The sequence below is a fragment of the Pelobates fuscus genome, chromosome 3 (assembly GCF_036172605.1).
Source record: "Pelobates fuscus isolate aPelFus1 chromosome 3, aPelFus1.pri, whole genome shotgun sequence".
Taxonomy (NCBI): domain Eukaryota; kingdom Metazoa; phylum Chordata; class Amphibia; order Anura; family Pelobatidae; genus Pelobates; species Pelobates fuscus.
Genome location: NC_086319.1, coordinates 178,252,365 through 178,396,543, shown reverse-complemented (window position 1 = coordinate 178,396,543; position 144,179 = coordinate 178,252,365). Strand labels below are relative to the sequence as shown.

General features: G+C 43.2%; 2 protein-coding genes across 6 annotated transcripts; one reads left to right on the top strand and one right to left on the bottom strand.

Annotated features, from left to right (window-relative positions):
- Positions 1 to 47,708: 47,708 nt before the first annotated feature.
- Positions 47,709 to 86,248, top strand: PWWP2A (PWWP domain containing 2A). Of its 5 annotated transcripts, none has more exons than XM_063447776.1 (3): positions 47,709 to 51,300; positions 73,905 to 74,854; positions 85,238 to 86,248. In XM_063447776.1, exons 1-3 carry the CDS (start codon positions 47,873 to 47,875, stop codon positions 85,249 to 85,251), a joined length of 4,392 nt encoding a protein of 1,463 aa, XP_063303846.1. In that variant the 5' UTR covers positions 47,709 to 47,872; the 3' UTR covers positions 85,252 to 86,248. The 5 variants fall into 5 exon arrangements, with proteins under 5 accessions (XP_063303846.1, XP_063303843.1, XP_063303844.1 ...); XM_063447773.1 differs by having other exon boundaries at positions 47,713 to 51,300; positions 73,905 to 75,584; XM_063447774.1 differs by lacking the exon at positions 85,238 to 86,248 and having other exon boundaries at positions 47,713 to 49,597; positions 49,634 to 51,300; positions 73,905 to 76,154.
- A 20,264-nt stretch (positions 86,249 to 106,512) lies between these two features.
- TTC1 (tetratricopeptide repeat domain 1) lies at positions 106,513 to 135,246 on the bottom strand. The gene is made up of 7 exons (XM_063445353.1): positions 135,000 to 135,246; positions 131,612 to 131,672; positions 126,601 to 126,713; positions 115,672 to 115,708; positions 114,235 to 114,383; positions 109,591 to 109,645; positions 106,513 to 106,969 (listed from the first exon to the last, which is right to left on the bottom strand). The coding sequence occupies exons 1-7, from the start codon at positions 135,225 to 135,227 to the stop codon at positions 106,836 to 106,838; spliced, it is 777 nt and encodes a 258-aa protein (XP_063301423.1). The 5' UTR covers positions 135,228 to 135,246; the 3' UTR covers positions 106,513 to 106,835.
- Positions 135,247 to 144,179: the final 8,933 nt, after the last annotated feature.

Here is a 144,179-nt window from a genome sequence, read left to right as displayed (position 1 = left end):
TTTAGACTGGAAGAAAGAAGATTTTGTCTAAGGCAAAGGAAAGGTTTTTTTACTGTAAGAACAATAAGGATGTGAAATTCTCTGCTTGAAGAAGTGGTTTTATCAGAGTCCATACAGATGTTCAAACAGCTACTAGATGCATACTTGCAAAAACAGATCATTCAAGGATATAATCTTTCAATGTAGGGTAATAGCTGCTTGATCCAAGGATAAATCTGACTGCCATTCTGGGGTCAAGAAAGAATGTTTTTCCTAGCTTGTTGCAAATTTGTGCTTCAAACTGGTTTTTTTGCCTTCTTTTGGATCAACAGCAAAAAACAAATGTGAGGAAGGCTGAACTTGATAGACGCAAGTCTCTTTTCAGCTATGTAACTATGTAATGTGTAATTACACCTAAACGAGAGCATGCCAGGTAACCAGTCCTATTCACTTCAGCCAACCCAGAACATTATGACTGTAACCATCTCTGGGAAAAAGAAAACTGTAATGTCTGTATAGTTAAAAAAAATCCTTCACTAGCTACCAGCAAAATGTATATTTTTTTGAGGGACAGGACAGATAGGCTGTAAGATAAAATAATAAAATGGCAAATTTAATTTTACAGAAAGCGTTACGGATCCAATAGACAACCTTCATACAGAAATGACCTGGCAAAAAATTAAAGTAGAAGTATAAAATTTATTAAATATCTTTCTGATCTGCTTATGGAAAAAAACAAGACAGTGGCAGATAATAATGGCTCTCTAACTAATGCAATAGTTTAAAGAAACGCTCTTAACACCATAGCCACTACCACATGATGTGGAGGTTTTGCTACTAGGAGAGCCCTGGTGTCACCCAATGTTTAGAGTGCTAATGGTTCAACAGCATACCTGGGGTGTGATTGATGCCCTTCAATGTAAACTCATTGGCTCAGAGCACATAAGCTGATTACACTTGGGCAATGAGCAAATCCTGCACCATATGGTTGCAAACTGTTTGACTACTTACTTTGGGAGGCGAGGGGGTGCCAGGACACTCCCAGTATCATTTCCACTACAGTGCATTATAGTAGTTATGGTACTGAGAGTGTTTTTTAATTATAGCTAGATATCTACTAAGCATTTTGCAGGCAGGGTTCCTTTTTCACATTAAAACTAGTAAACTCATGGGATGTGTTGGAATGTGGCGGAAAGTGGGTACAGATGAAAAAATAAAAAAAATGTATTCATACTCGGTTTTCTTTCTCAAGGGATATCTGGCAACCAAATACAAAACAAGGGAAAAAGAAAAAAACAAAACACAAACAGAAAAAAAGTCCTGATTTCTGACAGCAGCACTGACAATCTAACAAGCAAGTCTTGAAAAGATGAAAATGATGCCTTTTACACAGAATGTGATTATTCACTACAGAGAATGCGCCTATTCATTCAGAGCTATGAATAGTTTCCCCTGCACCCTAAGATACCGAGAATGTACCGGGTTATCCAGAGACTCTGCTCCTAGAAAAGTAGACAATTTTCACCCTGATACCTGGCATATTAAAAAATGAGGCACTGCAAATATGCAGTCACCTCCTAATATATAATTTGTCCCTCCACCCTTCCCTTTGAAACATGTGCAATCACGATGAAACCCTAAAAATATTTAAATTCACCTTGTGGATTTACACACTTCCTCAAAAGTATCTTTAAAGGTATGTCATTAGCAGAGGTAGACTGATCGTTCTGATAGACCAGCCATAAATACAAGGCCTGAGCTCATAAATGGGTTAGCTGCAACGGTGCATTCACAGGCCAACAAGGGAGATCAGAGGAACTCCGCTGCCATCTCTGGAACATTCTAATTATTTTATAGAGCATCAATAAAAGATAGAAAATTACAAAATTTCACGCATGCACTTCTCTCTGGATCAACTGTGGTGCGGCCAAGCTGGAACTTGCTAGAGATGCTCGTTTACATTCTCAATTCTCATATCTTATATGATATGCAGATACTTCATGTGGAATGAGAGTTGGGGGTTATAACATTACTTCATGTTCCTGACTAATCTGCACACAAGCTGCTGAGACCTGAAAGAAAGAAGAAGTACTTGGAGGTCTTTAACACAATCCTACTTGGCCATAATGCAAAAGTGATGACTGGGAAGGTAAAAACACATGAGGAAGAATGGAGCAAGGCAAAAGGTGGGGTCATTTGGCAGAGACTCTGGTTGAAGGGGGTTGAAAGAGAAACAAGTTGGGTTTAGGGGGCATAGACACAAGTATGAATTAGTGGGCATTAACTGATTAAGTTGTTTAAAGTCGTTTAAAGGAGATATACAAGAAGGATTTTAGTGTACATGTACAAGTGATGGAGACAAACAAGTGGAGACCATAGGGATATGGGGGCATAGATAGGTTAGAGGTGTTTTAAGGACAGGGACAGCATTGGGAAGAGTTTGGGCCAGAGCTACAAACTGGGATGGGAATGAGACACGAATAGGGGAAATATGGTAAGGGATACAAGTAGGAGGATGGGAAAGGGCACAGATGGGGAAGAAGATGGGGTTTAGACATTAGAGATATGGGAAATGTTTAGGGTTTGCTACAGAAGGAACAGTGAAGGCTAGTCCATAGGGGCAGATGGTGCCACACACCCTGTTCCCCAGTTTATGTTGCAATAAAAATATCAAACATTCACTTTGAAATGTCAATATTATGGGGCATATTTGAAACATTAGTTTCTCTAATATGACACCGCCCATTGTTAAATCATTGGGCGGATGTAAACCCATCATTTGTGCATTCCTGCTTAATACTGTCTTCACTTACACACTTTGGGGAAAAAAGCTTCCGTGTAGATGGCTTGTACTCTTCTGGCTCCCTAAAGATGCAAGTTTTGTTTAAACCAGATCTCTGTTTTATAGAATCTTTGCTGAGAGAGGAAACCTCCTACATATGTAGTAGACATGCCCATGTTTCTCTTCATTCTGGTTATGGTTCTTGGAACTCCAAAGTAGTGTGATACATCATTGGCATTATTGAATGGTTACTACCAAGCAGCTTGACTTAAAGGTTCCTGTTACATCTTTGACTCTGAATATTACACTGCTCTATTTGGCAAATCCTTTATTTTTCAAATCTTTCAACCTTTACCTTCCTTTATTCTCTCTTTTATCATAAAAAAGTCATTCTGGTGATAGACTGAATTTAACAAAAAAGAAAAGCCAAGGAGTATTGTTTCCCTTCAGTTGGTTACATGAGCTAATCACAGGATGAGTGTTGAATTACTACATTTCTATAATTGTGTTCCTATATGTCGCTATTGTGCTTAATTAGTTATGACACACATTTGTCTTTATAATGCTTTGTATCACTTTTTATCCTAATAAAAAATTACCATGAATTAAAAAATAAAATACACTACTGTATCCCCACACTGTATACATACACTCACACTCTACAGATCTATCTATATCTATCTATCTACCTGTCCGTCCGTATGTTAATCCATAGGTTTGCTAATCAGTGTCCTATCCCCTCAAAAAGGAAAAATAAATATATCTAATGATTTGGTTATGTGTTACGGATTCGTCCAGTAGCTAGTGTATATATACATATACAAAGAAACCAACAAACTGTTAGGACCTATTTTTGCTGGGCTACGATCCAAAAATGCAGGATGTTCATGGAAAATTGTGATTCACATATAATAGCACAGTTATTGTTTATTAAATGAGCTCTATCCAGCTATCAGTGTGTATTGTCTACCCCCAGCCACCCAGCCCTTCTGTGTTTCTTTGACCTTCCCCAGCCCTCTGTGTGATTCTTTGTTCCCCCAGCTCTGGGCCCAATTACTCCTGGGGGGGTCCAAGGCAGTTGCCCTGTTTGCCCTCTGCCCACAATAATTTCTTTTAGGATCACCGATTCTAAAATAAATTATTGCAGGCAGCAGGCAATGCACTTAGGGCCACCCTATAGCATTGTGTCCTCAGTGGCCTGGTCAGCAGTGCGGCCCTATAATAGCGTGACTGGGCCCCTGTGATGATGTCAGCGCAGGGAGGAAGTGATAGCCAGTCATTTTGTCACGATTCCGGGAACCAAACACGCTAACACACACACAGAAAAGGTGCAGTACCGGACCTTAGAGTGGCCGGGCTAAGCACACAAAGAATAGTCAGGAGACAAGCCGAGTAAGGGGAACCAGAAGACAGAATAACGAGAAACAAGCCGAGGTCAAAGGGTAGGAGAAAGTCACAAAGTCAGATAAACAAGCCAGAGAGTACATAACCAGAAACACAAGTTCAGTAGCAATACTAGCAAGCAAAGACCACAACATGGCAGAGAGGAACAGGAAAGGTAAGTATTTAAACCCATAGGTTAATTTTGATTGGATAATTTCCAATCAGAATTAACAATCACACGTGGGAGATATCTAGACCTCCCACTGTGATTGAGGCACTGTGCCTTTAACGCCGGGTCAGGTGGCTGCCCCGGCGTTTAAGAAAATGGGCGGTCTCCCAGCGTGCAGCGTCATGTATGCTGCTGCTGGGATACGTAGAGGAAGACGCGGGCGGCATCCGTGGCTGGGAGGATGCCGCCCGCCGAGCGCACACCAGGAAGGGGACCGCGGACGGCTGGAGGGTGAGTGCCGTGAGCGGACTGCAGCCTCCCCTCGCAGCCGCCCGTGGGATCCTGACACATTTCCTCCCAGCGAACATCAGGTACCGCGCGTGAGGGAGGAGAAGGGGAGCAAAAATGAGAGCCTCTAGACTCCCAACTGCATCAGCCAGCCTCTGGACCCCTCTTGCACCTATAAGTAGGAGACAGAAGGGGGGCTGAAAATGTTTTACTTTTTGCATGTTTGTCTGATTGTGTGTCTGTGTATCTATCTGTGTGTGCATGTGTTTCTGTATGTGCATATGTGTTTCTTTATGTCTGCTTGTGTATCTATGTGTCTGTATGTATTGAATATGTGTGCCTGTAGGTGTAATAGTGTACCTGCATACGTATCTGTGTGTTTGTATGTGTATCTGTGTGTCTGTATTTGTATCTGTGTGTATATATGTGTATCTTTGTGTCTGTATGTGAATATTTGTGTCTGCTTGTGTGTCTGTGTATTTGCATGTGTCTATAGGTGTGTCTGTGTATTTTTATGTCTATCTGTGTGTCTGCATGCATGTCTGTAAGTGAATATGTGTGTATGTGTTTATTTGTGTGTATGTCTGCATGTGCATATGTGTGTCTGTATGTGTGTATGTATGTGTATCTGTGAGTCTGCATGTATGTCTACGTGAATATGTGTGTCTGTATGTGTATCTGTGTTTCAGTGTTTATCAGTGTGTATCTGTCTGTCAGTATGTCTGTGTATCTATTTGTGTCTGTGTGTTTTTCTGTGTATCTAACTGTTTGTTTATATTTGTGTGTCTGTGTATCTGCATGTGTCTGTGTATCTATCTGTTAACCTGTGTGTGTATCTATTTGTATGTATATTTGTGTATCTATTGTGTATATCTATTTGTATGTGCATGTCTGCATGTGTATATGTATGTGTCTTTGTATCTACATGTGTGTCATTCTGTGGCCCTGTGTATCTGTGTGTGTCAGTGTTTGTATATGTATGAGTGTCATTCAGTGTATCTGAATGTATCTTAGTGTATCTGGCATGATTGCATGACAGGGAGTGGATGGGGGCAGGGTCCAGGGGTCCCAAGAAAAATTCTTGCCCAGAGTCCAATCAAAATTAAAGATGGACCTGACTGTGGTCCGCTTGATCATGCTACATGTAGTGCGCTCCTCTCCTGCTGGGCCTGTGCACCCTAGGCTGCTGACTAGTTTGCCTAGTGATAGCGCCACGGCCGGTGCAAGGATTTTTGGGTACATAGGCGAAGGTTCATTCTCCCCCAACCCCCGTAAAAAAAAAATAGCATCTTCACCTGTGTTCCTCTTAACCTCCCTCCCTTGTGGCCTCCTCCCCTTCCTGGTGTGCCTTCTACCTCTCTTGTAGTGTGGCCAAGCGGAGCGGATCCCCATACAGGAGCTTCAGTTTTCTATACCTGGCTGAACTGACAGGAAGTGCTCTCCCGGTGAGCACATCATGTCAGTCTGGCCGGGTACAGAAAACAGAAGCTCCTGTACCGCGTTCTGCTCCTCCATGCTACACTCAGTGGTGTATACACACTGACAGTCACACACACTCACTGACAAAACACACAGATGTCACTGACAGACACAGACTCACTGATCTGACACACACTCATTCATTGACAGACACAAGCACGCACACTGACAGACACACACTGAGAGACACACACGGACAGACACTCATTGACAGACACACACTGATAGTCACACACAGACTTAATGACAAATATACTCTCACTGATTTGACAGACACTCACAAACACACTGACAGATACACACACACTAACAGACACACTCATATGCACACACATACACTCACATGCACATACACTCACTCACAGACACACACATACACTCACAGACATACACACACTAACACACACATACCCTCAATACTTATTAATATTTTTCCACCCAGCCTCCCTACCTGCAGAGCTGGTGTGGATCTGTCCCTGGGGTAAAGTGGGGCTGTTGAGAGGTGTGCGACTGTGGTAGAATCAGAGGCAGCGAGGGAGCTCTGATTTCCCTGCTCTGCTCCCTTACGCCTTGCAGGCTGTCTACTGATGCCGGGAGCCGGAATATGACGTCATATTCTGGCTACCGCGTTATCAGCAAACGGCGCACGAGGGAGCAAAGCAGGGAGATCAGAGCTCCCTTGCCACCTCTGATTCTACCACAGCCGCACGCTGGGGGGACCATTACGTGGCCTGGTAGGAGGGAGCGTTTTCCTCCTGCCTGTCACTGGAATCTTGCGCCCCCAGAGCTGGAGTGCCCTAAGGCCTGTGCCGCCGTATAGATGTACCGGCCCTGGTTAGCGCCAGCCCTGTCCACTGAGCAGGAAGTAACAGGAGAAGTTGTCTGATTGACAGTCAAGGGGATGTAACTAAGTTAATTTATAAAAGTGCCAATTTCTATTGAAATGTGTACTTTTTGTAAAATAAATAAAGAGGACACACTATTCACACATAAAGCGTTTCAGAAAGCTGATGTACTTTAGGTGTGTGAAGTGTTAATATAAGCCAAGGTAGCCAAATTGGTAAAAAAAAACTTCAACTGAGCTTTTTTCAGCTCAATTATTTCACTGAGTTAGAAATTAAATGTCCCATGAAATTTTCCCACTCTAGTGATTTTTTTAGTTTAGTGTTTTTCTGTCGTAATTAATCCTATTGCCTCCCTAGAATGTGGTTTTACTCGGCATAAGTAAAGTGTTATTGTGTCCAACTATATCATCTCGATTTAATTATAAATATTATTATAATTGGTATTTATATAGCACCAACTAATTCTGCTGCGCTTTACAATATTATGTAAGGGGAGGTGGAATTTACAATAAATTAGACAATTACACAATGACACAGGAACAATAGGTAGATGAGGGCCCTGCTCAAACAAGCTTACAGTGTAGAGGAGGTGGGGTACAAATACACAACAGGGCAGCAAGGGTTACAGCCACCAAACACGGAGGAAAAGTAGCAGAGTTGGAGGTGAGAGTGGAGGTTGGCTCTTTTAGGAGAGCGAGAGACAGATTTGGATCTGGGAGTCCATATGCATTTCTGAACAGATGTGTTTTGAGGGACTTCTTAAACATTTGAAGACTAGGTGAGAGTTTGATGGGGGTAGGCAGGATGTTCCAAAAGAAGGGAGCCGCCCACGAGAAGTCTTGCAAGCGCGAGTTAGCAGTAAAGGTGCGAGCAGCGGATAGGAGAAGGTCACAGATAGGTGCAAACATTGCTTTGTTGCAGCAATATATCACTTTAAGTCTTAATTGGGTTAGTTTACTAAACATCAAATAATACTAAATTGAAAACTGAATTGCAAAACCTTAATCTTAAAGAGCTGATTTAGACAAATTCTCCTGCTCAGAGGTATTCACAACCAGGACTGCCTTCAGGGCATTAAAGGACCACTATAGTGCCAGGAAAACATACTCGTTTTCCTGGCACTATAGTGCCCTGAGGGTGCCCCCACCCTCAGGGACCCCCTCCCGCTGGGCTCTGGGGAGAGGAAAGGGGTTAAAACGTACCTTTCTCCAGCGCCGGGCGGGGAGCTCTTTTCCTCCGATCCTCCTCCTCTCCTCCCATTCGGCTGAATGCGCACGCGCGGCAAGAGCTGCGTGCACATTCAGCCGGTCTCATAGGAAAGCATTATCAATGCTTTCCTATGGACGCTTGCGTGCTCTCACTGTGGTTTTCACAGTGAGAATCACGCAAGCGCCTCTAGCGGCTGTCAATGAGACAGCCACTAGAGGCTTTGAGGGCTGGATTAACCCATTTATAAACATAGCAGTTTCTCTGAAACTGCTATGTTTATAAAAAAAATGGGTTAACCCTAGCTGGACCTAGCACCCAGACCACTTCATTAAGCTGAAGTGGTCTGGGTGCCTAGAGTGGTCCTTTAAAGCAAATTTCCCGGAACCACTCGTTTGCCAACATCATTCAAATACAAAGATGCTACTTTTTGGTTGTCAATAATGCTAGATCATTTCACACAAGAAAGTGGTTATGGCGAAACTGGCTAGGCCCATGACTAGACTAGAACAGCTAGACTTTTTATTTTAAAATACTAATATTTTTTTTAAATTGTGACCATATTTTCTGTTAACATTTGAATACCTACCACACTTAATATAACTTTCGAGAGCCAGTTTTCTCATTAGTGGCCCAGGATCAGACAGCGCCTGGAGCTCCAGTTCTAGTGAGGAGGCCCTCCTTGCTGGACCCTGAGACACCTGACTTCTTTGGGGGAGAGTTGTGGACTGCACCTCTATAGGTTGACTGTAGATCAATTTCAGAGCTCCCTCATCCAGGACACACATGAACGCTCAGAATCCCCCCCACATACAGCTCTCAGCCCCTTCCACACACACAACACTCCACTACACACACTCCCACACACATACAGAAACATAGCCCAGGGCTCTAGGTGGGGGTCCCAATCTGGCACCCTGCCCACGGCCCTGAGCAATCTTACTACAGCTCGGTACTTTCACTACTATTCATCAAGACCACATTGGAACAGAATTGTGAAATCATGATCTACTGAGGTTTAATTACATCTTGGTACAGTGGCATTGGTGCATAGATGCTGCTTATTTTTGATTCACTGGATCTAGTGCTTCTCATCTCAACAGTGGATTGGCAGAGTGAGGCGATCCACTGGTGTCGTTGGTACACAATTTTCTCTCTTCAGATATTTTTAACGTTAAGAGTGTTCTTTTACTGACGTCTTGAGAATCATTGCTTCTTACTGAATGAAGGTACAATCTTTGAATGTGACCCATTCATTTTACACCATACAAGAGCACCATCTACTGGAAAAAAGATACACGCACACAAATAATCATATTCTTTTGCTTAGTTTTATATAATGCAAACTCCAAAAGTGCAGTTTAAGGTTACTTAATAAAAAGGAAATTGTGGAGAAATGTCAAGGGAATAGAAAATGTAGTCCAAGATAGCCAAAATAGAAACAATCTCCATCTCGGCAATACCTGCTCTGTTGTTTGACTTAAAATTTGAAGTTACCATGTCGATGCAGTAGAATTACCCATTCAATTTTATAACATGACAGGAGGCTTCGTATTTGCTTAAGTCTCTCTTTACTAGAACTCCACAGCAGCACAGAAAAACAACCAATCAGAAAAAAGTTAGGTACTATAAAACTCCCCTCCTCACGCATCATTTCCTCTTTCTTTGCTGCTCTGCAGACAGTACAGGTCAGAGTACCACTGCCTCCTGCTTATTGTGGGTGGCTTTGGGATTTAATATGACTTATTTAGGGTTTATATTTGGTATCATATTATATTTGTTGTTTATATTTTATGTGTTTAGTTATTTATTCATTCTCTTATGGTATTGTTTTATTATTATTTATATTTTAGGTATACTGTATTTAGTTATGTATTCATTATATTTAGTATATATTATATTTCTTATTTATTTTTATGCATACTGTAGATATACTTTGGTTATGTTTTATATATTATTTTCTTTTTATATATTTTATATTTATATGGGGTTCAGCCTTTTCCTTTATCAGGCTTCCAGTTTGGGGCTTACTATCCTGATTCTCTCCTTCCCCTGTACCCCCGGGGATTTTTTCCCTTCACGTGGTGGTTCTTGGGGATCCCTTTTGTTGCTTCCCCTCCACCCACCCTCTAACACCATGCGTTCCGCCAGGATTGCGCTGGCTGCAGTGTGCGCTCGGGGTGTCAGGAGACTAGCCGTCTGGCTGCCTCCTCTGACTCCCCGAGCTCCTTCATGTGTGTCTCGGCGGCCGGCCCGCTCGAGCACGTGGTCGCCTTCCGCGATCAGCTCCCTCTAGAGCCGCGGGTGTCCGACCAGGTAGAGGAGGGTGCTCCTGCTCGCGGCCCCTCCTCCACCCACGGTGGTCGGATCTCGGCTGGCGCTACCATGCGGTCTGCGCCGGCTGATTTCATCTGGAGCTTCCTCTCTGAGAGGACAGCTCATGCGGATCACTGTTTCCTATGACAGTGCATCTATATCTAGTATAAGGTATATGTCCCAGCTTGCTGTGCACGTTAGGCAGATTTTCTCCTCAGTTTGCTGGTTTTTTCTATACAGGGTAGATGGCACAGCTTGCTGTGGGTGCTTATGGCAGTTTTCTTCACAGATCACTGTGTTCCCTATATATATATATATATCAGAGATTGCTGTGTCTATTACTGACTGTGTATATTTTGCAGTTTCTGTATCTTTCGCTGACTGTGTACTACACAGATTCTGTGTCTTTTCTGACTGTGTATTACACAGATTGTGTGTCTTTTACTGGCTGTGTATTACACAGATTCTGTGTCTTTTACTGGCTGTGTATTACACAGATTCTGTGTCTTTTACTGACTGTGTATTACACAGATTCTGTGTCTTTTACTGGCTGTGCATTACACAGATTCCGTGTCTTTTGCTGACTGTATGTTGCACAGATTCTGTGTCTTTTACTGACTGTGTATTACACAGATTCTGTGTCTTTTACTGGCTGTGCATTACACAGATTCCGTGTCTTTTGCTGACTGTATGTTGCACAGATTCTGTGTCTTTTACTGTCAATGTGTATTTCACAGATTCTGTGAGTTTGCGGTGTATATCACAGATTGCTGGGTGTTTACTGACGGTGTGTATCTAGATCTAGTCTTGCTGTCCGTGTATGTCACAGATGGCTGTGAGTTACAGATATTTCTGAACTCTGTTATACAAACTCCGTACAGGGTGTATACGGTGTCAGTTGGCTCTAGGATCCATGTGCCTCTCAGTATATACTTCTTCCGGTCCTGCTATGAGGTCTCAGATGCGACTACTCTGGTATGTATTCTCTGTCCATGGAGCCCGGTTCTACGCTGATACTATACAATTCTATCAGATTCTCAGGGGAATTCATTGAGTTGGCTATCGTTAGCTCTGCAGTGTCCATGGTTACAATACCCTTCAGGTGGCATGATGATGGTAATCTATAATAATGATAAGAATTTTAAACAGATCTGTGTGAACATGGGCATACCAACTCACAGTTTCAGGTGAGTATTGTTCAGTGGATCTTACACTCATGGACATGATGGTAACTGGAACAATTTCCGCTTATACCCGGTACTACTGGAATACCACTATTTTCCTGCTGGGCATTTAGGGACTGCCAGTCCCGGTTCAGGCTATTCACACGGCATTACGCTGTCTAAAAGGGTCGTTTGTCTAAGAGTCCTATGTCACAAGATGACCTGAGGATCTACAATTTTTAGGGACCTCTACCCGAACTCAGAGGTCCTCGTTACGCATTCAATACCCACCGTAAAGCGCTACGGAATTGGAGGGCGCTATATAAATACGTGTTAATAATGATATTATGGTAATACACAACCCATTGATTGGCCTGCTATGTCTGTGCCCCATTGATTGGCCTGCTATGTCTGTGCCCCATTGATTGGCCTGCTTTGTCTGTGCCCATAAGAACGGCCTGCTATGTCTGTGCCCATAAGATCGGCCTGCTACGTCTGTGCCCATAAGAATGGCCTGCTACGTCTGTGCCCAAAAGAGTGGCCTGCTATGTCTGTGCCCATAAGATTGGCCTGCTATGTCTGTGGCCATAAGATTGGCCTGCTATGTCTGTGCCCATAAGATTGGCCTGCTATGTCTGTGCCCATAAGATTGGCCTGCTATGTCTGTGCCCATAAGATTGGCCTGCTATGTCTGTGCCCATAAGATTGGCCTGCTATGTCTGTGCCCATAAGAATGGCCTGCTGTGTCTGTGCCCATAAGATTGGCCTGCTATGTCTGTGCCCATAAGAATGGCCTGCTATGCCCGTGCCCATACACGGCCTGCTATGCCTGTGCCCCGTTGATTGGCCTGCCATGTCTGTGCCCCATTGAATAGCCTGCTATGTCGGTGCCTACTTAAAGGGCCGGCTATGTCTGTGACGATTTGCTTGGCTAACCTTTCTGTGTCCATTCGTTTGGCCTGCTGGGCCTATGCCTTCTGACGGGCCTACACTATTGGTACTGAACCCCTTTTGACCATGGGCCTGTGGTAATATCACTGAGGAAAACCCAGTGCGCACCAGTGACATGGAGATAGGCAGGTGTCCAGACAAACACCATTGCCATAGTGTTCAAGAGGACACCAGTATACGGTCGTCTGACTATGGTGGGAAGGGTGAAGGTCCTAAACCTCAGGCCTGAAGGGCAAAGTTCTTATGAAGACCCCGGACACATCCACGGTTTACTCCAAACCGGCGACGGCACATCTCAAAGGAAAACTTCGCACAGACAAGGACCGGTACTCAGACTCCTCCAGAAGAAAGCAGTGTTTTTTCCTTGTCTTTACCAGCTACTCCGTATCTGCCTCCCGGAATCCTTATAGGTTCGGTAGTTTTTTCCTGCGTTAGGTTAGCTCCTGGCCCTGTCCAGTGGGACTCACTTTTCTTACCTTCCGGCCTGCTGCTTGCCTTCTATCCGAGATAGAATCGGTTTATTTTTCTCTTATCTGTTAATTGTTGCTTTTTGTTTTTTCATTTTTCCTTTTCCTTTTCGCTCGGGTCGTCGTGAGGCCTGACTTGGCCTCCTCCGACCTCCCGGGCACTCGTGGATTGCGGAGAACGTCTCCAGCTTTCCTCGGACTACCAACGGTCTACCTGGACCCCGCGCGCGCGCACGGGATCCGGATAGTCGGTTGATAGTTTTTCCATCGTTGTTTCCCAGATTGCCCTCAGTCTTATGCTGGCATTTATAATTGGTGCGCCCTACAGTTTGGTCACCCTGAATCTCTAGGGACTCTAGTTTGCACCACAGGAGGGTGCGGCCCTCCATCACCTCGGTCCGAGTATATTTATTTTCAGGAACAGAGGGCGAACCCTCTCATACAGAGCCGGATACTGATTTGTTATTAGAGGGCGCAGCCCCTCACTCGTCCTCGACCAGATACTGGGCTGGATACAGAGGACAGGTTGGGTGGACCCATTCTCATAGAGAGAACCGATCATGGATGTAGACTCTGCTGTTGGTTACTAACAGGTGCGGCCCGCTCAGGCTAACAGCCGGACGCTCTCACGGTATGCGATCACAGTAGTAGAGAGCGGCTCTCTCATAGACTCGAAGCTCTACAGTACCGGCCATTTGTTCATCACACAGGCTTGTGCCTGTGCGAGACATTGAGGTCTACATAGAGGGGCGTCCCTCCTGCATTCAATTAGAACTGACATCCACACTACTCTACACTGAGTAGAAATACTCAGAGGTATAACGGGGGGAGTTATTTACACACACTCCTGGAGATGGTACGGCTAACGGATGGTCCTCCGGTATTATGAGAGTGCAGGTTTTTGGCATATTCTGCACCATATAATACAGAGATTGCTTTCTGTTTTGGATATCCAGACCATTACGTACAAACTGCACAGACAGTTTCTCCCATGTCAAGATGTCAGGAGATACGGAGACCTTCATGGAGCAAACGGGCACTGCCTTGCTCGGGTAACATGATTAAGGAAGGCCTATTATCCGGTCTGAAGGTAAAACCGTACGTAGGGGTCACAGGATAAGACCAGAAACCCCAGTTGTCTTGACCTCCCCGGTCATTACGACCTTGGGATAAGATGGCAGGACTGCCCCATCTCCTCAGAGCGCATACCTGGTGAACAGGGTTCGGAGATGGTGGGTCCTCCGTCTATACACTATTTTTCCCTCACGGGAGCCGTTTTGTTTTTGGATTTGCGCCAACCTACTTTTCGACTACAGTCAAGGAGACCTACGAGACCTTATGGGGATACCTGGTGTACCCCGAATCCTACACAGACATCTTTCACGCTTAGACGGGGACATATCTGGATGGAATTCTGCACTCCGGTTTGCATTTCCCAGAATAGTCGACCACCGTTCCTCCTCATGAGTTCAATTCGGAACCCTGAATGGACGTCCTTTTGGAGTCTTTCCCCTACCGCATCCGAGGATTACACAGTCCACTTGGAATATTGGAATCACTTCGGATACGGCTAGTTTGACCACACTCTGGCGTGCATTAGAAATGTATTCTCGGATGAGACATCTCACCGGGTAGGCCAGGAGGGAACGAAAGATCCTACTTGGTTCTATTGCGATTTGGTGGTGGACTTAGGCGCATTCCTTGAGATTCAAGATCTACCTGCAAGGCCGCGTTGCCGGGTGACCCTGGCACGATCGGTGGAGCAACCTTACACATCAAGAGTTGAGACATGGTGGCAGTGTCTTATCGCGGCCCTAAGTCCGCATATGACTTTTGAAATTTTTTCACTGCAGGGAAATGGCTAATAGGGCGGCTTGTCAGCTCATGGACCAGCTGGTAGGCAACAGGTTGCATCCCCACGTACAATGGATCTGTCAACGGACGTTGTTTTTCAGTTTTTGGGATACTTCTTCAGCTGGCGTCTCCATCGATCGGTGTATTGTCATCTATCGCAGTTGGAAAGTCCATTTAGGATTGCTCGGGTAGCTCCGAGAATAGGTACCAGCGAAACAAACAGCGTTGGATTTGTTGTCTGAGCGTTGAAACAGCAAATACGAAGCCTCCTGTCATGTTATAAAATTGTAGATTATGCTAGCTTTAGTGTACCTATAATCTTAATTTTATTAATGACAGGAGGCGAGTATTTCCCACCCATTCTTTTCCCACCCTTGTTTTATGTTAAAAAATTGGATTAATCAGGTACGTATGCAACTCTGTTTGTTGTCTCTGCTACCTGTCGCCTGTTCTTCTATCTATTTTTTATTTTCATAAGTAGGGTTGGGATATCTTCGTTTTAAGGTAATTTTGGTTGTTACATTGGGTGCACACATGTTTATTCAGAATACTTTTTCATTGGATAATCAACCTGTTTGGCTCTGTTTTTTACTCTCGTTTCAGTTTACAGTCCATCAACACTATCTGGTTTGGCAGTTCTTCTCGGATGGTGGACATCGTTGTATTCATCGTATCTAGGACTTCGTTTCTCCCCATTATGTTTTCTGCTTTTTGTTCTGTTTTTGTCGCAGCTTGAAAGAGGAAATGATGCGTGAGGAGGGGAGTTTTATAGTACCTAACTTTTTTCTGATTGGTTGTTTTTCTGTGCTGCTGTGGAGTTCTAGTAAAGAGAGACTTAAGCAAATACTCGCCTCCTGTCATTAATAAAATTAAGATTATAGGTACACTAAAGCTAGCATAATCTACAATTAATATATATGAAACTGACCTGCTTTGGCACCAAATTAGACAAAGTACATTGATTTATTGCTTTTATATATATATATATATATATATATATATATATATATATATATATATACATATATATATATATATATATAAAAACAGGGATCCTTGCACTCATGGCTGAATTTTTCTTTAAATTGCCGGGTGCCAGTTCTTTGCACTTTTAACCACACAAAACAGTAGTTTGACTGCACTCACGGTTTTAGATAAATGTAATCTCTTTTTATTCAAAATACGTTTCAGTCCTCTCGGAGACTTTCGTCAGGACCAGAATACTCCTGAAGAAAACTAGTGAAGAAAGTCCCAGAGAGGACTGAAACATTGATTGTTGGAGTGTATGTATTTTAAATAAATAGACTACATTTATCTAGAACCGTGAGTGCAGCCAAACTACTGATATAGTTTTAGAGTAGGACCTGCCAAAGATGGGGTACATTGACGTTGCTACAGGCTTATGCAATGTATGATCATATAATGGAACTAAACCCTCATTATTTTTTCCTAGATTAGGTGTTTTTTAAAAAAAAAAAACTAATAAAATCAATTGAAGTTACTGTTTAGTGGGTAGGTGAGTGCGCTGGATCTTGTGTATTTTTTATATATATATATATATATATATATATATATATATATATATATATATATATATTTATATATGAGCAGGGCCGGACTGGGATAAAAATTCGGCCCGGGCATTTTTTTTATCACAGCGGCCCACTAAGAAGGGGCGGGGCAGAGAGGGTGTGTTTTGTCGTCACTAACGACAAACACACCCCCTTCTCAAAGTGCAGGCCAAGGCAGACCATGCGCAGAGCTCTGCTAAAGAGCTCTAGCATGAGAAAAAAAGCCCTGTATTTGTTCTGCACAGTGCAAGCAAATTTAATAACATGCTTGCACTGTGTTTCCTTGCAACTTGTCTCTGGTGTCTCTATAAATGGATACCAGGAGACAAAAATGCCAGGAAAGAGTATTGTGCTGTGTTTGGAGCCTGCTTGTGGGATTGTGTGTGTGTGTGTATAGAGTGAGCTGATTGTGGTGTGGTATTGTGTAATAAGGTCGGTTTTAGTCGTGTTGTGTTTGTGGTGTAAAGTAATGCATATGTGGCTAGGGGCTGTAGAGAATGTGTGTATAGGGGATGTAGCAAGTGTGTGCATACAGGCTATAGTGTGTGTGTGTGTATATGTGATGTAGTGTTTGTAGAGAGTGTGCGTTTAAGGGTGTAGTATGTGTTTGCTTACAAGGAATCTAGTGTGTGTATAGGGGATCCAGAGTGTGTATGTCAGGAATGTAGTGTGTGTGTGCGTGTGTATATATATATATATATATATATATATATATATGTGTGTGTATGTATGTTTGGAAGTATTGTTGATACCGGAGAAACTGACGGAAGCCAAGCACAGAGAGATGGACACAGGTTTCTTCAGGAAGGAAGAGATTCTTTATTGGATCACCGATCGGGACTCAGAGGGACTAATGTCACCAAAATACAGCAAGTTCTGAGCCCCGGACAATAGTGCAGGCTCCTTATATAGGCACATAACTCCTCCCATATTAAGCTCCACCCGCACATTCTCTTGACCAATCAATACAAATAAGAATTAACTTCCTGCTAGACCGCATGGCTTGTCCAGCACAATGGAGGAGGGGAATACTACATCCTGTATTCTTGCACATGCTCCGTACACTACTGATCGTATCTTTGCCTCGTGCAACCAACTGATCGATACGTCAGCATATGCACGTACACATGCCACGTGGTAATCTCGGCCTACTAAATTTATTTTTTTACCGAGATTCCACCACATTCCCCCCTTTGATGCCTCTTGATATTTCACAATTACTTGAGGCATCACTTAACCTTAGTTTGCATACACCGCAAGTTACCTTGAACCAGACCAGACTTATCTTATGATGTGAATCTTCAACACTCATCTTCCTGCATTGGTTCTCCCTGATCTAGAGCCTTATATTTATAAATTGCCATTATCTGTGCAGCAGCCTTCCTCTCTGCTATATTTTCTAACAGGCTTTGCACAGACCTAACTACTAAGGGTATAAGACACGGCAGGAGTAGACACAACATTAAAATCAGTAGGACTCCACCTACCACTGCCTTAAGCCCTCCAAACCACTCATACCAGCTACCAAACCAACTGCTTGGATTGTACCCTTTCCATACCTGAGTAGGCACATGCGCTAGTTTAACCATATGGCTAGTAAGCTCAGCTATTGCTTGCCCTTCGTCATCTATTTGAAGACAGCAATTGCTCAGGTTAAACTTCCCACATACACCTCCCTCTACTGCCAAAAGGTAATCCAAGGCTAATCTATTTTGGTATACTGCTGTCCTCATCCTGGTATTATGCTTCGCTAGAAGATTGAGCGCTTGTGATGTCTCGTTAGTAATAATCTCAACCACTGCCTGTAATCTTATAATACGGTTGAACATATAAATTGGGGTTCTATAACCAAAGGTACCATCTTCTGCCCACGTGGCTGGCCCATAGTAATCTATAATACGCTGGGGAGGCCATTCATTATCTTCCCAAGCGCCTATCTCTATGGGTCTCCTTTTCTTCCTATGATTCACATCATACACTTTAACACCTAAAGTCTCACCTGTTTCAATAGGTAACAAGAAGAAGGATGGTTTGAGCATACCCAACACACATGCCCCTTCCCAGTCCTGTGGCAACTCCGAATAGGCTTTCTTACCACAGATCCAGTACAAATTTGCTGGGGCTCTCCAGTTAGATGTGATGGATAGGTCAAACCACACATCCTTTAAATTGGCGTATCTAGCAAACGGGTTAGATGGTTCTGAGACATTTGAAGCCGACCACCAAGTTGTATTCTTTGTATCATCATCATAAGCTTTTTGCCCTAGACAAGTTAATTCTCCTACAGAAGTATTATACATCATTCCTTTCCTTGCTATGCAAACATAACCTATGATGGAGGTCTTTAATCTCCACTCAGATTTACCTCTAACACTCATATGATAATCGGCTTGTGTAGATATTAATTGGTCAACTGCCTCAGAACCGGACATTACCTCCTTTGCTTCCCAAGGCCATTGGTCTCCCATGTTAGTACCTCCACACACATAGCAGTTGGTAACATTAAGACTACCGGCAATACTTTCAGCTAAATCAATAAACAGGTTTTTAGCATTATGGGGGATCTTATTATCTATGCTCATCTCTTCATAAAAGGAATGGTACACTTGATGAGTTTGGGAGGATACCGTATCAGTCTCTATCCCTATAAACAATACTGTCCCAGGATCTAAACCCGTCCCATATATTTGAAACCCAAATAAATTACCATATTTATCTAAGAACTTGTCGGGGTTATTTATAAGTATATGGACTGGATTGCATTCCATAGACTTACAATATGGACTGGTAGGCAACTTAGTCACAATCATGTCCTTGTCTACTGTCTGTCCCCAAGTTGCCCACCCCACACAAGACCAATATGGGCAAAAGTTATAATCTCTATTTGGGCATCTAGGGCTCACATACTTATTTTTACTACTGGGACAAATATATTTATCGTTAGACCCATACGTCCTCTCCCATCTAAGATCCCCACATACATTCCACGGCTTTCTACCACTTGATATCGCCTTACACGCATCAAATAGCAGAACACCCGAAGAATGTACGGATTCTAATACCGTCTTATTAATTAGGGACCCCTGAGGATCTCCATTCCTGAGAGTCAACCAAATTGTACGGGGTTGATACTCTGGACTGAAGCACTTAGGTTCTCCTACTCCTAAATGGCACACACTATATTCTATATTTAGGTATCTACATCTTGATACATCTCCTTTACACTCGTATTGTGAATGCCAAATTAGGGTTTGGGAAATATGGTTACCTGTTCTTGTAGTCTTAATGCATACCTCACAGCTAGGAGTGTCGGTACCTCTACCTTCCTGAATATAAAAATACACATATAAAAACATTATCATAAACACATCTTTCGTCGTCATCCTCAGTCTTCGTCCGTGCGAAGGCACCTCAGCTTCCAGGATGTAAGGGCTGCAGGGAATGGAGTTCTGCTCGTCTTCACAGGGGTCCTTTCGAGACTTTTCCTGGCTTATATACTATACGTCGGTGAGCGGACAGGCTTTATTATGGCCTTCTCACTCACTTACCAAATCCTTGAAACAATAAAATTTGTAATCCACAAAGTTCCTCGTCACTCCGACTGAGTCGTGCGCTTTAATCGGATCTTGCAGGGATTCTCTGGATCTGCTGTAGCTTGCCAAGAATCGACTGCTGCTGGTTTAACCCTGGAGTGATGTATCCACGGAGTCACTTCGGCTACTTTTATCGCTGTAGGGGTAGACAAAAGAACAACATAAGGACCTCTCCACTTGGGCCCTAACGGTACATTATTCCACTCTTTAATCCACACTTGGTCTCCTGGGTGGTAACTATGAACTGGGGGATAAATATTCACAGGTAATCTATCTTGTACCCATTTCTGTACCTCCTCCATAGTCTTACCCAACTCTACAACCTGCTGCCGGGTAATTCCTTCTCCCAACTGACTCAAATCCCCCCTTAAGTTACCAAGTACGGGAGGTGGTCGCCCATACATGATTTCAAAAGGAGAGAGGCCCATCCTTCTGGTAGTTGTACTGCGGATTCGCAATAGAGCTATGGGCAAGAGAACGTTCCACTTAAGTTGGGTTTCCTGACACATTTTAGCCAACTGATTCTTAATAGTTCTATTCATTCTCTCTACCTTACCAGAACTCTGGGGTCTATATGCCGTATGAAGCCTCCACTTTATACCAAGCATATGAGTCAGTTGTTGTAGGCACTGATGAACAAAAGCTGGACCATTGTCCGATCCTATAGAGCAGGGTAGTCCATATCGGGGTATTATTTCTCGTAGCAGGAATCTCACAACTTCTCCTGCTTTCTCTGTACGAGTAGGACATGCTTCTACCCAGCCTGAATAGGTACACACAACCACCAGCAGGTAGCGATGTCCACCCGATTTAGGCATCACTGTATAGTCAATTTGTAAATCGGACATGGGGAGTCCCCCCATAAACTGGACTCCTGGTGGCTTTACTGGTCATTGCCTTGCATTATTTTTAGCACACGTTACACATCTTCGTACAATGGCCTGAGTCAAGTTGGACAATCTTGGTATGTAGAAATGTTTTCTGAGAGATTCTTCTGTGCTGTCTCTCCCAGAATGTGTCCCGTTGTGATAGTTTTGGACAATTTCTACCGCTAGTGATGCTGGAATGACTATTCTTCCATCTTCTAACTGATACCATTTGTTCTCCAAATACTTTCCAGGTTCAGTCTTTAACCACTCCTCTTCTTGAGCTGTATAAACTGGAGTCCATTGAGACAGTGGAGTTGGTATAAGAGCAGCTATATGCCCCACATACTCCTGTCTTCCCGATTCAGCGGCACGCTTAGCTGTACTGTCTGCCATCCGATTTCCTTTGGTTACATCACCATCTCCTCTCAGATGCGCTCGACAATGTATAATACCGACTTCTCTCAGCTCCCACACTGCTTCCAATAGTTGTAGGATTTCAGCTGCGTACTTGATTTCTTTGCCTTCCGAATTCAATAGTCCTCTTTCTTTATACAAAGCTCCGTGGGCATGAGTGGTTAAAAACGCATACTTGGAGTCCGTGTAGATGTTCACTCTTAAACCTTCAGCCAATTGTAACGCTCGTGTCAGTGCTATCAATTCTGCCTTTTGTGCTGATGTTCCTTTTGCTAGTGGCCGAGCTTCTATCACCTTGTCTATTGTTGTTACTGCATATCCTGCATAGCGGATCCCTTCTTTCACATAACTACTGCCGTCGGTGTAATATTGAACATCGGGGTTCTGGATGGGAAAATCACGAAGATCTGGTCTACTTGAAAATACTTCATCCATTACTTCCAAACAATCATGTTGACTTTCAGTAGGTTGTGGCAAAAGGGTAGCTGGATTTAAGGTGTTTACAGTCTCTAAATGCACTCTTGGGTTTTCACACAACATTGCTTGATACTTGGTCATACGGCTGTTACTAAACCAATGGTTTCCTTTGTAATCCAACAACGTCTGTACTGCATGTGGGACTCGTACATAAAGTTCTTGACCCAGAGTGAGTTTATCGGCTTCAGCTACTAGCAGGGCGGCTGCAGCTACGGCTCTTAGACAAGGTGGAAGTCCGCTGGCCACTGCATCCAGTTGCTTAGACATGTAGGCAACAGGTCTTTGCCATGATCCCAAGTACTGTGTCAATACTCCCACAGCCATTCTTCTTTGCTCATGTACGTACAGGTAGAATGGTCGTGTGTGATCAGGTAGACCTAATGCTGGGGCACTCATCAAAGCCTTCTTCACATCTTCAAATGCCGTTTGCTGTTCTTGAGTCCATAAGAAGGGGTCGTGCTCTGTACCTTTGATAGCTGCATACAGAGGTTTTGCCAGTATCGCGTAGCTGGGAATCCATATCCTACAGAAGCCTGCTGCCCCCAAGAATTCTTGCACTTGTCTTCTATTCTTGGGTATCGGTATTTGGCACACAGCTTCTTTTCTCTCTGGCCCCATAATTCTTTGACCTTCAGAGATATGGAATCCCAGATATTTGACAGTTGGCAAACACAACTGAGCCTTCTATCTAGACACCTTGTATCCTGCCTTCCAGAGAATGTGTAGTAGATTGTGCGTTGCTTGCTGACATATTTCCTTTGTAACTGCTGCTATCAACAAGTCATCTACATATTGTAACAATACACACTCTCCTGGGATGGACTCGAAATCCAATAAATCTTGACTTAGAGCTGAACCAAATAGGGTAGGTGAATTTTTAAACCCTTGGGGCAGTCTTGTCCAGGTCATTTGGCGTTTTGAGCCCGTTACAGCGTTTTCCCATTGGAAAGCGAAGATACATTGACTTTCTGCGGCAATTCGGAGGCAAAAGAAGGCATCTTTGAGGTCTAAGACTGTAAAATAAGTAGCCCCGCCCGGAATTAAAGCAAGCAGGTTATATGGATTGGGCACAACTGGATGTATACTAACAACCGCATCATTGACTGCTCTCAAGTCCTGCACAGGTCGATACTCATTTGTACCGGGCTTTTGAACAGGCAGCAATGGGGTGTTCCAGGGGGAAGTACAGAATTTTAGGATACCATACCGTATGAACTTATCCAGATAAGATTGGATGTTCTTCTTAGCCTTCTGCGGGATGTGATATTGTCTTAGGCTCACTGGATAAACCCCAAGTTTTAGTTCGATTTTAATAGGTGGAATATTGCGGGCCAGTCCTGGTGGGTTGTTCTCTGCCCAAACTCCTGGTATGTTGAATAAGGACTCATCACTCCTAGGGTTTTGGCTAGTCAACGCTGTATAAAGTCGCCACTCTTCTTCCTTTGGTACGGATAATGTCATAATACCTGAAGGTCCATTAAACTTTAAGGATGTTGTTCCATTTGGTAGGAACGTAATCTGCGCTTGTAACTTAGATAGCATATCACGTCCCAGCAATTGGACTGGACATTCAGGCATATAAAGGAATTGATGTTTTACTACGTGGCCTCCCAATGTACAGAGTCGACTTTTAAGAACCGGTTTTGCAGCACTTCTTCCAGTTGCTCCTATTACAGTAATAGTTCTTCCAGATGGAGGAGCAACTAGGTCAGTCACCACCGAATGTTCAGCACCAGTGTCGATCATGAACGCACTCCTTTTTCCCCCTATTGATACATCGACCATAGGCTCCGCTCGACCAAGGGGGATGGAGCCCGGTCGGTATCAATAGTCCTCCATGACCGTGTCAGCCAATCCTGCAAAGTCCCTACCTTCTCTATCGCGGGACCTTTGCGCTGCTGGGTAGTACCTATCTTCCCTTACACTTCCTCTGTTCCCATTACTCCCTCTATTACCATTGCTTCCTCCGGGGCCTCCTCTACCTCTCGCTCTGCCTCTAAAGTTTCCGTAACCTGCCCTGGGTAAGTCTCTCTCGTACTGCTCATTTTGCGGACACTCGTTTCTCCAATGCCCTTCTTCCTTGCAATACGCGCACTGATTCCTACTCAAAGGCTCCCTATTCCATCTACTATCGCCTCTATCTGGGCCCCGTCTATCTACGCCTGCGATCGCTACCGCTAACATATCTGCCTTTTTACGCATCTTGCGCTCTTCTTCTTTCTTACTTTCTGTTTCCCTATTCATATACACTTTATTCGCTACCTCCATTAGTTGGGTGATAGACATACCTGCAAACCCTTCTAACTTCTGTAGCTTGCGCTTAATATCTCCGTAAGCTTGGCTGACAAAGGCGGAGTTCACCATTCGGGAATTATCTGCGTCTTCCGGATTAAAGGGGGTATACAAGCGGTATGCCTCCAATAATCGGTCATAAAAGACACTGGGCGCTTCATCACTTTTCTGAATCACCTCAACTGTCTTCGACATATTAATGGCTTTCTTCCCTCCGGCTTTCATGCCAGCAATTATAGCGTCTCTATAGGCTCTGAGTTGAACCATATCTGCGCCATTTACATTCCAGTCGGGATCGGTATTAGGATAATGTGTTGCGGCCCATGCTGCTGGATTGGCTTGATTCAAAGCACGGGCTCTATCCTCTAGCGCTTTAATGGCCGCTTGATTAATCCTTGTCCTTTCCTCATTATTAAACAAAGTCATTAATAACTGCTGGCAATCAGCCCATGTCGGATTATGTGTCTGAACTATCGAGGTGAACAGATCGGTCATAGCTTGTGGTTTCTCAGTGTACGAGGAATTGTGGGTCTTCCAATTCAAGAGATCAGTAGTAGTGAACGGGACATATACGAAGACTGGGTCAGCATGTGCCATTTGACCTGCGGCATCGATATAGGCTGACCCGGGATTCAGACGAAGAGGCATCTGATAATGTTTTAATTGTTGGGTACCGGTCAGTTGTCGGGTTAGTATGGGGCTACGTGGAGGGGCGTCAGTTATGGGTTCCAGTCGGGGAGAAATAGGGCATGAGGATGTGGGAGCTTGATTTTGGGAAAAGTTAGTAAATAGAATACTCCCAGCCGAGCTAGAAGAAGCTTGACCGGAAGTTTGAAGTGGCGCCAAATCAGGATATTTAGATCTAACGGGGGTTGGTTCTGGTTCCGGAAGGGGAGGTTTAATACGAGGGGGGGTGGATTCTGTACTGGAGGAGGAAGCGGAAATGGATGAGGGCAATGAGGGGAGGGGTATAGAACTTCCTGCATTCGCGTTACCTCTTCCTGTAGGGAAGTAAGGGGGCGGCAAAGGGATCTCGGACTCAGGGGGCGTGTCCAAAATGGGCCTAACCACAGTCCTAGTGGACAAACAAGTCCTGGCCACCATGAGGCGACATTGCTCCTCGTGGCATATCTGAATCCATTTTGGCGAGTCATTTACGGCCTGTCTCCAACAATCAATATATGGAAACTGCCCGTAAAGTTCAGGCCTACCTGACACAGCCACGTGTACGCGCTGTATCAGGGTTGGATCCAAACTACCACGTGGCGGCCATGCCGCAACCAAAGTAGGCCACTCCCTAGTGCACAGAGTGACCAAACGTACAGGAGACATTTTAACCCCCAAATCACATGTTTTGAATCCCTTTTTAAAATTCTTTACCATACAACCTAAGGGATCCGGAATCGTTGACTCCGACGCGCCCATACTTATCAATGGAACGTCGTTGACAACGAATACTATGCACGCATACTATTCAACAGTCACACCCGTTTCCTCTGGCAACAGCACCACGTGGTACGGTTACCAAGTGAAACGTACACAATAACACAATAAACACTCAGGGAATTCCCGTACACACACAGCTGTTACACCAGTCACTAGATAATCAATATTATGCCCTTTGGCGGAACTATACAGTTACCCACGCTATAATTCTCTATATATGAATTACCCGTCTATAACACACCCCAGTAACATCGTCTTTTACAAATAGTGGTTACAGTACGGTTAGCATAGGTCAAAGCACAATTTAAGGTCACAATACAATTATTAGTGGTTATGGTGTTAAACATGCAATGGACGACAGTGATTAGTACTTATATACAGTGTCAGTAAATATACAGGGTTATGGTACCGTGCACTATGATACAGCAACACACTATTAACACTCTCGCTAGACGGCTGAGCTCGCGCTATCTAACAAGATATACACTTTACTAAACAATCTTTAACACATTTACAATTCCCAACTAAACTATTGGCCAGTACCTTGAATGGACTACCTAAAACTATGTACACCCGTTTTGGTTAGTCACACTGCCCAAGCACCACATATAGCGAGCTAGAGGACCGAATTTACACAGGCGCCTCTTAGTCGATTACTATCAAAAATCTAGTGGGTTCCAAATTTACACGCCTTCCCACTTAGCCAAGATAGGTTGAGAGCTAGCGAACCGAATTTACACAGGCGCCGCTTAGTCTCCCGGTCCCTCCGACCTAGCGAACGTAATATACACCCTAGAACGCTAGTCTAGACAAGACACCGGTGTCCGGCTAGGGCTATTTACACAGGACCCCGCCTGACTAACCAAATCAAACGGTCTTACTAAAGAGCGTTCGATTGAGCGGTGCGCCTTCGCTCCTTCCCTCCGACAGAGGGGGCAGATTCCATACACAATTCAAACCCCTTATGGGCCTACCGCACAATCGGTATACCCCTAGTGGGTCTGCCGTCTAAAACAGCAGTTGTCTTACCTCCTCGTTCCTGAACCTGAGTTCACACTCATCGACGGGGACACCCCAGCACTTCTTACGTAGAGGCCGATGATCTCCTGGACAACAGACCAGTGGCGCCGAGACGAAGGGAGGTCCACGCAGAAGTTCAGGGGTGCAGCCGTAGAGAACGTGGGCAAAGATAGACCGTCTCACACCTCTGCCTCTCAGCTACCGTTGAACGATGAGCTTCCCGGCCAATGCACCAAATGATACCGGAGAAACTGACGGAAGCCAAGCACAGAGAGATGGACACAGGTTTCTTCAGGAAGGAAGAGATTCTTTATTGGATCACCGATCGGGACTCAGAGGGACTAATGTCACCAAAATACAGCAAGTTCTGAGCCCCGGACAATAGTGCAGGCTCCTTATATAGGCACATAACTCCTCCCATATTAAGCTCCACCCGCACATTCTCTTGACCAATCAATACAAATAAGAATTAACTTCCTGCTAGACCGCATGGCTTGTCCAGCACAATGGAGGAGGGGAATACTACATCCTGTATTCCTGCACATGCTCCGTACACTACTGATCGTATCTTTGCCTCGTGCAACCAACTGATCGATACGTCAGCATATGCACGTACACATGCCACGTGGTAATCTCGGCCTACTAAATTTATTTTTTTACCGAGATTCCACCACATTGTGTATGTGTGTGGTGCAGTGTGTTGGGGAGGTTCTGTGTGTATGTGAGGGGTGCAGTATGTGTGTATGATGGATGCTGTGTATGATGTGTGTGAGGGTGCTGTGTATGAGGGTGCTGTGTATGAGGGTGCTGTGTATGATGTGTGTGAGAGTGCTGTGTATGATGTGTGTGAGAGTGCTGTGTATGATATGTTTTGTGAGAGTGCTGAATGTAATAGTGCTGTGGATGATGTGTGTGAGTGCTGAGGGTGATGTGTGTGAGGGTGCCGAGTGTGAGAGTCCTGTGGATGATGTGTGAGAGTGCTGTGTGTTATGTGTTTTGTGATAGTGCTGAGTGTGATGTGTGTGAGAGTGCTGTGTGTGATGTGTTTTGTGATGTGTGATGTGTGTGAGAGTGCTGAGTGTGATAGTGCTGTGGATGATGTGCGTGAGAGTGCTGTGTATGATGCGTTTTGTGATAGTGCTGAGTGTGCTGTGTGTGAGAGTGCTGTGTGTGAGAGTGCTGTGTGTGAGAGTGCTGAGTGTGAGAGTGCTGAGTGTGAGAGTGCTGTGTGTGATGGGTGTGAGAGTGCTGTGTGTGATGGGAGTGAGAGTGCTGTGTGTGATGGGAGTGAGAGTGCTGTGTGTGATGGGAGTGAGAGTGCTGGGTGTGATGGGTGTGAGAGTGCTGTGTGTGATGGGAGTGAGAGTGCTGGATGTGAGAGTGCTGGGTGTGATGGGAGTGAGAGTGCTGGGTGTGAGAGTGCTGGGTGTGATGGGAGTGAGAGTGCTGTGTGTGCATGTTAGAAGGGATTGAGTGTTGGGGGGGTAAAATAAAATAAAAAAGTAGGTATTATGTCTCCCTCCTCCCTCCTCCCTCCTCCCTCCTCCCTCCTTACCTTTAGCCTGGGAGGTGGGGGGGACTGGCACGCTGGTGAGTGAGAGCCCGGCACGCTGGTATCTTCCCTAGTGGTCCAGTGGGTGAGTGAACTCTAGCCTGCGAGGCTAGAGTTCACTCTCGCGAGATCCGGTCGTTGCCGTGGCAACGCGCCGGATCTCGCGAGAGGAACCTGGCGGAGCTGCAAGATAGAGCTCCGCCGGGTCCTCTCCCTCCCTCCCCAGCCGCAGGTCTATTAAAGTGGGCCGGTGAGGGAGATCTTTGATCTCCCCACCGGCCCTTCATGGCACACAGCGGGCCGGCGCTCGGATAGTGCCGGCCCTGCATAGACCGGCAGGGGAGATCCTTTGATCTCCCCTGCCGGCCTCGGCCCATGGCCACCGCGGCCCACCGGGCATTTGCCCGGTGTGCCCGATGGCCAGTCCGGGCCTGTATATGAGCAATGTACAATTTTACATATAACAGAATATACAAATCTCCAGCATCGAACAAAAAATATCAATAATCTGCAACATGCCTAGGTGCTAACCCACGCAAATATGAATAAACATAATAATTGGAAGTACTCAGAGGACTTCTAAAAGAGTTTTTACTAATACATGTCAAACAAAATCGATGTTTCCACCCTATAGGGTCATTATCAAAACCAGGTCTTGATTATGTGTAGACCAAGAAAGTTATGGTGGGGAAAAAAGTCACTGAAAATCCCTTCCACCTGAAGTCAGTGGATAGTCAATACATTGTTAAACACAGATCTGCATAGAGTCAAGCAATAAGACTTTCTTTTCCCACAGAAATCTCAAATTTGCAGTGATGTTACTGCTGCAAGGGATTCTGGGTGGGCATAGGCAACTTAGTTCAAGAAAGGATCACCTTTTTGCCTCATTATTCCACATTAAACTTGGATTTCTTGGAGTTTATGTTTACACAACAGCTTTGAAACACAACTCAGGAAGAGATGCAAAGCCAGTGAACCACTCACAGACAGCTGTTTCATTGTTAATGCAAGTCATCAGACCAAGAAAGGGATGACATATATATATATATATATATATATATATAGTGGGCCAAAGATCAGAGTAGGATTTAGCAGATAAATAATTTGTTAGTAGTTAAAAAAAAACATTTTTACAGGTACATATCATAACTGAGTCTTGGGAGAGTGATCCTGGGTAATGTCACGATGGAACAGCAACTAATAGTGATGATGCTTTGATAGATATTAGTATGAGATATTGGGACATAATTGAAAATCTTTCATGTCCTTTAGCAACAATTTGGTTTCAACAGGATACTGCCCATACAGCCAGGGCCACAATGGATGCTGCCGAAGGAGGGAAAGACCCTTTGGAGGTGGGGAGCTATAGGCCGATTTTGCTGATCAATGTGGACGCTAAGATTCTGACGTCAATTGTACGAAAATACGAGACGAGTGGGAGATTTGGTGTGGTACATGAAGGAGTCTCGGACGCCTTCTCTGCTCCTTTCCCTGGATGCAGAGAAGGCGTTTGACTGGGTTGAATGGCCATACTTGTTTGCTCTCCTGAAGCACTTGGGATTTCCGGCACCGTTTGTGAGGGCGGCTGGGGTCTTATACAGGGATCTCCGGGCGCAGGTGTTGCTTCCAGGAAGTGGCGGTGCCACCTTTCCAATCTGCAACCTTCTGTTCGCCATCGCACTGGAGCACTTTCTACAGCAGATCAGAGAGGCCCCGGAGGTAAGTGGGGTGAGGGCCGGAACGGGGAAGTACAAAGTGGCGGCTTATGCCAATGATGTCATGCTCACGATTGCGGACCCACTGAGTTTCATCGTGGAATACAGTCTGATATCGGGTTACAAGGTCAATTTGACCAAGTGCAGTGCTATGCCGATGCACCTGTCGGCTGCTGATGAGAACACTGTTAGCTCCACATCATGACTCCACCTTACTAATTCTATAAAGTACTTAGGCATAGTGGTCACCAAGGATAAGCATGCCTTACATAAAGCTAATTACCACGCACTGTTTCAGGCCATTAAGAGGGACCTGGAGACTTAGGGGTCCAGACCAATTTCTGTATAGGGCGTATTCATAGTATAAAAAAATATTCTTCTCCCTCGGCTTCTCTTCCTCTTCCAGGCACTTCCCGTGTTAGTGACCAAATCTAAAATGGATGTAATTCAGAAACATATAGACACTTTCATTTTGGACGTTAAACGGCACCGGCTAGCGAGGAACATGTTATATCGACCAAAGATATAGGGGGGGGAACTGGGCCTTCCGAATCTCCTTATGTATTATTATGCGGCTCAGCTGGCTTAGATGATGATGTGGCATGTAGCCCCGGGAGAAAGGCGTTGGGTAGATGTGGAATCACAGATCATGGGTTCGGACCTCCTGATGTTTTACATGTGGTTAGCAAAGCCCCAATGTGCTCTGCTCCACACCGAATGCCCAGGGATCCTGACGTCACTGACTATCTGGGATAGGGTTAGGTATAAATTTGGGCTTAGCTCTGACCCTTCCCTGTTGGCCCTATTGCTCTGAAATAGGGATTTTCCTCTGGGTATGACTCCCCAAGGATTTGGGAATTTGGAGGACATGGGACTGCAGAGGCTATTTCACCTATGGGAGGGTGACAAAATAGTGGTCTTTTAAGTCCTGAAGCAAAGAGCCCGACTTAATAACCATGATTATTTTAGATATTTACAAATTAGAGATTTCGCTCAATGCGAGGGACAAAGCCAACTTTCTTTGAGACACTTTGCCATCAAGGAAAGCATCGCAGGGGCCTAATTACCGAACTCTATATGGAGATCTGTTCGCACGCGGATATGTGGGGTCCACTACGATCCATCGACCAGTGGGAGAGAGATACTACAAAAAACTACTCTGAGTGTAGGATAGAATGTCCCACACTCAGGGTAGAACTGGAAAAAAGAAAAAAAAAAAGAAATGAGGAATAATATCAAAAAAATAAAAATGTAAATATATGAAGTACAAAAACGTGTACCCGGACCTGTAAGTCAATACATAGTGAAACATACAACCAAAGCCAAATGACTAACCTCCAAAGTCCCTGGTCAATTCCTGTTTGAAAAATGTGACAGACACTAAACTTTAATACTCATTAAAGTCAACGTCTGCACAATAGCAAGCTTGATTGTAAAAGTAACTAATTAATTACCTATCCCTCTGAACAGACCGGGGCTAACTAGTCTTTACCTAATATGGATCGTAAATATGCTGATCCATAGATATTCTAATGGTTAATACCACTGGTGAGAGCCCACCTAAAGGCATGAGGCAGGCATGGCTTGCGTGACCGGGTCTGGTCCTGGGAGGCTCTCCGCCTGATGCGTTGCCCCTGCTCACTCTCCTGCTGCTTTATGGTTTGCTTGGCTGTATTCCAGCATGGGTTTGCGTCGGTCTGCCAGTTGCTGTGAGTCGGTTTTGCTGTGGGACATTTTGTGCCATCTTGTAGAGTTATTTCCATATATTTTGCCCAGAATTTGTCGAAGGCTTGTGTGATGCCGTCCTTCTGGGTGGCCAGCTTCGTAGGAGTTTGGAGTGAGCTGGGTCCCAATTCGGCGGCCATCTTAACTCCCTCTGCGTGTGACTCCGACTTTGCAGGGCCCCTCCGGTGAATGCTGGGCGGGCATGTCTGTACACTGGGGGGGACCGGGATGACCCCCACCGGTCCATAGGGGGAGGGTGGGAGCGATTGTGGGCTCCATAGTCGACCCGAGTGCAAGGAGAGCGGCCGTCCCTCCCTGCCTCGGCCTTCCACAGGCCACATGGCTGCCTCAGCATGGATCCACTGACCACCGGCGGAACAGCCGCAGGCGTCTTATTCCCGGTATGCTCACGGGTTCCCAGTGGGGAGATGAAGCGGAATGTTGTGGTGTTTGTATCATTAGTTAGCCGGTTTGTTGGTCGCAGGCCCGGTGCTCGGGCTGCGTGCGACCTTCCACTTCAGCAGTCAGGCTCCGCCCCCCAAGACTTAAACATTTTGTATGTGTCTGTGTGTATGTTTGTCTGTATGTATGTGTCTGTGTGTCTGTATGTATGTGTCTGTATGTATGTCTGTATGTATGTGTCTGTGTGTGTCTCTTTATGTATGTGTCTGTGTGTATCATACAGACACATACATACAGAGATACACATACATACAGAGACACACACAGACACATACATACAGACATACACATAGACAGACATGCATAGAGATGCACACACACATACATACAGACACACACATACAGTGTGTGTGTCTGTTTGTATGTGTCTGTGTGTGTGTATGTATGTGTCTGTGTGTATGTCTGTCGTGGTAGTGTGTGTATGTGTGTGTCTGTCTGTATGTGTCTGTCTGTGTGTATGTGTGTGTGTGTATGTATGTATGTATGTATGTATGTGTCTGTCTGTCGGGGGGTGTATGTGTGTGTGTCTGTCTGTATGCATCTGTATGTGTGTGTATGTGTCTGTATGTATGTATGTGTCTGTGTGTATGTGTGTATGTGTGTATGTGCCTCTATGTATGTCTGTATGTATGTGTCGGGGGAAGGGATCACGGATCAGTTTCGCACCGGGGCCCCATGTATTGTGTGTACGCCACTGATTGCGATAACTGTCTGCTGGCATGCAAAAATAAAGAATTAAAAATAATAATAATAAAAAATTATAATAATGGGGAGCCAAGGCCAAATGTGGCCCAACCCTAGCTACACCATTATTTAAGATATGCTAAATACATTACAGCAGGGAGCAGTTTAAGTGCTCCCTCGCAGGCAGTTCTGTCTGTGTTCAGTGAATAAGTCAAAGCACTGCCATTGAGTTACTGGATCATATCTCTGACTCAAATCTCTGAATGCGTTAACCCCAGGGAAGGAAGTAATCACCCACTGGACCACCAGGGATGCACTACAGAGACCCCAGGAATCATACTCCCACAGGACCACCAGGGTCAATAAGAAAAGCAGGAGGAGGGGAGGGGGGGGGGCACATTTTTTTTTATTTGCCAAGCAGTTTTATTAATTAATATAATTATTTATTTGTTTTTTTGCAATTAATATCTGCTGCACTAAAATAAAGGAGTAGGGATCATAGTTCACAACAACATACAGTGTTTTATTTTTAATTTTTTGTGCATGCTCCAGCTGTAATTTTGTGTATTACTGCTCATTATCTTTTGCCTCATTTACTATTCATTTGTCACATTTACTATTATAATGCTGAGCTGGACCTCAAGACTTACTGAGTATATTGGAAATTGTAGTTTACAAACACAGCAGTGGAGATGGTCGCCTGTATATGAATTATGCTTTTAAAAAGAAAATGTTTTTGTGGGCTGTGGAGATATTATTGAGTTTGCTTTGGAGAATTTCAAAACAAAATGTTTTAATGATATTTCACACAAACTCCACACTCAGCCAAACCCCACACACAAACACACTTACACAACTCAATACACAATCATACTCTGCTAGCTGTCACACAAAATAATATTTATTAATTCCCACGCACAATCATACTAAGCCAGCCCTCACACACAATCACAGTTAGCCAGCCCCCGCACACAATAACTATAAGCCATATCTTACACACAAATCCTACTCAGTTTCATTGCTTATGGGGGAGCAACAAGTGGGGACCCTTCTTTATTTTTTGCACACCCCTATGGAGGTCTGGCATGGATGACAGGAGTGCCACTAGCAAACAGGCTTTGTGGTTTGCAGACTCCCCAGCATCATTCTTGATGACATGCCTATTGGGAGTGTAGCAGAAGAGTATGGATATGGCAGGAATTGTTTACTGCAGGCTGTTTTACATGCTAAAAATGTCCCAATAGACTATTTTCGGGTGGACTGCAGTACCTTGGAACACCTCCTAACATTGGGATGTAAGAAATTGGGACCAGGATGGCTGAGACGATAGAGGCATGTTTGTGACGCCACTTGTGTCTTTGATGACACCTAGAAAGGGGAGTCCAGTCTGAAAATGGGACAAGATGCATCCAAAGAAAAGGAATGTCCAACCTTCCAAAATTGAGAGGCATGGAATGCCACCAGTGGAACAGAAACATCAATGTGGGATGGTTGGGAGGCATGTATGTCAACCTGGAGTAAAAGCATAGCAGCATGCTGCTGAAGTGCTCTGTGCCATCCTAGCGTCAGGGCCATATGACCATACACAGAGCACTTCAACAGCATGCTGCAGTGCTCTGTGTATGGTCATATCGCCCTGACGCTAGGGTGGCTAATGTTGATTTTATATATTTTCCTTTGCACAGATATTAATTGACTGAAAACACTCTGCTGATACTCCAAGCCAATGAGTAGCACGATTGGCATCCAGGTTCTGCAGCTCTGCAGAGGCTGATTGCAGTTTAGCTGCCATCATTGAGCCTCTGCACCAGGAGGGATCCAGGTAAGAGGGCAGACTGTGGTTAAACAGTTTGCTCTATTATCAAGGAATGGCACCAGGATACTTCTCGCATCACTGCAGGACTGAGAGGGCCGGGCATGTATTTTACTATGTATCTGTTATGTATCTTATATTGCATTTTTAGGTTTTAGGTTAGAGTAACTGTTAGAAAAGTGTATGGGTTAGTATCAAGTAGTGTAAGGGTTAAAGGATCACTATAGTGTCAGGAAAACAAATCGGTTTTCCTGACACTATAGTACCCTGAGGGTTCCCCCACCCTCAGGGTCCCCCTCCTGTGGTGCTGAAGGTTAAAACCCCTTCAGTTACTCACCTTCTTCCACCGGTGGGCTCCCTTACCTCTCCTCCCCTGCCGACGTCAGCTCCCCTGTCTGACTTCAGCGGAATGCGCATGCGCGGCAGTGCCCCGCGCGCATTCAAAGTGTCCATAGGAAAGTATTTTTTAATGCTTTCCTATGGACGCTCTGCGTGATGGAGGCATAATATGCCTCCAGCGTCGCAGATGCGCCTCTAGTGGCTGTCCGGAAGACAGCCACTAGAGGCTGGCTTAACCCCAAATGTAAACATAGCAGTTTCTCTGAAACTGCTATGTTTACAACAGGCAGGGTCAGGGCCGGATTAACATAGGGGCTGATGGAGCTGCAGCTCCAGGCCCAGGCCCATGGAATAGGCCCATTTAAAAAAAAAAAAAAAAAAAAAAAATTTTTTTTTTTTTTTTTACACACTACTCTTAGGTTTGCCACCTGACTGGTATTTTACTGGTTTGCCACCTGACTGGTATTTGAGGCTGCCTGGCCGTGCCAGTATTGCAGTAAATACCGGCTATACAAATGGAGATTACTCTGCAATACCAGCACCGGCCAGTAGGGGTCACTGTGTGTGGAGAGAGGCAGGGATAGGAAGTTACAGCATATCCCTGCCTCTCTCTACTACTTACTGATCCGTGGGGGAGCAGCAACACAGCACAGAGTCCAGACAGCAGCTCTACAGCTCAGGTAAGAGAGGGATGGGGGGAAAGGCAGCAGGGACACATGGGGACACTGAGACACTAGGGGACACATGTGGACACTGAGACACTAGGGGACACTGAGACACTAGGGGACATATGGGGACACTGATACACTAGGGGACACAGACACTAGGGGACAAATGGGGACACAGACACTAGGGGACACTGAGACACTAGGACACATGGGGACACAGACACTGGGAGACCTGGAAACACCGAGACACTTGGGGACACTGGAAAACATGGGGACACTGAGACACTAGGGGACACTGGGACACATGGGGATGCTGAGACACATGGGGATGCTGTGAGACATAGGGACATTGGGAGACAATGAGACATTGGGACACGGAGACACTATGTCCCCATTTCTCCCAGTGTCCCCATGTCCCCCATCCAGTGTCCCCAAGTCTCCCAGTGTCTGTGTCCCATGTCTCTCAGTGTGCCTAGTGTTCCCATGTGTCCCAGTGTCCTTATATGTCCCAGTGTCCCCATGTCTATGTCCACAACTGTCCCCATGTCTCCCAGTGTCCCCAAATGTCTGTCTCCCAGCCAGTGTCCCCTAGTCTCCCAGTGTCCCCTAGTCTCCCAGTGTCCCCATGTCTCTGTGTCCCCAAATGTTTCAGTGTCCCCATGTCTCCCAGTGTCTGTGTTCCTAGTGTCTCAGTGTGCCTAGTGTCCCCATGTCTCCCAGTGTCCCTATAAGTCCCAGTGTCCCCATGTCTATGCCCACAACTGTCCCCATGTCTCCCAGTGTTCCCAAGTGTCTGTCTCCCAGCCAGTGTCCCCAGTGTCCCCTAGTCTCCCAGTGTCCTCTAGTCTCCCAGTGTCCCCATGTCTCCCAGTGTCTGTGTTCCTAGTGTCTCAGTGTGCCTAGTGTCCCCATGTCTCCCAGTGTCCCTATAAGTCCCAGTGTCCCCATGTCTATGCCCACAACTGTCCCCATGTCTCCCAGTGTCCCCAAGTGTCTGTCTCCCAGCCAGTGTCCCCAGTGTCCCCTAGTCTCCCAGTGTCCTCTAGTCTCCCAGTGTCCCCTAGTCTACCAGTGTCTGTGTTCCCATGTCTGTGTCCCTAGTGTCCCCAAATGTTTCAGTGTCCCCATATCTCCCAGTGTCTGTGTCCCTAGTGTCTCAGTGTCCCCATTTCTCCCAGTTTCCCTAAATATTTCAGTATCCCCATGTCTCACTGTGTCCCCAGTATCCTAGTGACATGGGGACACACTGAGACATTGGGACACTGGGAGAAATGGGGACACCGAGACACTGGGAGACTAGGGGACTGGGCGACATGGGGACACTGACACTGTGATACATAGGGACACTGAGACACTGGGTGACTTGCAAGACTGAGACACTGGGAGCAATCCATCTATACAGCAGAATCAAACTGTGAGTAGTTTGTTGGTGATTTTACAGAATTTTCTCTGATGTCACTCCTTGTGATTATACAAATGATTAAGGCTGGTATTTTTTATCCAAGAAAGGTGGCAACCCTAACTACTCTTCATATACTCTTGCTTAAATGAGCACTATAGGGTCAGGAACACAATCATGTATTTCTGACCCTATTATGTTAAAACCACCACCCTGGCCCCTTCTTGCCTCCCTAAGTATAGTAAAATGTAACTTGTATTCAAGTCTGCAGCTGCTGGCTCTGCCGCTGAACTGACTGTCTGCTGACATCATCAGAAGTGGTGGTCTGAGCAAATTACAATACTTCCCCATAGGATTGGCTGAGACTGTCAACTAGGCAGATCAGGGGCAGAGCCAGCACAAGCCCTGGCCAATCAGCATCTCCTCATAAAGATAAATTGAATCAATGCAGCTGTATGAGGAAAGTTCAGTGTCTGCATGCAGAGGGTGGAGACACTGAATGACAGTACTGCACACTAGGCAGTACTGTCCCAGGAAGCACCTCTAGCAGCCATCTAAGAAGTGGCCAGTGGAGTTATTTTCTCTGAAAAGACAGTGTTTACTGCAAAAGGCCTGAATGGAATGATTCTACTTACCAGAACAAATACAATAAGCTGTAGTTGTTATGGTGACTATAGTGTCCCTTTAAGTTTTGAAGCTTAAGAGGGATGTATGGCAACAAAACTTGCGTGGACTGGCTGACAATAAAATTAGTTTAGGTAATGCAGATGCTTGTCTTTTTTAACACTGTGGCATGTCCCCTTTCTTCTACACTCACTACATACACCTTTTCTCTGTCCCAGACTATATACCAGGAACGTCTGCCTGCTGGTAAGAAGGTAAGGAGACAAGTGGACATGTGAGTGCTAGGGGACAGTCCTTAGAAAGCATGGAGTGAACGAATCATTAGACACATTTATGTCAGGCTCAGGGTGCTGCCTGCATAGTATGAGTTTCCTATGAGTTTCCCTTCAGCACCATCTCCATCAGATACATGACGCTTGGGAGGTATGATGTTTTAGTGTTTTTGGTCAATAAGATTCCGTAATTAGGCCTATCATAATTGTCAGCACCAGGCCCAGTGTGCTCTTAATCCGGCCCTGGGCAGGGTTAACCCTTGTGGGACCTGGCACCCAGACCACTTCATTGAGCTGAAGTGGTCTGGGTGACTATAATGTCCCTTTAATTGTTAAAGTTAGGGTAGGGGATTATGTTAAGGATAGTGTAGTGTACCAAACCTGCCTGAAATTAATGGAAGATACAGTCCCAGTTATTTCAGCTACTGCCATACAAATGGTAGCACCTGTCGCTCAGAAATAAAGCTCCTAACAATCTTAGGAAAACCTGAACATGTTTAAAGTAAAGGTGAGAGAGTGGTTTGAATGCTGGAGTATGTTCTGACATATTAAGCAATTAGAATGCAATTTGATCATAGAAATTCTAATTATTTTTCATTCATTTCAAATGTAAATCAAATTAATATGTAAAATAGAGGAGACTAACTTGGCCCGTACTCACAGTCTTCCACAGATCAGTAGAACCATATGTGTTTCTAGGTGTAAGGCTTTGGGGGCTGAAGACATGAATGTGGGGCTCTTTAGCCCTGAATCTCTACAGATGGTGGAGAGGGCAGGATGATATTTGTGTAATTTTTTTATTATTCTTTATCATAAGGCAAGTGCTTCTCTATACAGCCATCTATCATAAAAATAAATATCAGTAGTATAGGGCTCAGTTATGCTACGTAGATGGTGGGGTTGGTGCCCCCCTGACAGATAAATGCTGGGTAACAGAACTTTGCAGCATACTGCTTTGTTAGACATCATAGTGTGATCACATTGAATACCTGTCCGTGCTGCTTGTGCTTGTTTCCAGCTAGACTTTCATCCCAGAGAACAGAAGCAGCCACTGTTTATGGGCAGAGAGAAGGGGACATTATATAGAAAGGTAAGGATATGTCATGACATATCCCCATCTATCTGTTAGTGTATAGATCATTCCCTTTTCTTTTGGGCACAAACCACAGTTGCTTCTGGAACCTTGCAATACCCCTGACCAGAACAGTCTCCTGTCAGACAAATAAAAGTGTGCATATGTATAATATTTGTGTATTGTGTATATTTGAAATCCAGATCAGATTCCGTTTGGGTTGAGCACCCAGCCCGTCTACTCCAGGTACCCCTTTGGAGGTGCCCATAGAAAAGTATGCATTTACGCAGCGTGTCTCTGGAAGCAGTTTAAGCAGGAAGTATTGTAGTTAGCATGCTTACTTTCCATGTTAAAACTAGTGTAGGATCCACCGATATTGGGGTACTTTAATGCAGTGGTAGGCTTATCGTGGTAATTACATATGGTGTTACCAAAGCCCCACATGTATTTGCTAAGAAAGGTGATTTTAAGTAGACTTTTAAGATATAAACTTGTATACATTTGTGTGTGTGCTGTTCAATCAATCTTAATAACAATTACAGTAGTCCAGTCGTGGCATGCATGGAGTGTGTCAACCATGAATCGAACAGACCAATATGTGATGTTGCCCATATGCCAAATAATGTGGGCTGATGTGACAAAGATTTTTTTTGTGTCATTTTCTACAAAGAAGACTCAGCAGTTGTTAACATTAATTTGTGTAATTTATTTGATGGCATTTTCCTTTGTGACTCACATCACCTCAGCAGTGCTACCTGTTTCCAACTCTCTATCCAAATGCCCACTTAGGTGGGCTTTAGATGATAAGCACATTTAGTAAATTATTGTTTCTTGCACATCCCTGGTGTTAAATAATATAGCTTTAACCAAATACATTTTTAAATAAATAGCCACAAACAATGTATTTTGCTCCACTGGGTACCTAGAGAAGGGAAGGGGAGGAAAAGAATTGCAGACTTAACGGAGTACAGTCCCCACAGAACCACAGTGCGGGCGTGGTTCATCTGCGTACGTTGAGATAAGAATGGTTGCCATGTTTGGCTTTAGATATTGTACAAAATCTATTCCTGTACTTCAAACATTTGCATCCTTGTTGTTTACAAATATGCTGATCAGAAAACTATTATGGATTTAGTTCCACGTTTTACTTATTTATATGTTGACATCTTTATTTTCAATACTAACACATTTGAATGCATTCTAGCTATGAGTAATGCACATGCATTTATAATTAATAAAATATTCACCCTTGAAAGACCATTTTACTAATTTTCCCATAATTGTAGTGTGCATTCTCTGCAGTTCATTTCAACCAAGAAATATTATTAACAGATGTGTGAAAAAAATAAGTTGTGTGTGTGTGTGCACATCTGGTATCTGTGTGTGCCTAAAAGTATGTATCGGGCAGTGTGCATTCTTGAGTGATTCTGTGTATTGTGTTTGTATGCATCATTTATGTGTGTGTCTGACAATGTGTATATGTGTGTGTGTCTGGCAGTCTGTATCTGTGTGTGCTTGAAAATGTGTGTCTGTGTGTGCAAAAGGTAGAGTACCTCCCTGGAAATCTTAAGGAAGGGAGGACATGACTGCTGGCAGGGTTAAGGGGTTGGGTTATAGGGGATACATTGTGGCACATGGGGGGCATAAAAATGGGGGAAAATGGGAGGGTACTCACCAGTTCCCCGGGCAGAGGTGTAGTACTAGCTTCCCCTGGGACTGTTTCAAAACAAAAAGATTACAGGAATAAAAAAATAAAAAAAAAATTACAGGAATTTTGAATATTACTTTACTCAATTTCTGTTTACTTACCTTTCCCTCATCTGGCATCAGGAGAATGGCTGCAGCTGTTTCCAAGGACGATGTGGAAGCCTTATTGCAGGCGTACCTTGAATCCCATGGCTCTGGTGCGCTGGAGGAGGTGTTAGCCGGGGTGGATAACCGCCCGGCTCCTGCTGCTGCTTCAGGGACTTCGCTCCAGGCTGATGGCGGTAGGAGGGCCAGGCGTTCCAAGCCTCCTACGCGCCTGTCCCCCAGTCCCGTATCCAGAAGAAGATGTCGCCAGCGGGGTGAGCGGATCGGCACCGCAAGGTCTTCCCCGGTGAGAGCTGGACGGAGATCGGTGGAGGCCATCATCGTTGGTGGACAAGATGGCGGTGTGGCGGGAATATCTCGTAGCCCGCAGTCTCTTCCGGTCCGAACGGCGGGAAGAGAGAGGTCACCGGAAGTGAGTGTCAGCGTCGGCGTGCGTCAAGGCGCCGGACGTCATCATCAGGCGCAACCGGAAGTGACGCGCCCCGACGGCGCACAGAACCCGGGAATGACACGTAACGTCGGCGCCCTGTCCAGAACACGGAGTTCACAGGGCGCCGGACGCAGAGGACGGCCGGCAGGGAGGAGAGGAGACAAAAGGAGCGTACAGACAGCCGGAAGCAACCCCCATCACCCTGAGGCAGCCGGTTTCGGCGAATTTCACCTGGAGCACATCTCAGGTCCTGCTGCAGATGTCCCCAGGAGGTCTTGATCTGATTCTGATTCTGAAGAAGAGGAGGTTTCGGTGCCAGCAGTTCCCCAGCGGTCCGGTGAGTGGTTGCATTGCGCTGGCGTGCCAGGGACTGGGGCCCAAGATCAGTCTAGTGAGTGTTTGCGCCTGCTTAGGACCCTAGTGGCCAGTTTCCCTTCACATCTTACTGGGGTACAAGGATTCCCAGGGCAGGCTGAGGTTCAGGTGCAGGGATGTTCCCAAACCCCTAGGGGTCAGCCTTCTGGGGCTTTTCGTGCGGGTTCGGTGGGATGTGATCTTGCACCGTTAGGTTTGCATGTCCCTATGGACACGCAAGAAAAAAATATGTAGAGGTGAGTATGTGGATCTGCTGTCCTTGGTCTCTCCTGACAAGGATTCCGTGGACAGACCGCGCCGTGGGGAGGTTCACGAGGCGGAAAAAGGTAAGCAGATACCCAGAACCTTTGGCAATTGGTTGCAAGGGTTTAACATATTTGCCAGTATCCTGGTGCGCCGTTTCCCAGATAAGGCTTCTGCCCTGTTTGGGTATTTGGACCTAATTTGGGGAGCATATTAAATCTATGGCGGTCAATGCTGGTATCGCTATGACCAGCAATTCCGACAAAAATTGGCGGTGTGCCCGGGTATGGATTTCGGCGTTCAGGATGGCAGTCTCTGGCTGTTAATTATGACTCCCAGTAGACCATCCCCCTTTCCCGGGCCTGCCGGAGGGACCTCCGGCTCCTCTGCGGGGCAAAGAAAAGGCGTGTGTTGGCTCTTTAACGAGAGCCACTGCCGCTGGTTCAGCTCCTGTAGGTTCCGCCATGAATGTGCACACTGCGGGAGAGCTCACCCAGCTGTGCGCTGCTTCAGGAAGGGGAAGCCAGGGTCTGGAAAAGGTCCATCTCGAGATGACATATCTAGGGGAGAGGACGCCGGTGGACGCCCTAAGGATGCGCCCGTGGCTCGCCCGGTTTCATAGGGGTCGCGATGCGCAGACATTGTTTGACGGGTTTCAGGTAGGTTTCTGGATCCCTTTTGTTCCCTCTTCCTCGCCTCAGTTTGCGGACAATCTCCGCTCGGTTAAGGGCAAGGAAGATATTTTACAGGAAAAATTGCAGGTTGAGGTGCAGGCGGGTCGCATGGCTGGCCCATTTATTGCACCTCCCTTTCCTAACTTACGGGTTTCCCCTCTGGGCTTGGTTTTCAAAAAGGACCCAGGTTCCTTTCGGTTGATCCAACACCTGTCCTATCCGTCGGGTGAGTCGGTAAATGATGCCATTGGCAAGGACATTTGTCGCGTGCGATATGCCTCTTTTGATAGGGCTTTGGAGTTGGTTCGTCGGGCCGGTCCCGGTGCTTTGTTGGCGAAGTCTGACATAGCATCAGCTTTCCGTCTTTTGCCGGTTCATCCCTCCTGTTTTCACCTATTAGGCTGTTTTTTTCAAGGGGTTTTTCACTACGACATGTGTTTACCCATGGGTTGTTCTATTTCTTGTTTTTATTTTGAAATGTTTTCCTGTTTTATGGATTGGGTAATGAGGCAGGAGGCGGGTCTGGAATCGGCTACTCATTACTTGGATGATTTTCTTTTAAACACATTTAGGGCAGTCATGGGATACTTCGGGGTCCCCGTCGCGGAGGCTAAGACGGTGGGCCCGGTTCAGGTCCTGTCGTTTTTAGGGATTGAGATCGACTCTGTCGGTATGGTTTTCCGGCTGCCAGATAAAAAGTTGTCGGTCCTCTTGAGGCTGATTGACCTGGTTCGTGGGGCGAGGAAGGTTCAGTTGCGACAAATGCAGGTGCTCCTGGGGCACTTGGCTTTCGCGTGCCGAGTTCTTCCCATGGGACGTGCGTTCTGCAGGCGCCTTTCTCTATCCACGGTAGGGGTTCGGGAGCCTTTTCATTGTATCCGAGTCACGAGGCGGCTGCGCGCGGACCTCCAGGTGTGGAGCTCCTTTTTGGAGCGATACAATGGGCGCTCCTGAGGCGGCGTCTAACGCAGAGTTGAACCTTTTCACGGACGCGTCCAGCTCCGTGGGGTTTGGGGCATACTTTCAGGGTCAGTGGTGCGCAGAGGCATGGCCGGCACACTGGCTGGGCTTGGATGTTATGCGCAACCTGACGTTTTTAGAGCTGTTTCCCATCGTGGTCTCTTTGGAGCTCTGGGGGGAGGATCTAGGCAACAGGACAGTGGTTTTTCACACGGACAACATGAGTGTTGTCCATGCGATTAACCGTTCAACCGCCAGTTCCTCTCCAGTTCTTGCGCTACTGCGACGGTTGGTACTTCTTTCATTAAAGTTTAATGTTTGGATTAAAGCGTGTCATGTTCCGGGCGTTCATAACGTGGTAGCTGACTCTCTTTCTCGGTTTCAGTGGGACCGTTTTCGGGAGTCGGCTCCAGCCGCGGAGGCAGTGGGTATCCGATGCCCGGTTTCCTTATGGGAGATCGATTTGGAGGATTGAGAGGCTTGGTGTCGGACTCCTTAGCTGACTTTTCCTGGAAGGCATATCAAGCCGTCTGGCGGACATGGCTGTCCTCATTTTCGCAGAGCCTGGTGCTGGGGTCGGAGTCCGGGCGATTGGAGGCGACTCTAATAATGTTGGAGTCGATGTTTGCGCAGGGTAAGTCTTGCTCTGCGGACGAGAAGGCATTAACTGCCCTGTCCTTTCTGTGCAGGTTTATGGGTTGGCAAGACGTTTCTCGGTGGTTCGGAATTCAGCGAGTTATCCGGGGGTGGAGACTTCGGAGGGTCCCAGACCGCCGCCGCCCGGTGTCTGCCGACTTGCTGGGACGGATTAATGTGGCTCTGGGGGCAGTTTGTTTCTCAGATTACGAAGCCTCATTATTTTGGGTTGCGTTTTCATTTTGTTTTTTTGGAGCATTTAGGGTGGGCGAGTTGGTTGCTCGCAACCGTAGGTCGGTTGGGCCTCTGCTGCTGTCGGATATCCGGTGGTCTGAGGACTATGTAGATGCTTTCATAAGTCGTTCCAAGACGGACCAGGTAGGTAGGGGTTCATGGGTACGTATCGGGGCTACGGGCGGCAGTTTATGTCCAGTCCGTCTTTGCTCAGTCTATTTGCAGATTAGGCCGTTGGGGTGTCTCTCCTTTTTGGTTCATAGGGATGGGTCCCCCCTCACTCGTTATCAATTCTCAGCCAGGTTCCGCGTTGCCTTGGATCCTCGTCATTACTCTGCTCACTCTTTCCGTATAGGGGCGGCCACCCAGGCTAGTTTGTGGGGTTTCTCGGACGCAGCGATCCAGCGCTTGGGTAGATGGAGGTTCACGGCGCTATAGGTCCTATGTTAGACCTCATTTACTATAATGCATTTTCTCCGTAGGTCCTCGGCCCCGCTGCATTTGGATTCTGGGACATTCATACGTATATTGGGCAGCGCGGCGAGCTGAGGAGCGGCCCTACGGGAGAAATTTGGGTGTTTCCTATGAGATGGCAGGGTAAGGTGGATGGGTATTAGGGGTATGTTGTGGCAGCAGCTGTATGCCGAATGCGTATCCCTTCGGAGGTACGTGTCGGGCCAGTGACTCTGGTGCTTCATGCAGGGGGAAATGACCTAGGGTGCAGTAGGTCAGTGGACCTCCTGCATGCGATTAGACACGATCTGGCTAGGTGTATGGCTCTTTTCCCCGATTTGACCCTTATTTGGTCGGACATAGTGTCCAGGCCGTGTTGGCGTTCGCTGCCTCATGCCAAGGGTGTTGAGCGTAGTAGGCGCAAGCTGAACGTGGCCATTGGTAAGTTTGTCCGCCGGCTGGGCAGTTTTGTAATTAGGCACAGGGAGCTGGAAGGGGACAATTCCAACCTGATGCGAAAGGATGGGGTACACCTCTCCCTCATAGGGTTGGATATCCTGAATGCGGGTCTTCAGGCGGGTATTGAGGAGGTGCTGGCTGCGGGGGGCGCGGTTCCTTCCAGGGGAGTAGGTAGGGAGGAACCGCGGTGGCGGTAGTCCTGGCCAGCGAAGAGGTTCGGAGGAAAGTGCCCAAGTGGCTTGGGGAGTCGCAGCCTGCTGAGAGCTGATGGCGGGGGCTCTCAGCAGGCTGCGGACTCGTGGAATTCATTTGATAGAGCTGTCTGTTGGTAATCCCCCAACAGCTGACAGGTTGTGGACGCTGGTGATTTATGTGAATTTTGTTAATAAAGCTGTGGCCGTTGCCCTTACCCATACAAAAGGTGTTGTGTATTTATTGGGCAACGGGTGGTGGGAGTTTTGGTCCGGGTCAGCAGTCAAGTACCTCCCTGGAAATCTTAAGGAAGGGAGGACATGACTGCTGGCAGGGATAAGGGGTTGGGTTATAGGGGATACATTGTGGCACATGGGGGGCATAAAAATGGGGGAAAATGGGAGGGTACTCACCAGTTCCCCGGGCAGAGGTGTAGTGCTACTAGCTTCCCGCCCGCCCACCCAAAAAAGTGTTTATGATGGTGCTGTTTGGTTGTGTGCTGTTGTTTCTTTGTTTTGTCACAGCTCGCGGTAGTCCTGGCCAGCGAAGAGGTTCGAAGGAAAGTGCCCAAGCGGCTTGGGGAGTCGCAGCCTGCTGAGAGCTGATGGCGGGGGCAGGCTGCATCGGACTCGTGGGATTCATTTGATAGAGCTGTCTGTTGGTAATCCCCCAACAGCTGACAGGTTGTGGACGCTGGTGATTTATGTGAATTTTGTTAATAAAGCTGTGGTCGTTGCCCTTACCCATACAAAAGGTGTTGTGTATTTATTGGGCAACGGGTGGTGGGAGTTTTGGTCCGGGTCAGCAGTCATGAGTATTCTTGAATGCGTGCATGTGTGTATCTGGCAGTATGTATCTTGGTGTGTGTATTTGTTAGTGTGTATCTCTGAGTCTAGGAGTGTAATGTGCATGTGTCGGGGGAAGCACATAAGTAGAAAGGAGACCACAGAGCAGAAAAGAGAAGGGATATAAAATAGCGTTCAATATGTAAAAATAGGGATGTAGAAATAGTACTTGAACAAAGCAGACATCTTTACTATAAGTTCTGCAGCATACAGAAAAACATTTCCCCCCCTAGTCCAAGAAGCTGAAACTGAAGAAATTAGTGTGTTTACGCAACTGTCACAGAAAAGGCTTAAGGGGAAACAAATTCCATGTTTGATATAGACTCTTCAATTGTTATGGGCCTGGACTATGCCTGTATGTACTCCCTATGCTGGGTGTGAATTGCTGGTATAGCAAAACATTTAGTAGGTAAGCCCCACAGCAAAAGTTGGACCCTACAGCACCTCAGCCTCCTGCATGTAATATTACATCCATAATATCTGTGTGCACACAAGCAGTAAAATCGCATTTATTAATATCCATTGGAAAATAACTTGTAGTGTGACAGAGGACGAGAAGGTTACAGACTGGGCATGTTTCACACTGTGACCATGGAAGAGTGTCCTGGAGGAGTGTGGAAGCTGGCCTCTTTATTTTATCAAACATCTTGGAGGATACAGAGATAGTTCAATTACTATAAATATTTTAATGTTAGAACATTTCAAAGCAGCCACCAGATATCAGCTGTGTCCTACTGTGTCCAAAAGAAACAGGAAAGTGCGTCCATGACACTGCACAGCTTTTCAGCACCCCCACGAAATACCAGGGCAGCAGGACCCTGGACTCTTTCTTCACTAAAGGGAAACCAGCCCCCTATCCCCCTTCTTTCTCACTCCCCCCTCACTAAAGGAGGATGTAAGCTACAACTGGTGGAGAAGAGATATCAGTCAATGTATGTGTGTCAGCTTGAGGATGTGTGAATTCATTGTGTCTGTTTCTGTTAATTATGTGTGTAATTTAGTTTGAATGCGTTTTGCAAAATGCATGCAATTAAAAAAATGTATAAATATTTTTTTTATGAGTTTTATTACATGCATTATACATATATATAGTTATTATATTTATTATATATATATTTACATAGCTATTAGTTGACTATTGGGTTGTGCAAAAAAACAAACAAACAGATGCTTTTCACAGGAAATGCATAGTTCTCATGTTTGTATTAGCTGCACAGCATTCACCATTATCAAACATAGCCTCTGGTTTGCCATCACTCCAAGGCCATGCGGTACAGCTGTGCTATTACTGGTGGTTGGTTCGTATCCTAGCAACAAGACCACAGGAGGGAAAGTGATTGACACGAGCATGGCCTTGTGCGCTGCACGTTCCCAAAATGATTGGCATGCAGATCGACCAATGGAACGTGGCTCGTGCATTACCCATCAGCCAATGGTGGCTTAGCTTTCATTTTTTAACACAGGAAAAAAATCAGCTGGGCGGGACTCGCGGCAGCCAACAAAAAGCGGCTTTCAGAGTGTGGCTGTGTGATTGACGTTTGTCTTGCTGCCGCACGGCCAATCGGAACGCGTGTTTATGCCCCGGGGGCGGGCTTGTTCCAGTCTCTCAGGACGAGGAGGCTGAGGATCGATTCTCCCGTGTGAGGGGGGGGCGAGAAGCGAAAGAGAAAATGGCGGCCGTTGCTGGTGCGCCTGGGCCGGGAGAGGGAGGCGAAGCGGCAGAGCCAGACAGTGATAATATCCCCGTAGGAGGCCGGCTGTCCGAACCGGAGCCGCAGTGTGTGCAGTCCGAGCCGGAGCTGAGTCTGTCACCCGCTCGCACTGCCTGGGAGAGCCAGTGTGCGGCTCAGCATGGGAGCGAGGCCGCTCTGCAGCTCGGAGAGCAGGGACTCGCACTGCCTGACCTGCTGCTCGCTGCCGGCCCTGCCATAACCCACCCAGAGGCCGAGTCTGCGTCTCCCGACACCCCCGAGGGAGCAGAGAGACCGCCAGGCGGCACCGAGGATGGCATCGCAGACATTGAGATGGGGCCCCTGAAGGCCGAGCTAGTGGAGGAGACCCCTGGGGAGGAAACTATGCAATGGAGAGAAAGCTGGGAGTCTGTACCTCCGGCACAGGAACAGCACTGCATGCCAGGCCAGGCCGAGCCAGATGGGATGGAGCTGGAAGAAAATACTGCATTCATGCAGGAGGAGAGTACCATAGACAGCCTCCCTGGCCACCCCCCTGAGGATATAGAGATGAGACCCGTATCAATAACCGAAGAGAGCGAGGAAAGTTCCCAGGGATTCACAGAACCGATAAAGGGTGTTTTGGAGGCGCCCTTCACAGAGGGACCTGTTCCAGTGGAGCTGGTGACAAAACCAGGTCTTGAACCAGTTGAGCAAATGGAAAACTCCGTTAATGAGGGAATTGGACTTGTAGGAGACCCAGAAAGGCTAGTTACAAGCCAAGCCTTTATGGAGTTTGGGCTAATAAGTAACTCAGACATTGGGAAGTTTGGAGCATTGAAAAATTGGGTCCCTGATAAAGTTGAAGTACAGGTGTCAGCCCCTGAGAAGGTTGAGCTATTTGGGGCGCCTGTCCACGGGGAAGGGGCTGAGCTATTTGGGGCGCCTGTCCACGGGGAAGGGGCTGAGCTATTTGGGGCTCCTGCCCACGGGGAAGGGGCTGAGCTATTTGGGGCGCCTGTCCATGGGGAAGGGGCTGAGCTATTTGGGGCGCCTGTCCACGGGGAAGGGGCTGAGCTATTTGGGGCGCCTGTCCACGGGGAAGGGGCTGAGCTATTTGGGGCGCCTGTCCACGGGGAAGGGGCTGAGCTATTTGGGGCGCCTGTCCACGGGGAAGGGGCTGAGCTATTTGGGGCGCCTGTCCACGGGGAAGGGGTTGAGCTGGCCGGGGCGCCTGTCCACGGGGAAGGGGTTGAGCTGGCCGGGGCGCCTGTCCACGGGGAAGGGGTTGAGCTGGCCGGGGCGCCTGTCCACGGGGAAGGGGTTGAGCTGGCCGGGGCGCCTGTCCACGGGGAAGGGGTTGAGCTGGCCGGGGCACCTGTCCACGGGGAAGGGGTTGAGCTGGCCGGGGCACCTGTCCACGGGGAAGGGGTTGAGCTGGCCGGGGCACCTGTCCACGGGGAAGGGGTTGAGTTGGTCACAGGAGCTGACCACGGGAAAGGGGATGAGCTGGTCACAGGAGCTGACCACGGGAAAGGGGATGAGCTGGTCACAGGAGCTGACCACGGGAAAGGGGATGAGCTGGTCACAGGAGCTGACCACGGGAAAGGGGATGAGCTGGTCACAGGAGCTGACCACGGGAAAGGGGATGAGCTGGTCACTGCACCTGCCCAGGGGAAAGTGGTTCAGTTACTTGGAGTGCCTGCCCACGCAGAAGGGGTTGAGGTGGCCGGGGTGCCTGCCCACGCAGAAGGGGTTGAGGTGGCCGGGGCGCCTGCCCACGCAGAAGGGGTTGAGGTGGCTAAGACACTTGTCGAAGATGTTGAGTTGGCCAGGCTGCCTGTCGAGATTGAACTACTCAGTACTCCTGTACAAGTGCCTGCACATGACAAAGCTATTGGGTTAGTAGAAGTACCTGTACCAAAGATGGAGGTGCAGGAAGCTATGCCAGAGATTGAGGGTGGGCTAGTATGGGCTCCTGTCATAAAGAAAGCAGATGAGATAGCACAGACCCTGGTCTACAAGGAGCAGATTAAGCTAGTACAAGCACATGTCACGGAGGAGGAATTTGAGGTAGAGCGGACTCATCTTCTTGATGAAGAGCATGAGGTAGAAAATAAATCTATTCAAAACTTTGAGATTGATCAACAGTCTGTCCCAGGGGTGGGGTTTGAGGCATTACATATACTTGGCTCAGAAGAGCCAACTGAGCATGTTGAGGAAGTAGAGAAACCTATACCACATGAACCTTTAACAGAGGATGGTGATAAACTGCATAGGCTAGTCTGTGGAGAAATCCAACACACAGTGGAGATAATTCCAGTCGTAACCAGTCCGCTTGAGGAACAAAGATCTGTGAAAGGTCTGCTTATAGAGGGACTGATTTATGAGGCTGCCCACGCAATACCTGTACAAGAATATGAGAAGCAAGTGCTAGAACCAGTAAAGGCTGAACTGCCTGCTGTCCTTACTGAAGAACTTTTGTCAGACGTTGTCCCTGGAAACACACAACCTGAAATTTTGTCTGTGGAAGATGAGACTGTTATTGATCAAGCCTCTGAACAAAATCCAAGTTTGAGGTGTTTAGAAAAGTATGAGGAAATCCACCATCTCAATCCAGTCACAACACAGAATCATATTTTCCAGTCAGGTTTTGGTGAAGTAAGTGAACAATGTGATCCTTTTTCTTCACAAAAGGAAAAATGTTTCAAACCTGATGAGATGATTGAACAGTTCATTGAACCAGTTCTCAAACTGGATAAACTAACATCTGAGGAAATTTGTCATGATTTTGATTTTGTATGCCAAGCGACAATGGCACCCAAAAAAACTGCACAAATGATCAGAGACCTTGAGTGTGAATCTGCCTCTATGGACATTGAAACTTGTCACGAAAAGATTTACGAGAATAACGTCTCATTGGGCAATGCTAGACTAATCCCTCTGGGAGAAGGACTTGTTGCTTCATCAGTTACCATGGAAACTGAGTCTGGCATAGAATCTTCATCAGATTGCATTCATATAGAGGCTCACTCTCAAGAGGTTAATGGAGATGCTGTTTATAGGGACCTTGAACAGGTTACTTGTGAAAAAGGTGCCAAGTCTAACTCTGTAACTGGAGAGATTCTAGTAGATGAACAGACTACATCAAGGAGTATTGCGAGGTGTGATGGCGGCACAGACTTATGTGTGGGTGAGCCAAGAAAATCTGCCTCTAATCCTCACCCACAGAGGCTTTCAGATGACTCCCTAAGCTACTGCCCCTCTGTAGGAAACCCTGATATGCTGGTCATAGGAGGGATTGATGGCCTATCTCTTGGCTCACATGTCCAAGTCACCCTTGATCACATCATACAGGATGCACTGGTGGTTTCATTTCAGCATGGAAATAGACTCTTCTCAGGGGTGTTAATGGATTTGTCAAAAAGGTATGCATTGCACTTGGAAATAAAATGTGTTTAAATTAAATTGAGGAGAAATTGTATAATGGTAAACTGATATAACTACATTTGGTTGGGTTTCAGTATACTTAAATAACTTGTATAGTTAGGTTAGTGAAACTGCTACAATGATTATACTATGCAACCTCTTAAAGGAACACTTTATTGTTAGGAATACCAGTTTTCCTCTGCCATGCAGTTATGTTGCTTAAAGTGCCCATATAATGTGCTAAGAATACTTGCTGGCCCTTGAATAATGAAAATTCCATACCTTCATGAAGTGTTTACTTAAAGGGGCACTATAGGGTCATTAGGGCCTCCCCTCCTGCTGGGCTTCAACATCTTTTCTCCAGCGCCAGGCTCCCTCTGTGCTGGGGAACTCTCACTCCCTGCCAACGTCCAATCCAAATGCGCATGCGTGGCAAGAGCAGTGTGCACATTCAAAGAGCCCGTATGAAAGCATTCCTCAATGCTTTCCTATGGACGTCCAGCGTCAGTGAGAATCGCGGAAGCGCCTTCAGCGGCTGTCAGTGAGACAGCCACTAGAGGCTGGATTAACACTCTGTGAAACATAGCAGTTTCTCTGAAACTGCTGTTTTCAGCTGCAGGGTTAAAACTAGAGGGACCTGGCACCCAGACCACTTCATTGAGCTGAAGTGGTCTTGGTGCCTATAGTGGTCCTTTAAGTGTGAGTTGCTGAAAGTCAAAGTGAATTTAAAATTGTAAGCCAAAATAGGACGGTGACAAAACTTGTGAGCGGAAAAGTGTAATGGAAAGATTGCACTACATAAGTGAATAACCCAGTTTGCAAAGTTACAAGTGTGTAGGGTAGATCACCTTTAGAGTCCTAAATTTAGAAGATCATACTGCTGCTAGAGCTGTGGTCTGGTTAGCCACTCTAAATGTGACATCCATTTCTCTCAAAGGTGTCTTAGTGAATAATACTGTTTAGTGAAGGTATTCCTTTGATAGTGGCCCTGATGTGTGGGTGATTAGAAGGACCTCTTCAGGTATCCTACAGAACTTGATCTTTGTGACCAGTGAAATTGGCAATGTATAAACTAAAGTTTACTTACATTTTAATTTAGATTTTTCTGGATCCATTGTGGGAGCCTGCTTGTGTACCATTTCACTGGTCCGCATAGCTGTACTAGAGTGACAAGAATGCAAACAAATATTCCTCTCACTATAGCTGTAATATCGCTATTTAGGCCCATAGCCCACGTTTAACCTATGTAAAAGGAAAGTTAAAGGGACACTCCAGGCACCCAGACCACTTCTGCCCATTGGAGTGGTCTGGGTGCCAACTCCCACTACCCTTAACCCTGCAACTGTATTTATTGCAGTTTTCATAAACTGCAATAATTACCTTGCAGGGTTAACTCCTCCTCTAGTGACTGTCTACTAAAGGGCACCTCCTGGTTCATAGCACAGGTTTTCTGTGCTATAGCGTCGCTGGACGTCCTCTCGCTATGTGAGGACCTCCAGCGTCGCTCAATTCCCCATAGGAAAGCATTGTAAAGCATTTTCAATGCTTTCCTATGAAGAGCTCTAATGCGCATGCACGGCATTGTTGTGCATGCGCATTAGGTCTCCTCAGCCGGCGGGTGGGATCAGTCTCCCCGCCGGCTGACGTAATAAGGAGCAGCGGCGACCCAAAACCACTGCCGAGGGACATCGGCGGGGGTCTCAGGTAAGTCACTGAAGGGGTTTTAACCCCTTCAGCAACCGGGGATGGGTGGTGGGAGGGAGAGGGGACCTGCAGTGCCAGGAAAACTGTTTTTCTGGCACTGGAGCGTCCCTTTAACTCCCCTTTTAATCCAGTACCACCTATAACAGCCCTTTCTTGGCTGAGATCATTAAAACTGACGATCCCTCCATATTTCCTATGGTAAAGCATTAGGAGGCTATTGCGCATGTGCAGCAAAATGCCGCGCTGGCCAATTAGCATCTCTTCATATAGATGCATTGAATCAATTCATCTCTATGCAGAATTTAAAGTGTCCCCATGCAGAGTGTGAAGACACTGACCCAGGAAGTACCACTACTGGCTGTCTGAGTGACTGCCACTGGAGGTTTCCCTAGGCAGTAATGTAAAAGCAGTGTTTACATTAAAATGCCTGCAGGGACACGTTGTAGACACCAGAACAACTACATTAAGCTGTGGTTGTTCTGGTTACTATAGTGTCCCTTTTAAAGGGACAGTCCAGGCAGCTAAACAAGTTAAGCTTAAATGAAAGCCAATAAGCTCAAAATAGTTGTGGCTAGTTTTTCTTTCAATTCAGTGTAGTTTTGCTGTTTTCAGCAGTGTAACCCAGCCTCGGTAGTCACCCCTCTCTCACATTTCAACATGTTCCTAATTCCCAGTCTGAAAGAAACATACATTTTGCAGCTAATGGAAATAGAGGCATGTCTTATTTAGTGTAAGGAATGCTCACAGCACAGACGGCACTGCAGCTAGAGCCCATATGTGCTCCGCCACCTTGTAATGCAAGTAATACATTCTCCTGCAGCTCCTGTCAGCCACCCTCACTACCCACAGTTAACCCCTTCCCAACCAGTCCCTTTTAACCAACCTCACTACCCAATGTTAACCCCCAGATAGAGAGAGAGAGAGAGAGAGAGAGAGAGAGAGAGAATGTGTGTGTGTGTATATATATATATATATATATATATATATATATATATATTTTTGAGATGACCTAAAATATATAGTGTCGTGTATATGACCCTATATGTGGTGAGTAAGTGTGTGTGTGTGTTAGATATGGTTTGTAAGTTCTAGTGTCTGAATGCTGAGGACTCCGAGGAGGCTTGGTCAGGTATTGTGGGCATGTGTTGAGCTCAGTAAAGATCCTGCACGCAGAGTAAGGCGTGTCATTACTGGAGCATGGCCATCTGTGGACAGCCTGGCTGAAATGCAGGGAGAAAGAAAAGGGGGCTATGACATGAAATCAGAGGAGCAGTTTGATCAACCCTGCAGGAAAGTCAATGTTTTCTTTGCAGTGTTACCCTACCTCTAGTGGCTGTCATACTGACAGCCATTAGAGGTGCTTCTGTTGTAGTGCATGTGCACCAGCCTCCCAATGCATTGTAAAGCATTGGATTGGCTGAGGTCATGTTGCTGATGGTTCAGAAGAGTAGTCCAAGCTCGAGATAAAAAGTAGCTTGGACTACTCTACTGAACTATCCTACCGAACAAACATCAGAGCTTTTTATATCCTTGAGTGGGGATTGTTCCACTTCGTGCCATTTAAACCAGAGCTGGACTTAAAGCTCTGTAGATAGTGAGTAGTTTTATCTTTATATACCCAATATTTCATATTATAACATACTGCACCATTGGAGTCTTCTTTGTCTTCTGCTTTTTTCGCATATCCACTTAGAGACAATAAGTCTGCATCTGAGACTATATATTTCACTCCCTGCAGTATAAGGATATTTCCCTCCGGACGCAGAACAACTTTGTATTTTGGACTGTTTTGCAGTACTGCTTGGACTTTTATCATTTATACAAGTATTGTTTTCAATTATTTTTAGGCGCACCTTTTCTCTTTTTTTCTTTTATGCAGTAGGATTATGCACGGGAATTGAAGTGGCTTGGGTCTTTATGACTCTGCAGTGTTAAATCCCCCTTTGGTGGCTGTCATACAATACAGATGCTTCCGTGGCACTGACAGAGAAAAACACTGTCTCGTGACGTGGAAGCCCCTGTGGGAAAGCATTGCTTAAATGCTCTCCTATGGGGAAACTAAGATGTGCTTGTTTGAGGAGCATGGAATTGGCGTCAGTAGAGGAAGCCATGCCTGTTCTGTAACCTAGCGGGAGGTCTCCAACATGTCTTGGCATTGGAATAAAGTAAGTAAAATCATGAATTTATTTTCATGAAATGGGAGGAGGTGACAGGTTTGTATTCCTGACATTTTATTATTTTTTTCCACCTTTTAAAGGGACATTATTTTATTTATAAAGCACCTTCAGATTCCGTAGCGTTGTACAATGGGTGGACTAACATACATGTAACTGTAACCAGACAACTGGATGTACAGAAACAGAGGTGGAGGGCCCTGCTCAATGAGCTTACATTCTAGAGGAATATAATTTCTAATTAGTGGGGTAATAGCTGCTTGAGGAGACATCTGACTGCTATTTTGGGGTCAAGAAGGAATTTTTTCCTAGTTTGTTGCAAAATTGGAAGCGCTTCAGACTAGGTTTTTTGCCTTCTTTTGGATCAACAGCAAAAACATATGTGAGGAAGGCTGAACTTGATGGACGCTAGTCTCTTTTCAGCTATGTAAATATGTAAGGAAGTGGGAAATAGTGACACAAAGGGTAACATTTAGTAGGGGTACGAAGTAGGTTGTTGGTGAAGTATTCTTGGTATCGCTTAGTAGGTAATTTTGACAGTTGCAGGAGAGGAGTCATGGGGGGTGCGGGATAAAAACCTTCTAAAAGTTTAATTGATATGCTTTCTTGAAGTGTTTTCAATGATTTTTTTTTTTTCTGAATGAGTGGAAACTGGGTGGAAGTCTTACTGGGAAGGGAGTTCCACAGAGGAGGTGCAGCCCCGGATAAATCTTGGAGGCGTGCATTAGAGGTGGGAGTATGGACATGAGGGGTGAAGAAGTTGGAGTCAAAAATAACACCCAGGCAGCGAGCCTGTAAGGTAGAGGTGATGGTAGCGCCGTTGACTTGGAGGGAGACAGACATGGGAGTGGTAACACTTGAGGGAGGAAAGAAAGTTGTGTTTTGGACAGGTTGAGTTTAAGGAAGTGAGCAGCCATCCAGTTGGAAATCGCAGAGAGGCAATCAGAGACACGAGTCAAGATGGGCAGGGAGAGATCAGGAGGGGACAGGCAGATTTGCGTGTCATCTGCATAGAAATAATGGAAGCCAAAGGAGCTGATGAGTTTACCAAGGAAGGCGGTATAGATAGAGAACAGTAGGGCACCAAGGACAGAACCTTGGGGGACACCGACAGAGTGGTTGGGGGGAAGAGTCAGAGAAAGACGCACTGGGAGAAGTAGGAGGAGCACCAGGAGAGAGCAGTATCCCGTATAGCAAAATTATGGAGAATGCAGAGAAGCTGTTGATGATCAGTGTCAAAGGCGGCAGAAAGATCAAGGAGAATTAGGATAGAGTAATGGCAGAAATTTAGCAGCAATTAAATTGTTGGATACTTTGGTCACAGCGCAACATAAATTTATAGTGGAGGACATAATAATCACTCCTCTCAATAAAGTGGTCTACATGCAGTATCCTCGTTTCATCCCTACCATGTAAAACATTGGTGCTCTGCAGAAATACACTTATAATTAATTTACACACGTGTATATAATATATATATAATAACTATATATATTGTGTGTGTGTGTGTGTGTGTGTATATATATATATATATATATATATAATTATAGAATACGAATAATAAATAATTTAAATTAAATTAAAAATAATAATAAAAATTAAAAAAATTTATATTTCTATACGAAATTTTATTCTAACTGTATTTTGATATTAATATATATATATTTATATCAAAATACACTTAGAATGAAATTGTATATATATCTATGTATATATAAATAAATAAAAAGAATGCGAACTATTCATATGTCCATATACAAAATTACATAAATAATTATATAAATATACACGTAGACTTCAAATATATAAATATGCATATATATTTTAATTCTACGTGTGTATTTATGTAATATTTTTACATAATTAAGTAATTTTATTGATTGCAATTTAAGGGACCTGCCTGCCAACCCAGTCCGAAAGCCCAGAGAATTTAATTTGCTTTCACTGTATTTTACCCTGTAACGTTCTACGACACCCTAAAACCTGTACATGGGGGGTACTGTTTTACTCGGGAGACTTCGCTGAACACAAATAGTGATTCAAAACAGTAAAACATATCACAGCGATGATATTGTCAGTGAAAGTGACTTTTTTGCATTTTTCACACACAAACAGCACTTTTACTGATATTGTTGTGATACATTTTCCAGTTTTGAAACACTAATATTTGTGTTCAGCAAAGTCTCCTGAGTAGAACAGGACCCCCCATGTACAGGTTTTATAGCGTTTTTGAAAGTTACAGGGTCAAATATATGGGTCAAATATTTTTACATTGAAAATGGCCAGGTTGGTTACGTTGCATTTGAGAGCGTATGGTAGCCCAGGAATGAGAATTACCCCAATGATGGCATACCATTTGCAAAAGAAGACAACCCAAGGTATTGCAAATGGGGTATGTCCAGTCTTTTTTAGTAACCACTTAGTCACAAACACTGGCCAAAATTAGCGTTCAATTTAGTTTTTTACTTTTTTCACACACAAACAAATATGAACGCTAACTTTGGCCAGTGTTTGCGACTAAAAGTCTGGACATACCCCATATTGAATACCCTGGGTTGTCTACTTTTAAAAAAATATGTACATGTGGGGTGTTATTTAGCAATTTATGACAGATAATAGTGTTACAATGTCACTATTGATACATTTTAAAAATGTATGTTTTGAAACCGCAATATCATACTTGTACTTATAGCCCTATAACATGTAAACACTGGGTATTTTTGAACTCAGGACAACATTTTGAATCTATTTAGCAGTTTTTTTTCATTCGCTTTTGTAGATGAGTAAAAGATTTTTCACATAATATTTTTTCATTTTTTTTTAAATTAAATTACATGAGATTATATAAATAATGGTATGTAAAGAAAGCCCCTTTTGTCCTGAAAAAAAACAATATATAATTTGTATGGGAACAGTAAATGAGAGAGCGGAAAATTGCAGCTAAACACAAACACCACAAAAGTGTCAAAAAGATGCTTGGTCGCAAATGTACAACATCGCAAAAAAAGTCCGGTCCTTAAGGGGTTAAATAGCAAGACACTCCTATGTTAGGTATACATGTTTGTATTCCTCATGTTGGTGTTACTTTTTAAAGTTTTTTTTTTTTTTTTTTTTCTTGTTTTTTTTTCAAGTTATGTCCAATTCCGACAAGAGACAGCCAGGGTAATCATTGCAAATGATGAGCAATAGAAATTGTTTAATTTCTCTTCTTTTGTATGTGCAATACTTTATTTGTGCTGACTGCAAAGGGCAGAGCTTGTAACAATGATTGACAGAGACCTAAAATGTGTGAGTAGGACAGAATTGTCTTCATGGAAGGTTTTTAATTGGGTTGTGGTTAGGTCTTTAGTGGAAGTGGTGGTATACCGTTAAAAGGTGTCCTTAATTCAGTTTTTGGTGTTCCTGTATTTACATGCCTTACCAAGCCTGAAACACATTGGGTTTGGATCCTGCCTTTATGCTTCGATTTTGTAACTGATAAAGTATCAGATTTTTGAGAGAAGCTGTGACGTGAAGAATTTGTTTCATTATATCTTTGAGTCTTGGAATATGCTACATTTGCAGGACCGGCTACAGACAGTTGGTGATATCCTTACCATGTGTCTGACTGGGTGTCCTCTTTTTGTAATGAAAGCTGATTGACTGCACTGAGGGATAAAAGCTGCAAGTGTCTGGACTGTGTGTAAGTGGTAAGGATGTATTTTTCTGGAATACAGGAGTGTAACTTAGAAGCTGGCTCATAGTGCAACATCTCGCAAAAAACATTTTTGTTCCAAAAAATTATTTAAATGCATTAAAGCTATATTGGTGCCCGGCGTCTCGCTTTTAGTCCATTTAATGCAACTGCAGTGTCTGTCAGTTGAACATGTCAATGTGGTTTCTGTGATAGGACAGATAATCTGCTTTTTAAGCTACACCACTGTCTCCTGTCTGTAGGGGTGAGTGTGGTCCTTGTGTCTTCATTGATGGGACATATATGGTATCTATGTAATTTTTTTTTTTGATGTTTGAAAGAGGGCATTTCATTTCTCTCTTTTTCTTTTTTTTTTTTTTATATAATCTCTGCGGTCTCTGAACAAGCACAAGTGCAAATGTGGCTCTAGAGAAGATAGACTTCCACAACTTGGATGTCCTTTGTATATCCATGTCTGAAAGAGAAGTCTTACAGCTGAAGCATTTTTTTCCTCCCTCCTTTAAATCCCTAAGATTACTAGCCACTATGGGCTACAAATTGATAGGGGACCTACCTGCATTTGGTGTTTAGGCACATCTAGAAATTAATAGGGCATTATGCTTTAATTAAATATTGAATGCCTAATACAGGTCACCTGCTAAATAGGGATAGACCAATATTATCGGACGATATTACAGATTTTGTCAAATATCGGGGTCTGCCACTTTTGATACAGACTATTGGCGATAATGTAAGAGGCAGCAGTGGCCCAGCGCAAGCAAGGCCGGTGTTTCCATAAAGCAGAACACGCGGCTGCATTAGGTCGTACCAGCTCCGAGAGCACAAGAATAGAGTGACTGGCAGGAAGGAAGTGCACAGCACTCGCCCTACCAGTCACTCAATGTAGTGTGGTCGAGTGGAGCAGAGCGGACTGCGGTACAGGGTCTTCAGTTTCCTGTACCTGGCCGGACTGACGGGAAATGCTCAGAGAGAGATGGCTATCGGCCTAAAAGTTCAGATTATCTGTATCCATATCAGTTGATCCCTACTGCTAAATGTTTGTATCTGAGCTAATTTCCAGGATCCAATACTTTTTAAATATAGTGGTTAACGTTCATATAATCCAATACAATTTACATTACTTTTATTAGTGATCGACTGACTATCAGTCTGGCCCATATTCTGTATTTTCAGCAATATCGTTATATGCCAATAAAGATACCGATATTGTTGCTCCCCTGTCTGGCTCTCGCGAGTCCTGCGGCCGTCAGAGCCTTGCCGCGGGTTACCATGACAATGCAGCACAAAGGCTGCGAGAGTTAGACAGACAGGGGAGCTGCTGGGAAGGTAAGTAAGAGTGTGCTGGGCTCCCCAGGGAAGGCCATATCCCCCCTCCCTGGCCAGGTAAGGAGCAGGGAGGGGGGACTAAAACTTAATTTAAAAAAAATTAATAAAAATGGGGCCCTCCCCATTTTACACACCTAACATGCACACTCTGCATTCATTATGTACACACTGCATACACTACACAAACATACTGCATTCATTATATACACACTACACAAACCTACTGCATTCATTATATACACACTACACAAACATACTGCATTCATTATATACACACTACACAAACATACTGCATTCATTATATACACACTACACAAACATACTGCATTCATTATATACACACTACACAAACATACTGCATTCATTATATACACACTACACAAACATACTGCATTCATTATATACACACTACACAAACATACTGCATTCATTATATACACACTACACAAACATACTGCATTCATTATATACACACTACACAAACATACTGCATTCATTATATACACTCTGCATCCACTATACACACACACGCTCTGCATCCACTATACACACACACACACACTCTGCATCCACTATACACACACACTCTGCATCCACTATATATACACACACACACTCTGCATCCACTATACACACACACACACTCTGCATCCACTATACACACACACACACTCTGCATCCACTATACACACACACACACACTCTGCATCCACTATACACACACACACACACTCTGCATCCACTATACACACACACACACTCTGCATCCACTACACACACACACACTCTGCATCCACTACACACACACACACTCTGCATCCACTACACACACACACACACTCTGCATCCACTATACACACACACACTCTGCATCCACTATACACACACACACTCTGCATCCACTATACACACACACACTCTGCATCCACTATACACACACACACTCTGCATCCACTACACACACACACACACTCTGCATCCACTACACACACACACACTCTGCATCCACTATACACACACACACACTCTGCATCCACTATACACACACACACACACACACTCTGCATCCACTATACACACACACACACACACTCTGCATCCACTATACACACACACACACACACTCTGCATCCACTATACACACACACACACACACTCTGCATCCACTATACACACACACACACACACTCTGCATCCACTATACACACACACACACACTCTGCATCCACTATACACACACACTCTGCATCCACTATACACACACACTCTGCATCCACTATACACACACACTCTGCATCCACTATACACACACACTCTGCATCCACTACACACACACACACACACACTCTGCATCCACTACACACACACACACACACTCTGCATCCACTATACACACACACACACTCTGCATCCACTATACACACACACACTCTGCATCCACTATACTCACACACACTCTGCATCCACTCCACACACACACACACTCTGCATCCACTACACACACACACACACTCTGCATCCACTCCACACACACACACACTCTGCATCCACTACACACACACACACACTCTGCATCCACTATACACACACACACACTCTGCATCCACTATACACACACACACACTCTGCATCCACTATACACACACACACACTCTGCATCCACTATACACACACACACACACTCTGCATCCACTATACACACACACACACTCTGCATCCACTATACACACACACACACACTCTGCATCCACTATACACACACACACACTCTGCATCCACTATACACACACACACACACTCTGCATCCACTATACACACACACACACACTCTGCATCCACTATACACACACACACTCTGCATCCACTATACACACACACTCTGCATCCACTATACACACACACACTCTGCATCCACTATACACACACACACACTCTGCATCCACTATACACACACACACACACACTCTGCATCCACTATACACACACACACTCTGCATCCACTACACACACACACTCTGCATCCACTACACACACACACTCTGCATCCACTACACACACACACACTCTGCATCCACTACACACACACACACTCTGCATCCACTACACACACACACACACTCTGCATCCACTACACACACACACACACTCTGCATCCACTACACACACACACACACTCTGCATCCACTATACACACACACACACACACTCTGCATCCACTATACACACACACACACACACTCTGCATCCACTATACACACACACACACACACACTCTGCATCCACTACACACACACACACTCTGCATCCACTACACACACACACACACACTCTGCATCCACTATACACACTCTGCATCCACTATACACACTCTGCATCCACTATACACACTCTGCATCCACTATACACACTCTGCATCCACTATACACACTCTGCATCCACTATACACACTCTGCATCCACTATACACACTCTGCATCCACTATACACACACACACACACACACACACACTCTGCATCCACTACACACACACACACACACACACACTCTGCATCCACTATACACACACACACACACACACTCTGCATCCACTATACACACACACACACACACACACACTCTGCATCCACTATACACGCGCACACACACACACACACTCTGCATCCACTATACACAAACATGTTCTTGAAAACATAAATTCTGACTGGCATGTATATTTTGTGCATTTACCTTTTTAATAAAAGAATTCTTTTTTTGCAAAAAAAGAATTCAATAATAAACCTGTTCAGTTAACAGTAGATTTGTGTAGAAATAGTTTATTTTTAAATGGTAAGTTATCGACCTGAAAGTTCATAAATTATCGTTATCTGCTTGTAGAAACTTGTATTCTATTCCTGCTATATGGTGTGTTTTTTTTTTTTTTTTTCTTTTTGTTCTGGATTGAGCCGTATAACTTGAAAAATCTGCATTTAGGGCATATTTGGTAATTTATGCCATATTTGTGACACTGCAAAGAATCTGGAAGTCAGGATTGTTCTATTATATGGATCAGGATGGGAACTTTATTCAACAAAATGGTGCATTTCTTCTGCAAATTGATACATCAGAGGGACATTATTTTCTTTAATTTTTCTGGCTTCAGCCTGGGGAGTCCAAGTAATCTGTTCCCCCATTATCCCTTTAATAATGAATATTGTAGGCAAAGAATGCAGGGATTGTCATGTAGGTTGGCTAATGCCTAGTTGCTGGGGCTTAGTTCCTTGTTGTGTAATGGTAAGCCCTTATTATGCTTTTCATAACTGCTTTACTGACTTTTAAAGACTTGTTAAACTGACATTGCAAGCACCATAACCTCTTCAGATTTATTGGCTGTGGTTTAAGGACTCTGTCGATGCAGTCTTTTATTTCTTGACAATCTTATTTTGACAAAAAAAGCTAACTTCAGAATTCAGATATTTTGGGGGTTTGTGGAATTCCGTGTGGCAATTTGCCATTAGCCCCTCTTGAAGCTGCAGAATTAATGCACACTGCTTGTATTGAAATTGTTAATGCCGATTTTCATATAGCTGAATCTTGCTTACCATTACCAATATTTTGGCCACAAAGGAAGGGGAGACTACCTTATGTCTTGCAGACTGAAGTGGTGGACTTTTGCCAGTAGTGTAATACAAACTACAGTAGCTGTTGTACTGTTATTGAAGGGACACTGTAGGTACCCAGACCACTTAATCTAATTGAAGTAGTCAAGGTACTAGTTATCGACCATTATTATTTTTTTTTAGGTCCGATACCGATAATCTGTGAACTTTCAGGCCGATAACTTTCCGATATTCTGTACATTTACCATTTTTGAAAATATAAATTCTTTCTAAAAGTAAATGCACAAAATATACATGCCACATGTAGTGGATGCAGTGTGTTTAGACAGGGAAGCTGTGTTTTGTTTGTGTAATGTATGCAGTGTATATATTTGTGTAGTGTGTGTATATAATGCAGTGTATATAATGCAGAGTGTTTGTGTAGTGTGTGTGTGTGTGTGTATAGCGAGAGTGTTTCTGTAGTGTGTATAGCGAGTGTAGTGTGCGTGAAGTGAATGCAGTGTGTATATAATGAATGCAATGTGTTTGTGTAGTGTGTGTGTGTGTGTGTATATATATATAATGAATGCAGAGTGTTTGTGTAGTGTGTGTGTATATAATGAATGCAGAGTATTTGTGCAGTGTGTGTATATAATGAATGCAGTGTTTGTGTAGGTCATTTGTGTAAAATGGTGGGGGGGGAAGCATTTTTTTTTGTCTCCCTCCCCGCTTGTTGTCTGGCCAGGGAGGGGAGCTATGCCATTTCCTGGTTGTCCGGTGGTCTGTGCAGTGGGGGCCCAGCAAGCGCTTGCTTACCTCCCAGCAGCTCCTTGTGTAAATCTCGCGACTAGCGTGCCGTGCGGAGCGTTGCCATGGTAACCCAACTCACACGACTTACACAGGGAGCGGAAGGGAGGTAAATAAGCGCATCCTGGGCCCCCGGGCTTGTAATGGGCCTGGCAGTCATGGTATGTATTATCTGCAATATCGGTATCTTTATTGGCCAATACGATATTGCAGAAAATACAGAATATCTGCCCGTCTGATAAGCGGTCGATCCCTACTAGGTACAGTGTCCCCATTTCCTTTACTGCTGCCATGTTAAACATTGCAGTTCCAGAGAAACTGCTAGCGGGCTTCCTGAAGTGAAACGGACCTTTGATCCGGGATGTGACGCTGGATGTCCTCACGCTCTGCATGAGGACCTCCAACATCAGATTCTTCCCCATAGGAAAGCATTGGTGCAACAAAGGATTGAGTATGAAATGGTTAAGCGGTTTGCTGACAAAAAAATATTCTCCCTTGCAAGACCGTGACTGAAAACCCTTCCCTTGCAGGCAGACACACAGACTTCCGACTCTAGGTTCCTTAAAGGGACACTGTAGGCACCCAGACCACTTCTGCTCATTGGAGTGGTCTGGGTGCCAACTCCCACTACCCTTAACCCTGCAAGTGTAATTATTGCAGTTTTTCATAAACTGCAATATTTACATTGCAGGGTTAACTCCACCTCTAGTGGCTGTCTATTAGACAGCCACTAGAGGTCACTTCCTGGGTTCTAGCACAGGTTTCCTGTGCTAGAGCGTCGCTGGACGTCCTCACGCTGTGTGAGGACCTCCAGCGTCGCTCAAAACCCCATAGGAAAGCATTGAAATGATTTTTCAATGCTTTCCTATGGGGAGACGTAATGCGCATGCGCGGAATTTCCGCGCATGCGCATTAGGTCTCCTCGGCCGGTGAGCGAGATCAGTCTCGCCCACCGGCCGACGTAATCACTAGGAGGAGCGTCGCGGAGGCGGAGACAGCGGCGAGGGACATCGCCGCTGTCCCAGGTAAGTCACTGAAGGGGTTTTCACCCCTTCAGTAACCGGGGATTGGTGGGTGGGAGGGAGAGGGACCCTCCAGTGCCAGAAAAACGGATCGTTTTTCTGGCACTGGAGTTTCCCTTTAAGGATCAGGGCTTTTTTCCCACGGATGCAACACGTTTGTGACCAAGATATTTTTGGCGCTTATCTTTTATCGTGCATTAATTCTACCAAAATCTTTATTTTTAAGTGCACCCATACATATTGTATATAATTTTCGATAAATCTAGACTAGGAAATTCATCCTGGCGCCTGGAATTTGTGAGCCTGTTCAGCGTCTGAGTCGACTGGCTGCCTGAGAGCAGAGGTAGGTGGGCAGGTGCGGCTGACAGTGCTGAGGCAGTGCTCTCTTCTTGCTCTGACCCCTCACATGATCTACAGGGAGACCCCAGGGAAGGGCGATCCACTCCAGCTTTCCTAAAGGTAGGGAGACTGGGTAGACCTATTCAAATAAAATCTCATTTTAAATGTTGTAGTATATGTGTGTGTGTGTGTGTGTGTGTCTGTCAATGAGTGTGTCTGTTTAGGTGACCTGCCCCCCTCCAATCACATGGGAAAGGGGTTTTTACTCACGCAGTGTTGGTGACGCCGCGTTGACCCCACCTCCATGGCTGGGATATTTAAAGGGACCCTATAGTCACCTGAACAACTTTAGCTTAATAAAGCAGTTTTGGTGTATAGAACATGCCCCTGCAGCCTCACTGCTCAATCCTCTGCCATTTAGGAGTTAAATCCCTTTGTTTATGAACCCTAGTCACACCTCCCGGCATGTGACTTGCACAGCCTTCCATAAACACTTCCTGTAAAGAGAGCCTTATTTAGGCTTTTGTTATTGCAAGTTCTGTTTAATTAAGATTTTCTTATCCCCTGCTATGTTAATAGCTTGCTAGACCCTGCAAGAGCCTCCTGTATGTGATTAAAGTTCAATTTAGAGATTGAGATACAATTATTTAAGGTGAATTACATCTGTTTGAAAGTGAAACCCCCTTTTTTTTTTTTTTTAATGCAGGCTCTGTCAATCATAGCCAGGGGAGGTGTGGCTAGGGCTGCACAAACAGAAATAAAGTGATTTAACTCCTAAATGACAGTGAATTGAGCAGTGAAATTGCATGGGAATGATCTATACACTAAAACTGCTTTATTTAGCTAAAGTAATTTAGGTGACAATAGTGTTCCTTTAATCTTGACTATCTCAGCCAATCCAATGCTTCTCCATAGGAAAGCATTGGGAGGTTATTACACATGCACAGCACAAATCAACATCTCCTTAGAGATGCATTGAATCAATGCATCCCTATGGGGAGTGTTTAATGTAGGTGTACACTGTGCAGCACTGACACAGAGCACATCTACAGGTCATCTGAGTGACTGTCATTAGAGGTGCTACTGAGCAGCAATGTAAACACTGTCTTTTGTAGGAAAGGCAGTGTATAAATTGAAAATCGTGCAGGGACATGATATAGACTTTAGTCACCAGCTTAATTTAGTTGTTTAGTTGTCCCTTTTAAGAATTGTATTTTTGAAGTTGGAAAAACCTGACTTCTAACTTCTTTAGTGGACTGCTAGATGTTGACCTAACAGAGAATTAAATAGAAATACTTTTTTTTTGTTTTCCTCTTGTTCATTGTAAATTTAATTTCTACATTCCATTTGCAAATGAAGACTTTCAAAATAGATTCACCAATTAGTCCTTATTAACGCCTTAAAGACGGCGGGCGTGCTATGCCGTCCTCTAAACGCCGGCGGGTGGCATAGCACAGTGCTCCCCAACCTTTTTATCGCCGCGGACCGGTAAACATTTGATAATTTTTCCGTGGCCCGCTTGTTTTGATTTAATAAGACAAAAAAAAAACAAAGTCACATATATTAAAAAAAACACGCAGACACATACATAGTCAGAAAATCACAAACACAGTCACATAAAGACATAGACTCAAAATTGTGTGTATGTGTGTGTGAGCGGTGCAGTGTGTGTGAGAGTTGCAGTGTTTGTGGGGCAGTGTGTGCAGTGTGTGTGTATGGGGGCAGTGTTTGTGGGGCAGTGTGTGTAGTGTGTGTATGGGGCAGTGTGTGTAGTGTGTGTATGGGGCAGTGTGTGTAGTGTGTGTATGGGGCAGTGTGTGTATGGGGCAATGTGTGTAGTGTGTGTATGGGGCAGTGTTTGTGGGGCAGTGTGTGTATGGGGACAGTGTTTGTGGGGCAGTGTATGTAGTGTGTGTATGGGGCAATGTGTGTAGTGTGTGTATGGGGCAGTGTTTGTGGGGCAGTGTGTGTAGTGTGTGTAGTGTGTGCATGGGGGCAGTGTTTGTGGGGCAATGTGTGTAGTGTGTATGGGGCAGTGTTTGTGGGGGCAATGTGTGTAGTGTGTGTATGGGGCAGTGTGTGTAGTGTGTGCATGGGGGCAGTGTTTGTGGGGCAATGTGTGTAGTGTGTGCATGGGGCAGTGTTTGTAGTGTGTATGGGGCAGTGTTTGTGGGGCAGTGTGTGTAGTGTGTGTGTGTGCAGTGTGTGTATGGGGCGTAAGGAGGCTTTTTTAAAATGTATTTAATTAAAATTAATATATTCATGTCCCCCCTCCCTTCTTACCTTTACTGGGAGGAGGGGGGACATTTCTTAGTCCCTGGTGGTCCGGTGGGGAATCCCTGGTGGTCCGGTGGTGGTGAGGTGAACTCTAGCCCAGTTACAGGGCTAGAGTTCACTCTCGCGAGATTTGGAGCGTTGCCGTGGTTACCGCGGCAACGCTCCAAATCTCGCGAGAGGAGGACCCGGAGGAGCTGCAGGTAAGAGCTTCCGGGTCCTCTCTCACTCCCCTGCCGGCTGCCAGCAATGTGCCTGCAGACCGGGGAGGGAGATCTCTGATCTCCCCTCCGGTCCGCAGGCACATTGCAGGGCTGGCACTTGGGCAATGCCAGCCCTGCATTAGCCGGCAGGCTCGCACACCCCACACCCCTGGGCGGCCCGGTACCGTTTGATCCACGGACCGGTACCGGTCCGCGGCCCGGGGGTTGGGGAACACTGGCATAGCACATCCCCTCTTGGGCCATGTGATCGCAAGGTCTTTGCGAGGACCTCACAATCACATGGATGGCATAACTGGGGAAAGGGAAAAAAAAAGAAATTTGCCAGACCTGCCTGACAACCCAGGCCAAAAGTCCAGGGAATTGAATTTTCTAGCACTATATGGGGGGTACTGTTTTACTCGAAGACTTCGCTGAACACAAATATTAGTGTTTCAAAACCGTAAAATGTATTACGATGATATTGTCAGTGAAATTTATTTTATTTCTTTTGCATTTTTCCCATACAAATGGAACTTACACGGACAATATAATTGTGATACTTTTTACTGTTTTGAAACACTAATATTTGTGTTCCGCGAAGTCTCCTGAGTATAACTGTACCCTCATGTACAGGTTTTATGGTGTTTTCAAAAGTTGCAGGGTCAAATATATAAGGCTTGCGTTTCAGTTTTTTTCACATTGAAATTCGCCAGATTGGTTACGTTGCCTTTGAGACTGTATGGTAGCCCAGGAATGTAAATTACCCCCATGATGGCATACCATTTGCAATAGTAGTCAACCCAAGGTATTGCAAATGGGGTATGTCCAGTCTTTTATTTTTTTTAGTAGCCACTTGGTCACAAACACTGGCCAAAATTGGCGTTCAAATTAGTTTTTTGCATTTTTCGCACACAAACAAATATTAACACTAACTTTGGCCAGTGTTTGTGACAAAGTGGCTACTAAAAAAGACTGGACATATTCAATTTGCAATACCTTGGGTTGTCTACTATTGCAAATTGTATGCCATCATGGGGGTAATTCTCATTCCTGGGCTACCATACAGTCTCAAAGGCAACGTAACAAAGCTGGTTAATTTCAATGTGAAAAAAAAATTACAATTGTAACTTCCCAAAACACCATAAAACCTGTACATGGGGGTACTGTTTTACACGTGGGACAAAGCTGAATAGTGTTCACCCCCTCCCCTCTTAGCCCTCTGAGAATGGGTTAAAACGTACCTTATTTCCAGCTCTCATGGGTCTGCTGGCCCCGTTGCCTTGGTGACATCATCAAAATTGGCCATGGGCAAATGCATCTCTGAGGAAAATTCTGCATCTCCATGCAGAGCGTGGGGACGCAGAACGGCAGGGTTGCTTACTGTGCATCCCCAAGTCAGGAAACGATCTAGTGGCCACTTGAAGGTGTCCCTAGGGGCAATGTAAACACTGCCTTTTCTCTGAAAAGGCAGTGTTTACATGAAAATGCCTGAAGGGAGCGATTATACTCACCAGAAGTACATTAACCCCTTACGGACACGTGATATGTCATGATTCCCTTTTATTCCAGAAGTTTGGTCCTTAAGGGGTTAAGCTGTAGTTGTTCTGGTGACTATAGTGTCCCTTTAAAATACCCAGTATTTTTAGGATTTCAGTTAATTTTTAAAGTTCTAAAACACTCAAGGCGTATATCATAGTTCTAATGTTAATTTTGCAATAGTTGGCATGCTGAGATTACAACTTTTTCTACCAGTCACATATATTTGAAGAAAGTACACCTTCAGGCTATGTAATTGTAAGAGCATTTTGACACTTTTAATTTCACCTTTTTATGATAAACCTAGGTCAAATTATTATTTTTAATGTTTATTTTTGAAAATTCATGCCGTGTGTCCCACTACTGCAGACACAGTCTCATGCTGCAACTCCTTCACACAAATCAGTGCTGCGCAGCTGGCAAAGTCCAACACTGATTCTGCAGCAGGGAGGCTGAACCGGGGTCTTTTCAGATCTGGGGGAGGGAAAGTGGAAAAACTGGGGGCTTCACTATAATTTAAAAAAATATATATATATTTTTTTTAAAGGGGAATGAGCAGTGCTCACTTTGAGTGATGCTCATAACTCTTCTGTCAATCTGACAGAGGGGACCCACAGGTATTGAAAGATACCTCTGGTTCCTTGGTACCTGCTAGTACCTTTTCTGTGTCATGTGGTCCATAAGTGGATAAATGTATTTCTTTTGAAATATGGTTTGTGGTTATGATTCCTTGGTGTACTAAATTGTAAAATTTTAAAGGTACTTTACTAAACAAGACATGGTACTGAGTTGAAACAAAACCGTTAAGTGGCCAGTGTAAGTATAGCTAGGAAGAATATCTATTTTGGAGTTTTGTGAATAAATCTGATACATGATGCCATGCAATTGGTCATGTGGAAACCCAATAGTAAAGCACTGATTCAGATGCACTCGCCACACATTAGGTTCCCAGTGCTCCTCTATGAAGAGCATCGGTTTAGACATCGGCAGAGGAAGCCATACCTCTTCCATGATGTTGCAGGATGTGGAGAAGTGAGAAACACGGAGGAGCCTCAGCACTGCAAAAAAAGTTTAAATGTATGCAGGGTGGGAGTGCAGATTTGTATTCCCAACTCTGTAGTATTCCTTTCCAGTGCTCCTCCAGTACTTCTAATCATAGGAAGACAGCCACTATATGCATATATAACCCTGCAATGTAAGCATTGCCTTATCTACTAAATTGCCACCAAATTGAATTTGTTCTGGTGAGTAGAATCATTACCTTTAGGCTTTTTACTGTAAACACTGTCTTTTCAGATAACTTAGCTGGCCACTTCTTAGATGGCTGCTAGAGCTGCTTCCTATCTCAGTCTTGCCTAGTTTGAATCACCATATTCAGTAACTCCTCCTTCTGCATGCAGGCATTGAACTTTCCTCATAAATTCATTTATTCAATTCATCTCTATGAGGAGATGCTGATTGGCCAGGGCTGTGTTTTACTTGTGCTGGCTCTGCCCGTGATCTTCCTCCTTCAGTCTCAGCCAATCCTATGGGATTGGCTCAGAACAGCACTTCTGATATGTCAGCAGGCAGCTTGCTGTTCTGAGGCAAACCGGGACACAACCAGCAGCTTCAGGCTTGAATACAAGTAATATTTTACTATTTTTATGGAGGTAAGAGGCAGCCAGGGGGACTAGATGGTGGTTTAACACTATAGGGTCAGAAATGTATGTTTGTGTACCTGGCCCTATAGTGCTCCTTTAAGGGAAGGAGAGTAGGATTTGGGTGCTAGGCAAGTCCTGGCTTTTGTGAAATAACTCAAATAGTTAGACAAACACTGTAGGGTATTGGATCCTAAAACTTCTTGCAACATAGCAATTACAATATGATATAGTGATTATGGTGCTTGATATCTTTTTTCCTTTTTTTTTTTTTTTTTTTTTTAAATGGATATAGCAAGCATTCAGATGCATTTCTTCCTGTCTGTTTCTTCCCATTTCATCTTTGAAGTCTAGTTTTGTTTAGCTGGTCAGTACTCTCAAATCAAATTTCTTTACAATCTTTCAGATACCTGGTTGGTGTAATTTAGCAAAGATAAAATGGTCACTCCAAGCCTCATAATCCCTACAGCCCACTGTAGTTGTTATGATGCTAAGAGTTCCCTGGTGTGGTTCCCCCACTAAGGGTCGAACAGTTTGCTTCCTACATGGGTCCTGCCAGATTCTGTGCCTCCTGCGGCTGAATGACATCTGGAGCTACAAAAGCCAGCTGCCAATCCTCCTGGTCATTCATTGGATCCAGGTTCAAGGCCCTCTCAGCCAAATAAACGGTCTGTGCATGGAATATGCGCATTCCTGGCTGACTAAACATGCTGCCTGAGGTAGTTACAGATCTGACTGCAATATAAAATATCTAAGCATACAGGGTCCTTACACCATGACAATTCAGAAATCGGAAGTAGTTGTAGCGTTTAGAGTAACCCTTTAAACGTTTTATTCAGTTTTCAAAAATGTCTAAGCTTACCAGTACTGTAGAGTCGGGCGCAGTTATTAATTTACTGTAACCGATAATGTGCCGATTCAGACTAATGTACTGTACTTATGCGCCGGCGTACAAGTCCACCCCAAAAACTAAATGCTTAATGTTGTGGCTGATCAATATATAACACCACCTGTCGAATATTGACAGGTTGTATTGTAACAATATAATCTCTTTGTTCACTTTACCTGTCAGTGGTTTTAATGTTGCAGTCGATCAGTCTAGATTAAGGCCTATATTTGCCTGATAAGTTGGCCCCCAAATTGTGCAACGTTTGGGCCAAATGTTTACTCCCTTAAAGGTACTTAAGCAATTAGTGAACACAGACCGCTAACCATTACACTCCAAGCCTGGTTGTGAAAACGCTTATTTGAAACGAAACATGTTGGTGTGCCTGTCTTTGGGCGTTGCAAAAATATTTTGGGCTAGGCAGCAGTCAGTCCCATTTGATATTTGTTTTTGCTTTAAGTGTCCTGTTATATGATGGGTTATTTTATTGTATTAAGATAGTCAGTTTAAACAAAACAGTGTATTTTACTTACGAAAATACATACGAATAATATGATACTGCACATGGTAACGTCATCTGCTAGTTCTTCTGAAATCTGTGTATAAAGCGTAAATAATGGCTCCTAAGCATACTCAATAGAGCGATCCTAATGATGGCAGGCAGTTCAGAAATTCTATTTCTTTAGAAAACAAGTTTCAAGTGAGAGGTATGATAACGGTGAAAGCATTGCATGCATCACATTAGGCCAAGGACACTGAAGTGATCATAGTGCAACTTTTTTTTTCTTCTCATGCCATCTATTTTATTATAAATTACTACTAAAGGGACACTCTAAGATCCAAAACCCCTTTAAGCCATTTTTGTGCATATGTCATGCTCCTGCAGTCGCATTGCTCAATTTTCTGCCGTTTAAGTCAAATCACTTTATTTTGTTTATGCAGCCCTAGCCAAAGTAGTTTTATTATTAATCAGTTTTCACTTTAGATTTTTTTTTTTTTTTTTTTTTATGCTCTGTAAATCTAATTTAAATCACACACAAACTCAGGCAAAGTCTAAAAGGCTATTGACAGAACAGGAGATAAGAAATGCTAAATTAGACTGTTTTGATAAATGAAGTTTAAACATTAGAGCTCTTTGCAGGAAGTCTTCAGGAAAGCTGTGTAAATCACATGCAGGGAGGTGTGACTAGAGTAACAGTGAATTAACTCCTGGATGGCAGAGAATTGAGCAGCAAGAGTGCAGGGGCATGATCTATACACCAAAACTGCATATCCTATTTAACTTTCAAGCTACAACTGCTTCAAATTCTTCAAACTGAATTTTAGATGGTTGGATACTTGCTGAATATTTCAGTACTAGATTATTTAAAATGTATACTGAACAGTAGACATTACTAACCGCCTAATTATTCTTTTGTTTAAGATTTGGACCACATGGTATACCTGTGACCATTCACCCAAAGAGAGTGTACCAAAACCGACCAGAGGAGCCCGTTCCTCCATTCCCAGAAGAGACCCAGGAAAAGTGTGCAGAGAACAGAAGGGATACAGAGGATGTTGCTCCCATTGAGCCCTCTGAACCATGCAAAACTGAAAACCTATGGACTTCAAAGCCACCACCTCTTTTTCATGAAGGAGCACCATATCCACCACCTCTATTTATCAGGGACACTTACAACCAGTCAATACCTCAGCCTCCTCCACGTAAAATAAAAAGACTCAAAAAGAAAATCTACAGGGAAGAACCCACTTCAATTATGAATGCTATTAAACTACGACCTAGACAAGTCTTGTGTGATAAATGTAAAAATGTTGTTTCAGATAGAAGTGATATAAGGAAAAGTGGGAATGATTCTTTTAAGCAAGAACAGGGAAAGCGGAGAAGGCATGAAAGTGTAACTACTGTGAATAAAAAACTTAAAACCGATCATAAAGTAAATGGGAGAAGTCAAAGTGAAAGCCAGAAAAGAAATGCTGTGTCCAAGGTTTCAAACTTAAATCACAGCCGTGGGAAGGTTGTGAAGATGACTTCCCAAACTGGTTCAACAAAAACTCAACTTCACAGTAAAAAGGTGCTACAGAGCAAAAATATGGATCATGCAAAGGCTCGGGAAGTTTTAAAAATGGCCAAAGAGAAGGCACACAAGCGGCGAAAAGAAACCTCTGCCTCCAAAAATGCCCATGGTAAAGTCCACTTTACGAGGCGCCTTCAGAACACAAGCTCAGGGACCCTTCCACCGAGACTACGCATTAAGCCTCAAAGGTACAGAAATGAAGAGAATGATTCTTCATTGAAGACTGGACTTGAGTCATTACGAAGCGCCAAGATTGGCATCAAGCCCCAGACACGCTACTCTGCCACCCGTTCAGCAGGTGAGGTCTCCTCAGAAATACAGAGTCCTTCAAATGGCCCGGAAGAGGCCAGCAGTGAGATTCAGGAAACAAGTGTCTGTGTACCACCTGACGAGCAGGATGAGCAGCAAACCCTGAGCAAGACAGGCAGCAAAAGCAATATCACAGTTTACATGACCTTAAATCAAACAAAAGCTGACTCTTCCACTGCATCAGTGTGTAGTAGTGATAGCACAGATGATTTGAAATCCTCCCACTCTGAGTGTAGTTCTACTGAAAACTTTGATTTCCCCCCAGGCAGCATGCACACACCTTCCTCATCATCTTCATCCTCTTCAAAAGAAGAGAAAAAGCTGAGTAATTCCTTGAAAGTAAAGGTGTTTTCCAAAAATGTTACTAAATGTGTGACCCCTGATGGCAGGACCATATGTGTTGGGGACATTGTATGGGCCAAGATTTATGGCTTCCCATGGTGGCCTGCCCGCATACTCTCTATAACTGTCAGTCGAAAAGATAATGGCCTGCTGGTGCGTCAGGAGGCTCGCATATCATGGTTTGGGTCCCCAACAACGTCCTTCCTTGCATTGTCACAGCTCTCCCCATTTTTAGAAAACTTCCAGTCCCGCTTTAACAAGAAGAGAAAGGGCCTTTACCGAAAGGCCATCACAGAGGCAGCAAAGGCTGCCAAACAGCTCACTCCAGAGGTGCGGGCTCTACTGACACAATTTGAAACGTGAACATCACATGTAAGGTAGGAAAGTTTGCAGGTTTCTGTAACATTTTTATAGATTAGTTCAGATATACTTTCCAGGACAATACTTTGGCTGGAGTTGAGCCATTGTTTCTTAGATGGCCAACTGGCATTCTTTTGTGTGATAGCCGAACATTTCATGTCATCTTACCGTTGCTGCAAGAATCACTTGGTTTTAGTAAATGTATAAATTAGTCCTTAAGTATTCAGGTTTGCGATTAAGATGACATTGTTACACTCCTCACAAACACAACTAGTTGTAGTCACTAATTCACTGTTATATAGGCCTGCATTATTATTATTTTTTCTTCAATGTTTAAGGAACCATTTAAATGTGTTCAGAAACCTGTTCTAATTTACACATCTGTTTCTATGGAATATGCTTTTAATACTCAGAGGGGGTGCCAACCTATAAATACTTTTATTTAATTATGACAATTTTTTTTTTTTTTTTACTTTGTAACTTAAACTTTTGTGCAGAGAACAAAATATATACCAGACTAGGATTTAAAAATCCAGCATGGTCAAGCTGACCAGCTAAAAAGTTAACTTAAACCATTATATATAAATATATTTCTGTTGAATAGTCAGATGTGTTAATTTGTTACAGTTGAAATGTTTCTCTCCCCCACCCCATTTGAGGCAACTGCATTATTCATTTTTTTTTTTTTTTTTTTTTTTTTTTTTTAAGGTATCTGTTTGCAGGTCAGAAAATATGAAAAAATGTAATTGTGTATTGCTCTGAAATGTACAAAACATGTAAATAAAATGGACTAAATCTGATTTTTGTTGTGTGTTTCTGAGCAAAGTTTGAGAGTAACCGTACACAAGGAACTTCAATTTACATCAACATTTAATACATATTCATTAGCATTAACTCAAATGGAAAACTGAAGCTAAAATAAAAGACATTAAAAACAAAGGAGCCTGAAATTATAGATCTCAGAGCTATGTATGGCTCTACTACCCCCTAGAAGAATTACATCTGATTCCAGTAGGTTGATAGGGAACTAAACACTACCACATAAATTAAGAAAATCACTATATAATCATACAGAAGAAACATTATTTTAGGTAATTGTCCCATTCCACCCCTACCCAAGCCATATCAATCCAATAAGCCTCCAGTTTCATTTTGTTTGAGATTGCTTTATGTGATATTGAAAAATATACAGCTGTAAATAAACAGAACAGTTTTAGCAAAGGAGCACAATTGTATTAATAGAGCACAGCATATCAAGTCCACCTGAATGAGGGATTTGATATATAAGGGGAGGAGGGAGATCTTGAAACTCCGGAAAATTTTGGAGATATTTTGAAAATCTGAATCATTTTAGAATAATCTAACCTAACATAAGTGCGTATTTACTAACTGGGAATTTTGTGGAATTGCATGTTTTGTGTCACAATAGCTGAGGTTTAGCTATTGTGACTCAAAAAATGCAACCCCTCTTAGTTTAGCAGGGGACAACTATGACTAAATGTCCACAATACTTACGGTACTTGGTAAAACAAACTTAGTCTCTGCTCCCAGCAGCTTTGGAACTCGCATATAGTGGGACTTGTATTTAGTGAGATTCTTATTAGACATTTTAGCAAGGTTATCTTTTTATTAAGAGTAAAAAAAAATAATGGCATAAATCTTAGAAGATTCTCTAGTTTGGTTGCAGTATTAATATTTTAAAATGATCAAATCCTGCATACTTTTGGAAACGTCATAAAACATTAGTTTTTATATTCTGTGATTTGTTATTCTGGTGCCGGAGGTTGCTGGGTGCTACTTACCTGAAGGGTTTAAAGCCAGTTGTACGTAAATAAATTTATATATATATATATATATATATATATATATTTATTCAGGTAAGAAAACATCAGGCGACCTGGCACTGGAACAACTTCCTTTTGATTAAGTAGTTATGGTGCCCTGAGTGTACCATTAAAGGCTGTTTTCACTTCAGGCTAGATTTTAGTGTACCCACCAAAACTACTGTTGGGGCATTTAATAAACTGAGCATTCACCTGTGGCAGAATCTATTCAAATGTCAGGGGTTCAGCTTCAGGTCTGTAATTGCTTATATACTGCAAGATATATTTAAAACACATCCTTCCTAGCATGATAACCATGGTAGACCTGCCCAAGAGAGATTACATAGTTACATAGCAGAAAAGAGACTTGCGTCCATCAAGTTCAGCCTTCCTCACATATGCCTTTGCTGTTGATCCAAAAGAAGGCAAAAAACCCAGTCTGAAGCGCTTCCAATTTTCAACAAACTAGGAAAAAATTCCTTCTTGACCCCAAAATAGCAGTCAGATGTCTCCTTGGATCAAGCAGCTATTACCCCACTAATTAGAAATTGTATCCCTGTATGTTATGTTTTTGCAAGTATTTATCCAATTGCAACTTAAACATCTGTATAGACTCTGACAAAACCACCTCTTCCGGCAATGAATTCCATATCCTTATGGCAAACAAAGATAATTGGTACTTTGACATTTGTGTAAGTCCATTAAATCAGAGGGCATGGGCTAAAAATATGCTACTGGATCCGCTTTGAAGTCAGTAAGAACCAGGGGTTTCTGCTTATCTGATGATTTTCAGAAAGTTTAGCAGATAAAAGCAGCTCACTACATTGCAAAACTCAGGGTTAGAGATTTAAAACATTGTTTAGCGTCCTATAAAATATTCAAAAAAAGCTTGGCTGTCAATCAGAACTCTTTTTTTTTTTTTTTTTTTTATATATATATATATATATTGGTGTAGCCAGCAGGTGGCTTTCCAGCTATAAGGGATTAAAGAGCTGTTTGCTACTAAACTTTTATGTGATGAGCGTTCTGAATATTGGCCTGATTTGAAGAATGCCTTGTTTTGTAGTCCAGTGCACAGCACTGAATCATCCAGTGTTTGAATTATGCACATCCCTCTGTTGGAAAACCTCTCCTACAAAACCTTTGACAGCTGAAAAGAGAGCTTGTTGATAGAAAGGAGGTCATGGTAGTTGTGATATGCTAACAGCTGAATTGCGGTATTCTACTACTAGTTGTACTTGGTAGCATCGGACTGTGGAGAACAACAATGCTATCCTTTGTTAGATTTATATAGCACATGATCAGGACAATACAAATATACTAACCTCACGTGAAATACCTGCTTGTGTGTGATGCTCTACATTTTCATAAATTCTTTCCTGCAAACAGAACATTTCACATCTTTCTAATAAAACTTAATTTTCTCCTAGTTCTGGCTCCAATTCATCTTAAAGTATTGGTGATTTTTCAGTTATAGTTTTTTCCTTTTTCTCTTTTCTTAAATTCATTAATATGAAGTTAAAACAGCAACAAATGTAGATGTTATGGTATAAAGTGTATTAACACATTTTTTTTAAGTGGTTGGATCATGCACATCTCTGACATGACTGTCTTGGCAAGGCATCTGTCCTAAAGAGGTTAATATATATTCTGCCAAATGCAAAGATTGTTTAGAAGTATTTAAAATGTATTTAATATATATATATATATTTGTTTATTTTGCTAACACCATTCAGCATGTGAGTTTCTGTACACCTCAACAAGACAATAACATTTTAATGTGAAATTTGGAAAAATACCACAACAATGATATATAAAAACTGAATATTGTAGTCTACAGATTCCTTTTCCAACATGGTTTTTAACCATTCCCTTTAAAATTGAAGAGGCAATGCCTCTGCAACACATTGCAACACATTGCAGTTTAATATCCAGATACATCTGGATACAATTCCAGAGAGTGTATATTGAAAAGCATGGCCTCTTTATCTTTATTGTAATACGTAGGGGCATTTTGACAGTTTTTCCTACATGATTTGCATAACTTCCCCATTAGGATAAATTCAAGCATTAAAAACTAGTGTAGCTTAAAGGTACACTTTAGTCAGCCAAAAATTTCAACTCGGTGAAATCTGGGTGCAGTGGTCCTTTTAGTTTTTAACTCTACAATGTACAACTTAGAAACTGCAATGTTTACTTTGCAAAGTCAAATCCACCTCTACTGGCTGCCTTCCTTCAGAGAGAGTAAAAGGAGCCTGGAAATCAAATACTGCTGATAGCATTGATTGGAGGAGTGTGGCTTTTGGCTGTGCATGCATACCTTTAATCAATGAGAAGCAATGGTTCGGAGGAGAGTGTGAAGATATCGTCAGATATGCTGACATCTTCGAAGCAGAAGCTGGAGACTGCTGATATGGAGTCCCTACTAGTAATATTTATTTAACTTAAAATTTTAAAACTCAAACTGGGTGAACGGAAGGGATCCTATAGGCCTCAAATGTGTAATTTAAAAAAAAAAACTAACTATAGTTGTTTGCTTGTGCAGCTCTAGCTACACCTTCTTCCCACAGCCTCAGTGAGGAAAAACAAACAAACCTTTATCACTTGCCTGATGCCAGCGCCCATGTCCCTTGGTGCTGGTTCAGGCTCTGCCTGCGCTTCTCCTCTGTTGTCAGCCGGCAGTTGCATTAGGTTCCCCCCCCTCCCACCCCCCTCCCCATAGGCAAATATTGTATTGTGGTTTCCTATGGGGTTTTGGGTGAGGCTGGATGTCCTCATGCAAAGCGTGCGGACGCCCAGCGTCCGGTGACCAAGTCTAGATGTTGAGTTAAAGGGACACTCCTGGCACCCAAACCACTTCTGCCCATTGGAGTTGTCTGGGTGCTAACTCCCATCACTCTTAACCCTGCAAGTGTAATTATTGCAGTTTTTATAAACTGCAATTATTACCTTGCAGGGTTAGGTCCTCCTTTAGTGCCTGTCTATCAGACAACCACTAGAGGGACTTCCGGCTTCTTAAGACCCGAAAAGTGTTTTAAATGATGCTGGATGTCCTCACGCTATGCATGAGGACCCCCAGCGTCGCCGGAATCCCCATAGTAAAGTATTGAATAATGCTTTCCTATGGGGAGGTGTAATGCGTGCGCTCAACCATTGCCGAACATGCGCATTAGGTCTCCCCCATCAGGGGGGAGGAGCGTGGGTGGAGCCTGACCCAGCGCCGAGAGACATCGGTGCTGGATTCAGGTAAGTCACTGAAGGAGTTTTAACCCCTTCAGCAACATGGGAGGCAGGGGGGCACTGCAGATTCTGCAGTGCCAGGAAAAGAGATTTGTTTTCCTGGTACTGGAGAGTCCCTTTAACCCCTTAAGGACACATGACATGTCTGACATGTCATAATTCCCTTTTATTCCAGAAGTGTGGTCCTTAAGGGGTTAACCTTCCAAGGTAATTATTGCAGTCTATCAAAAACTACAATTGTAGGGTTAAGGGGCTTGGACACTGTACCCAGACCACTTCAATGAGCTGAAGTGGTCTGGGTGCCTATACTGTCCCTTTAATTGAACTATAATCACAAATAGGATGCTGCTGTAGACTCTAGCAGGTGATTAACAGACAAGGATGTAAGAAGTGCTTTTAAATTACACACACTGTGCAATAAGGGAGGATCAAAGACAATTTGAGCTCTTTTTCGTGAAGTTTGCAGGGAAGCTTTTATGAGATGGTCAGGGCTGTATAAGCAAAGTGATTTAATGCCGATACAACAGAGAATTGAGCAGAACGACTACAGGGGCATTAGGGGCTTAATTAAGCTGAAGTTGTTTTGGTGCTAAGAATGTCCTCTTGGTGCATAGATCATGCGACCTGCAGTCTCAAATTTTGTTTAAAAGTGTGTTGTCTACAATGCCTCTCTGTTAAAAGTATTTAATTGGAAACGCCACAGCATGAACAAAGAGATTAATGCAAGGCAAAACACTTTCAGAAGAGGTAGGATTTTGGAGACTGAGTAAAAACAAAAACAAAACAAAAAACGCCCAATAATACTTTTTTTGTTTCCTGCCTTGCTCAAGTGCATTAAAAATTGTGCGTACTTTTATTTATTTTTCCAGATCGTTTTTATTAACATTTTTCAAATCATTTTATAATGACAAAAACATTAATAACAAAATGAGGGAAGAGAAACATCCATCCAAATTTATATAAATTCACAGTATATGCTTTAAACAATAACATATTTATCAGACAAAATAAATATGTCCATCATAATGAAAAATATTGTACCATATTATACACTTCCTGGTCCAAAAAAAAAAAGTCGATACCTGGGTTTAATTAAGCAAATAGGTAAGAGTCTCCGCATTTCTTAAACAACCATGTCGAAAAACACATCCTGTGGTCGTGGAAAATATTTTAGTCTGTTTGAGAGGGGTCAAATCATTGGCATGCATCAAGCAGAGAAAACATTGCAGAAACTTCTACAATTGGGTTACGAACTGTCCAACGCATTATTTTAAAACTGGAAGGATAGTGGGGAACCATCGTCTTTGAGGAAGAAATATGGTCAGAAAAAAATCCTGCCTACTGTACAAGCCTGTAGGGGAAGTGCTATGATCTGGGGTTGCTGCAGTTGGTCAGGTCTAGGTTCAGCAACATTATGTGCCCAAAGAATGAGGTCAGCTGAATATATTGAATGACGAGGTTATACCATCTTTTTTCCCTGATGGCACGGGCATATTCCAAGATGACAATGCCAGAATTCATAGGGCTCAAATTGTGAAAGAGTGGTTCAGGGAGCATGAGACATAATTTTCACGCATGGATTGGCCACCATAGAGTCCAGACCTTAACCCCATTGAGAATCTTTGGGATGTGCTGGAGAAGGCTTTGCGCAGTGGTCCGACTTTCCCATCATCAATACAAGATTTTGGTGAAAAATGAATGCAACACTGGACGGAAATAAAGCTTGTGACATTGCAGAAGTTTATCGAAACAATGCCACAGCGAATGCGTGCCGTAATCAAAGCTAAAGCCGGTCCAACAAAATATTAGTGTGTGACCTTTTTTTTTTTTTCGTGGCGACTTATTTTTTTGGCCAGGCAGTGTATTATCTTAACAATAAAGTGTCACATTTAAAATTATAAACCATATATTTTTTTTTAACATCTTCTTCCCACTTAGACCAATAATATTTAGGATGATCAAGAAATGGTGATGGTTGTCTCAAAGCCATTTAATTTCTCTCATTTTCCAAAACTCAATTTAAGTACTTCTTTAATAGAGGGAATAATAGATTATGTCTAAATTAGCATTCATAACATGCAATCTTGAGGGGACTAAATACCATCTTAAATTGATTTTCCAAGTGATTTGAACAGTGAGTAATACCTCTCAAAGCAACAAAATAGCCAAGCCATTCCCCTAATTCATACTGGATTGCGATTTTGTTTTCCCAGGATAATATACCTTTTAATTTAGAAGTGGGCCTAGTTAAAATTAAAGAATAAAAGAGAGTTTTTTTTTTCTCCAAATGTGAAATTTTCAATGACATTTTTAGAGATTTGCATTTTTTAAGCCTAGACTTTTTTGTCCTCACAATTCGAGAGATTATGGTTCTGGCATCTACAAAGAAGGAGTGTAGAGAAGGAATAAGGAGAGAGAGACTTTTATTAGGCTTTTGCCACAAGCACCTCCTAATAGCCTGCAGATTTTGAGCTATAGGACCAACTAGGTCAGTCAATATTGATTTTGATGTCAAGGCGTGTAATAAAAGGCATTTTTCTTCCCTTTCCCACAGACAGACAATCACACACACACACACACGCACACAGGCCTACCTCTTTCCATTATGGCTGGAAGGGGGAGTAGAAGCAATTGGTTGTTGGGGAAGCAGGGACTCCTTCCTTCTTCCCTCTTCCTGTGCAGCAGTTACCAGGGGCTTTGGGTAGGTATTAGCCCCGCTTCGCGATACACCCCACCCCCACCGCTCAGTAAGCCCCGCCCCTGCTGCCTCGATGTTTATTATCTTTTTTTATAGTCCCGGCTGGAGAATAATAAAATCCACCACCCGAGTACTTGTTTTAGCTTCCCTGCACTCCTGTCACCCGGCCATGTGCAAGCTGTGTCGGCCACATGGCACCCCCTGGTCCATGGTGCCTTATGCGGCCGCACAGCTCACACACCCCTAAGGCTGGCCCTGTTTTTCACCCACCATGAGTGGCTAGAAGTCCACAATCCCATAGTCACCCCCTTTACCCTAAAAAAGGGAGGGGGGAACCAATAAAACAAATAGCTGTAAAAAAAAAAATACACTTACCATCTGTAGTCTTCTTTCTTTAAACTCTTCTTTTCTTCAGCCCCCCAAAAATCCAGCACAGATGTATACAGACGTATTTTTTGCACATACAGAGATATTTGCACTTTTTTGCCAGGGGTTTGTTGCACCCCCAGCACGTGTGACTAATATCAACTCTGTGCAAAAAATACGTCTGTTGACATCATGAATTGCAAGCTGGCGCCAGACTTGATCAACTTTTACCCTTGCAGTCAGTGCCTGAAGGGAAAGCTTCAATGTGTCCTCCCTGCTATCCCTACTTCCCTGTAATAGTTAATGCTAGGTTATTTATTTGTTTTTAATATCCCCTCCTTCCTTTACCCCCCCCCCCCCCTGCTGTGAGCTTGTGAGAATGGTCCAATTAAATGCTTCTCTATGAGACAGGGACATGAAAGCCAGAACAAGGAGCTTCACCCAGCAGGTAAGTTTATAATTTATTTAATAGAGTTTTATAAGGGGGCCTAATTACGAATGCCCAATTGGGCATTATAAATTAAAAAAGATATTTTACAAAAAAGGATTGAAGTAAAAGTCATCTGGGTGCAGTAGTCCTTTAGTTTTAAAGCTGCAATTTAAAAGTTTACAGTTTACATCTTTTTGACAGCCAGTTGAGGCGCTTCCTCCTTCAAACTGAGTAAATACCAGTCAGGGAACCAAATGCTGCTGTCAGTGGAGGAATGTAGTGTTTGGCTGCAACTGCCTATCTCCAATCCCTTTCTTAAATTGGATTGGAGGAGGTTATGAAGACATCAGCAGGTATGAAGGTGAGTAATATTTATTTAATTTCTTTTTTTAATTCAGAGGGGAATGGACAAAAGAGGGTTGGACAGAAGGGAACCTATAGTTCCTAAATGACGATTGCTATTTTCTGGACCATAGGTTCCCTTTAATAAAGAAGTTATGGTGTCTAGATCATGCCCCTTTTGTCTCACTGCTCAATTCTCTGCCATTTAGAAGTTAAAGAAACCTTGGCAGCTCTGGCTACATCTCTCTCACACAGCCTCCTTGGCAAAAAAAAAAAAAGGTTTTGTTTGTACAGCACAATGTGTTTAATTTAGAAGGTCTTATCTCCTGTTCTGTTAATTGAATCTTACGCACAAACAGGAGGCTGCTATAGTCTATGGTAGTTTATTAACAGAGCAGGAAATAAGTGTGTCTGAATTAAAGGGACACTATAGGCACCCAACCACTTCATCTCAATGAAGTAGTCTGGATGCCATGTCCCTGTCATTTTAACCCTGCAAGTGAAAACTATTTCTATTAAAAATGAATTGAATTCCATTTCAGTGATGTTGTGAGTAGAAAGGTTTGTAACGTTGATAGGTCCATTTATATATCTTTATTGCCTTGCAGCTTTAGAGATTATACCTATTACACTGAGTATTTAAGATATTTAAAATGATACATTGGTTTTAAGTGCATAGAAGTTTTTTTTTAATTTTAAAACGTGGAGTTACTGAATGGCACCAGGGAATATTAATCAATCTTTGTTCTTTCTCATTTGTATTTTTTTTAGATGACATGCAATAGGTGCCATCTGAGGATTTTTACTATAGCGTCAAGTTGACTTTTCAGTGGAACCTGGCAATGAAGGACTTTTGTTTTGTGTTTGAAGAAATGTGTAAAATTCAAATTTCAGAGCTGTGAAGGAAAAATAAAATACCCACATGTATAACTTATACAGATTGTTATATCTATTGTAAATTGTATTTAAAGAATAGTGCAAAGCAGATATAAAACAAACAAAAAAAGGAGTGCATGAATCTGTACATATGTTATGTAATGTCTACAAACTGAAATTAATAATTTTTTGAGTTTTATTTGTTTGAAGGAATTAACATACGCTGTTCTCTTCAAGTGACTGAAATAATGTTATTTTATTAGTGGCATTGTGTATTTAACATTGTGTGTAGCTTATTGCTGTTAAGTTGAAAGGAAAGGGATGTTATATTACCTATGAGACTGTGACTATTGTAATTAAGGTCAGTGGGCAGTGGCAAAGAACCAGATGTTTAGTGTTCTCACACCAAATCAAAGGCCAGGAGATTTCTTGAAAGGTCTATGCATTCTTTCCAGTATCATAAAATAACACAGGGAGCCCTGTGACTGGGGATCAAAACATAAGGAATATTAGTGCCTCCAAGCCTCTCTTGTAACAGGAAGTCTATTATAATCTTAATAACTGGACCAAGATAAACTGCAATGCTATTCAAAGCGTTGACAACCCAATGTGTCACTGCATTCTGGTACTTAAATTGATATTCTAATCATCAAAACCAGTTTAGCTTAATGAAGCAGTTTTAGTGTATAGATCAGGTCCTTCAGTCTTACTGCTCATTTCTTTGCCATGTAGGAGTTAAATCACTTTAATTTCTGTTTATGCAGCCCTAGCCACACCTCCCCCGGCTGTGACGCACACAACCTATATGAAAGAATTTTCAATCAGCTCTTACAGCACAGTGTGCTTCGTTTTTAAATCCCTGTCTCTTTTTTTGGCAATTGAACTTGAACGATACACAGGTAATTAACAGAGCAAGAGATGATAAATTCTACATTAAACAAACTTTGCAAAATGGGAACCTAAAAAAATGTAGGCTCTTTTTCAGGAAGTAGGGAGGCTGTGTTCGTGTCATCCAGGAGAGGTGTGGGTAGTACTATATAAACAAAGTGATTTGACTCCTAAATGCAGTGAATTTAGCTGCTAGACTGTAGGGGCATGATCTATACACTAAAATAGTTTCATTACACTAATGTTGTTTTAGTGCTTATAGTTTCCCTTTAACAAAAAGTAATGATTCAACCTAAATTCAACTTATTAGAAAAAGAACATTAGATAAGTTCAGATCTGTTTGTGAAATCTATGGAGAATGTCTATTTTTGTGGTCTTAGGAAATCTGTATTTTACAGCAGGCTGGATGGGGGCTGCCTTTACTTTATTGTGTGTTTTCTTCTTGCTGGCCAGGATTTAATTTCAAACTTTCCTTAAAAAAAAAAAGTATTTTTCTCTCTCTATCTTTAGCCTCTATTGAAAAGGCACAATACCTTTTTTTAAGTAGTAAAAACAACAGGCACATAACATTTTCATACCTATTTGAACGTGATCTCATTGACCCTACAAAAATCCATACTGTTGTAGAATATCCTACTTGTGGCTCTGTAGAACCCTGCTAATGCCTCAAGTGGAACTATTACTTCCAGAAAAGTGATATTTTTTTTTCATTTAAAGGGACACAATAGTTGTCAATACAGCTTTAGCTTAATTAAACAGTCTTGGTGTATAGATCATGCCTCTGAAGTTTTACTGCTCAATTCTCTGCCATTTAAGGGATAAATTACTTTTGTTTCTGTTAATGCCGACCTAGCTACACCCAGGGCCGGCCTTAGGGGTGTGCGAGCTGTGCGGCCGCACAGGGCGCCATGGAGCAGGGGGCGCCATGTGGCCGACACAGCTCGCACATGGCAGGGTGAGTGCAGGGGGAGCTGAAGCAAGTCCCCGGTTGGAGAGTTCATAATTTCCCACCGGGGACTATAAAAGTAAAAGGGCGGGGCTTACCGCATGGAGGAGGCAGGGCTAAAAAAGCAGCCGGGCAGAGCTAACTGAAGCTCCAAGTACTTGCTGCAGAGAAAAGAATCCCTGCTTCCACTCCTCCCTTCCAGGTAACTGTGTGTGCGACTGTAGTGTGTGTGTGTGTGTGAAGCTGTACTCTGTGTGTGACTGTAGCAGTGTGTGTGTGTGTGTGTGTGTGTGAGACTGTACTCTGTGTGTGACTGACTGTCTGTATGTGAGACTGTACTCTGTGTGTGAGTGTCTGTAACAGTGTCTGCCTGTGTGTGTGTGTGTGTGTGAGACTGTACTCTGTGTGTGACTGTCTGCCTGTGTGTGTTTGTGACTGTCCGTAGCAGTGTCTGACTGTCTGTGTGTGTGTGAGAGACTGTACTCTGTGTTACTGTACTCTGTGTGTGAGTGTCTGCCTGTGTATGTGTGTGTGAGAGACTGTACTCTGTGTGTGACTGACTGACTGTGTGTGAGACTATACTCTGTGTGTGAGTGTTTGTAACAGTGTCTGCCTGTGTGTGTGTGTGAGACTGTACTCTGTGTGTGACTGTCTGCCTGTGTGTGTGAGACTGTACTCTTTGTGTGACTGTCTGTAGCAGTGTCTGACTGTCTGCCTGTGTGTGTGTGTGTGTGACTGTACTCTGTGTGTGACTGTCTGCCTGTGTGTGTGAGACTGTACTCTTTGTGTGACTGTCTGTAGCAGTGTCTGACTGTCTGCCTGTGTGTGTGAGAGAGACTGTACTCTGTGTATGACTGTCTGTGTGTGTGAGACTGTACCTGATTGTAACTGTGCCTGACTGTCTGCCTTTTTGTGTGACTGTAACCAGGGCTGGCCTTTGGGGTGTGTGTGCTGTGCGGACGCACAGGGCACCATGGCAACAGGGGTGCCAGGTGGCCAACACAGCTCGCAGTCCGTCACTGACAAACCGGCCCGAATTGGAATGCAGAAGGAGCGTGGAGAAGCGTGGGGGCCTGACGTCGGAAGGATCCGCTCAGTGGGTGTCAGGGCGGCAGGTGCTCTTCAGTCGCAACGTCAGGCAGAGTAGGAAAAACTGACAGCTGGATCCAGGGAGCAGCAGCCTCTAATGTAAGTGCTTGTTCTTTTTGCTTTTTATATCTATATCTATATATATATATATAAATATATATATATATATAGATATAGATATAAAACGATTGCGTTTAATTGAAGTGCGCAGGTGGATAGTGATAAAGGGGGCTAGTGATAAAGGGGGGCAGGGAGTGAGATATAAGGGGGAAGGGGGCTTGTGATAAACAGTGGGCAGGGGACTGGTGATAGAGAGTGCAGGCGACAGATTGTGAATGTGCCTGAAATTTTCTAGAGGGTGTCAAACAAAGATGGCGGGGGGGGGGGGGGGGGGGGCGCCACAAAATTAGCTTGCACAGGGCGCCTGAACAACTAAGGCCGGCCCTGGCTACACCTCTACTGGCTGTGACTGACACAGCCTGCATGGAAACAGAATGGTTTCATTTTCAATCAGATGTAACTTACTTAAAAAGTTTTTATCTCTTGCTCTGTAAATTGAACTTTAATTACATTCAGGAGGCTCCTGAAGGGTCTGGCAGGCTATTAACTGAGCAGGTGATAAGAAATTCTAACTTAAACAGAATTTGCAATACAGCAAGTGTAAACATTAGATGACTCTTTACAGGAAGGCTGTGCAAGTCACATGCAGGGAGGTTTGTCTAGGGCTGCATAAACAAATTGATTTAACTCATAGATGTTAGGGTATTGAGCAGTGAAACTGCAGGGGCATGATCTATACACAAAAACTGCTTCAGTTAACTAAAGTTGTTTTGGTTACTACAGTGTTTGCTTTTATCACCCCGGTAAACGCGATTGCAGTATTTCCTTGGTGAATAAATCAGACAAACTAAAAAAAAAAAAAAAAACTCACCTGCACTTATATGTTGTCAGTGACATGCTCATGTGCACTGACCTCTATGAAGAAATTCCAAACAAGCGCGTCAGCTTGATCTTTTCTGTGTGTTCTGGATATGGCATTGCCGGGCTTGACCAATTTGCCTTCTTTGCATTTTGTGCCAGACACAGCATGTTAATTAAAAAAAATAAAAAAAATCTATCAATAAGTAGAAAAAAATGAGCACAAGCAATAGCCAAATCTCCTAATGCGTAGCCTATTCCATGTTAGGGCCAAATTGTGACACTATTGTAAAATTGTGGTTCTAAAAGAGCTGAAGAACATGTATAAAAATGAAAAAATTCTGATATTGGGACCAAGTAATCTCACAAAACAAATGATTGTTGCATTTTCTTGATGTAACATACTTATATAATTAGAGGTCCCTTTCATTACATTTATGTTGCCTCTATGTTACATAGTTAAGATATTGTACAAGTTCCTTGCTTAGGAATGATTTATATTTCAAGCATGCTGTACTTGAAGTATTTTGGTTACTTAAAAAAAAATAAAAATAATAATACATTTCTTGACCACCAGCTTAACTGCATTAATGTTTGTCTAGATGTTTGTTTTGTCAGTCATCCATATTGGTTTAACTTGTACAGAATGATTGAGATATAGATATATATATATATATGGTTGATCAATGTTCCTGTTTACCTTTTACATATTTAGACAATATGATGGTAAGGCAATCCAACAGATTCAGTACAGGGAAATTATACCCAAATATTGGCCCAACTCATTGAGCACATTTATAACAATTCAAAGTCTGCCTATGATATAATCATATGCTCTCAGCAGAAATTGAAGAATAGTGTCAGTAAAAATAATATAGAAATATTCAGGCCTAGAGTCATACAGTGTAATTTCCTGTGTTTCTCAGAAACGAGTAGTCTAACAAAAGCTGTAGAGTCAAGGTTTGATGATAGGTTGATCAATCAATCAGTAAAATATACTCTATTCTTATTGAAAGATTGTGCTCTGTGGAGTTTTTTTTTTTTTTGGGCATTCTGTGTTTTTATTAAGGTTCAAACGAGAAAAAACAATACAGGATACCATACAATGATGCTGTTACAACTTTTGCGGAATGAACAATAGTGGTTAATACAAGTGGAGAGATGAATGCTTAGGGGTCCTCCATGTGCTGTGAATGCTGGAACCCTAGCCGAGTGGGCGAGCCTCGTTTTGGTTGAGGGAAACTAAACATTGGCTAAGTAGATACGGCGGGTTGTGCGGGCCAGGTATACTATCAGGATGGAATGCCAGCTATCGGCAGCAGTGGGTGCCATTCAGGCCCTAGTAGCCTGTGGTCGAAGCCTTGTTAGCCTATTGTCTCCCGTGATCCAGGGTATATGTTACCTAGGTTGCCAAACCTATTCACTTCTGTGTGGTTAAAGTCATATTTCTAGCCCAGGTACGTGGATTGAACAGAACAGGCGCAACTGCGCACTTATAACTTTTATAACCAAACTTAGGCTGTCTCCCTAGAGGTTACGGGTCAAGGGGGTAGGTCTGAGTAACCGATGCCCAACTTCCAAGTATGTCTGGGTCATGTGATTGACCTACAGTTAGGGTAGGACCTCTATCGTGAACGGCCCGGGTGTGGACGTGTGTGTCCGCGTTCCTGTCACTGTATAGATATTTATTTTTTTAACAGGGTTATTCTTTAAGCTAGAAGATGCTAATTTTCATCCAATATTCCTTTCTTTACAATTCCCTTATATCCCCCTAGATATATTAGAGCACCAGTGGGCAACCTTTGGCACTCCAGATGTTGTGGATATCTCCCATGATGGCTGTAAGAGCATTATGGGAGATGTAGTCCACTGTATCGAGAGTGCCAAAGGTTGCCTACCACTGTTTAAGGGTGTCATGTTTGGAGGGCGGAAAAAAGAATGCAAACCAAAGTGTGTCATTGTTTAATTCCATTAGACATCTCCATAGAATAATGATCTACAAGCTGCATGGGTGCTTCTAACCCAATAGCACGAAGATCTCGATTAGGTATAAGCTTGATGCATTACAATCAAGACCGAAAAGCTGACCTTCCAAGCACATAGAAGGTATATGTAGATTGGCATCGGCTGGGAGATCTGTTTAGTAAAATAATACATAGCAACATTCCCACAAGCTATGGAAGGCCTAACAGCATAACACAGAGATTGAGATAGCTCCAGATAAAACAAATCTGTGAAATTCCTGCTATCCTTTGTTTGTTTTACAATGGAATTTTTGGTGATGACAATATGGACATTTATTTTTTCTGTTGCTTACTTTTCTTTTCTCATTTACAAATCTTCACCAGATCTGTATAACAATTGCTATAATATTCTTCCGTTTCCTTGCCCGGCTTAGTGAAGTTTATCAAAGCTGATTGCTAAACACAATCATTAATTAAAATGTGAATCGTTAGGGATTCCAAGTTAGTTTCATATTTTAGGCCAAAATAATCCAATTGGAAACATAGCCAACTTGGCTATGTTTTTTTATTTTTATTTATTTTTTGTTTTTTCATTTTTGCCTAAAATAAAAAAATAATATAAAAATAAAAAAATCCAATTTGAATTCATAGCCTAATGAGTAGCATTGTTGTTTATTCTTTTTTTGTAGTTTCCTGGAACAAAATCATTTTAGTTTAGTGAACTCCCAGTTTTATTATATTTTGTTGAAAGCATACCACCATATATCCTGTTAATAAACGTATTTATTTTCATTTTTAATGTTTTATATAGAATATATAATTGATATGGTTTTGAGCCCTTATTTACAAATGTGAATAATGTTTGATTTAGGAATTCTTCTATCACATTTTGCAATCTAAATTTGTATTTTACTACCTTTTTCCAGTTGGTGTGATTTATTTCCTATTTTGCTTTAAATTAAGGGATATAGTAACAAACAATTTGTCTTGGTGACTTGAGAACCAACTAGCAAAACGTAGACTCAAATAGCTGAGAGATTTAAAAAAAATCCCAGTGGAGTTGGATAATTTTTCCAATTTGGCCAATTCAGGTTAAATTTTGCAAGTTGGCTCGCAAGTCAAAATAACATGCTGTTTATAGAGTTTAATATTTTTTCCAAATTAACGACAGTATATTTGCATGATAATAGCAGACACAATAGATTTAAATGCAGATGCCAGTAGCATAAATCTGATTAAAAAGTAGGCAGGTATAACACTGTAAACCACTGATGCCTATCTTTTGGCAACAATTGTCATAAATTTGTTCATTACACAGTTATCATTGTTGAATCTATAATTGAATTGACAAATTTATGCTAGAATATTTAGGATGGAAAACCATATAATTGAATTATTTTTCCATTTGAGCTGTGTAAATATTGCAATTCTGTGTTAAGTTCACAGTTAACTGTTTACTCAATATACCCTAGAGCAGGGGTTTTAAAGAATCAGCGCAGGGACCATTTCCAGCCCCCTAAATACTTTAATGCAACCCATGATGGCTATTATTCCAGAATATAGAGAGGTATGTCCGTGCCCTGACATACCCCTCTATGTCCTGGATTGCTAGTGGCCTAGTCTGAATTATGGGGCTTTTTTTGTGCTGTGTGCTCCTGTCAGCTTCATTAGTAAAGTTTGGCCATTTAACAGTTGTGTACCATAACTTCTGTAATTCCATACAGCACATGGAAACAGCCTGTATTGAGAGCTTGTCCACATTACCAGTGCTGGGGAGGAGTGATTTGCATATATGCACATACATCTTGCAAAACTGATCTGCAACCCCCAGGGGGGTGACAAATTGGCCAGTGGCCTCCAGTTAAACTGATATTGAGACCCCTGCCCTAGAGTATAAAGAAAAACACATCACCATTACAGGAAAGACCGCTTTCTTTCAGCTATGAAGAAACATTTTGTTTTAGTACATACAATGACTGAAATTACAATGCTGATGTTATTTTATACTGTTTTATTTTAAACAAAATATTTATGGTATGTTTGTAGTTTTAAAAAAAAATGTCTAGCTTGTACTTTTTGTTTGAAATAGAAAGAAAAGGCATTTTTCCATCACTTGTACAGAAGAGAACGTTATGTAGTGTTAATATAAATTAAAAATAAAGAATGGATGTTTTGTAACTTGCTTGTTTGAATAACGTCTTTTTTTTGTATTAACAAATTGTAGGTCATTAAATGCTAAAATGGGCCATTTCCAAATTCAACACACAAAATAAAATAATATCTTAGAGTTATCGTAAACAATGCATAATTAAACTATAGTGCAGTGAGCCTGCAAACATTGCATCACACTTCTATTTCATAATGTTTAAAACTAATAATCATTAGCATGTGGAACTGATATCACATTGCTACAGTAAGAAATATCAGACACAAGAGGGCTTCAGTATATTTGTTGTTTTTCCCCACAATGCAAAATCTGCAAGGTCGGTGCACAACCTGGGCAAGACAGACTGGGTCATTGCGTGTATTTAAAAGGTTTAAATATTTAGTCACATCCTTTTAGTATAAACTATCTAGTGGCTACTTGTTCCTGGAAGTGGCAAGCTTTGATGTTTAATCTGGCTTGTTTTAGGGGAACTTGTAGGTTTTTTATATACAAAAAATAAACAGAGAGGACTCCAAGGTCTTTGTAGAAACATACAATGTATATATAGTAGCCTTTTGACTTCACTACCTGGCCAAATAATGAATGCTCGAAGATCAAGATAATTCAGCTTAGAGAGCCAATTCATTTCCTTAGTCTGCCTTCTTCTCATGACATCATGTGAAAGGAATTTTCCTGTGGGAAACTGATGTGTGGAAGATGTCAGTGAAGCAGCTTGTCAGTATGGTTTCCCTGTTCACATTAAACAGGTGGGAGGGTGCATTAACTTTTCTGTTGGTATGATGCAAATAGTAGGTTAAAGTAAATGAAAGACAGGAGAATGTACTAAGGCATTAGTAAAAAACAGAAATTGCAGCTACTGAAACACCTGTAGCCCCCACTTGTAATAATAAGACAGTTTTCTTCCACATGGAAATTATTTTTAAATGATGTGAAGAAGCATAGAACAGTAAATAATTTTTAGCTTTTAACGTTTTGTTTTATAACTCTATAAGGGCCCATACACAGGAATAAAAAATAAAAAAAATGCTACATGCAGCACAAAAAGCTCTACAAATATTAAAAAGTCCTGGACTTAACAGTCAAACAATGACACATGCATGCACAACCACTGAGCCTTTTGTTTTATAACAGAGGAAGAACAAAAGAAATACAAAACAGGACTCGAAGAAAAACTATGATAAAAAAATAGGAAAATAAGTGTAGCAAGGAAGATGCTGCTGTTAAAAATAATAATTTAGAGGAAGGAAAGGGGAGAGAATCTGTAAGACCTTAAGTAGAGTGTTTTATGGAAGCTTATAAATACATTCAGGGATCCCATGTTTTGTTGAATGCAGGTGCGTTTTTCTCTTTTTTTCTCTTTAATTCGTTATTTTGGTTGTGCGTAGAGTAACATATATAGTCACATTGCCACAACAGCTTTGCGACTTGGAATAATAAACAATAAACAGTTGGTAACATTGCATGGCTTGTCATATCATGCACATTCTAGCTTTTGGTCGTATTATGTAGAGCGGTCTCTATAGCTTGGGGTTGCATTCCCGGTGTCCTGTGTGAGCTTGTTGTCTCTGACGGACCCTTTACGTTTGAGTGAAATAAGCAGTGTGTGCTGCATGTAGGCAAATAAGCTTGTGTCTGATCTGTTTGGCGTGCATGGTATAACCCGGGAATGTGAGTGGTGCATTTAAGTGACATATTCCCTGTAGCGGGATGTCATGTCGCTTAGTGTGTCGCCTGCCTCTGTTGGGTTGGGTTGCGGGTTCCCTGCTTAAGTTCTGTCAGGTGAGGGGGCGGGTAGTGGTTCATGGCCCACCGGCCGTCTAGTCAGGTGTGTCGAGAGTGTGGTCAGTCGTCTTGGCAACTTGTAAACATTTAAACATTAGGAGGTTAACATTGAAAACAGAAATTATAGAGAGAAAAAAAAAGAAAAAATCATGCTTTAGTGTAAAGTCCTCTCGCCCGTGAGTTCATGTTGTTTCCGGATCATGTTGTTCCCGGGTCAGACCTCGTGGCACGAAGGGGGTCACCCGATCAGGTTTCCATGTGTGTGTCGAGGTGGTAGCACTTTGGGTTGCAGCGGGGCGTAGTGAGTCCATCGGCAGCCCCAGGGCAGGTAGCAGCGCCGTTGCTTCTGTGAGGGTGCTTACTGTGTGCTTGGTGTCACCTTTCTGGATCCATAGGGCTCGGGTCATCAGCCACTTGTAGGGTATGTTTTTATGCCTCAGCAGCATGGTGAATGGTCTGAGGGACCTTCTCCAGGCGAGTGTGCTGCCAGTTAAGTCCGCGTAGAATGTTAGATCCATCGCCTCAAACTGATAGGGTGAGCTTCCCCTGGTTGCCGCCACGACCGTCATTTTATCCTTGTGGCGCTGAAATTTTATGATTAGGTCTCTGGGTGTTTCGGTAGGTGCCGTAGCTGGCTTTGGGGCTCGGAAGAAGCCGTCCAATTGCGTTGTTTTGGCCCGTCGTGGCGAGAGTAGGGCTGTCAGCACGCGCCTTATCATGTGTGGTAATTCGTCTGTTGGGGTATCCTCCGGGATGCCCCGGATTTTTAAGTTATTAGCCCGCTTTGCATCTTCGAGTGCCGCGAACCGGCGCTCATGTCTATCATTCTGGCTTTTGAGGCCCTGTACCTCCATTTGCAGCGCTGCTAGTTGCGTGGCTTGGCTTTTTGACTCTGTTTCCAGGGCTCCCATTCTCCCGTTAGGCCGTGGATGTCGGCCCGCAGAGACGCCACATCCGATTGGAGGGTGCGTTGGAGGTCAGCGAGCAGTGATTTCAACACCGCCGTCGTTACCGGCAAGGTATCCGCCTTTTGAGTGACCGGTTTTGGTGCCGGCTCAGCCGGGAGGTCTGCTTCGTCTTCTCCCGAGGAGAATTCAGGATATGTTTCCGGATAAGCGGCCATTTTGGGCCTGGACGTCCCCTATGTTTGGTGGAGCAGCTCGGCTATGTTAGGGTCCGGTCTCGGGTTCTCTTGCTTGGACTTCTTTGATTTCCGCCTCATTGTGTTGGTCCATGCGACTTTCTCTCTCGGTTGCTTAGCTCCGCCCCCGGTGCGTTTTTATCTTAAACACAGACTTGGCTATGCAGCATTTCGGTATATTCTCTATATCCCAAGGTCTTTTTTTTTTTTTTTTTTTGGTATAGTTCTCCTGTAATGAAACAAAATGTTAAAAATGACAGCAGATCAGGCAGGGGAAGGAAACTTTAAATTGTCACTTACAGGTACATCCACCTAAAAAGTGCAGTGTAAATAAGCACAATCATAATAAGGTATTTACCCTTTTCGTTTAATTGTAATTACAAAAGGATTCCTCAAAAGTCCTCACCAAAATAACAATATGCAATGTATCTGCAAAAAACAACACAAAAGGAACCAAATAGCGTAATAAATCTAAATACACCCAAGATGTGTTGAATTCAAAGTTGAACTCACAAAATTAAATTAAGATTAAGGCTCATCATATATAATAGTTATATCCTCCCATCTGGATATTCTTCTGGATAAATATGTATGACATGGGTTCTCAACCCAGTCCTCAAGTACCCCCAACCAGTCCAGGATTTAGGGGTACTCCCTAAATTGTGGACTGTTAGGGGGATGGGGGGGGGGGGGGGAGGGAGTACTTGAGGAGTGGGTTGGGAACCACTGATGTATGATATAAGAAAGCCAATCAACATATCTCTCCAGGACAGGCCCGGACTGGCCATCGGGCACACCGGGCAAATGCCCGGTGGGCCGCGGTGGCCATGGGCCGAGGCCAGCAGGGGAAGGTCCCAGGATCTCCCCTGCCGGTCTTTGCAGGGCCGGCACTATCCGAGCGCCGGCCCCGCTGTTTGCCACGACGGGCCGGTGGGGAGATCAAAGATCTCCCCCACCGGCCCACTTTCATAGACCTGCGGCTGGGGAGGAAGGGAGGGAGAGAGAGGACCCGGCGGAGCTCTATCTTGCAGCTCCGCCGGGTTCCTCTCGCGAGATCCGGCGCATTGGCAATGGCAATGACCGGATCTCGCGAGAGTGAACTCTAGCCTGCAGGCTAGAGTTCACTCACCACGAGGACCACCAGGGATGCTGGGCGAGTGACTGAACCCCCTCCCAGATACCACCATGTCGGTCCCCCCTCCCAGGCTAAAAGGTAAGAAGGGAGGGGGGGGGGGGACATAATGCCTGCTTAGATTTATTTATTTGTATATTTACCACAAAACACAATCCATAACATTTACACACAGCACTCTCACACACATCAGCACTCACACACATCACCCTCAGCACTATCACACACATCATCCACAGCACTATCACACACATCACCCTCAGCACTATCACACACATCATCCACAGCACTATCACCCTCAGCACTCTCACACACATCATCCACAGCACTATCACCCTCAGCACTCTCACACACATCATCCACAGCACTATCACACACATCATCCACAGCACTATCACCCTCAGCACTCTCACACACATCATCCACAGCACTATCACCCTCAGCACTCTCACACACATCATCCACAGCACTATCACCCTCAGCACTCTCAGACACATCATCCACAGCACTATCACCCTCAGCACTCTCACACACATCATCCACAGCACTATCACCCTCAGCACTCTCACACACATCATCCACAGCACTATCACCCTCAGCACTCTCACACACATCATCCACAGCACTATCACCCTCAGCACTCTCAGACACATCATCCACAGCACTATCACCCTCAGCACTCTCAGACACATCATCCACAGCACTATCACACTCGGCACCCTCACACACATCACCCTCAGTACTCACACACATCATCCACAGCACTATCACACTCAGCACTATCACACACATCATACACAGCACTATCACACTCAGCACTCACACACACATCACACTCAGCACTATCACACACATCATACACAGCACTATCACACTCAGCACTATCACACACATCACACTCAGCACTATCACACTCAGCACTCACACACACATCACACTCAGCACTATCACACACATCATACACAGCACTATCACGCTCGGCACTCACACACACATCACACTCAGCACTATCACACACATCATACACAGCACTATCACACTCGGCACTCTCTCACACACATCAAACTCAGCACTATCACAAAACACATCACACACAGCACTATCACACTCGGCACCCTCACACACAGCACCCTCACACACAGCACCCTCACACCTCACACACATTATCCACAGCACTATCACACTCGGCACTCTCACTCACATCGCACTCACACACACATCACAATCAGCACTATCACAAAACACATCATACACAGCACCCTCACACACATCACACACAGCATCCATCATACACACATGCTGCACCCCTCACATACACACAGAACCTCCCCAACACACTGCACCACACACATACACAATACTTCCAAACATATGTACATACATATATGTATACATACATATATATATATATATATATATATATATATATATATATATACACACACACACACTACATTCCTGACATACACACTCTGGATCCCCTATACACACACTAGATTCCTTGTAAGCAAACACATACTACACCCCTAAACACGCACTCTCTACAAACACTGCATCACCTATACACACACACACACACACACACTTGCTACATCCCCTATACACACATTCTCTACAGCCCCTAGCCACATATGCATTACATTACACCACAAACACAACACGACTAAAACCGACCTTATTACATAATACCACACCACAATCGGCTCACTCTATACACACACACAATACCACAAGCAGGCTCCAAACACATGCACAATACTCTTTCCTGGCCTTTTTGTCTCCTGGTATCCATTTATAGAGACACCAGAGACAAGTTGCAAGGAAACACAGTGCAAGCATGTTATTAAATTTGCTTGCACTGTGCAGAACTAATGCAGGGATTTTTTCTCATGCTAGAGCTCTTTAGCAGAGCTCTGCGCATGGTCTGCCCTGGCCTGCACTTTGAGAGGGGGCGTGTTTGTCGTTAGTGATGACAAAACACACCCTCTCTGCCCCGCCCCCTTCTTAGTGGGCCGCTGTGATAAAAAAAATGCCCGGGCCGAATTTTTATCCCAGTCCGGCCCTGCTCCAGGATCAGATCAGGGGAAGGAAACTGTGCTCCAGTCACTCAGTGACACTGGGATGAGTCTTGTTTTATGAGAAAATGATTAGAAATCGGAATTTATATATGAAATCAGTACAGGGAATCTAATCTATGCCTCCTTTATTATTCCCATATGGTACAAAGCTTAAAGGGACACTATAGTCACCAGAACAGCTACAGCTTATTGTATTTGTTCTGGTGAGTAGAATCATTCCCTTGAAGCTTTTTGCAGTAAACACTGTTTTATTCAGAAAAAATGCAGTGTTTACATTACAGCCTAGAGATAACTCCCCTGGCCACTCCTCAGATCGCTACTAGAGGTGCTTGCTGGGGTAGTGCTGTGCAGGAATAAAAGTAAGATTTTACTATATTTAGGAGATCAAGGAGGACGATGGTGTTTTTATACATGTTTGTGTTCCTGACCCTATAGTGTTCCTTTAAGACTTGTCCACTAAAGTCTTTGATGTTCATATGGAGAATGTTATCTTTGTGTGCTTTTTTTAATGCCAAATGTATATGTTAAATCTTAAAAAGTATATGCATTTTTACTCACTTTTGACATGTATTCTGGTTTTAACCTAGACATTAGAAACCAAGGTTGAAAATACACAACACCTGTTCTTTATTTTTTATATATATATATATATATATATATATATATAAACTCCTCGTGTCCCGCACTCACTGCTCCCGGTCTTGTAATGTCTTGGTGCTAATCCTGGCCATAATATAGAATACCTTGTAGGAAAGCACTCACAGGACTTGATATGGTTCAAAAATAGTGCTTCTTTATTGCAGCAAAAATTTCAAGTAAAAAGTGTCAACGTTTCAGTCCCATCTGGACTTTTATCAAGACAATTAAACAGTGAAAAAAACAGCCTTTAAATATGCAGTGATCACATGTTCATTGGAAGGTGAAAACAAGGTGGAGTGAGGTCATAATTGACGTGTCTGTTTGCAAATAACGTAATCAGGATAATTGGTATGTTGATAGATAGAAAATAATTAAAAATACAAACACATAATATTACATAATAACAAATACATCTATATACATAGTATAGAAATTGTTATAGGGATAATACAATGGCACCAGCATGTGTGCTAAATTACTCAGGCGTAAAGGGAGTTATATAAAATTTTTCGCTAGTAATTAAAGTGCCACATAGCTAAATAATCCTAAATAACCAGGGAGTATCACTCCCATCACTAAGGACTCTATGCCGAACATAGAGTTTATAAATGGTTGTCAGGGGAGACCAGTCGACCGTACTCGAGACCTTATCAACCACGTATAAGAAAACCTAGAGGCTCCACAGTGGATTGTACATCAGGAGAATCTGCTTCGGATACAGACAATATTAATACTCAGGCAGAATTTAATATAACCAAACTGTCCACTAGAAGTGATAAAAATGTGCCTTTTTTAGAACCAGGTTTGGGACTTACCAGAGAACCCATGAGTTCGGGGGTACGAGGAAAAGACCCCCCCAGAAGCAGAATTTCTATCCACGGGAACAACATCCGGAGAGGCCAGAAGGGGAAGAAACACCGGTCACAGAGGTCGACCACCCAGAAGGTAGCAGACAACCCAATTATTAATCTTTCACACAGAATGTTAACCACCAGTGAAATTACTGTATTGTCTAAAGGCTTATCATTTGTACCAACAACGGGTGCTGACCGTTTTGAATGGGAGGTTGATCAGTTTAAATTCAATCGTAAACTAAAATTAGCTGAATTTTTTAAAGTACCAACACCCACAGCAAAACAGAATTACATTTTTAGATTAAAAAGTACGTTTGACCCTCCTGCTACTAACGCATCACTGAAGGTATTTGCAAATAATATTCGAAATGATACTAAAGAGTTTACTTATTATAAAGAACCTACTAAGAATGCCAATATTTCCAAGAGTGAAAGAGAGGCTCTGAATAATCTTGCAAGTGATCTATCAATTGTTGTCCGTCCTGCGGACAAAGGGGGAGCTATCGTCATCATGCAGTATGAGGACTATAAATCAGAAATCTTGAAGCAACTAACAGATCCCAAGGTGTATTGACATCTGGATAAAGATCCTGTGCACAATTTCAGTAACATCATTAAGAATACATTAAACAGAGGCATTGAAGCCAGGTACCGTATATACTCGAGTATAAGCCGAGTTTTTTAGCACATTTTTTGTGCTAAAAAACCCCAACTCGGCTTATACTCGAGTCAATTGTCTGTATTATGGCAATTTGCATTGCCATAATACAGACTGGGGGAGAGGGGTGCTGGCAGAGCTGTACTTACCTCTCCTGCAGCTCCTGTCAGCTCTCTCCTCCTCTGCGCCGTCCGTTCAGCACCTCGGTCAGCTCCCAGTGTAAATCTCGCGAGAGCCGCGGCTCTCGCGAGACTTACACTGTGAGCTGACAGAGGGAGCTGCACGGACGGCACGGAGAAGGAGAGAGCTGACAGGAGCTGCAGGAGAGGTAAGTACAGCTCTGCCAGCACCCCTCTCCCCCCACTGAACTACCAATGCTGGACCACCAGGGAAGGAGCCCCCCTCCCTGCCATATATCAAGCAGGGAGGGGGGACGAAAAAAAAATAATGAATAATAAAAAAAAAAAAAATTAAATAATAAAAAAATAATACAATAATAATAATAATTAAATAAATAAAAATAATAATTAATAATAACAAAATTTTTTAAATAATACAAATTTAAATAATAAAAAAAAAACACCCACCCCCACCAAGGCTCTGCAACTCTCACACTCTCACACACACGCTGCACTCATACACTCACACTGCATTCATTATACACACACTGTAAATATTCAATTAATATATTTTTTTTAGGATCTAATTTTATTTAGAAATTTACCAGTAGCTGCTGCATTTCTCACCCTAGTCTTATACTCGAGTCAATAAGTTTTCCCAGTTTTTTGGGGTAAAATTAGGGGCCTCGGCTTATATTCGGGTCGGCTTATACTCGAGTATATACGGTACCTATCACAGGAGGAATTTGATTTCCTATTTGAAATACATCCAAGATGTCCCATACTATACACTCTCCCAAAGGTTCATAAAAATCCTATACAACCTCCTGGTCGTCCCATTGTGTCGGCCATAGGAAGGTTATTAGAACCCATTGGCAAATGGTTGGATAATATATTCAAAAAAACAGTGATGAAGTTACCCACATGTGTTAAAGACACCTCAGCAGTGATTAAGGAATTGCAACGCATTGAAGTACCACAGGAAGGCATCCTCCTAGCCACCATTGATGTCAGTAGCTTATATACTATAATCCCTCACAAGGAAGGTATACGAGCAATGAGGGAAGTTGTTACAATACAGTGAAAAAGTCTCTCCGCCCATTGAATATATTATGGAGTTATTACAATTGTGTCTAACTCTCAATTACTTTCGTTTTGAATCAGCCTACTATGTTCAATTAACAGGTACATCGATGGGAGCGCCTATGGCTCCGATGTATGCCAATGCATACATGTTCTCGTTTGAAATGAAACATATTTTGGCCCAACACCATGAGAAGATTCTTAAATACTTAAGTTTTATCGACGATATCCTGATATTATGGAGGGGTGATGAGGAATCATTTACGTCTATGATGTATACATTAAATATGATGAACTCTCCAGTGAAATTCACATTCCAATGTAGCAAGTTTCAAATCGATTTTTGGAAGTTTCGAATCTTTGTTAAAGATAACAAACTCGGATATACACTGTATTCTAAGGAGTTTGATAGAAATACTATTTTGCATGCGTCCAGTTTCCACCCGAAGAGATTGAAGGAATCATTACCCATTTCCCAATTTTTGAGGGTAATACGTAATAACTCAGACCCTACACTAGCAACAAACCAATTAAATCTAATGTATGAGAAATTCTTAGAAAGGGGTTATTCAAAAATGGTGTTAAATCGTGTACTGGAGCAGGCAAAAAAAAATCAACCGATACCATCAAGAGTCGACAATCGTTTGATCTTTCCTCAATCTTTTCATACTAAATCATCTCAAGTAGCTTCTGCGGTGCGTGAGAATTGGAGAATATTAAGCAAAGATACAACATTACCAATTTCATTTTCACAAAGCCCAATTATGAGTTATAGAAGAGGCAACAATTTAAGGAACTTTTTAGTTCATACGGATCAGTTTGCTAAAATCGTACAGAAAGCGGATAATGCTAATCTTGGTTGCTACAGATGTCTCAAATGCACTGCGTACAATTCTATGACCCCAGGCAAAGAGTTCTCACACCCAAGAACTGGAAAGAAGTAAAATAATTAGATACAGAATTACGTGTATAACAACTCATGTGGTATATCAGATTGTGTGCCCATGTGGTTTAGTCTATGTGGGAAAAACTTAAAATGATTTGAGAGAGAGGATGAGGGGACATCGGTCCGCTATACGTTTGGCTATTCAGAATAATACAGCAAATACCCCTGTGGCAAGGCATTTTTTGGAGGCTGGACATACACTTCCCTCCCTTAGACTCATGGGCATTGATCATGTCCCTGCCCTATCCAGAGGAGGTGACAGAGATACACGTTTATTACAGAAGGAAGCGTATTGGATCTACACCCTTGACACTATGTCCCCACATGGACTCAATGAAAAAAATCCATTATATTGCTTTCTACCTAAAAGATAAATATTTTTTATCATTACTATAATATATTGTTAAGTACAATACATCAGTGGTAAAAAATTCTCTAACATATCTTGTATATATCCGTGATATTTTCTAGGAGTTTGTATATCTAGTTCATTATAGATTATGATTTAGTTATTTTCAGGTTTATGTTGAGTAATCTTAGCTGATTTCTAATTAGATTATAACATCTTTAACCATGTATGGTTCCATTAATTATGAATTGAATATGGTGAACTCTGTGTATTAATGAATTGACTATGTAATTATCAAGACAGGACTAAGTATTATCTACTTGCAGCAGCTAAAAGTAGTCACATTTTAGTTTAATGAGGGCTACAATTAAGTTAGCCACTGATATTATAACTTAAAAACAATAAGCCATTACGTTGAGTCTTACGTGCATCAACTGCCTGGTGTGGGAGTCCTTAGTGATGGGAGTGATACTCCCTGGTTATTTGGGATTATTTAGCTATGTGGCACTTTAATTACTAGCAAAACATTTTATATAACTCCCTTTACTCCTGAGTAATTTAACATACATGCTGGTGCCATGGTATTATCCCTATAACAATTTCTATACTATGTGTATAGATGTATTTATGTTATTATGTAATATTATGTGTTTGTATTTTTAATTATTTTCTATCTATCAACATACCAATTATCCTGATTACGTTATTTGCAAACAGACACGTCAATTATGACCTCACTCCACCTTGTTTTCACCTTCCAATGAACTTGTGATCACTGCATATTTAAAGGCTGTTTTTTTCACTGTTTAATTGTCTTGATAAAAGTCCAGATGGGACTGAAACGTTGACACTTTTTACTTGAAATTTTTGCTGCAATAAAGAAGCACTATTTTTGAACCATATCAAGTCCTGTGAGTGCTTTCCTACAAGGTATTATATATATATATATATATATGTATATATAACACCCTGTATGCAGTAGCACAACAACTTTGCTTATTTCATCTTATTTTAGGATTCTTTTCTGCTACACAAATTAACAGAACCTGAAGAAAATTATACAGGATTTCAGACTGCTCCATCCATGTAGATGTATCTAAGAACTAGGTATATTTTCCTTTCAAAACAAACTGTACAAGGACGATTTCTACAATGCAGTCATTACTTAATCAAGAACATCAAAATGCAGTCAGTGTTTTTTTTTGTCTGTGTCATCATACTAACCTTACCAAATCTCCCCCAGTTAGTTATTGAATGGATTCAACGTTAGCTACATTTTCAAGCATTTATTCACTAAACCGAAGTTTCGAGTGAATTTTAAACTGAACTGCATATATTTACTACAAAAAAGTAACAAATTGTGACTAAAGCTAGTTCTATATATTTTTTCCAAAAAATTAGCCTACACGTTTCAATTCATATTCCATTTCTCTACAATGTTGATGTTTAATAAAAAAAAAAAAACTCACTAAATATAAGAATATTGCTACAATTAGTACACAAAGAAGACAGTCTACAAACAGCTAGAAGGCATCAATAAACACTATGGTGAATATTTATTGTGTAATTCATGCTTTGAAAGGCAATATGTTTGTTACAAGTCACAATTTTGTTTTTCAGATTACACAAAGCTATTTTACAAGGAATATTTTCTACTTTCCAGTGTTGTCCTGAAAGTGGTTTTCCTTGTACTTCAAAATTTGTCCTTTTACGTAAAAATTAATTGATCAGGTCTTTAATTTTTGAAACATTTGGGTTATGTAGTCAGTTGTAGTCAAGGTTATTCTAATTCTGAATACTTACGGAGCCCTGCACCTTGCGAAGATACATTTTCAAGCATCCAGCCCCTGCTCAAAAACGTATTCAACTGAAAAGGTCTCCTATAACTCAAAATTTTCTTTACCAATATTTTTACAGTAGATAAAAGAAAAAGAAAAACAAAAACAAAAGATTTTTACTGGTTTGGAGCATGATTATGTGTAAAGAGAAAAAATACATTTAAAACAAAACTAAAAGCATAGAAGGATAGATGAGAATGTGGTCAGAGAGTTAAGGGAGTAGAACGTATCTGCATGGAGGATGAAGAAAACGTGAGAATTCCAGTTAATTTATTGATATTTACTATATAGATTGACCTTCTTGTCCATACTCCATCTAGGTGTCAGAAGTTTGAAAGCTGCAGTATGCTAGGTTTTGTAAAAGAAAAATTAGCGCTCTGGAAAGGTTGAGAGGCTGTTTTGTTTGTTTTCTTTCAATTTATTCCTACATACTGAAGTGTGAAGAGAATACTAATACTGCTAACACAAAATCAACTGTAAAAAAAAAAAAAAAAAAAATCGACAGAGCTGACATTTCTACAGTTACAAGAAGTCGCCTGGCAGTCAGGTAAAAAGAATGACATGCTCAAAATATTTCACTCGCAAAAAAAGTTAAAGGCCAATGGATTAGATTGCTACAGCGAAATAACAGCTTTATTGCTGAAGCCGGCTCTCCTCACAAAACTCTACTGAAGATTTTATTTTAAAAAGGAAAACCATTTAGAGGCCTGATCAGTTAAATCAAACAGAGTCAAGCAAGTCGTGTAAACAAATCAAAAGTACACTTCAAACCAATGTAACTTTCCATTTTAAAAGGGTCAAATATCTGATGGCACATTCTTTGAAGCAGCAAATCCATGGAACTCAAAGGACCCAGAGAAAAGTAAAATGTAACATTGATAATTCAAACAGTAGCTTCTTCGTCATCGGTTATTATTTGGGTTTTGCACAAAGTTGATAGAGTAAGAGCCACTTGTATCATCCTGTTTGACTTGAAAGTTTTCTGTAGACAAGCCAAAAGGCCTTAGGACCAAGTTCCCCAAATCCTTTAGTTTACCTAGGAACAAAGGAATTAAAGTTATCCCTTAACATTCTGGCTAACAATAGTTATTTTTTCAAACACTTGTATATCTAGTAAAGTAAAAGGTAATAGTCTTGTCTTTTCTCGTAACAATGGCTAAAACACTGAACAAAAGCCTGTTCAAAGCACCCTGTTGACACTAGTGGCAGCAAAACGAAAAGGGAAAAAAAAAAACATAGGTATCCAATTTTTATTTTTCTGGATACATTTTAGGGTTCCTTAATCTGATTGGAAATGACAAGACAATCTAAAATATTAGGCTAAAATATCCAAACCTTTTTTTTTTTTTTTTTCACAAAAAGGTTTTCAATTCAGCTTTTTTGCAGTCTCAACTTTACAGAATAGCAGCTTTAGATCTAGCTGAAAGAGAAAAGAAATGCCTCTTTCCTGAATTTTTCCTTCCAGTGTTTTAAACCATTGAGGGCTTAGATGGGCGTCTGATGTGGAGCTGTATCCCATGCAAAATCATTTATAATGTCTGACCATCAGGAATTAGTACACGTTTGCACACTGCCAACAAGAACATTCAGATATCTGGTGACAGCCAACGCATACTAGTGTAAAAATATAAATATTATACACTGAACAAAATTATAAACGCAACACTTGTTTTTGCCACCATTTTTCATGAGCTGAACTCAAAGATCTAAGACTTTTCTATGTACACGAAAGGCCTATTTCTCTCAAATATTGTTCACAAATCTGTCTAAATCTGTGTTAGTGAGCACTTCTTTGCCGAGATACTCCATCCACCTCACAGGTGTGGCATATCAAGATGCTGATTACACAACATGATTATTGCACAGGTGTGCCTTAGGCTGGCCACAATAAAAGGCCACTCTAAAATGTGCAGTTTTATCACACAGCACAATGGCACAGATGTCGCAAGTTTTGAGGGAGCATGCAATTGGCACGCTAACTGCAGGAATGTCCTACCATAAGCCATCTCCAAAAGGAGTTTCAGAGAATTTGGCAGTACATCCAACCGGCATCCCAACCGCACACCACGTGTAACCACACGAGCCCACAACCTCCACATCCAGCATCTTCACCTCCAAGATCGTCTGAGACCAGCCACCCGGACAGTTGCTGCAACAATCGGTTTACATAACCAAATAATTTCTGCACAAACTATCAGAAACCGTATCAGGGAAGCTCATCTGCATGCTCATCGTCCTCATCGGGGTCTCGACATGACTGCAGTTCATCGTCGTAACCAACTTGAGTGGGCAAATTCTCACATTCGATGGAGTCTGGTACTTAGGAGAGAAGTTCTCTTGACGGATGAATCCCGGTTTTCACTGTAGAGGGCAGATGGCAGACAGCTTGTATGACTTTGTGTGGGTGAGCTGTTTGCTGATGTCAACGTGGATTGAGTGGCCCATGGTGGCGGTGGGGTTATGGTATGGACAACACTGTGCATTTTATTGATGGCATTTTGAATGCACAGAGATAACGTGACAAGATCCTGAGGCACATTGTTGTGCCCTTGATCCACAACCATCACCTCATGTTGCAGCATGATAATGCACGGCCCCATGTTGCAAGGATATGTACACAATTCCTGGAAGCTGAAAACATCCCAGTTCCTGCATGGCCAGCATACTCACCGGACATGTCACCCATTTAGCATGTTTGGGATGCTCTGGATCATCTTATACGACAGATTTTTCCAGGTCCTGACAATATCCAGCAACTTTGCACAGCCATTGAAGAGGAGTGGACCAACATTCCACAGGCCACAATCAACAACCTGATCAACCCTATGCGTAGAAGATTTGTTGGACTGTGTGAGGCAAATGGTGGTCATCCCCCCTCCCCCCATACAGTACAACTGCACATTTTAGAGTGGCCTTTTATTATGGCCAGCCTAAGGCACACCTGTGCAATAATCATGTTGCCTAATCAGCATCTTGATATGCCACACCTGTGAGGTGGATGGATTATCTCGGCAAAGGAGAAGTGCTTACTGACACAGATTTAGACAGATTTGTAAACAATATTTGAGAGAAATAGGCCTTTTGTGTACAGAGATCTTTTGTTTTTGCCCTTATTCTTCATGAGCTGAACTCAAAGTGTTGCGTTTATAATTTTGTTTAGTGTAATTCTGAGCACTGCACTGGATTTTGCCAAGAAAATGGTTATCACCTAGTAATAAACGTCAAAATTCATATTCACTATCAATTGTGTCTAACTCTTGTTCCGGATGTAAAGGCAATAATGGCATGGATTAAATATTTTTGGATAAACTTTTTTAAATGATTAAATATTTTTTGGTTAGAGAGGGGGAGGGACCTTAAATGAAATAATGGCTGCTTACGAAATGTGAAAATAATTTTGCAGCTGGATCGGCAAGTAAGAGAATATGTCCTGTCGTATGCAAGTATCTGTAGGTAAAACAAAATGTGTGTACACAAACCAGAAGTGCAATTCGTGCAAATAAGATGTTAGCAGACAGAAACCTCCCTGTGCAAGGTGAAGCTTCCAATGGAAGTATCTCAATGAAAAACCAGAGTAAAAAAAAAGAAATAATGCTATCCTGACCAATACCTAGTAGTGGAAAGAAGTTTCTCTACAGGAAGAAAAGAGGTACTTACTAAGCATTTCGTCTTTTAATTTTTCATTTCTTTCTTCAATTTGCTTGGGTAAGCGCTGAAAAACAATACAATTTCACACTTTACCAATATTTTTTTTTTTTTTTATATATACAGCAGAGGTTTCCATGTATTTTAGAACTATGGCATACAAAAAAAATATATCTTTGGTAAGTGCTTTATAGGTGAGGATTAATACCTTGAATTGACTCCTATAGGATACAGGAAGCCAATGTAAGGACTGACAAAGGGAGAGGTGTGAGACGGGTTCTCAACCCAGTCCTCAGGATCCCCTACCAGTCCAGGATTTGGGGATTACCTGGGTGTGTCTAAGGTGTTTAGAAAAAGGGGAAAAAAACACAGACTCTAAGGTGTTTTTTTTTTCTTCCTTTTTTTCTAAACACATTAGACACACCCAGGTAATCCCTAAACCCTGGACTGGTAGGGGGTCCTTGAGGACAAGGTTGAGAACTCCTGGGTGAGAGGAGCGACAGGAGAGGAAAAGCTGCAGCATTCATTACAGACTGTAGCAGGGCAATACGGCTTTTGGGAAGACCAATTAGGAGAGGGTTACAATAATTCATGCGAGAGATCACTAGAGCAAGGACAAGCTCCTTAGTAGCATCTTGTGTAAGAAAGGGGCGGATGCGAGCTATATTTTTAAGGTGGAATCTACAGGATTTGGTAACAGACTGGATGTGAGGCCAGAATCAAGTATAACGCCAAGACAGCACGCTTGCAAGGAAGTACCGATGTGGGTACTACTCACTTGAAGGGAGCGCGAAAGAGGGGGATCAGTATTAGTAGGAGGAAAGACAAGGAGTTCAGTTTTAGAGAGATTGAGTTCCAAAAAGCAGGAGGACATCCAATCAGGGATAGAAGAAAGGCAAGCAGTGACACGTTGCAGGACAGCAGGGGAGAGGTCCGGGGAGGAGAGGTATTTCTGAGTGTCACCAGTGTACAGGTGGTATTGGAATGAAGTTATAAGTTTGCCAAGAGAGGCAGTATAAAGAGAAAATAGAAGGGGACCAAGTACAGAGTCTTGGGGGACTCCAACAGAGACAGGACGAAGGGAGGAGGTATCATTAGAAAAGGAGACACTGAATGAGCATTGGGAGAGATAGGAGGAAAACCAAGAGCGGACAGTGTCACAGAACGAGTTATTGAAGAGTCTGGAGAAGGAGAACATGGTCAACCGTGTCAAAGGCAGCAGAGAGGTCAAGAAGAATTAGTATAGAGTAGTGCCCTTTGGTTTTAGCGGTGATTAGGTCGTTAGTGACTTTAATAAGAGCAGTCTCAGTAGAGTGGAGGGGGTGGAAGCCAGACTGAAGAGGGTCAAGGAGAGTTGGAATTGAGGAAGCAAGTCAGACGGGTGACGACAGGTCTTTCCAGAAGCTTTGAGGAAAAAGGGAGCAGGGATATGGATGATAGTTAGAGGGGGAGGACGGCTCAAGAGACGTTTTCTTCAGGATAAGTACTACAGCGGCATGTTTAAAGTCAGCGGGGACAACACCAGAAGAGAGAAAGCAGTTAAAGATGTGTGTTAAGGAAAGCACAAGACGAGGTGAGAGACCTTATGAGGTGAGACGGGACAGGATCAAGTGGGCAAGTGGTGGGGTGAGAGGAAAGGAGAAGCGCAGCTTCAGTAGCCTGGGAGAAAATCTGAAGGGTAGGAAAGGCATGACCTAGGTGTGGTTGAGAAAGAGAGGGGCAAGGTGGTAAGAATTCTTTCCTTAGCTGTTCAATCTGGTCGGTAAAGTAGCATACAAAGCCATCGGCTGTAAGGTTAGTTTGGGGTGTGGCCACAGCAGGGCAAAGAAGGGAGTAAAGGTATTAAAAAGACGCCTGGGATTGCGGGAGCATGAGCTAATGAGGGAGGAAAAGTATGACTGTTTGGCAAGAGCAAGGGCTGTGCTGTATGAACGCAACATGAATTTGTAGAGGAGGAAGTTCGACTGGGTGCGTGACTTCCTCCAGCAGCGTTCAGCAGAGCGGGAGCATCTCTGCAGGTAGCGTGTTGATTTAGTGTGCCACGGTTGGGGGCGTGTTCTCCTCAAGGTGCATGTTTGGAGTAGGGCTGCAGCGTCCAGGGCAGAAGTGAGGGTAGTGTATATGAGGAGCTAGCCAGCGTGGGACAGGAGACAGTAGGGATGGATAGAAGTTGGGAATCAATATTAGCTGATAGCTTCTGGTGGTCAATAGAATTCAATTTTTTCTTAGTTGAAGGGAGTTAGGTTGAGGATGATGGGGAAGGGGGCTATTGAGAGCCAATGATAAGATGTAGGGATCGACCGATATTGATTTTTCTTTAGAGCAGATACTGATAATCTGTGAACTTTCAGGTAGATAGTAATGTGTGTGTATATAATGAATGCAGTGTGTGTGTGTGTGTGTGTGTGTGTAGTAAATGCAGTGAGTGCTTGTGTAGGTATGTAATGTGTGTAAAATGGAATGGATATGGCATTAACATTTATTTTTTTTATATTTAATTTTTCAACATTTTGTTTTGGTCCCCCCTCCCTGCTTCTTACCTGGCCAGGGAGGGAGGAAATGGCATTCCCTGGTGGTCTGGTGGCATGAACTCTGCAGAGGTGGCCCAGCAACACTTACTTCCCTTCCCAGCAGCTCCCGTGGTAACCAGTGGGACTTGTGATATTAAGACAGGGGAGCTGAAGGGAGCTGCTGGGAAGGCAAGTAAGAGTGTGCTGTGAGCCCCCCAGGACCATGACACCCTGTCTCTGTTGTCATGCCCTGATGGCGGCCCTGGTCTGCATTATCTGTATTTTTATAGGCCGATAACAATCTTGCTGAAAATTCTGAATATCAGCCAGTCTGATAATCAGTAAGAGGTGGTGATCTGAGTGAGGAAATGGAGTGTTGCAGAGATTAGAGATTGTACATTCCTGAGAGAAAATAAGATCAAGGGGTATTGCCAGCTACTGTGATACCCCAAGGGAGGAGGTCATTAAAAGCAGTTTTGAGGATACTGAGGAAAAGGGTGGGTTAAGGAGAATGTTGAAGTCCCCAAGAATTAGGGGTGGAATATTAGAGGAGAGGAAGTAGGGAAGCCAAGCAGCAAAGTGGTCAAGGAAGAGGAGATGGGAACGATAGATAACGGCAATGTTAGCAGAGATAGGTTTGAAGAGGCGAACAGAATGAAATTCAAATGAGGAGAAAGAGAGGGAAGGAGGGGTGGGGAGAGGTTTAAAGGAGCAGTGAGGCGAGAGCAGGAACCCTACATCACCACCTCTGCTTTCAGAGTGTCTTGGGTTGTGGGAAAATTGAAGACCACCAAAGGATACAGAGGCAGGGGTAGCGGTGTCAGAGGGAGGGAGCCATGTTTCTGTTAAGGCTAGTAAGTATAGGGAACGAAAGATGAAAAGGTTGCGCACAGCAGTGGATTTAGTAACACTGAAAACAGAGCGTACATTCCAGAGGGCAGTATGAGAGGAGGATTTAAAGGAAGAGTGACATGAGATGGGTACAAGATTATTGGAGTTAGCACGGTTTTAAATCACTACCAATATATGCGATTTCCATTAAATGAAACAAACTTGGGTCCTAGAGGAATGAGTAACCATTTGACGGTTGGTTTAAATAAGTGATCAGTAACAACTATAGGCAAATCCAAAATGGTTTCGTGGCACATGGGTGTGATGAATTCCTTAGTTATTAAATCAAGCAGGATTATTGAGAATTCAAAGTGAATTTAAAGTGAAAAAATAGGCTAGTCAGGCAATCTTCAAATACAGGCCTAATTTCAAGCACTTCATTGGCCAAGTAGCTAATATATTTAGTCAAACTTAGATATCCAGGATTAATGCAGGAATAATAACTATATGTACTTAGATCACAATATTCCATTGTAGCTGGGCATAAAGTGCACAGAGATGTTTCCCAACTGGTTATGAACTTGAGTAGAACAAAAGCAGAGTGAACTTGTTCCAATAACAACATTGACTGCTTTTGACATCAGTGAGTTCTAGCTCAACTGACGCCTATTGTAATGAGAGATCGCCCTTGCACCAACTAAACAAATGTAGCAAAAACCTACACCAGCATCACTCAGTGAGGTGTTAACATTCTCCTTAATCTAAACCATTAATAATTATTTAATTCTGCCACAATCCTTTAGATTGTAAAATAATAGGCTGTTTTACACAGTATTTTTTAGTGTTTTTTTTTTTTTTTTTTTTTAGAAAAGTGCTACAATTGTTAAATTAAATCCTGTAGGAAGTATCATCTAGTCTTGTAATCCCCCTGTGTGTATACCTACTTAGATTTATTTGCTAATTTTATCAAGCAGTCAGGATAAGCACTTAAAGTATGTAATGATAGTACCAGGGCTCAAAATGACCACTCTCCACTAGCCATTGATGAGTGTATATGTATCTCCTCAAGGCTGGCAGTGGCAATTCTAAAGCTTGCCTAGCGGAGAAGGCAAGAGGAAATACCCGCCAGGCACTCAGAGTGTTGAAACCACAGGCAGGTTTATTGGATCAAAAGTGACAAAGCAGCAATGTTTCGACCTACCAGAGGTCTTTATTAAACTAGTCTAGCGGAGAAGGACACAACATTTTTATATTGGATAATACTAGAATATCAAAGCAAATCTAGATGACATGACCACAAGAAATAACATATTACCATGCAGGCTTCTCTGGCCTGAGTGCAAGATGAATCTCTTTCCATAACAGATTTATAATCAGCCAGGGCTTCATCCAGTTTGTCAGTCTTCTCATATAACTCTGCCCTCCGGAGCAAAGCACGAATATAATCGGGATTTAGCTCAATTGCTGTGATAGATACAAATTTCAACACAATCTTAGAGAGTAAAATGGAAAGCAGTTTTCATTAACATTATACAATCTTACTTTAAAAATGCACTGCTCCTGTAGAACTGATTATTACTAGTGTCAATGTGGTGTGTATTCATTGTTTCGAATTGTAAAGTTGAAGTCCTGCCTTTCAAAGGTAGAAAATAATATGCTTAGATCAACAGCCTCATTGCACAAAACAAAATCTGTTTGCAAATCAACAGCTTTAGTCTGACAGCTTTAAATTGACGAAGAGGTACCCCACTAGCTTAAAATAAACACAAGGGCAATGTAAATATTTAGGTTTCGAATTAATTTGACAAATACAATGTATGGATACATTTTCATTTCATAAAAGGTAAGTCTCTGACAACCCGCAATCCTACTCTATACCAGGCCATACTCATGTTAGAGTAAAATAAATAAACTGTTTAGCACTGTGTATATAAAATAAGGTAATAATTATTCCTATATAATAAGTTGTATTTTTTTCATTATAGTTTTCTTTTCATCAATGGCTTATTTTTGAGCAAGTAGTCTCATTCTTTTTTTTTATGAATAAAGCAATCACATCGTTGTGTGCTGAGCATTAGTTGCACATTTACTAGTAGAAAGCCAAGTGCATCATAATTTACATCCCACAAATATCTGATTTAGAAGGTTTTACTAGATATGTACAGCATGAATGCAAACAATAGTCTTGGATTGGCAAAAAGATTTTTTTTTTTTTAAATGTATATTATATGAAGTATATGAACTCCAAACTGATTTGTCTCGTTAGAAAGAACACCGCAAGCACTATAACTACTAAAGGCTGCTGTAGTGGTTATGGTGCCAGGAATGTCCGCGTGAAGTTCCACGGTAAGTAGTTAAACCATTTAGCTATGCTGTAACAACAACGCAACTGGCTCCCAGATCCATGGAAACACATCCTTTCCTGAAGAAAAACCTGGTCATCTCAACAGAGAAAACCATGGGCAATGCAGGAGTGGGCTGGTAACAACAAATGATAGTGGCTGTGCTTACTCAGTGGGACTAAAAACAGCTTGACAAATTACTGTGGGAGAGAGCCAGGACATTAATGACACCATGATTTCTACAGCAGGCTGTTGTGGTTTGGATGCTTGGAATGTTCCTTTAAACATAGATGCTGTTATGCATTACTTTCAGCAAAATCAGCTGTGGAGCTACTAATCAATAATTTGTATTTGTTAAGTCAAATTGCTGTGTAATTCCCAAAATAAACATAGGGAGGAGGGGGAATTACCTTTAGTGCAATCTTTCAGCGCATCTTCATTTTTGTCCTGTAAAAAAAGGGGAACACATTTATCATTGTACAGAAAAGGAGTAATAAAATATTAACCAGAAATAAAATGTGACAAAAAAATAAATAATTATTTTTTTTGCTAATTAAGCTGCTTTACCAAGAGATGTCATGATAAATTAAATTATACATTGCTTGAAACCACTGTAAAGTGCCATGGAGTATATAAATAATTCTATATTTATGTTTAAAATATATATTTTCTAAACCAGAAAGATGCAGTACAAACACAGAGAATGTAAACAATATATACCCTGAACATGCCCGTATTAAACCAATATTCCCAAAAATTATACCACAAAATACATACATGTGATATTATGGCCCACTAGATACTTGTTGCAGTGATAGGGTAAACATATCAGCATATACCAGTGAATTAATTGTCAAACTTCATCTGTGATAGATTTTTTTGAGAACATTACACTGGCAGATTATGAAATCTTTAAAGCATTGTTTGTTTCAGTTTGTATCATTTTCAGTAATAGGAGACGTGTATGTACACAGAACTGCTTAACACCATTGTATGTATGTTTGAGATTGTTTTCAGATTACAAAACGGAGTACAGAGCACCTACAGCAAGCATGTCAAACTCAAAGACTCACACGGGCCAAATAAACAAGGTTTAAGTTTATGTGGGCCGCAAAAAAACAAACTTCAGTTTTCATAGAAACTGAAGTTGAGCAGAGTACAGTAATATTTTTTTTTTTTTTTTTTTTAAATAAGTTGCCTGACACTGGACATTCTCACGCTCCTAGGGCTTCAAAGTAAACAAAAGAGCAAATTTATTTTAACCCCTTAAGGACCGGCCTGTTTTTGCGATGTTTGTACGTTAAGGACCAGAGCAGTTTTAACACTTTTGTGGTGTTTGTGTTTAGCTGTAATTTTCCGCTCTCTCATTTACGGTTCCCATACAAGTTATATATTGGTTTTTTTCACGACGAGAAGGGCTTTCTTTACATACCATTATTTGTATTATGTCATATATTGTATTAAAAAAAAAATTAAAAAAAATGGTGAAAAATGTAAAAAAAAAACATGTTTTTGGACTTTTACTTGAAAAATCTTTTACTTATCTACAAAAGCTAATGAAAAAAACTGCTAAATTGATTCAAAATTTTGTCCCGAGTTTAAAAACACCCAGTGTTTACATGCTTTATTGCTTTTTTTTGCAAGTTATAGGCCTATAAATACAAGTAGGAAATTGCTGTTTCAATATATACATATTTTAATTGTATCAATAGTGACATTGTAACACCGTTATCTGTCATAAATGCCCGAAACACACCTAACATGTACATATTTTTTTAAAGTAGACAACCCAGGGTATTCAAAATGGGGTATGTCCAGTCTTTTTTAGTAGCCACCTAGTCACAAACACTGGCCAAAGTTAGCATTTATATTTGTTTGTGTGTTAAAAATGCAAAAAACGCTAACTTTGGCCAGTGTTTGTGACTAGGTGGCTACTAAAAAAGGCTGAACATACCCCATTTGCAATACCTTGGGTTGTCTTCTTTTGCAAATGGTATGCCATCATGGGGCTAATTCTCATTCCTTGGCTACCATACGCTCTCAAAGGCAACCTAACCAATCTGACAAATTTCAATAAAAAAAAAAAAGTAAAATCAAGCCTTATATTTGACCCTGTAACTTTCACAAACACTATAAAACATCTACATGTGGGGTACTGTTATACTCAGGAGACTTCGCTGAACACAAATATGAGTGTATCAGAACAGTAAAATATATCACAGCAATAATATCCTCAGTGAAAGTGCTGTTTGTGTGTGAAAAATGCTAAAAACTTCACTTTCACTGACAATATCATCGCTGTGATATGTTTTACTGTTTTGAAACACTAATATTTGTGTTCAGCAAAGTCTCCCGAGTAAAACAGTACCCCCATGTACAGGATTTAGGGTGTCATAGAAAGTTACAGGGTTAAACACAGTGCTAGCAAATTAAATTATCTGGACTTTCGGCCTGGGTTGGCAGGCAGGTCCCTCGAATTGCAATCATTAAAATTACTTAATTAGGTAAAAATATTACATAAATATGCACGTATAATTTTAATATATACATATTTATATATTTGACGTCTACGTGTATATTTATGAAATTATTTATGTAATTATGTATGTGGACATATGTGTATTTCGTATTATTTTTATTTATTTATATATACATAGATATATATATCATTCCATTCTAAGTGTATTTTGATATAAATATATATATATCAATATCAAAATACTGTTAGAATAAAATTGCATATATATATATATAATTTTTTTTATTATTAAAAATTATTTTTATTTTTTGTTATTTATTTTTATTAACATATTATTTGTATTTTATAATAATATATATATACCATATATATAGTTATTATATATATTGTATATATTCGTGTGTAATTTAAATATAAGTGTATTTTTATATTAATATACGTATATATAAATAAAAAAATACACTTAGTATGACATTATATATATGATATATATACATATATTATATATAGGTATATATAGATATAATACATGTATATATATCATATATATATATATATATATATATATATATATATATATATATACATACATACATACATACATACATACATACATACTATATTTTTTTTTACACTGATTGTTTTTTTTTTAACTTTATTTTATGATTTTACACTTGCAGGGAGACTGCCTGTCAGCACAGACAGTCCCCCTGCAGGCAGATACACAGACACCTATTGCGGTCATGTGATCGAGTGATCACATGGCCGTGGGGTCCTGATCTGCCGAGGGGGGACTGCCCGGGCAGACAGGCAGTCCCCCTGGACCGGGAGGAGAGCTGATCGCTGCCGTGGGACCGACGGCGATCAGGTAAGTTGCCCAAAACCGTTATGACGGTTCAGGACCGTCAGCGGTCCAAACGCACGTTTTACCGCTGACGGTCCTGAACCGTCAGCGGTCCTTAACCCTTTCAGGACCGTCAGCGGTAAAACGTGCGTTTGGACCGCTGACGGTCCTGAACCGTCATAACGGTCTGGGGCTACTTACCTGATCGCCGTCGGTCCCACGGCGGCGATCAGTGCTCCACCAGGTCCAGGGGGGTTGCCTGTCTGCCCGGGCAGTCCCCCCTCGGCAGATCAGGACCCCACGGCCATGTGATCACTCGATCACATGACCGCAATAGGTGTCTGTGTATCTGCCTGCAGGGGGACTGTCTGTGCTGACAGGCAGTCTCCCTGCAAGTGAAAAATCAAAAAAATAAAGTTAAAAAAAACCAGTGTAAAAAAAATAATAATAATGTGTATATATATATATGATATATATACATGTATTATATCTATATATAATATATGTATATGTATCATATATATAATGTCACATTAAGTGTATTTTTATATTTATATATACGTATATTAATATAAAAATACACTTATATTTAAATTACACACGAATATATACAATAAATATAATTGCTATATATATGGAATATATATATTATAAAATACAAATAATATGTTAATAAAAATAAATAACAAAAAATAAAAATAATTTTTAATAATTATAAAAAAATATTGATATATGCAATTTTATTCTAACAGTATTTTGATATATATATATATATATATATATATATTTATATCAAAATATACTTAGAATGTAATGATATATATATATCTATGTATAAATAAATAAATAAAAACAATACGAAATATACATATGTCCATATACATAATTACATAAATAATTTCATAAATATACACGTAGACGTCAAATATATAAATATGTATATATATTAAAATTCTACATGTGTATTTATGTAATATTTTTTACCTAATTAAGTAATTTTAATGATTGCAATTTGAGGGACCTGCCTGCCAACCCAGGCCGAAAGTCCAGATAATTTAATTTGCTAGCACTGTGTTTAACCCTGTAACTTTCTATGACACCCTAAAACCTGTACATGGGGGTACTGTTTTACCCGGGAGACTTCGCTGAACACAAATATTAGTGTTTCAAAACAGTAAAACATATCACAGCGATGATATTGTCAGTGAAAGTGAAGTTTTTAGCATTTTTCACACACAAACAGCACTTTCACTGAGGATATTATTGCTGTGATACATTTTACTGTTCTGATACACTAATATTTGTGTTCAGCAAAGTCTCCTGAGTATAACAGTACCCCACATGTAGAGGTTTTATAGTGTTTGTGAAAGTTACAGGGTCAAATATAAGGCTTGATTTTACTTTTTTTTTAATTGAAATTTGTCGGATTGGTTAGGTTGCCTTTGAGAGCGTATGGTAGCCAAGGAATGAGAATTAGCCCCATGATGGCATACCATTTGCAAAAGAAGACAACCCAAGGTATTGCAAATGGGGTATGTTCAGCCTTTTTTAGTAGCCACTTAGTCACAAACACCGGCCAAAGTTAGCGTTTCTTGCATTTTTAACACACAAACAAATATAAATGCTAACTTTGGCCAGTGTTTGTGACTAAGTGGCTACTAAAAAAAACTGGACATACCCAATTTTGAATACCCTGGGTTGTCTACTTTAAAAAAATATGTACATGTTAGGTGTGTTTCGGGGATTTATGACAGATAACGGTGTTACAATGTCACTATTGATACATTTAAAATATATATATACCAACCCCACGGGTGTACTGCCAAAAACCTGTGAGGTGGACCTACAGGACTTCGTCCCTGGACCTCCGCCTCCCAGCGGCACATTACCCCTACTTACTGTCGCCTCTGCGACCTGATCACACCTCCCACATCCCACACCCCTCCCCACTACCCCTCCCCCTCCCCTCCTTACACCTCCCACTCAGGGCCGGAAGGTGACCCGGTGGCATGGGTTCGCCCCCCCCTGCTCCCCACGCCCCTGGCGCGGGCAGAAGCGATGGCAACTCCATCAACCTCTACACGATAAACGCAAGGGGCCTCAACTCACCTCACAAACGAGCCAGAGCCCTGCGAGAGATTAGGGCACTGGGGATATCGGTGGCTTTCTTCCAGGAAACCCACTTCCACGCTCCCCAGGCCCCTAGATTCTCCAACAGATACTATCCCACGGGATACTTCGCCCACAACCCCCTGAACAAATCCAAGGGAGTGGCCATTCTGCTCTCAGCAGACGTCCAATTCAAATTCGAAGCGGAGATACAAGACGCGGAAGGCAGGTACCTTTTCATCAAAGGGAATGTAGGCAACTCCAAAATCACTCTGGCAAATTTATACCTCCCGAACAAGGGCCAGAAACAATTCCTGTCCGCCGCCCTACGAACCCTGGAAACATTTGGAGAGGGCACCGTCATAATTGGAGGGGACTTCAACGCCCCCCTGGACCCCAGAGTCGACACGTCGAAAGGCGTCTCCACGATCCCGGACCATGTCCTCCGAGGCATGAGATCCCTCCTCTCCGAGCATCTACTAGCGGACTGCTGGCGCATTCTCCACAATACGGAAAGGGACTACACATACTACTCAGCACCACACAGCTCCTATTCGAGATTAGACTACTTCTTCATACAACACAGGAACCTAGACACGCTGAGATCTGCCCGCATTGCACCCATAACCTGGTCCGATCACGCACCACTAATCCTCGCCATCGATGACCCCAGACCCTACAAACCGCAATGGACGTGGAAGCTAAACGAATCCCTCCTGGAAGACCCAATCATCCAAACGGAAATACGCACCGCTTTGGAACACTACTTCCTCACCAACAAACCACCTGACTGTACACTACCCATCATCTGGGAAGCGCATAAATGCGTCATCAGGGGCATTCTCATCAAGCACGGCACCCGCCTGAAGCGACAACGCGCACAAGAAATCTCACACCTCATCGACCGAGTGACCCAACTTGAAACACGACACAAACACTCCCTTGACGACGCTACCTACAAACAACTCCTGGACGCCAAAGCAGATCTAAACACGCGCCTCACATCTAAGATTACATTCCAGTTTCAGCTCACGAAGAAAACATTCTATGAATATGGGAACAAGAGCGGCAAATTACTAGCCAGAGCGCTGAGAGCAAGGAGGCAAAAGAGCCATGTCCAACGGATCGCACTGAGGGGACAATCACTGCTCACGCCGAAAACCATCGCGGAGGGGTTCAGACAATATTACTCCTCACTATACAACCTGCCCGCAAACCCCTCACGCCAGACCGAAACGGCGAAGACCTTTGAGGCTCGCCAGAAGGCATATATCACACAACACTTGACAACTAAACTCCCGCCCGAAACCGTCGCTGCCCTGGAGGAAGACAACACGAGCGCAGAAGTATGCTTGGCCATCAAAAAAGCCAAGCAGGGAAAGAGTCCTGGCCCGGACGGTTATACGGCAAAATACTACAAGATGTTCGCGGACGTTCTTACCCCACACTTGCTCAACCTCTTCAACTCCATTCAAAACGGAGGCTCATTAGACCCCGCCTCGCTCCGAGCCCACGTAGTGGTAATACCAAAAGAAGGGAAGGACCCGTCCTCCTGTGCCAGTTACCGCCCGATCTCTTTGCTGAACACCGACCTCAAATTGTTCGCCAAGATTCTGGCTCTTCGCCTCCAACCGCTACTGCCAGACCTAATCCACCCTGACCAGGTGGGATTCGTGGAGGGCAGAGAGGCCAGAGACAACACCACCAAGGCACTCAACCTGATCCACGCAGCAAAGCAGGGTCCCTTGCCCGCCCTACTGATCTCCACGGACGCGGAGAAGGCCTTCGACAGGGTCGATTGGTCCTTCCTGCGGTCCACACTGGCACACCTCGGACTAGGACAGCACATGATGGCCTGGATATCGGCCCTGTACGCCAACCCAACAGCCAGAGTACAGGTGAACGGACTCCTCTCAGACCCGTTTGAGATAAAAAACGGCACGAGACAAGGCTGTCCGTTATCACCGTTGCTCTTTGTCCTCAGTCTGGAGCCGTTCCTCAACGCCATTAGAGCTCAACCTGGCATCTCCGGAATTGGAGGCAGATGGGGAGTCAGCAAAGTCTCCGCATATGCGGATGACCTCCTGTTTACAATCACCAACCCACGGCACTCTCTCAGAGAACTGCTGCAGCAATTCGACACGTATGGCACCTTGTCAAACCTAAAAATCAACTACACTAAATCTGAGATTCTCAATGTGGGATGCCCCCAAGCGCTGGTTACCAGCTTGCAGAACGACTTCCCCTTCCGCTGGTGCACAGAGGCGATCAAATACCTGGGGACATGGCTATCGGCGGACCCTACGGACACCTTCCGCATCAACTTCCCCCCCCTCCTGGAACGAATCACAAAAGACCTGAATGCCTGGCACCTCCCCCATATCACATGGCTGGGCAGGATCAGCGTACTCAAGATGAATATTCTCCCACGTCTCCTATACCTCCTACAGACCCTACCAGTCCATATCCCCAAATCCTTTTTTGCACAAGTCCGAAAAACAATGACAGAATACGTGTGGCACCGTAAAAAAGCGAGACTGAACTTTGCCACTCTCACCAAACCCAAACTGCATGGGGGCCTAGGCTTACCAGACCTGACAAAATACCGACAGGCGATACACCTCCAACGACTGATTGAATGGACACACAACCCAAAAGACAAACTGTGGATCCCGATAGAGGCGAGCTTCTCGCAAACCCCCCTCCCTCTCCTCCCGTGGCTACCGAAAGCGATGCAAGGCGAATTGCCAAAACAACATCCAACGCTGAACGTCACAATGACCATCTGGAGGAGACTGGCTCTACAAAAGGACATGGCTCCGGAGCTCTCACCTCTCTGCCCTGTATCGCACAACCCACGACTCCCTCCGGCGGAGGATCCCCGCTACATTACAGCGCTGGGACTACCAACCCCCTGCAGGTTGAAGGACGTGTACAAACAGGGCGCAATCACAACCCTGAGAGAACTGGTCCCGAACAACCCGCACACCTGGTCGCTCCTCTTCAAATACCATCAACTGAAGAGGTTCCTGCAGACCACGCCAGGACTGGACTCAGCGACCCGAGCACTCACCGCCTTTGAGATGATGTGCACGAACCCCCCGAGCCCACCGCACGCAATATCGTTACTATACCGCACACAGATTACACCATCCACCGATGCACCTCTCCCTTATTTCACTAAATACTGGGAAAGGGATCTAGGACACACACTCCCTGCGGAACAATGGACCACAGTGTTCACGCTCATACATAAAGCATCCATAGCCACCAAATTCCAGGAAACAGGATATAAAATGCTCTCGCACTGGTACAGGACACCCGAGAAACTATCCATAATAACAGATGCCTGCGAACCCGAATGCTGGAGGTGCGGGAGGGAACTGGGATCCCTCTTCCATATCTGGTGGACCTGCCCACACATCAAACCCTATTGGTCGGCGATTCACGCTGTCATGGTGACCATAACGGACGCAAACATACAACTCACACCGGAAACCTACCTACTCCAACTAACCTCAATCCCCACACCTAAATTCAAGAGATCAGTGATACCACATCTCCTAAACGCGGCGCGTAGTCTTATCCCGACACACTGGAAACAACCCACGGCCCCGACGCTGAGAGAGTGGCTAGCCAGAGTGGAGGACATCAGACAGATCGAGGAGCTGATCCTCTCAGCGGCCGGATGTATACAGCGCTACCACGACACCTGGTACCACTGGCTAAGATGGCTCGCCTCCCCCTCCGGGACCGGAGGAGACACGCAACCCCCGGGATCAAATACGAGGCCCCCCCTGCCGGAGGGCCCAGACAGGAGCGACGGAACATCGGAGGCAGTCCCGACGGAAGGACGGATCCGAAATGAGCACGCCGATGCCGGGCCCAGGGACGGGGGGAGCTGGGACGCGGACACAGGCCCGGGAGCCCGAAGCCCACACCCCACCTCTCACACCCAGGCACACCCAAACTAATTCCTGGTCACCCCCCGCCATCGCTACCTCCCCTTCACTCCCCCCCTACTACCCCTGACCGCACGTCACCCCCTGCCAGAGTGACAACGCTGAGCACGAGAACCACCTGTGACACCTGACACACAAGACTCCTCCCTCACACACCTGACTGAGGCCGACACAAGCCACACGCCAGGTAACGAAAGGGGGCCCTGTCAGGGAAGCAAAGCAAATACACACTACAGAACCCCGGCGACAGACCCCTTACCACACACCACGGACCAACCTGCTACCTGAGGTCCCCAATACCCATGACTCCACGCTACAGGCGACTGTAACTGAAGGGATACCTCGACCCACATCTCCCTGCTGCCCACAGGCCGCCCTCCCTCCTCCAGAGCAGACCCCGTGTTCCAAACATGGAACATCAGAACACCACCTACCCCACCTTATGGGGCATCACCCACCGCAACAAACCTCTATCACACACCATACCGCACCAATACCCACTCCTACGCAGATGACATCCTCACCACAAGCAGTCAGTGGCAAACAGACGTCGGACCCTATACATACACTGCGAGGTGACATACTATTGTAAAACCTCAAACGAGCGTCAGCCCCGAATGTCACAGACATAGTAATACCCTCTGTATGACTCACTGTAACATGCAATTGCAAAGTCTACTGCTACTTGGGAGGCACATGATAGCCTTCATTAATGTATATACAACTTACGCAAAAACAGGCAGCGCTCCTCATTATACGTAATTGCTACAAGCTCACTAGATAATAAGCTTCTGGTCCTTATCCTTATCCTCGCTACTCCCGAGCTACACTCATCAATGTTTCTATGAACCAAGCAACTCACTAAACTATGTACAAGTTTCTTTCCTACCACAAATATGCTCGTACACTTGTAACCAATGCGCTTGTTAAGGCTGTTGTGGCCATACAAGAAATGTTGTGATCTTTCATGCACCATAAAAATAAAAAAAAATATTGGAATAAAAAAAAAAAAAAAAAATATATATATATTGAAACAGCAATTTCCTACTTGTATTTATAGGCCTATAACTTGCAAAAAAAAGCAATAAAGCATGTAAACACTGGGTGTTTTTAAACTCGGGACAAAATTTTGAATCTATTTAGCAGTTTTTTTCATTAGCTTTTGTAGATAAGTAAAAGATTTTTCAAGTAAAAGTCCAAAAACGTTTTTTTTTTACATTTTTCACCATATTTTTTTATTTTTTTTTTAATACAATATTGGACATAATACAAATAATGGTATGTAAAGAAAGCCCCTTTTGTCCTGAAAAAAACAATATATAACTTGTATGGGAACCGTAAGTGAGAGAGCGGAAAATTACAGCTAAACACAAACGTGTTAAAACTGCTCTGGTCCTTAACGTACAAACATCGCAAAAACAGGCCGGTCCTGAAGGGGTTAAAGGGTTAAGGAAACGTGCATTTTCATATAACCAATGTTTTAGTCCAACTACTTTGACATATTAAGAAAAGTTTGGTAATGGGGCTGAAATAGTGAATGTAAGCTGTTACACAGCTGTAAAAACCAAATTACATTATTGTGTTGATTTTGAAATCCTATGAGTGTGTTCTTTATTTTGGCTGAGATCATCAAACAATGATCTCTGCCAATCCAATGCTCACCTCCCCCCTCCACTCTAATTGAATACACTGCCCCCTACCTCTCCCTAGTTTAGGCTGTTGGAAATTGTGCCATTTTGTTATTAATGAAGTTAGACATGTATAATTTCTAATAATATATATATATACATATATATATATATATATATATATATATAATAATTATAGATTATTTATCTATTTAAGGACACAATTTGAACAGTTCAAATTTTGCCAAAATTATAGGGCAAATGTAATATTTGTTTTGTAATACAAAATTAACAGAAGGGAAGAAGACATGTTTTACCTGTTTTAGTCTGGCAGCGGCTCTGTTTGAAAAAAGGATAGATCTGTCCTTCTGGTAAAGAGCTGGACAAGTTTGAAGTGCTTGAGTGTATAAAGCTTCTGCTTCAATATAATCTGAACAGTAAGACAATATTTTTTTTTAGCAAAAAGTAACTAAGAAAATCATTATACTTAAATAAAATTTTAACCAAACATTACTCAAAGATATACCGTATATACGAGGATAAGCAGAGTTTTTCAGCACATTTTTTTTGCTGAAAAAGCCCCCCTCGGTTTATACTCGAGTGAGGGTCTGTATTTTGGCAACTTACATTGCCATAATACAGATCAGGACCGCCCGGCTCTTACTTACCTTCCCAGCAGCTCCCCTGTGTAAATCTTGCGAGTGCCGCAGCCATCACAGCGCTCCGCGCAGCACGCTGGCTGCTAGATTTACACAGGGAGCTGAAAGGAGCTGCTGGGAAGGTAAGCAAGAGCTTCTGCAGACCCCCACTGCACAGACAATGCCACCGGACCACCAGGGATTGACATAGCCCCACTATCTGGCCAAGTAACAAGCAGGGAGGGGGAACAGAAAAAAAAAAGTTAACAAATTTAATATTTAAATAATAAATAAAAATAGTAAAAAATGCCCTACCCCGTCCCAGTTTACACAAACATACTCTGCATTATATACACACACACTGCATTCATTATACACACACATTGCAAATAAATATTCAAAAACATTTAACCTACTGATGCCTCAATTAATGTAATTGTATTGGTATATATTTTTATTTTGCATTTCCCACCCTAGGCTTATACTCGAGTCAATACGTTTTCCCAGTTTTTGTGGTAAAATTTGGTGCCTCGGCTTATATTCGGGTTGGGTTATACAGGCTTATTGTGCAGGTAAAGCTTCCTTTAGTAGCTATGGAGACACCATTGTAAGGAGTCAATAAGTTATTGAACAGTTTGACTCTCTTCCTGGGGTTCACTGCGCATCAAACAAATCCTCAACAAGAACTTCCACTAGCATTCTTGAGCTAAGAACAATCAGATGACACTCTCAGCCAATGAGCTTAGCCTGCCAAGGAACCTTTGGCTCTCAGCAGCTGGTAATGGAGACAGGGAATGGTAATAAGTAAACTGTTCAAAAACTGTTTGATTGCTTAAATTGGAGGCGCCCAGACACTCCTGCGCCAAAACCAATATATGCTCAATATAGTGCCTTTAAGCAACCGTGCCTTTTTTGTACTTTATATACAATGTATTTTAAGCAGTGGATGTCACATTACTGTTACATCTACAAAATAATCATGTTAACAGTGCAATCAGCTTTGTAGAGGAGATACATTTTTTTTTTTTACACATTCTTTATTTTTTCTGTGCAAAGCATAACAATACGCTTGTGAAAGCCACGACAGCTGTGACAAGCCAGACCGTAACAGTGTTAAACATCATTGTGGCATACAACTGACAGCACAATTTTATGGTAGAATAGTAGTAACATGCTTCAACATTTTAGGAGGATAGGCTAGCTTATATTAAACATGGGAAACATCTCCCTGTAGCTCATTTCCAGCAGTGTAGCAGTTTATGCTTCAAAGGTCGTGTGTAGACGAGGAGGCTAGGCTAGTTATGCCTACTACAGTAGGAGTGGTGTTGAAGGTTGGGGTTATGTGGCATTGCCTTTTCAAAAGAGTAAACGTTTATACAGCACTAACCAGGTTAGCCTTACATTGTGTGGGTGAACTACATTTGCCTAAACAATGTGGCTGCACATTTTTATAGGTTGTTTTAAACAAGCTTATACATGCGCTTCTATTTACTGCCCTCAGTAGTGTACGATTGGTTAGGGCTCATAGTGTAAGTTGCCGATTTGTTCGATCCTGCGTGTCAAAACTACTTAACTGTAGTTAGGGTACCCAATACTGAGAGCTACGCTTAATTTAAAAAAAAATAAATGGAGAATATTATTGGTGTGTACGTTAGGTCATGCTTTTGTAATAGAGACATGCATGTGATTAAGTGAGTAGGCTTAAAGCATGTGCGTCAATGATAGGTGCACCTTCATGGGCACTGCGAGAGCATGCCTATCTGTTTTTACTGACTCAGTATGGTTGCTTTTTAGTGTTTTTTACGTTGCTGCCTGATATAGCACAGCGATACAAACATGTAGCATGATCATTCTAAGCTTCACTTTTAGGTACACTGTGCTTAAGTACACATGGGCTGACTGCTTGGTTTAAACATGTGAGAGGCCTGTGTTGTTATATCTAGTAAGTAACTAGCGAGGTAATAACATATATAACGTGTATAACAGGAGGGGTGGAAATATCAGGCATGTAATGAGTCTTGTGAGTGTCAGGCTTTAACGGCTGCAGAAGGAACTGGGTTGCGTCCATTGTGGCAGAAGGGGTTTGAGCAGGGTTCATCAGGCTTACCCTGCGTTTGTGTTTCCCTTCAGCCTATGCCCAGCAGAGGAAAAAGCTTTGTGTCCCTGGTTGGGGTGCTCTTGGGATTAATGGTCTTTCTACTGCTCGTGGGTTGGAGGCTGTAGCTATGATTGCCAAATGTTCCTGGGGTGGCGGCATGTGTATGCTTCCAGCAGATGGTGCAGTTTCTGAGCCCGTGCATCTGTCTGGGCATCCGTGTCACCAGCCGATGTCGAGTGGAAGCTCAGTGATGCCTTGTGACGGTGACCCGTGTCCCACTCGCAGTGAAAAAAAAGGGGGCATTGCTGGTGGCAGCGTTGAGAGCATGTTGTACCCTTGTTGGCCTGGTGGAAAGCCAGGGACCCCTCGTGTGATGTGGAGTGAAGACCTTAAGTGGTGATCACTGCGTATGAATTCGGCGTGGAGCCTTGAGGTATGAATGGGGTGACCCTTGCCGGGTTCCAGGTGTGGGTCGGGGAAGCGTTGTTGGGTGGCCCCTCTGTGGAGAGAGAGTCATGCGGCAGGCCTAGAGTCCGCAGTAGGGCTGGAGCGTCTTGAATATCTTGCACGATGTGCGTGTTCGTCCCCTGCAGTACTATCAGGGTTCGGGAGGACCGCCAGCGGTAGTCAATCTTGTGCTGTTGGAGCATGGAGGTGAGAGGGCGCAGTGACCTCCGCCAGGCTAGGGTGCCGCTGGACAGGTCTGCAAAGAAGGCCAGGTCCATGGCCTCAAAGTGGAAAGGGGTTTTGCCCCGTAGGGCTGAGAGGACCGCTTCCTTGTCCCTGCCGCCACGGAAGGTGACTATTACATCTCTCGTGCCGGTGGCCGGGGCCCTCAGTGGCTTGGGGACCCTGAAGATCTCCTCTGGGGTGATTGGTTTGCCTTGTCTGTGCGGCAGTATTGCTGATAGTATGCGCCCCGTGACTTTCGGCAGCTCAGTGTCTGGTACCTCTTCAGGGACTCCCCTAATCTTTATGTTATGCCTGCGCCTGGAGTCCTCTTGAGCCGCCAGGCGGCGTTCATGTTGCAGGGTCTGCAATTGTAAGTTCTGCACGGTCTGTTGTAGCGTGGCAATGTCCTGGGCTTGGGACTGTGAGCTGCCCTCCAGTTTCGTGATGCGGCCTGTCAGGTCTGCACGTAGCGCCATGACATCCTCGTGGATGTGTTTTTGCAGGTCTGCCAACAGTGCCTTTAGGGCTGCCGTGGTTACCGGCTCTGAGCCCGCTCCTGTGCCACTTTGTTTCGCCTTCCGTAACGGGGTGGGAGTCGGCTGGTCCTCCTCGTCCATGTCTTCAGACAATTCTTCGGAGAAGTCTGAGCAGCCGCCATGTAGTGCCACCATGTTGGCTTCGCTGGCGCCTCGTGCTTGACTCCACATCTCCCCGATCGTGAGCCCAGAGGTAGGCTTGTTTGGTGTCGTTTTTTTCCCCCTTTCGGGGATTATTTTACCAGTTATTAAAGCATGTGTGTTTAAATGTACCAAAAAGATTGGTGATACCAAACACAATAAAAACTCCCCTAACTGTACAAATAAAAAATTGCATATGTTAAAGGGACACTATAGTCACCTGAACAACTTTAGCTTAATGAAGCAGTTTTGGTGTATAGAACATGCCCCTGCTGCCTCACTGCTCAATCCTCTGCCATTTAGGAGTTAAATCCCTTTGTTTATGAACCCTAGTCACACCTCCCTGCATGTGACTTGCACAGCCTTCCATAAACACTTCCTGTAAAGAGAGCCCTATTTAGGCTTTCTTTATTGCAAGTTCTGTTTAATTAAGATTTTCTTATCCCCTGCTATGTTGATAGCTTGCTAGACCCTGCAAGAGCCTCCTGTATGTGATTAAAGTTCAATTTAGAGATTGAGATACAATTATTTAAGGTAAATTACATCTGTTTGAAAGTGAAACCAGTTGTTTTTCATGCAGGCTCTGTCAATCATAGCCAGGGGAGGTGTGGCTAGGGCTGCATAAAACAAAAACAAAGTGATTTAACTCCTAAATGACAGTGAATTGAGCAGTGAAATTGCAGGGGAATGATCTATACACTAAAACTGCTTTATTTAGCTAAAGTAATTTAGGTGACTATAATGTTCCTTTAAGTCGTGGGTTTCATCCACATGGCGTCGGTATGATGAGACCCACAAGGTTGCAAGTGCAGTCCATTGTTAATGGATGTATATACACATATACATCCATTGTTAATTGGAATGTATACACATATACATCCATCAACAATGGACTGCACTTGCAACCTTGTGGGTCTCATCATACCGACGCCATGCGGATGAAACACACGAGTTAAAGGAACACTATAGTCACCTAAATTACTTTAGCTAAATAAAGCAGTTTTAGTGTATAGATCATTCCCCTGCAATTTCACTGCTCAATTCACTGTCATTTAGGAGTTAAATCACTTTGTTTCTGTTTATGCAGCCCTAGCAACACCTCCCCTGGCTATGATTGACAGAGCCTGCATGAAAAAAAAAAAAAAAAAAAAAAATATATATATATATATATATATATATATATATATATATATATATAGAAAAATTTTACTCCCTAACATGGATTAATGTGCATTGTACTCACCTCCTTTCTTAAACAAGTTGTTTCCTTCTTCTTTCAAAAGGGTGCTTTTCTTTTTCCTATCCTGCAAAAAACATAGCCCATAAAAAAAGGTTACAGCGTGGTTCACCAAGGCATTAGAACATATGATTTTCCTAAAAAGCGATGGGACATCAGTGAGTGTATATATATATATATATATATATATATATATTTATTTATTTATTTCCAATTGCTTGCACTCCAGGATAGGGAGTTAGAGCCCGGTGCTTAACAGCCAAATAATAGAAATGTAATAATGATAGCACTCAAACTTAGCTTTTATTCAGGCATCTGCCAGTAGTAGATCAACGTTTCAGTTCTCTAATGGAACTTTCGTCAGAATTCTGACGAAAGTACCATTAGAGAACTGAAACGTTGATCTACTACTGGCAGATGCCTGAATAAAAGCCAAGTTTTTTTCACACTATATTTCTTTGAAGTCCTTGGAGTGCTATCATTACTACATTTATATATATATATTAAAAACCAAAGAAAAGAAAAAGTTACCTGTGCTCTCTCCTTAATCCCTATGTATATTTAGACAAATGGAGGTCATTTAGTTGCTCCAATGGCCATTGGAGGAATTGCCCGCCTGCCAACGTCAAGGCAGACCCCCCTAAAGCGGGTCCTAAACTGACCCTAAAGCGGGCTCAACATTGACCCTTCAGCCTGCTTCCATGAGCTTCTGGCAAGAGACAGAGAGGGGTATTTTTTTTATATATATACACCCCTATATACTTATTAACCATTAATAGGGAACACATAGGACCCGCTTTAGGGGGGGTCTGCCTTGACGTTGGCAGGCGGGCATTCCCTCACAATGGCCATTGGAGCAACTAAATGACCTCCATTTGTCTAAATATTCATAGGGATTAAGGAGAGAGAGCAGGTAACTTTTTCTTTTCTTTGGTTTTTACTATATATTGGGGCTGATGTGTACTGTAGTCATTGCTGCTGGCCCAGTAGTGATGGGAGTGAGCACAGGACTTATCTTTTTGTGTATATATCTTCCCAAGCACTACCAAGCCTCAATAAGCAAACCAGTAACCAACCTCATGCTGATGATTTGTATTAACAATGAAACAGCTGTCCATGAGTGGTTCACTGACTTTGCATCTTTTCCTAAGTTGTGTTTCAAAGCTGTTGTATACAGCAAACACAGACTCAAAGAAATCCATGTTTAAAATAGAATGAGGTAAAAATGTTATTCTTTGTTTAACTATTTTGCATATGCCCATCCAGAATACTTTGCGGTAGTAGCATCATGGCAGATTTGTGCTTTCTGTGGGAAAAGCAAGTCTTATGGCTTGACTGGTGTGCAAATTTTTGTTTAACATTGTATTAACTATACACACACACACATACATCAATCATAACATCTGTCTTTTGTGTTCTCCCACCATCCATGTTAAAGGGACAATATAGGCACCCAGAACACTTCATCTCATTGAAGTGGTTTGAATGCAGTTTCTCTATCTACCTTAGTTCTGCAATGTACAACATTGCAATTTTTGGGAAACTACAATTTAAAACATTGCAGTTTTTGAGAAACTGCAAAGTTTACATTGCAGTGCTAAGACAGCCTCTGGGGACTGTCTACCAGGAGTTTACCGGACTCTGGACATCCTCACACTTTGAATGAGGACATCCAGCATCAGTAAAATTACAATAGGAAAGTATTGAGTCAGTGCTTTCCTATGGGGAGGGCCTAATGCGCTCGCCGCGCATGCACTTTAAGTCATCGGATGACGTCAGAGGAGGTGGAGCGCAGACAGTAAGTAAATAAAAGGGTTTTTAACCCTTGATGTACTGCAAGGGGGCAATAGAGTGTTAGGAATACGTTTGTATTCCTAACACTATAGATTCTCTTTATTGCATCTTTTAATCCTAGCTCCAGCACTCACCTATCCATTTTAATACCTTGATGATCAGTTTCATCATCCCCCTCCTCACTAGATAAGCAAAATATATTGGCAGTTAAGGATAATAATAAGCAGACTATTTGGAACAAGGAGTAGGCAATGTTTTGGCTCTGTTACAGAGAAGGCTCTATTCAACATACTTAACCTTCCTCATCTCCACTGCATGACACCAAAAACCTAATTTAAAATTTGTTATTCTCTAATGCACCTAACAGCACCATCTACTAAGCGCAATGCTATCAACTTTGCATCGTACTTCAAAGAAAAACTTGACATCCAAAAAGAAAACCACACGATACTACTCCCATTTATAACATTAATACATTTTAGGGCTGACCTTTCCATCATCTATCTATACTGCCTATATTCTCTATGAGACAGTCGATGTTTAAATGGAAAATTCAAAGAGAATTGTTATAAAACATCTAAATTCGAGTATCAGATTTGAAAGCATTATTTAAAGGACCACTATAGGCACCCAGACCACTTCAGTTTAATGAAGTGGTCTGGGTGCCTGGTCCAGCTAGGATTAACCCTTTTTTCTGTAAACATAGCAGTTTCAGAGAAACTGCTATGTTTACCTATGGGTTAATCCAGCCTCTAGTGGCTGTCTCATTGACAGCCACTAGAGGCGCTTTCCTATGAGACTGGCTGAATTCGCGCGCGGCTCTTGCCGCGCATGTGCATTCAGCCGGTGACGGAAGAAGAGGGAGGAGAGAAAGAGGAGAGCTCCCCGCCCTGGAGAAAGAGGTAAGTTTAACCCCTTCTTCCCCCTAGAGCCCAGCGAGAGTGGGACCCTGAGGGTGGGGGCACCCTCAGAGCACTATAGTGCCAGGAAAACGAGTATGTTTTCCTGGCACTATAGTGGTCCTTTAAATACTGCAAGCACCATACCCACTACAGCCCGTAAGGGTTATGGTGACAGGGGTCCTCTGGCACCATCCCAGTATAAATACTGCAAGCACCATACCCACTACAGCCCGTAAGGGTTATGGTGACAGGGGTCCTCTGGCACCATCCCAGTATAAATACTGCAAGCACCATACCCACTACAGCCCGTAAGGGTTATGGTGACAGGGGTCCTCTGGCACCATCCCAGTATAAACAGTCTAACCAGTTAAGAATGGTTTGACAACTAACATGGGGTCTGCTGGGCCCTGTTCACCTCCTCCTCTAAAGTCAAAATACTTCTACAAGGAGCTTTTAATAGTTCCACTGAGCTAAGCCCAGCAAGTCAGATGTTCTCTCTCAGCCAGTGAGTTTCTGGGCTGCAGAGGAGGTGATGAACACCATCTGGCAGACACCAGGTCTGCAGTGGTTATGGTGCTTGCTGGGTTGCATGAATACAGCACTAATTACAGTGGAGTACCTAATGCTGTAACCTGTGCCTTGTACTATTTAGCTCTGGTAATGTGACATGATCATTGACCATTACCTTCCTCACTCACCTCTTTCTCTTCCTTACTGACATCTTTCTCTAGTTCAATAAGCACACTTTCGTCAGGCTCCTCTCCCTCTTCTGACTTCTCAGATGTTGGACATTCCGAAGAGTCATCGTCCACACATGCAGTCTCATTGAATGCCCCTGCACCGGCCTTCTCAGTGTTATCCGAACACTCATGGAACAGCTCCTCTTCCTCCACCGCCTCGGAACGTTCTATCTCTGGAACCTCCATGTTCCTGATTGCCGACTACTTCCGTACAATGCATGACATGCGCAGGCGTATAGACGTCACGTCCGGTGTCGCGCTGCGCTTACTCCACGTGTTTCCATAGAAACCAAAGGCTTACATCCTGCCGTTTCAATAAACTTTATTGTAAATGTAGAAAAATGCTAATACAGTACCTTCATTCAGGATTAGTGTATTTAGCAATAAGATGTTGATTTACCATTGTCGATACATATCAATAATAAATGAAAGCTACACTAAACTGCTCAAAATAAATTTAAAAGGGTTTAATATATTTAATGTTGCTCATTCACCTAAAAATGTTTACACCAATAAATTAAAAAATAAAGCAATGCAACATATTAACCCCTTCAGGACGGAGTCAATAGTGCACGTTCTGATCGAAACAAAACGTAAACAAAAACTGGAATTTGCGCTATATGTCTGTTCACCCGTAGTTCCCCTCTTTCAAATTATATGCACCCACACTTATTATATATCATTTTGCTCAGGAGAAACAGGGCTTTAATCTATCATTAACTATTCATATATGGAACATAATTTATTATGAATAAAATTAAAAAAAAATTGAGAAAATAAGATTTTTTTTTTTACATTTGCATTTCCGTCTGACATTTTAGCTGTGAATGTCATAACACTGTTTGGTTTTACTGCAAAAAATGCACATATTTGTAATCAGCGATGTCTCACGAGTACAACAGTACCCCCCATTAACAGGTTTTATGTTGTTTTGGAAAGTTACAGGGTCAAATATAGAACATTCCATTTTCAAATTGAAATTTTCCAGATTAGTAATGTTACCTTTGAGACGGTGTGGTAGCCCAGGAATGAGAATTACCCCCATAATGGCATAGCATTTGAAAAAGACAAGCCAAGGTATTGAAAGTGGGGTATGTTTAGTCTTTTAGTAGCCACTTAGTCACAAACACTGGCCAAAGTTAGCGTTCATATTTGTTTTTGTGGGAAAAAAGCAAAAAACAAATATTTGGCCAGTGTTTGTGACTAAGTGGCTACTAAGAAAGACTGGACATACCCCACTTGCAATACCTTGGGTTGTCTACTTTTGCAAATGGTATGCCATCATGGGGGTAATTCACATTCCTGGGCTACCATACGCTCTCAAAGGCAACATTGATACCGGAGAAACTGACGGAAGCCAAGCACAGAGAGATGGACACAGGTTTCTTCAGGAAGGAAGAGATTCTTTATTCGATTCACCGAACGGGACTCAGAGGGACTAATGTCACCAAAATACAACAAGATCTGAGCTACATCCGGTATTCTCGCACATGCTCCGTACACTACTGATTGTATCTTTGCCACGTGCAACCAACCGACCGATACACCAGTATATGCACGTACACATGCCACGTGGTAATCTCGGCCTACTAAATTTATTTTTACCGAGATTCCACCACATTCCCCCCTTTGATGCTTCTGATATTTTCACAATTCCAGAGGCATCACTTAACCATAGTTTGCATATACCTCAGGTTGCCATGAACCAGACCAGACTTTGCGACTCCCTAAAGACATGAATCCCTCAACATTCCTCTTCCTGTACTGGTTCTCCCTGATTTAGAGCCTCATATCTATATATGGCCATTATCTGTGCAGCAGCCTTTCTTTCTGCTATATTTTCTATGATGCCCTGCACAGACCTAACTACCAAAGGAACAAGACATGGTAGGAGAAGACACAGCATTAAGATTAGCATGACTCCACCTACCAATGCCTTAAGTCCTCCAAACTGCTCATACCAATTACCAAACCAACTACTTGGATTATACCCTTTCAATACCTGAGTAGGCACATGCGCTAGTTTAACCATATGGCTAGTAAGCTCAGCTATTGCTTGCCCTTCATCATCTATTTGAAGACAACAATTGCTTAGGTTAAACTTCCCACATACACCTCCCTCTACTGCCAATAGGTAATCCAAAGCTAATCTATTTTGGTAAACGGCTGTCCTCATCCTAGTATTATGCTTCGCTAGGAGATTGAGCGCTTGCGATGTCTCATTGGTAATTATCTCAACCACTGCCTGTAACCTTATAATACGGTTGAGCATATATATTGGGGTTCTATATCCAAAAGTACCATCCTCTGCCCATGTAGCTGGCCCATAATAATCTATAATACGCTGGGGAGGCCATTGTATTCTTTGTATTATCATCATAAGCTTTTTGCCCTAGACAAGTCAGTTCTCCTACAGATGTATTAAACATTATTCCTTTCCTTGCTATGCAAACATAACCTATAATGGAGGTCTTTAATCGCCACTCAGATTTACCTCTAACACTCATTTGATAATCGGCTTGAGAAGATGTTATCTGTTCAATTGTCTCAGAACCAGAATACATTACCTCCTTTGCTTCCCAGGGCCATTGGTCTCCCATATTAGTACCTCCACACACATAGCAGTTGGTCACATTAAGACTACCAGCAATACTTTCAGCTAGATCAATGAACAGGTTTTTAGCATTATGGGGGATCTTATTTTCTACACTCATCTCTTCATAAAAAGAATGGAAAACCTGATGAGTTTGGGATGCTACGGTATCGGTCTCTATCCCTATAAATAATATTGTCCCAGGATCCAAACCCGTCCCATATATCTGAAACCCAAATAAGTTTCCGAATCTATCTATAAATTGTTCAGGATTATTAATAAGTATATGGACTGGGTTACACTCCATAGACTTACAATATGGTTTGGTAGGCAACTTAGTAACAATCATATCCCTATCTACTGTCTGTCCCCAAGTTGCCCACCCCACACAAGACCAATATGGACAATAATTATAATCCCTATCTGGGCATTTTGGATTTACATACTTGTTTTTACTACTGGGACAAATATACTTATCATTGGACCCATACGTTCTCTCCCACTTAAGATCCCCGCATACATTCCACGGTTTTCTACCACTTGATATCGCCTTACATGCATCAAATAGCAGAACACCCGAAGAATGTACGGTTTCTAATACTGTTTTATTTATTAGGGTCCCCTGTGGGTCTCCATTCCGGAGGGTCAACCAAATTGTACGGGGTTGATACTCTGGATTGAAGCACTTAGGTTCTCCTACTCCTAAATGGCATACACTATAATCTATACCTAAGTATCTACACCTAGATACATATCCTTTACACTCATATTGTGAATGCCAAATAAGGGTCTGGGAAATATGATTACCTGTTTTAGTAGTCTTAATGCAAACCTCACAGCCAGGTGTGTCGGTACCTCTACCTTCCTGAATAATTAAAATCACAAAAATATACATTATCAAGAACACTTCTTTCGACGTCTTCATCCTCATTCTTCGTCCGTGCGATGGCACCTCAGCTTACAGGATGTAAGGGCTGCAAGGAATGGAGTTCTGCAGGTCCTCTCTTCCCTTCACAGAGGTCCCTTCAAGACACTCTGGCTATGTCACGTGGGTAAGTGGTCAGGCTTTATTATGGCCGTCAAAACACTCACTTGCTGATCTCTTTAAACACACTTGAAATCCCGATATCTCCTCGTCACTCTGACTGAGTCGTGCGCTTTAACCGGATCTTGCAGGGATTCTCTGGATCTGTTGTAGCTTGCCAAGAATCTACTGCTGCTGGTTTAACCCTGGAGTGATGAATCCACGGAGTCACTTCAGCCACCTTTATAGCTGTAGGGGTAGACAAAAGAACAACATAAGGACCCCTCCACTTAGGCCCTAACGGTACACTGTTCCACTCTTTTATCCATACTTGATCTCCTGGATGATAACTATGAACAGGGGGATAAATATTCACAGGTAATCTATCTTGTACCCATTTCTGTACCTCCTCCATAGTTTTACCCAACTCTACAACCTGCTGCCGGGTAATTCCTTCTCCCAACTGACTCAAATCCCCCCTTAAGTTACCAAGTACGGGAGGTGGACGCCCATACATGATTTCAAAAGGTGAGAGACCCATCCTTCTGGTAGGTGTACTACGAATACGCAACAGAGCTATGGGCAAAAGAACATTCCACTTAAGCTGAGTCTCTTGACACATCTTTGCCAATTGGTTCTTAATAGTTCTGTTCATCCTTTCTACTTTACCAGAGCTCTGAGGTCTATATGCCGTATGAAGCTTCCACTTAATACCAAGCATATGAGTCAGTTGTTGTAGGCACTGGTGAACAAAGGCTGGACCATTATCCGATCCTATAGAGCATGGTAGTCCATATCGGGGTATTATTTCTCGCAACAGGAATCGTACAACTTCTCCTGCTTTCTCTGTACGAGTAGGACATGCTTCTACCCAACCACTAGTAGGTACACACAACTACTAGTAGGTAGGAATGTCCACCGGATTTAGGCATTACCGTAAAGTCTATTTGAAGATCGGACATAGGGAGTCCCCCCATATACTGGACTCCCGGTGGTTTCACTGGTCCTTGCCTTGCGTTATTCTTGGCACATATCACACATCTTCATACAATGGCTTGAGTCAAGTTGGACAATCTTGGTCATAGGCGTGCGCAGCCTGTTTCATTAGGGTGTGCACCCTAAAGCACAAACACACACGCCGCGTGTATATGTATTTTTATATACACATACACACACATACATATATATATATATACAAATACATATATACGTAGGTGCAGTGTGTGTGTGTGATTGTGAGCGGTGCAGTGTGTGTGTGATTGTGAGCGGTGCACGTGTAAGGGGTGCAGTGTGTGTGATTGCGAGGGGTATAGTGTGGTGTAATTGTGAAGGGTGCAGTGTGTGTGATTGTGAGGGGTACAGTGTATGTAATTGTAAGGGGTACAGTTTGTGTAATTGTGAGGGATTCAGTGTGTGTGGGGTACAGTGTGTATGATTGTAAGGGGTGCACTGTGTGGGCGACAGGGGTTAGGAGGGTGGAGGGGCAGCAACAGGGGTTGGAGGGTAGAGGGACAGGAGGTAGGGGGGTGGAGGGGCAGTGACAGGATGTAGCGGGGGTAGACGGTTAGTGACAGGGGTTAGGGGGTAGAGGGGTAGTAACGGGTTAGGGGGATAGAGGGGTAGTGACAGGGGTTAGGGGGATAGAGGGGTAGTGACAGGGGTTGGGGTAGAGGGGCAGTGACAGGGGGTGGGGGAGTGGAAGGACAGTAACAGGGGTTAAGGGGGTGGAGAGGCAGTGACATGGGTTAGGGAGGTAGAGGAGCAGTGACAGGGGTTAGGGGGTAGAGGGGTAGTGACAGGGGTTGGGGGGTAGTGACAGGAGTTAGGGTGGTAGAGGGGCAGTGACAGGGGGTGGGGGGAGTGGAGATGCAGTGACAGAGGTTGGGGGGCTGGAGAGGCAGTGACATGGGTTAGGGGGAAAGAGGGGCAGTGAGAGGTGTTAGGGGGTAGAGGGGTAGTGACAGGGGTTAGGGGGTAGTGACAGGGGGTAGTGACAGGGGTTAGGAGGGTAGGTGGGTAGTGACAGGGGTTGGGTAGAGGGGCAGTGACAGGGGGTGGGGGAGTGGAGGGGCAGTAACAGGGGTTAAGGGGGGTGGAGAGGCAGTGACATGGGTTAGGGGGTAAAGGGGCAGTGACAGGGGTTAGGGGGGTAGAATTGTAGTGACAGGGGTTGGGGGGTAGAGTGGTAGTGACAGGGTTTGGGGTAGAGGGGTAGTGACAGGGGTTGGGGGGCAGTGACAGGGGATAGGGGGGCAGTGATAGGAGTTAGGGGGTAGTGACAGGGGTTAGGGGGGTAGTGACAGGGGCTAGGGGGGTAGAGGGGTAGTGACAGGGGTTAGGGGGGTAGTGACAGGGGTTAGAGGGGTAGTGACAGGAGTTAGGGGGGTAGTGACAAGGGTTAGGGGGTTAGAGGGGTAGTGACAGGGGTTAGGGGGGTAGTGACAGGGGTTAGGGGGGTAGAGGGGTAGTGACAGGGGTTATGGGGGGTATGGGGGCAGAGGCAGGGTGGGGGGGCAGTGAGTGACAGGGGACAGAGGGGGGTTTAAATACCTGCCCTGGTGGTCCAGTGGGCGCCCTCTCTATTCAGTCTGCAGCTCCGCCGGGAGTGAGCTGCAGACCACATGGTGAGTCTCGCGATCTCCAGTCAGGGCGTTGCCGCGGCAACGCTCTGACAGGCTGGAGATTGCGAGACACCTCAGTCTGCAGCTCACTCCCGGCGGAGCTGCAGACTGAGTCTGGATCTCTATCAGGGCAGACGGACAGGAGGGGCCTCTCACCCGGCGGCATTGTGGGCAAGCCGCCGGGCCCCCTCCTGTGTCGGGTCCTCGGTCATAGACCGAGGACCCGACATGTCAGTCTGCCCAGAGGTAGTGCAGCACAGAGGTGTGATTAGGGTGTGCCCAGGCACACCCGGCACACCCCGTGTGCATGCCTATGATCTTGGTATGTAGAAAGAGATTCTTCCATACTATCTCTTCCAGAATGTGTCCCGTTATGATAATTCTGGACAATTTCTACAGCTAGTGATGCTGGAATAACTATTCTTCATCTTCTAACTGATACCAATTGTTCTCCAGGTACTTCCCAGTTTCAGTCTTTAACCACTCTTCTTCTTGAGCTGTATAAACTGGAGTCCATTGAGACAGTGGAGTCGGTATAAGAGCAGCTATATGTTCCACATACTCCTGTCTTCCTGATTCAGCGGCACGCTTAGCTGCATTATCTGCCATCCGATTTCCTTTGGTTACATCACCATCTCCTTTCAGATGAGCCCGACAATGTATAATACCAACTTCTTTCGGTTCCCACACGGCTTCCAGTAGTTGTAATATCTCAGCTGCGTACTTGATTTCTTTACCCTCTGAGTTCAATAATCCTCTTTCTTTATACAAAGCTCCGTGGGCATGAGTGGTTAAAAACGCATACTTGGAGTCCGTGTAGATGTTCACTCTTAAACCTTCTGCCAATTGTAACGCTCGTGTTAGTGCAATTAATTCTGCCTTCTGTGCCGATGTTCCTTTTAAAAGTGGCCGAGCTTCTATCACCTTGTCTATGGTTGTTACTGCATATCCTGCATAGCGAATCCCCTCTTTCACATAACTACTGCCGTCCGTATAGTACTGGACATCAGGGTTCTGGATGGGAAAGTCACGAAGATCTGGTCTACTTGAGAATACTTCATCCATCACCTCCAGGCAATCATGTTGACTCTCAGTAGGTTGTGGCAAAAGGGTAGCTGGATTTAAGGTGCTAACAGTCTCTAGGTGCACTCTCGGGTTCTCACACAACATAGCTTGATACTTAGTCATGCGGCTGTTACTAAACCAATGATTGCCTTTATAGTCTAGCAACGTTTGTACTGCGTGCGGGACTCGCACATAGAGTTCTTGACCCAGAGTGAGTTTATCAGCTTCGGCTACCAGCAGGGCGGCAGCAGCTACGGCTCTTAGATAAGGTGGAAGACCACTGGCCACTGCATCCAGTTGTTTAGACATATATGCAACAGGTTGTTGCCATGATCCCAAGTACTGTGTCAATACTCCCACAGCCATTCTTCTTTGCTCGTGTACATATAAGTAGAATGGGCGTGTATGATCAGGTAGACCTAATGCTGGGGCACTCATCAAAGCCTTCTTCACATCTTCAAATGCCTTTTGCTGTTCAGGGGTCCACAGGAAGGGATCGTGCTCTGTACCTTTTATAGCTGCATAAAGAGGTTTCGCCAATATCGCATAACTGGGAATCCATATCCTACAGAAGCCTGCTGCCCCCAAGAATTCCCGCACTTGTCTTCTATTCTTGGGTATTGGTATTTGGCATACAGCTTCTTTTCTCTCTGGCCCCATTATTCTTTGACCTTCAGAGATATGGAATCCCAGATACTTGACAGTTGGCTGACACAACTGAGCTTTCTTCCTGGACACCTTGTATCCTGCCTTCCAGAGAATGTGTAGTAAATCATGTGTTGCTTGCTGACATATTTCTCTTGTAACTGCCGCTATCAACAAATCATCTACGTATTGCAATAGTACACACTCTCCCGGGATGGACTTGAAATCCAGTAAGTCTTGACTTAAAGCTGATCCAAATAGGGTAGGTGAATTTTTAAACCCTTGGGGCAGTCTTGTCCAAGTCATCTGGCGTTTCGAGCCCGTTACAGCATTTTCCCATTGGAATGCGAAGATACACTGGCTTTCCGCAGCAATTCGAAGGCAAAAGAAGGCATCTTTGAGATCTAGGACAGTAAAATAGGTAGCCCCGCCCGGAATTAAAGCAAGCAGGTTATATGGATTGGGCACAACTGGGTGTATACTTACGACCGCATCATTGACTGCTCTCAAGTCCTGCACAGGGCGATACTCATCTGTACCGGCTTTTGAACAGGCAACAATGGGGTGTTCCAGGGGGAAGTACAGAATTTTAGGATACCATACCTTATGAACTTATCCAAATATGATTGTATGTTCTTCTTGGCCTTTTGTGGGATATGATATTGTCTTAAGCTCACTGGATAAACCCCAAGTTTCAGTTCAATTCGAATTGGTGGAATATTGCGAGCAAGTCCTGGCGGGTTGTTCTCTGCCCACACTCCTGGTATATTGAACAAGGATTCATCACTCTTAGGGTTTTGGCTAGTCAACACTGTATAAAGTCGCCACTCTTCTTCCTTTGGTACAGATAGTGTCATTATACCTGAAGGTCCATTGAACTTTAAAGATGTTGTTCCATTAGGTAGAAACGTTATCTGTGCTTGTAATTTTGACAACAAATCACGTCCTAGCAGTTGGACTGGACATTCAGGCATATAAAGGAATTGGTGTTTCACTACGTGGCCTCCCAATGTACAGAGTCGACTTTTAAGAACCGGTTTAGCAGCACTCCTTCCAGTTGCTCCTATTACGGTGATAGTTCTTCCAGATGGAGGAGCAACTAGGTCAGTCACCACCGAATGTTCATCACCAGTATCGATCATGAAAGCACTCCTTTTTCCCCCTATTGCTACATCGACCATAGGCTCCGC

Coding starts and splice junctions, on each gene's coding strand:
- PWWP2A (XM_063447773.1), top strand. CDS start 47,873: ATGGCGGCCGTTGCTGGTGCGCCTGGGCCGGGAGAGGGAGGCGAAGCG. Junction 51,301..73,904: donor TTAATGGATTTGTCAAAAAG/GTATGCATTGCA, acceptor CTTTTGTTTAAG/ATTTGGACCACATGGTATAC.
- TTC1 (XM_063445353.1), bottom strand. CDS start 135,227: ATGGAGGTTCCAGAGATAGAACGTTCCGAGGCGGTGGAGGAAGAGGAG. Junction 131,673..134,999: donor TCAGTAAGGAAGAGAAAGAG/GTGAGTGAGGAA, acceptor TGTTTTTTGCAG/GATAGGAAAAAGAAAAGCAC. Junction 106,970..109,590: donor ATTAAAAGACGAAATGCTTA/GTAAGTACCTCT, acceptor CTTTGTTCCTAG/GTAAACTAAAGGATTTGGGG.